Source organism: Symphalangus syndactylus, chromosome 4, assembly GCF_028878055.3.
Source record: "Symphalangus syndactylus isolate Jambi chromosome 4, NHGRI_mSymSyn1-v2.1_pri, whole genome shotgun sequence".
In the NCBI taxonomy this organism is placed as follows: Eukaryota; Metazoa; Chordata; class Mammalia; order Primates; family Hylobatidae; genus Symphalangus; species Symphalangus syndactylus.
In genome coordinates, this window is record NC_072426.2 from 164,220,644 (window position 1) to 164,364,822 (window position 144,179).

A 144,179-nucleotide genomic window follows, 5' to 3' on the forward strand; every position below is an offset into this window, starting at 1 on the left:
TCCGGTGGAGCCTAGACTAATACCTTAGGAGATGCATTACATCTACAGGTACCAACTAGGAAGGGTAGTCTTGAATTAAATGGCTTTAGACACGTTATAAGAGCAAATCGAAGCTTCCAGGTATTAGAACTACTTCAATCACAGAGCGTCTCTGGGTTCTATCTGTGGCCAGCATCATGTCTCTGTCTGCCCTCCCCGAATGCTTTCTCTCATCATGTGGATCTTCTAGATGGTTTTATTCTTCCCCAGCCAGCCAACTTGATCAACAAGCCTAGGTATATTAGGTATGTATAAAGTTGGTTCTTAAATAAAGTCCATTACTGTATCTAGGTAAGTAATGTCTTCAGACTTACAATTTCATTGATATCTATAAAGAGTGACTCTAGTTAGCTTCTAGTGTCAGTTTTCCTAGCAGCTTCTTTAAAAAAAAAAATCCTCTCTGTAACAAAGCTTCCTTGCAAGTATTGCTGTTGGCAATAGTCCTCTTTACTGAAATGCTTATCCGGTGAAACTTGCGCTGTGCCAGTGAGCCTGCAGGTTGATGGTCCTTTTGTTCAACTTCTCCATTATAAAGCAACCTCTCTGATCACCCTTTTAAAACTAAAGACCAAAGAGTCAAATGAGATCAGGAAGTGACCAGAGCTCACAGGTCATCAACTCCTCTTCTTAGCATATTATAGCACACAGTCTAAGCCCGAAAAACACAGCAGAACCCATTACAGCTCTCGAGTTCCAGTTATTAACATTGATTTTTTTCAATGGAAAATTTTCATTAGAAGCTATCACAGGACTCACATTCAGTAATAACTTAGATTAGGATACATACTGGAGCCTTTGTCCTTAGAGTAGGTACCACTGAGTCACTATTAAAAGGAGTCTTTTTGACCTTAGTAAATTCTCACAGGGCTTATCTCAGTCTAAACTGTAACTGGCCTTTACTAGTGATGTCATGTGTAATTCAAATTAATATTGTAATGTATATAAATTGTATATATAGTATAATACATGCATGTATTTACATTTATTTTATTTTATTTTTTAATAAGATGAAACTTAGAGGTTAAAATATGACTCTAGGCCATTGTGCTTTAGAATGAAGAGCACAGACATGGGTTGCAAATGTAAATTTTGGCCCAATTTAATTTCTGTGACAAATTCATTAATGTCTTCAAGGTTCAGGCTGTATGTGTGAGACAAATGAAAACAGCTCTAAGATTCCTGAAAACCCTAAAGTATTAAAATTCCACTCTGCCATTAGTTCAGATAAATCATTTGCCAATTTGCCCCACAAGAACCAGGCATCTTTAAATGGTAACATAACATGCACTTCTCTCTCCCAAAGTGTAGTGCATAAACGTTCTGCTTCTGAATAACACAGGATGCCTGCTAAAATGTGCTGTCAGGGGTATTAGTAAGGAAATGTTGTATCAAAACTTCTGCAGATGTGGCCCTGAAATACACATTGTAATAAATCCTCCAGGCCTCTCAAGTTAGGAATAACTGGTTTATAAAATTGTACTTACTTAAAAATTATAGATAAACAGATTTTACCAAAACCCAGTTTTTCTGATCTGAATGAAATAAGGCTCTATATTCAGACTGACTTTTCAGTGAAAAACAACTTAAAATAGTGACAAATCATCTATAAGTTTAAATGAATATAACTAGGAGACCTGAAAACTCAGGTTTAGCAATCATCTTCCAACAGTTTGAGAGCCCACAGGAGCCACAGAGCCCTCATGTCTCCCCAGAGAAGCGGGGTGATTCTTCCCCCTAAACACCATGCAATTCTTCTTCTTTTTTTTTTTTTTTGAGACGGAGTCTCGCTCTGTCACCCAGGCTGGAGTGCAGTGGTGCAATCTCGGCTCACTGCAAGCTCCGCCTCCTGTGTTCACGCCGTTCTCCTGCCTCAGCCTCTCGAAGTAGCTGGGACTACAGGCGCCCGACACCACGACTGGCTAAATTTTTTTGTATTTTTAGTGGAGACGGGGTTTCACCGTGGTCTCGATCTTCTGCCCTCGTGATCCGCCCGCCTCGGCCTCCCAAAGTGCTGGGATTACAAGCGAGAGCCACCGCGCCCGGCCAACACCATGCAATTCTTGAAGTGAGTGAAAGCATTCCTGCTCACACTGATACCCTCTCAAGTGAACTCAAAGTTAAGCCATCTCCAGCCAGACCAGATACCCTGGCCCATATCTCATTCATTAATATATGTTGAGAAGCATTTGTTTCTTGGAAACTACATGAAGTGAATAGGCTGTGGACTCCACTGGACCTAGTGGTCTATATTTAACCAATTCCCTTCACACATATGTATCAGATGCTCTCTTAGTTACGGAGCTGCAGTGGTCAATAAGAAAGCCACAGTCCTGTACTCCTAGGGTTTCAATTCTGAAGACGAAGACAGGCACAGAAATCCAACTGAGCAAAGTGAAGAGATTATTACAAAATGTGTTCACATGCAAAGTGAAGCAAGGGACTGAATATCCAACAAGGGTGTTGGGGCGAACATTAGATATAATCTTAATTCACATTATATAAGATTCATACATATAATTTTTATATATAGATATATTAATTTGGGCCGGGCGTGGTGGCTTATGCCTGTAATGCCAGCATTTTGGGAGGCCAAGGCGGATGGATCACTTGAGTCCAGGAGTTTGAGACCAGTCTGATCAACATGGCAAAACCCCATCTCTACTAAAAATAAAAAAGTTAGCCGGGTGTAGTGGTGTGCGCTTGTAGTCCCAGCTACTCAGGAGGCTGAGAAAGGAAAACTGCTTGAACCCAGGAGGCAGAGGTTTCCGTGAGCCAAGATTGTGGCACTGCACTCCAGCCTGGGTGACACAGCAAGACCCTGTCTCAAAAGAAAAAGAAAAAAAGAAATATTAATTTGGATTATACAGACTCTAACCACTTCTTTCAAGTGAGAATATTTAAGCTAAGACCTGAGAATAAAAAGAGTTAGCTTTTCATACAATACAGAAAGATTCGTCTTTTAGGAAAAACCCCCAGTGTTCATGGACCCTAATATATGAGCAAGATCTTGGCATGTAGAAGAAACCTGTGAATTGGATGAAATGAAAAACTGAAAAGTAGGAATCTGGATGAAGTACAGAAGGGAGAAAGACTAATGTGAGACGTGGCTGAAAGAGAAGGATATGTGAAACAGTACAGGTCTTCATTAGTAATGATGAGGAACATAAATGTTAGTCCAAGTACACCAGAAAAGTGGGAGAGTTGGAAACTGAAAGACATGTTAAGAGATCACTTTGGTTTCTCTGTAGCTAACAGGGTGTAGGAGATTAAGAATTAAAGTAGGTTGACTAAGGATGACCTAAGAAAATAAGCATAGGTAAGAAAATATGTGGCTCTGGCTAGGCTGGGGACATTGGAAATCAAAAGAGGTGGAGGAAATTACAGATGTATTTGGAACCAAAATATTTTTTAAATGAATGTTGAATTGGATATTGTCAGAATATTGAGGAAGGGCCAAAAATGACTTATAAGCGTCTAGCATGGCTGGCAGTGCCACTTACTGACATGTGGGAAACCAGGACATGTTACCTCTGAATTATTCGAGTGCTATTGTCATGTAAATCATCAACTCCCAGAATAAAGGTCTGGGCCAAACTCTAAGACTGGAAATTATGAGCTGTTTAGTAGTGTTTAGAGCTTAGAGAGAGTATGTGTGTGGAGAGAAAAGAAGAGCAATTAGGACAGAACCCTTAGAAACATCAATATTTAAAATTTGGGAAGAGAAACAGAAACAAATAAATTGTGGGAAAATGAAGCTCAGGGTAGTTGCAAGGGAATGCTAAAAATGAACTATGGCATTTGAGGAGGAAAACGTGGAAACTGAAAGCAAGAGAGTACGGATGGATCGTGAGGGAGCAGCAGCAGCTGTGTCCTAAGAAGAGTCTCAGTGAAAATGAAGGGTTGTAGGAATGAGGACATCTGGGCCAACGAGCTGGCAAGGAGTGATGTCCAGGAGGCAGAATATTTGCATCTAGATCCTGGTGGTATATACCCTTATAGAAAATGTTTCAGATTTGATGACAATAAAGTGGAGGAAAGAAAAAAAGTAATGGAAATAAAGATGTCAAAAAACGGGGAACCGAGGTTTGTACTGGTCCTTTCACGTGAAAGCTGAGCCACTAAAATGATGGCTGAACTTGCCTGAAGATGATATTGAGCAAAAGATCTACAGCCTTAAATAAATGGCAAGAGGCCAGGTGCAGTGGATCATGCCTGTAATCCCAGAACTTTGGGGGGCTGAGGCAGGCATATCACCTGAGGTCAGGAGTTCGAGACCAGCCTGGCCAACATGGCGAAACCCCGTCTCTACCAAAAATACAAAAATTAGCTGGGTGTGGTGGTATGCACCTGTAATCCCAGTTACTCAGGAACCTGAGGCAGGAGAATCACTTGAAACCGGGAGGAGGAGGTTGCAGTGAGCCGAGATCACACCATTACACTCCAGCATGGGTGACAGAGCAAGACTCCATCTCAAAAAAAAAAAAAAATAAGACCAGAGTGCCCAGGAGGGAGGTCTGTTGATGATGGTAATACCAAAGGGGCATGGCCGATATTTCCAAGGGGTTTGAGTTTCAAAGGAACAGTCTAATTTGCAAGGAGCGGAGAAATTAACAGTCTAGAAGTTGTAACGGGAACCAAGAACAACCACCTCGGCTTCCAGCCATAGGTATGTGGAGGGTGAGAAAAAGACCTGTCTCAATTTATGAAAGCTAGAGGAAAAACTGCACTTTAGTATCAACCAACTTTTGTTTTAAGATAATTACAAACCAATATGGAACTTAGCAAGAGTCAATTTTGACAGTTTCCTGCAGCTTAGTAAATTCTGCACAAAATTAAGATTTAACACAAAAGTAGAGAAAAATTTTAATGGCATAGCACATTTCTTCACAATTCCTTAAACCAAATAATTCCCTGTTCTTCTAACTCTCACCTTACACTATCAACTAGGCTTCTTATTCAATGAACGGTTTAAGTCTACTAAGACACACACACACACACACACACACGTCTTATCCAGCTGCAGATCTCATTTTTGAAGGTACATTGAAAGTACATAGATCATTCTATAATCATCAACTATGAAGATTGTGAGCAACTGGAACAAGTATTCTTGGAAAAGAAGTTTCCTGTGTATAAGAAAAAAAAGAGTCCAACTCTGGGAACTGACTTGGCTGAGTCATCATTATATGCCACTGGCAAGAAATCAAGAAGTAACTCAGGACTGATAAACTTTGTTAAAGGAAATGGAAACAGCCTATCTGTGAGGCTTAATTCTTGATAATCTGGCCAAGATATAGCATCTGGATAAGAGTTCACTGACTCAACTAAATTTTGTGAAGGTGAAGTACTTGTTAAAATGAAAGATCTATTTAGAGAGAAATAAGTAGACATAATGTCTGCACTATGGATAGGTGTATACCTGTTTTTTGCAAAAACAGTTTGTATCTTTGAAATGCTGGTTTGCCCTGGACAGAGCTAACTTAAATAGAGACCTGGCGCGGTGGTTCATGCCTGTAATCCCAGCACTTTGGGAGGCCGAGGAGGGTGGATCATGAGGTCAGGAGATCGAGACCATCCTGGCTAACACGGTGAAACCCCGTCTGTACTAAAAATGCAAAAAATTAGCCGGGCATGGTGGCGGGCACCTGTAGTCCCAGCTACTCTGGAGGCTGAGGCAGGAGAATGGTGTGAACCCGGGAGGCGGAGCTTGCAGTGAGCCGAGATCGCGCCACTGCACTCCAGCTGGGTGACAGAGAGAAACTCCGTCCCCAAAATATATATATATAGTTTTTTTATATATATATGTATATATACCCAAAGGATTATAAGTCATGCTGCTATAAAGACACATGCACACGTATGTTTATTGTGGCACTATTCACAATAGCAAAGACTTGGAACCAACCCAAACGTCCAACGATGATAGACTGGATTAAGAAAATGTGGCTGGATACATATGTAACAAACCTGCACATTGTGCATATGTACCCTAAAACCTAAAGTATAATTAAAAAAAAAGAAAATGTGGCACATATACACCATGGAATACTATGCAGCCATAAAAAAGGATGAGTTCATGTCCTTTGTAGACACATGGATGAAGCTGGAAACCATAATTCTCAGCAAACTATCACAAGGACAAAAAAAACCAAACGCTGCATGTTCTCACTCATAGGTGTGAATTGAACAATGAGAACACATGGACCCAGGAAGGGGAACATCACACTCCGGGGCCTGTCATGGGGTGGGGTGAGGGGGAGGGACAGCATTTGGAGATATACCTAATGTAAATGATGAGTTACTGGGTGCAGCACACCAACATGGCACATGTATACATATGTAACAAACCTGCACGTTGTGCACATGTGTCCTAGAACTTAAAGTATATATATATATATATATAAAGAGAAAACCATTAAAGAAAGGCTATAATACACAGGAACACACAGACATACATACACCTGTGTGTCTATATCTTCAGTTATCACACTTTTTCTATACAGACTCCACACGAGACAAACATGTTACATTTTATGAGAAACTATAAGTGGAAAGAGGAGAATTTGTGAAATCAATATAGAATGTTCCTTGTTTAGCATAATTCTAACTGTTTCTCATTAGAGGTCTGAGTATCAATCTGTATTATATGTGGCCATGCTGGCATTTGGGAAATTCCACAAGAAACTTTTTAAATATGAATTTGGAAAAGGGAAAAGGATTTTTAAAGTGTCTTTTTTTGTTCTGCATTCTATGTGGAACATCTATTTTGTGCTAACTGCTCGTGTTAGCTTGTGATTGCCTGTGACTATGTGGAAGATATACTTTACGTGACTATGTGAGCAATAGTCTTAAAGTTAAGAAATCTAAAATTTGGTTGGTTTAGTTGCTAATTAGGTAAATTACCTTGTAATGGTTACTTAACCTCTCAAAGATTAATTATCTTCAGTGGTACATTGAAGGTTCCATTCATATTGATTTTAGTAGACTTATCCTACTAAAAAGTAAATTTAACAGAAATTATTCTAGACCTCATTATTTCAAGAGACCCCACCCCAGCTTTTATTCCTAACTTCAAGAAATGCAGAGAAATTTAAAAATTCGATGTTCTCCCAATTCAACAGAATATAACTGAACTAAATCGATTTATGTATAATTCATTATTTCAACCTTTAACGCTATATCCGAGCGGTTTGTTTTCACCATAAAGTTATAGCTGTTTAGGCCAATAATTAAAGAGGACCTTGATAGAGAATGACAAGAGAGGATGATCACCCTATTGTCTATCTTCCAGCTGTTTTCAATGCCCTGAAGTTTTATTCACACCCAAATATTAGAATCTTATCTGAGAGAGCGTACTCAAATGATGAATCATGCTAATTTCTCAAGAAAAGTGTTACAGAATAATAAATGCCTTTCTGGTCAAAGCACTGATGCTCTGGAAATAATCTTTATCCAAATGAGGTACAGGAATTGTTAGGACTATTAAAAGTTTGTATATGATATCTGCCAGGTTCGACTGAGCTTCACTTAAAATCTACCATATTAGGGCCAAGTGTAATGACTCAAATTAGTGAACTTAAAAATTGTTTTAAAATGTTTCCTGGAGACATTTCAAATATTGCTCTCTGATTTATCACTGTTACTTTTGCTGAATTCAATTTGATGCCAAGATTTATTCAGATTAATCAAATGCCATAAACTCTGATACCTAATGTTCCTTAACACCTTAAGAACTTTTAAACAGATCAAATGTTGAAGATACGCTTTTAGTGAAACTGTACCTAAGCACATGAATTCTATTGAATATAGCTTTTTAGAAGACTAACAAAGAAAGAAGACTTAGGAAATTCGGAAACATTTTTTAAACCTTCTAGAGGGAATTAAACTACTGAAAAATAATTTCAATTGGTGAATCTAATGGCATTAATCAGAAGATAAGAAAAAAGTAACCATAAAACTTTATGGGGGTAATATTTGCTATGAGGATCAGGAAAAACAACTAATGGATATTAGGCTTAATATCTGGGTGATGAAATAAACTGTACAACCAATCCCATGGCATAAGCTTACCTCTGTAACAAACCTACACTTGTACCCCTGAACTTAAAAGTTAAAATTTAAATAAATAACGTTGTGCTATTAATTTCAACCAGAGCCTTTCCAAGGTGCAGGGAACTTTTGAGAATTTTATTTCTTGCAAAAGGAAACTTGATTCCTTGCTTAGGGCCTTCCTAGGAAAACCTCTATTCTTTGGAGAAGCATCATACTCCTACAAGGTTTAAGGACCATCATATTTGTCAGACTTTTTTTCTGTTTTACTGTGAGCAGTTTACAGAACATAAAGAAAAATCAAATCCGAAGGTGCACTACACGTGTTTTATCAAAAGGAACATTTTTGTGTACTTTTAAGAAAATACGACAAATTGAGTTTTCTGACCTATTACCAAGTTAGACATCTTGAGTGAATTGAATCTGTTGTAATCCTGTTTGGTTTTCATCCCATGGCTCTGGAAAACTGACATTTATCTCCAATTTTTCAACTCTGCTTCTTTCCAGTACCTCATCTATACGACTATTATAGTACTTTTCATCTGCTTCTACCACTACACTATGGCTGCATTACTTTTAACACAGTGTCCCACATGTTACCCATTTCTACCTTATATAAAGAGTAGAAATTGAATTGTAATTGAGTATCCAGTTGCCTCATATTCAGGTCTTCAACTGAAATAACTCCAGCTATCTCAAAACTTCAACCCTCTCTGGAAGTATTGGACCAAATTATCCCAGATTATAGCACTCTCAGGCTAAAATTACTAATGCTTCTATAGTTTCAGAGACTGTATCAGGTTATTCAACACAACATTCCATGCACCATTCCAGCCTCATATAATCAGAGGACACTTAGACGACTTTAATAGCCTTCAAAAGACACCCTCCTCTTTTACTTATATATATATTTATTTATCTATTTATTTAATGGAGACAAGGTCTCACTCTGTCACCCAGACTGGAGCGCAGTGGCATAATCACGGTCCACCGCAGCCTGCACCTGCCGGGCTCCGATCCTTCCACCGCAGCCTCCTGAGTGGCTGGGACCACAGGCGCCGCCACCACGTCTGCCTGGTTTTTGTATTTTTGTGGAGATGGGGTTTCACATGTTGCCCAGGCTGATCTGAGACTCCTGGGCTCATGAGATCCACCTGCCCCGGCCTCCCAAAGTGCTGGGATTACATGAACGAGCCATTGTGCCCAGCCGGTCCCGCCCGGTTTTTAACCTTCGTACTGTTTATATAATCATCCTTCACAAAATAGAACACTTCATTACTCGATGGTTCTCATTATTCTAATATGAAGAACTATATTAAGAAAATAAATTCCTGGCCGGGCGCGGTGGCTCACACTTGTAATCCCAGCACTTTGGGAGGCCGAGGCGGGCGGATCACGAGGTCAGGAGATCGAGACCACGGTGAAACCCCGTCTCTACTAAAAATACAGAAAATTAGCCGGCGTGGTGGCGGCGCCTGTAGTCCCAGCTACTCGGGAGGCTGAGGCAGGAGAATGGCGGGAACCCGGGAGGCAGAGCATGCAGTGAGCCGAGATCGCGCCACTGCACTCCAGCCTGGGCGACAGAGCCAGACTCCAGCTCAGACAAAAAAATAAATCAATAAATTTCCAATATTTCCTAGCATATCCAATTTAATTCTATACATCACATAAAAATAAAAGCCGTCTTACTGTGTTAGTTTCTTACTGCTGTTACAGTAAATTAACATAAACTCAGAGGCTTAAAACAACACATTTTTTTTCTTTATACTTCTGGGGGTCAGAAGTCCAAAATGGGTCTTAGTGTGCTAAAATCAAGGTATCATCAAGTGTATATTTTGTCTAGAGATTCCAGGAGAGAATTCACCAGGTTTGAGGGGTCACATGTATCCCTGAGCTCTTGGCCTCTGCACATCTTGGACACAGCACATCACTTCAGCCTCGGCTCCAGTTTCCCCAAGCTCTTCTGCTCACTCTGGTCTCTCCGCCTTCCTGTCTGAAGGTTCTTTGTGACTACAGTGGGCCCACCTAGATAATTCAGGATAATCGCTCCAGTTTAAGGTGAGGTGATTAGCAATCTTAATTCCACCTCTAACCATAATGCTTCCATGCTGCCTAACAACACATTCAAAAGGTCATCCTGCTAAGGGTCATTATTCTACCTACACACTAAGTGACTGAGAAAAAGTAAAGTTATCTATCATGCCTTACCTATGGCGAGGAAATAATAACTTATAATGATTTATCTACGAAAACCTGTTTTTAAAAGCTTTGGTCCTAGTCTATTGATTAAAGTTTTGGTATATTCCAGATAAATTTCATGTCCTTGATGCTAACACATTGTGCACAGTAGATGGCCTTTTTAAAATAGTACTGCATAAAGGAATATTTAAGGTTGTCTGGACAATAGAAAAGGAACTTTAGTTGCTATGCCACAAAAGGCCGGATTTCTGCACATTACACCTCCTACCAGTGCACACATGTGCCAAACTCCTTCCTGAAAGCCTGGTTTATGTTTCCTATGTGCTTAGCAATAGTTTTACTCTCACGACTGTTTATATTAAGTCCTATTTTTTAAAGCATATCCTCATTTGTTTGTTTTCCTGAGCCTCTGAACTGGATTTCATCTGGTATGTATTGCACAGGTTTGCACACTTGATTGTACGCTACCTAAAAGCATCCTCTTGTGTTCTGGACACGGTTATTTTTCTCCATGGTAAGGTGATAAGTGACTTCTCTGAGGACTTGCCACCTTAGAATGCAGTGGTGACATCACCTGCTCAGGCTCTGTCTGCAATGTGGAATTTAGTATTTTCCAACTTCTGGTCTAACTTGAACTTCATAATTAAGCAGAGCCGCCTTTTGAGGGAACAGTAGGGTGTCTGCCCCTAAACGTCTGTGTAAATGCAGAGACACATTTGGGAACATAACTGACTTTTACGTACAGAAGCCAGATGCATTTCATGACCATGCATGCTTAGGGAAGCAAGTTCATCTCATCTATCACAATAAGCATCTGTGCCACTAAATTCCACTGCAGGATACTTTTCACACTTAGACAACAAAACATTTAAGGAAATAAAAGCTCTTTCCAATAAAAATGTGCATCAAATACTGTGTGTATGTTTAAAAAAAAACCTTCCTCTATAAGATAAGGCCACAGGAACTACTAAAAAAGCATTCTTGAAATACATTTTCTGATAGGAATCTAGGCCCTTGCCTTATATAAGATTTAAGGAAAGTGATGTGTGTGTCTTTATACTTGAAAGGCTGTTTTCAAAAGCAAAGGGTATGCTTTGAGGTATCAATATAGTTTTGAGAATGCAAAAGTTTAAAAGAAATGGAATGCATATTCTCCAGGTATGAATATGCAATTGTCATTATTTTCCTACCATCTACTAGATTAGAAACAGAAGAAAAATTATGGAAATGTCTGTTTTCCCTCAATAGGAGTACCTATTTATTAAAGTTAATTAATTACTATTCTTTAAACATTTTCAAAATAGACTCATAAGTGACAACTTTCAGAGAAAACAAGGGTTTTTGGATGTAAATATTTACTTATAACATGGATAAAATAATTTTGTTAAATATTAACTCCATATTCATAATGTTCTCTATTGTTTTTGCATTTTGTTTAACAATAGAGAATCTAAGACATTTAGTGTTCATGAGTTTCATACAGTTTCCTGTCAATGTACTTTGTCTTTTTTTTATTGGACTACTAATCATTTATTTATGATTTGTTGGAACTACTCATATTTTAAATATGTCAAGTGAACTGCAAGCACTTGTTGCTGATTTGATATTTGCTTTTTACACATATTCATTGTATCCTCTGAAAAAGAAAAGTTTTATATTTTAACAAATTCCAATCCATAAATTTTTTTTTAAATTTTCTGTTATTGGTTAGGGCTATGTTTGGATATTTAATTTTAACCGTAATGTTGCAAGTGATATTTGTCTATGGTATTTTTTCTTTATATTTTGGAAAAGTGTATTTGACATCCACTATGGAATTAATATTTATTAATGACATATTATACCTTTGTGCAACTATAAAATACATATAGCCAATTATCTGAACACCATTTTATGAACTGTTTATCACTTATCCACTGATTTGAAACACTATCTTTATCATATATTGGATTTTAGGTTTATCGAGATTATGTAACATGAAATTATTTAATTATGAAATTATGTGAATTCAAGCATGACAGTCAGCTCTTCTTCCCCACCACTACCCTGTAAAAGGATGGATGGAATAATTGCTTCCCTATGGCTTAAGTGTATGAGAGGTATACAACATGGTCTTGATGAAGTGGGAACTACACAGAAACTGTTTTTGGTCCTGAAATGTACTCCAGCTTTACCAATTTGTTCTACACATATACCATTGAGGGTAGAAGCTGAATTTTGCTAATGATTATATTTACACTACTTAACATTGTGCCAGATACTGAGTAGATGCTTAGAAACATGTTTAATGACTTGTTTTATTGATAGAGACCTAATTATCTGCTGTAGTGGTGCTATCTCATTCAGAATCATTTTGACCAGCCTTTCTCCATCATGAATAAAACACTTATTTACACACTTGTGTACATGCACATGTGCATAGAAACACACACACCCTTTGCAGAGACAAACTGCATCGAAAGCATGTACAAACATTATAGTATTTTTGTTGATTCTGACCTGATTCTGATTCTATTGTATACATTTTCATTCTGATCACAATAACAATAAAAATAGAAAACTCTAAGTTGTGAAGCTGGAAGATGCAGAACATGAAAGATCGAATTACCAATTTTTTTTTCTATTTTCTTTAGTTGGCTGCTGATAAAATCAGAAAAGTAATGGACACAAAAATGAAAGTATGCAATGTGTGTGCGTGTGTGTGTGTGTGTATCACATGCACTCGTTTCCATGATGTACATATGGAATTTCATAACCAGCCAAACTAAGCTTCATAAGTGAATGAGAAATAAAATCCTTTACAGACAAGCAGATGCTGACAGATTTAGTCACCATCAGACCTGCCTTCCAAGAGCTCCTAAAGGAAGCACTAAACATGGAAAGGAAAAACCAGTACCAGCCACTGCAAAAACACACCAAAATATATAAACCAATGAAACTAGGAAGAAACTGCTTCAACTAATGTGCAGAATAACCAGCTAACATCATGATGACAGGACCAAATTCACACATAACAATATTAACGGTAAATATAAATGAGCTAAATGCCCCAATTAAAAGACATACACTGGCAAATTGGATAAAGAGTCAATACCCACAGGTGTGCTGTATTCAGGAGACACATCTCACTTGCAAGGACACACATAGGCTCAAAATAAAGGGATGGAGGAATATTTACCAAGCAAATGGAAAGAAAGAAAAAAAAAGCAGGAGTTGCAATCCTAGTCTCTAATAAAACAGACTTTAAACCAACAAGGATAAAAAAGGACAAAGAAGGGCATTACATAGTAGTAAAGGGATCAATGCAACAAGAAGAGCTGAGTATCCTAAATATATATATATGCCAAATACAGGAGCACCAGGATTCATAAAACGAGTTCCTAGAGACCTACAAGGAGACTTAGACTCCCACACAATAATAGTGGGAAACTTTAACAACCCACTGTCAATATTAGACAGATCAACAAGAAAGGAAATTAACAAGGATATTCAGACTTGAACTCAGCTCTGGTCCAAGTGGACCTAATAGATACCTACAGAACCCTCCACCCCAAATCAACAGAATATACATTCTTCTCAGCACCACATAGCACTTATTCTGAAATCAACCACATAATTGGAAGTAAAACACTCCTCAGCAAATGCAAAAGAATGAAAATCATAACAAACAATCTCTCACACCACAGTGTAATCAAATTAGAACTCAGAATTAAGAAGCTCACTCAAAACTGCACAACTACATGGAAACTGAACAACCTGCTTATGAATGACTACTGGGTAAATAGCAAAATTAAGGCAGAAATAAATAAGTTCTTTGAAACCAATGAGAACAAAGACACAACATATCAGAATTTCTGGGATACAGTTAAAACAGTGTTTAGAGGGAAATTTACAGCATTAAATGTCCACATTAGAAAGTGGGAAAGATCTAAAATAGACACCCTAACATCACAATCAAAAGAAGCAATGGAAAACACATTAAAAACCTAGTATAAAACAAGAAATAACTAAGATCACAGCAGAACCGAATGGGAGAGAAACACAAAAAAACCTTCAAAAAAAAATCAATGAATCTAGGAGTGGGTTTTTTGAAAAGATTAACAAAATAGATAGACCGGTAGCCAGACTAACAAGGAAGAAAAGAGAGAAAGATCAAATAGACACATTAAAAAACGATAAAGGGTATATCACCACTGATCCCACAGAAATACAAACTATTATTAGAGAATACTGTAAACACCTCTACACAAATAAACTAGAAAATCTAGAAGAAATGGATAAAGTCCTGGACACATACACCCTCCCAAGACTAAAGCAGGAAGAAGTCAAATCCCTGAATAGACCAATAACAAGTTCTGAAATTGACTCAGTAATTACTAGCCTACCAACCAAAAAAAGCCCAGGACCAGATGTCTTCACAGCCGAGTTCTACCAGAGGTACAAAGAGGAGCTGGTACCATTCCTTCTGAAACTATTCTGAACAATAGAAAAAGAAAGACTCCTCCCTAAATCATTTTATGAGGCCAGCATCACTCTGATTCCAAAACCTGGCAGAGACCCAATAGAAAAAGAAAATTTCAGGCCAATATCACTGATGAACATCGATGCGAAAATCCTGAATAAAATACCGGCAAGAGAATCCAGCAGCACATCAAAAACTTATCCACCACGATCAAGTTGGCTTCATGCCTGGCATGCAAGGCTGGTTCAACATATGCAAATCAATAAACATAATCCATCACATAAACAGAACCAATGACAAAAACCACATGATTATCTCAATAGATGCAGAAAAGGCCTTCAATAAAATTCAACACCCCTCATACTAAAAACTCTCAATAAACTAGGTATTGATGGAACATATCTCACAAAAATAAGAGCTATTTATGACAAATGCATAGCTAATATCATGCTAAATGGCCGAAAGCTGGAAGCATTACCTTTGAAAACTGGCCCAAGAGTAGGATGCCCTCTCTCCCCACTCTTATCAAGATAGTATTGGAAGTTCTGGCCAGGGCAATCGAGTAAGAGAAAGAAATAAAAGCATGCAAATAGGAAGAGAGGAAATCAAATTGTCTCTGTCTGCAGATGACATGATTGTATATTTACAAAACGCCACCACCTCAGCCCAAAAATTCCTTAACCTGATAAGCAACTTTGGCAAAGTCTCAGGATATAAAATTAATGTGCAAAAATCACAATCATTCTTATATACCAATAACAGACAAGCAGAGAGCCAAATCATTAGTAAACTCCCATTCACAATTGCTAAAAAGAAAACAAAATACCTAGGAATACAACCTACAAGGGATGTGAAGGACCTCTTCAAAGAAAACTACAAACCAGAGCTCAAGGAAATGACAGGACACAAACATATAGAGAAACACTCCATCCTTATGGATAGGAAGACTCAATATCATGAAAATGGCCATATTGCCCAAAGTAATTTATAGATTCAATGCTATTCCCATCAAGCTACCATTGACTTTCTTCACAGAACTAGAAAAAAACTATGTTAAATTTCATATGGAAGCAAAAAAGAGCCTGTGGAGCCAAGGCTAACCTAAGCAAAAAGAACAAAGCTGGAGGCATGACGCTGCCTGACTTCAAACTATATTACAAAGCTAAAGTAACCAAAACAGCATGGTGCTAATACCAAAACAGATATATAGACCAATGAAACAGAATAGAGGCCTCAGAAATAACACCACACATCTACAACAATCTGATCTTCAACAAACCTGACAAAAGCAAGCAATGGGGAAAGGATTCCCTATGTAATAAATGGCGCTGGGAAAACTGGGTAGCCATATGCAGAAAAGAGAAACTAGACCCCTTCATTATACCTTATAAAAGAATTAACTCAAGGTGGATTAAAAACATAAATGTAAAACCTAAAACTATAAAAACCCTAGAAGAAAACCTAGGCAATATGATTCAGGACATAGGTGTGGGCAAAGACTTCATGACTAAATCACCAACAGCACTTGAAACAACAGCCAAAATTGACAGATGGAATCTAATCAAACTAAAGAGCTTCTGCTCAGTAAAATAAACTATCACAAGAGTGAACAGGCAACCTACAAAATATGAGAAAATTTTTCCAATCTATCCATCTGACAAAGGTCTAATATCCAGAATCTAGAAGGAACTTAAACAAATTTACAAGAAAAAAAAAACAAACAACCCCATCAAAAAGTGGGCAAAGGATATGAACAGACACTCCTCAAAAGAAGATATGTATGTGGCCAATAAACATATGAAAAAAGCTCATTATCACTGTTCATTAGAGAAATGCAAATCAAAACCACAATGACATACCATCTCACACCAGTTAGAATGGTGATCATTAAAAATTCTGGAAACAGATGCTGGAGAAGATGCAGAGAAATAGGAACACTTTTACACTGTTGGTGGGCTTGTAAAATAGTTCAACCATTGTGGAATACAATGTGGTGATTCCTCAAGGATATAAAACCAGAAATACCATTTGACCCAGCAATCCCATTACTGGGTATATACCAAAGGATTATACATCATTCTACTCTAAAGACACATGTACATATATGTTTATCATGGGACTATTTACAATAGCAAAGACTTGGAACCAACATAATGCCCATCAATGATAGACTGGATGAAGAAAATGTGGCACATATTCACCATGGAATACTACACAGCCATAAAAAAGGATGAGTTCACGTCCTTTGCGGGGATATGGATGAAGCTGGAAACCATCATCCTCAGCAAACTAACACAGGAACAGAAAACCAAACACTGCATGTTCTCACTCATAAGTGGGTGCTGAACAATGAGAACATGTTGACACAGGGAGAGGAACATCACACACTGGGGTCTGTAGGTGGGTGTGGGGAAAGGGGAGGGAGAGCATTAGGACAAATAGCTAATGCATGTGGAGCTTAAAACCTAGATGACGGGTTGATGGGTGCAGCAAATTACCATGGCACAAGTATACCTATGTAACAAACCTGCATGTTCAGCACATGTATCCCAGAACTTAAAGTAAAATTTTAAAAAATGAAAGTATGCAATATGTGTATGTGTGTGTATACATACATATAAAACAAGCACTCATTTTCATTATGTACATATATGCACATTATGAGTGTGAATATATGTTAAATAATATCCTATCAGTTTTGTATTTGTAACACATATATGTACATGCATATACAACAAATAGAGGTGTTTTGCATAATAATTTCATTTATATTCATTTCATCAGCTAAGAACTAAAAAGAATTTAAATCAAAATCAATTATTCATTTACAGGTGTTTTTAACCATCATCTCCCCCTTTATCTTCACTTTTATGCCTCCTTGTATTGCCATTTTGTGACTTTTTTGCCATAAATTATACATATTTGGAACAGTCACTTTAAGAAATTCAATCTTTGGATAAGATCTCTAAGATTGATTTAGTATGAATACGTGTGTGGGCACACACTTGACAAAGAAAGGTCAGTTATAAATATATGTGTACACTTATCAAAATAATTCACATAAAATCTCTGAATAAAATTATCTGTATGCTTTTTCTGTCAATAAAAGCAATATAGTATAATTCTTGGTAGTAAACCTGTTTGTTTTCATTCTGTTGCCTACCATGTGAGCTGCCATGTTGGTATAAAACATCGATCATTTGATATTTTACTACAGCAAATAATAGTGATCCCCACGAAATAATAAATAAATCAGTGAGTTTCACGGAAATAAGTTTTTGGATGGATCAGATAATTTGAAGTTGTTAGTTTATTCTCCAGCAAGGTGAAAGAAAAAAGCTGTTAGTTTGTTCTCTATCAGGTGATCGAAGATGAAAACTAAAGTTCTCAAGGCCAGTGCATAATAACGGTGCCGTATTCTGTGCATCAATCACCATTACCAAATACCTATATTGCCAAATATTTCATGTACCGCTTTAGTGGTGATTAATCAATGTGCCATGGCACTGAAACTGAAACGAGACTTTGTAGTACAAGTGATATTCAAAGGGTTTTGAAAATTTATCAGCTCTATAGATATAGATGAAAATTTATCATCATCTATCTAGAAATCCTGTTTTTATAAATGTTACCTAGCCAAATATTGGTTTTATTTACTTAATATTTAGAAAACATGAGTTTAGTAAAAATTGTTCAGATTTTCTTAATGTAGTGTGTGAAATTACTATGTAATTATACAAGAAATATGCTACACAGCTGAATACACAAATAGGTCAGCAGAGGGAGCAAAAGGTGCCTTTCCACTATAATCCACAGCAACATCACCCGCTCTTCTCTCTACATCATCGATGTATGTTATCTAAAGTCCTGTGCAAATGCCACCTCAACACGAGTCCTCTAGCCTTGCCTTCTTATCAGAAGCAGCTCGAAAGCCCCGATAATTCTAGAACCACTGAAAAATACACACTTGTTGCAAGGATTGAAAAGCCTCATATTGCAAATTCAGAATTCACAGTACTGAAAAAATTCATAATTTTTTTAAAGCTACAATACTGTGAACTATACAAAATGAATTATGTTGGGATCCGATGACTCTCTTCATTCCAGCGTATCTTATATTTTCTCATTCATTTCTCCACATAGTCACAACAACAGACTCACTATTACATTTCATTAATGGCTATTTTATAATAAATGATCTCAATAGCATTTCTGAAACCTCTGCTGTTCTGGTTTTACAGAACTCTTGAATTTTTGAATGAGTTAGTTTTTGATTGAAAAAGACCTGACTCTTATGCTTAGAAAAGCCATCATTTCTTTCTGTAAGCTTTCCGTCTTCTATAAGCTTTACATGTTCCATAAGCAAACATTCGCTGGTTTTGTGATCAAACTAGAGAGGCAAATTCAGTTAATAATAACAACGTCATTTATCATCCTCAAATCTAGTGTTATGGATAATACGATCTCCACAAGGAGACGGTTGCACGAGCGACAAGAGAAAGACAATCAACAGTCTTTTACTCATACCAAGATATGTCCACACACACTTGTTTCAACAGTCAAAGTAACGCCATATGTCCCCAGTGATGTGGGTGGGCAAAAGGAACAGTTGGCCTGCTAATGAGGGCCATATGTACACGCAGCCTATCGTACCATCCTTCTTACTTATGGTTGCTGAAAACTCAGTGGAAGAGCTTGCTCTGAGGAATGGCATGGCTGGAGGAGGAGAGGCTTCCTTAAGAGCAGGAAAGGACCATTTGTTGTACAACTACTGTATCTCTGAAACTGGGAGCTAAAGATACGCATGTACGTTACTCATTCTTATTAAGAGTTACTTACGCATCCGTAGAGTTCTTTACTCCAGTTTCACCTTCTTTCACTAAATTCTTTTGCATTTATGTGCAAAGGGATTTTGGGCCCTTTTCAAAAATTACTTTTCCTAATCAATCTTGTTAATTTGATGTTCATTTACATCGGCTTCTCTTTATTTTTAGCTTGATTTCCAGAAAAATTATACTTTCTTTGACATTGTTAAATGTTACAATATTAAAAGAAATGAAAAAGACTTAAAAACTTAGAATATTTGAATGAGGGTTTCTGGAAGGCAGAGAGAACAATAAGGCAAAAGTACTTACTGCACTACTGTTCCAAAGTAAAAGAAAAACAAAGATTTTAAAAATGATTATAGCAGCTTTGTATCTCAACCAGGGTTTCCTTTGAAATTTCTACAACTGCAAACACTATTCAGCAATTTGCACTGATTATAAAATTTATTGTTTTAAGGTCAATTGTGATACTATGATCAGATAATATAATTTACTTTACTCTTAATGGCTTCATTTTGACAACGGAGGGAGCTTTCAGGAAGGACAACGCTTCCTGCACAACAACCAGTAAAGCAGGTCACATCCATTTTCAATATAATTTTAAGAAAAATGAAGGACAAACTACTTGTGAGGCAGCAAGAATTCATTTGCATTAAATTAATTTGAACAGGGCATTTCAAGTTCTCTCTGGCAACAATGGAATAAAGGGGAAAATGAATCTATCTTATGCAATGATCCTCTTCTAGGTTACAGAAAGATTTGAAAGGCTGACATGACCATTGCTAAATTTCTTCTAGAAGTCTATGATTAGTGTCATAGATATAACTCATGAGATAAAATATTCACAAAGAATGTCTGTGAACTGCATCAATTGTGATGGAACTACTGTCTAACATCCCTTTGAAAAGTTATATTCTGCAAAGGTTAAAAAAACACCAACCTTTCGATGCTTTCTTATATGGATGAGCTTTTGTCAACAAGAACTAAGCTTCACAATTAAGCACTATGGAAGATAATGTTCTAGGTTAATTTAAACCTAACTAATCCAGGACTTGGCCTTGATAAATAATGGGTTTAATTAATATTTTTGACCCTAGCAGTGCAAATACTTTTACTTATATTTTACTAAAGCTAGTTTTGACAAATCTAAGGGTATTTAATTTATCAGTATCTGTTGTCAGATGAAAACTTCCCCATCAATACCTTCTAATGGTTCAAAAATAAACTGTTACCCCCACAGATACATTGTTTTTCCATGCGTAAGCAAGTACATTAATTTCAGGGTCTCAAGGCATAAAAGTGATATTACCACTTGTGATAGGCTGCATAATAGTCCCAAAAGATGTTCTTCACCTAATCTCCCGGCCCTGGGAATGTGCTGCCTTACACAGCCAAAGGACTTGTAGATACGATTCATTTAAGGATCTGGAGACAAGGTGATTATCCCAGATCATCCACGTGAGTCCAAAGTAATCACAGGAGTCCTTAGATGAAGTGGAGAGAAGGACTCAAAGTTAAAGGAGGAGACAGCGCGGAGACAGAAACAGAAATAAAAGCAACGCACCTTGAAAATGGAGGAATGGGGAAAAGACAATGAAGACAGGTGCCACCAGAAGCAGAAAATGCAAGAGAATGGATTCTCCCCTCAGCACCTCGAGAAGGAACCCACACTGCAGACACATTGACTTAGCCTAATTAAAGTGATTTTGGACTTCTGACCTTTGAAACTGCAAGACAATAAATATGTGTTAAGTTATGTAAATGTGTCGTAATTTGTTATAGCAGCAGTAATACAACTAATACACCACTACAATAAGCAAAGGAAATAAAGTGCAATAGTGACAAACTTAAGGGTTTCCAGGAAAGAGAAATGAAGTGGTAAACTCAATCACAGGATTATATTAGTAACTGTAGTATATGTTACTTGCTTACCCTTTCAATCACATTACTGCTGTAATTATCATTATCATCCAATCAATATGATTACACCAGTATGTATAACTTAGACATGAAAATTTTTTTCTATTTCACTCTTCCCATAATTCCATGCAGCTACCCCTAAGCAACTATGTATCTGATGAAGCTAATATTTTCAGGGAAAATCTTCCATGTTAAGCAGAAAATTTACATCTAAAATTAAATTCTTTTAAGGCAGTCTGGGGACAATACCTAGAAAATTCAAACATTACTTCTCAAGAATACCACTAGCAGTGAGTTTGTGACGCTATCTTCCACCAACTGAATCAAAATTAATTTTAAATATTTTCAAAGCAATATTTTAAAAAATCGTGTACACATTTTTTCCTCTTGGTAAAAATAAACCACTTCTCAACCATCCATTATATTTATGTTAGTTACATGAAGTCCATACATGAATTATCATACCACAAATAGAAAACTATTTAAATAGAAAAATCTCACTTGGTGCTGACAGAATGACAGCATAAAACTGTTAAGCATGAGGAGAAAGTTGTTTGCAGTGTAAATATTTCCCTTTTCCTATCAAAGTGTGTCCTGTGATCTAGCGCTCTTCTCTCCACATGCTTAAGTACAGCAAAAGTTATAAAAACACTCATTCTAGTTTTCTATACTTTAATGGTTGTAGAACATCAGAAGAGAATTGGGAGATGGGAATGTTTTGTGCTTGACATTGCATTTGAGGGGAAAATAAAAACTTGGACATAATATGTGGGATGTCTTCACAGTAATACATGGGAGGGCAAGCAAAAAATGCTATCAAATTTCTACCATGCGCTGAGCCCCTTATATAAACAAATATCCAGCCTTTCTAATGTACTAACAACCACTCTTCATAGCAGGTATTCTATTCCCAGCTTGTAGGTAAGAAACAAAGCTTCAGAAAGGGATCTTCACCAATGTCACACAGTCAATAAAAGGCAGAACTAGGGCAAATATCAATAATAAAAATAGCAATCTAATCCTAATTGGACCTGGCACTGTTCTAAGAAGAAAATCATTAACAAAGGATTTTGAGTTACCACACTCTTAGTCTCCCCGTTTTACAAAAGAAGCAACTGGGGTAAAGTGAAGCTATGCCGTTTCTTTTCAAGCTCATATACCTAACAAGATACCACTTTAATCATGGGTCTCTGATAGATCGTGTACCTCATTTCTAGCGTTTGCTGAGATTTTTCTTATTAACCCTAAGCAAGTATTTGATCCCTGGTAAGTATGCTGTAATTTTTTCACCGCTCATTCTTATCACGGTTCTTCAAGAAAAGTACAGTTCAACACATTTGTCCTATTTGGTTACAAATTTTGAAATTCAAAATATGTATCACACTAAGCTGTTAGCTCCATTTGGAATTTTAAAAAACTAAATTTTTCACTCAGTTAAAAAAAATTGCATTGTTTACTCCCATATCTACAATATAGCTTATAAGTGTATATTTGTATTGAAAACATAATTTTCTACAACTTTTATAATATTTAAATATTATTTAAGGTTTTAATAATATTTAAATATTTAAATAATACATTTAAAAACATAGTTCAACAAGTCCGAATAATCCATCACTTACTTATGACAGAATATTTGTTCAGTATCTTCTGTTTGTTCACTCTTGTGTAATATATCCTATTTTAAGAATCAAAAACTTCTCTTAATGTCAACACTACAGCCTCTTCACAATTCCTACTTATTCCTAATTACCCTTCAGGAGCAAATAAAATGAATTTATCCCAAATTTCTTTGCTTTGAAACAACTTCAGTGAAAATGGTGGTTGTCAACCATATCTACCATTCATATATCCCATTGTTTTCTGCATTAAATTTCATCTAATACTCCTTATGCCATCAGTGTCACTACAAAGGGGGACAGGGGATGAATCTCATCATGAACAAAGGTATATACACTAGATCTTAGGATGTTCAATCATTTCCTTACTCTATTATGTCCCATCTGAACTACTCATATTAAAATGAGCAACTACATGAACATGGTACTTTTAAGAAAGGATGTTCAAAAATTAATTCATATCTTGTACAAATTGGTATCCAAGAAATCATGACCTAATAGGCATCACATATGTGAATGAAAAAATTCACTTTCAGCAATGAATGTTGATGACACTCCTTTAGCAAGAGTTGTACCGAGCTACCCACAACTCCTCAGCACTCACTATTCTCATACATGCGGTCGGACAATGTCCAAGGGTGCAGTGATTCTGTCCAGAGGCTTTTCTGGGCCGTTAGAGCTGTCTCAGCCTGTGTACAGGGTTATACAGACACTCTAGGGCATTCATGACTCTGATCACTGGAGCAGCCCTGTACTAACTGCAAATTTATGGAGGAAACTTTCAAGTCCTCTTGCCCCCCAGTTGGGGTAACTCTGTTACCTATTTCATGTGGTCTCAGTTCTCCAACAAAAATGATCTCGGCCTGCTCATCTTACTTCCATTTCACTACATGGCATAACTAGAAGTTGACTAGGTATTCTGCTTTAATGTATATGCAAAGCCCTCTTGTTCAGGAATGTTTGTAGAATAATATTTCTAAATTAGGAATACAATTGGTCTTGTTCTTTCCTGAGGGATAAAATGTCATCTCTCTTCTTCTCTCCCTCTCTCCTTTCTTCCTAACTCAGCTAACCCTCTATCTGAAAGAATTACAAAGGAAGAAATCTAGGGCATTGTTTAGCATTCTCAGGAGGATTGGAAATGTTGGAATGACAGCGAGTATCACACATACACTGCTTGAAGTATTTTGTAGGATCCAAGGGAAGAGAAAATTTTGACATTCCAGAAAATTTAAGTCATCCTTTTAATATCAGGACCAGAAAGAAACAGGTCACACGGGCAAGAGCCATAAAACTAATTATCTTGACTCTTTCCAGAATACCTGAGCTATAAATGTACAGGGAATCCTGTAATCAGATGCAAAGTTGTGTATAATATACTTAGTTCCCAAATGTAACTAGGAATTTTATGTATATAATGTGAAAAATCGTTCCAAAGTATTTGAGACTCCAAAAACTTTCCTAGCTAGCATTCAATATTCTTGCTTAACTTCTCCTTATACCCCTAACTGTATTGAGCATGCATAGACACACAAAAGCTAGGATCAACTATTACCGCTTAAGAAAGAAAAGGAGGAAAAAGGCTGTATTATAGGGATTTAGTTTTCTTCCTCAACTCTTGAAGAAGCCTATTTGTATCAGCCCGTGTCAGACAACAAAGTACTTATCAATAAAGTTTTATGAATGTGGTCACATATGAAATATAAGAGCATTCAGTTTCTACCTCTCCTTTTCTCATAAATCCTACATCAGATAGACATTAGCTATATCTGCCAATGTTTCCACGGAATCTTAAAGACTATTCACTGCAAAGCTGGCAGTGTAGCCTGAAAGCAAGTTATGTCTGCGTTGCAACTTCACACTAAGTGGTTTAAAAATACAACTAAATGTGGCCTGTCTTTATCTTGATTATAAGACATAAATTATCCCAAGAATATTCTTAGTAAAAATTGGGTCTCCTGGTCAAGCCACTTCTATTAAGAAGGACACAGGTCAGTTTTTAGGAGTTTAGGTGTTATTTGGAAGTTAGGAGCATCTAAATATGGAATATAACTCCATTAAATTATAGTATATTTTATATCAAAGAGAAACGACAAAAATAAGAAATGTTTTAAGTATTTTTTCGTATAGCGTGTTCATATATAATTACTTCAGTAGTCTCAATGTAGTCATGCAATTGTTTGGGTAAAGAACTAAACTTGAAGTTAAATAGCATAGGTCTGAATTCTTATGGTTTATAACATTCATATATTTTATATGTTCCAGAATAATATGTAATTTCTAAGTTTATAACATAATAATTACAGAAATCTAGGTAAAGTAATACTTCTGTGACACAGTCTCTTCATCTACAAAATGGAATATTGCTTTTCTCCTTAAATTTATATTAAAAATTGGAGAAGTAATATATGTGAAAGAACCTTACATTAAATATGCAAGTTTTATTTGTTGAATTCAAACAGTCATTAAAGAACAAAATAAAACATTACATTTGGATTAACAAAGTAGATACATATATCTCAATCTGAGAAACCTTTAAGCTCTCTTGACCATAAAATGACATTGGATCCTATAAGAGAGTTTGGTAAATATTTGAAAGATATTTCAATTTCACACCTAAATGTTGATTCTGACATTTATTTCCTAAACTTATCATTTGTATACTTACCTGCTATTAAATCCACAGGGGTCATGTCACTAACTGTATGCCCACCGATTTTATTGAGAGGTATTCAGCAAGGCCCACAAAGTAAGTATTGAATTTTTTTAAAAAACAGACCCAAAACACCTAAAAGCAAAACACTTAGTAAATTCTTATAATCATGAAGATCACAAATTAGTGCTATTAGTAAGAAAGAAACTTCTAAACCAAATAAAGTCCTAATACCTCCAACGAATTTTGTCTCTCTGATACACACACACACGATTAAAAAAAAAAATGAAGGAAATGTAAAAAAATAAATAAATGAAGGAAGTTCTGTGGGAAATGTCCATAATTTCATGCCCAGAATTTCCCTATCAATCTCTTTCCCCAAAGTTCTTCCGAGAAAATAAAGTTGCCTTTCTCTCAACGTTAACTCATCACTTTTCTCATAGCATTTTCAAAAGAAATATTTCCTGTCAGCCGGCCACTTAAACTTTGTGCTGTTAAAGAAATCCAAAAAGGTATCAATTTTGCAACAAAGGATAAAGAGGAGACGAAGTGAACCAACATGGCTTTTAAGCTAAATTGCCGTCACCTGTCACAGGTTGTCTAGCGAGCCTCAAGTTCCCTCTAATAAGCTTATGGAGGGTGCGGAGCAAAGGCACCTCAAGGTGCTCTGCGGGTTTTCCCCTGGTAAATTAGGCTGAAAGGAAAAGAGTCCCACCCCCCACCCCCAAACTTGGAGACCAGGGCTGCCCTGCCGAATGCTGTGCCCAGACCTCCTACTTCCACGCCCTTCCAGTCCTTTCCTCGGCTTGGAAAATTGGGCATGAGGCAAGCAAAAGGAAGGACAGAAGGCCAAAACGGGCATCCGGGAAGCCAAATTTCTGTCTCAAAAGCTCGTCTAGAAACGCGTACATAGCGCGTGCCTTGCGGACATCTCCTAAAACCCCGTTCACTGAAGCTAATTCCTCCCGAACGCCCCCACGCCGGCTGAAGATCGCAACCGCCCATCCGCCCCTCCAGCCTGTGCAGCCGCCCCCAAAACCTCCCGTGAATCGGGAAATGTCAAGGCAGCAGCGCTTGGGGAGCCGAGCAGCCTCGCCAGTTCCAAGTCTCTGGTTCGAGACCCCTCGCTTCGCCTCTTTGGGGAACTCACCTGGAGTCAGGTTTAGATGGCAGCCTCCACCCAGGGGACCGGGAAGCGGCCCCGGGAAGCGCCGCCGCGTCCTGTGAATAACGAGCGCAGCGCAGCGGAGCAGCTCCCCCTGGACTGGCCGCTCCCCGATTCCTCCCGCTCTGTCCGGGAACCGTCCCTCCGTTCTTTCCTCTCCCTCCCCTGCCTGCAGCCGCCGCGCTCCCTCCTCCTGCTGGCGGCTCAGGGCTGTGCTTCCGCCTCCCTCCTGCGGGCGCACGAGCTGCCCGCGCTGCTAATGAGCAGGCTCCAGGCTCCGCCCGGCCAGGGGTGCGCACACGCCCCACGCCGGAGACGAGCTCCCGGGAGCGGAGCTATGGATACGCCTGGTGCGGCCGCTGGAGAAATGAACTGGAGGAGGCATCCAGCATCTCACACTTTCTGGCCACTCAGCTTAACTAAGCCATAACCCCAGACTTCTTCCTAAATCTCCAGTAATTTACAGGTGCTGAAAAGTCAATGAGGGGTTTGAGCACAATCTGTGTTAACAGTATTGCCAGTATAGAGATGCTAATCTGGCTAGATTCTAGGGATGAAATGTTCAAGGGACGGTATATGATTCTTTCTGGTGGTTATTTTGACATATTTTGGCTATACTTACAGATCTGTAAAATAAACCAGCAATCTTCTAATCATGACAACACAGATTCCTAATTGAAGGCAGCTGATACTTATTAAATACCAGGCTCTGTTTAATAGGCTCTTCTTTCCCAGCTGATCTTTACTACAATTCTGTGAGCACTACTAGCACCCCTATTCTATATTTTAAGAATTTGGGTTTAACTTTTAAAACAAGACGGTCTTAAAACAAGACTAAGGATCATGTCCAACCTTGCAGAGATTCTAAGTTTCTGAGCCTAAATAATAACTGATATCTGCAGCTCCCACAACCCATACCCTGTGTATAATGTGTTGCAGCATCTTGGATGGTACTGTGTAACTGAACCAACAAAGATAATAGGACCATCAGCAAATACACACCACGAGACTAATGAATACCTAGAATCCTAGTGAGACTTGTAAATAGTCAAGCACCCTAAGTAACAATAGTTCAAGTGCATGCTAAACATGGTGATTACTTATAAAAGAACAGCAACCAGTATGAGTGAAGACAGGCAAATAATGTTCAAAATGTTCAGAATCAATGTCCAGCCACTTATGAGTTGAATTCCCCACTCTAAAAAGGAGGCCAGATGTGATGTATTCTAAGAAGTCTACAATGGGCGTGGTCTTTTCGCAACCAAAAAGGGCTTTTTAAACACTTATATCCCATTAAGAATATGCAATAGCTAATTAATATTAAATCTGAAAATCAGTGATAATTTATTTCAACTAACCTTACATGAAAAAATCATTACTCATTCAAGCTTTTAGAATTAGATTAAATAGCATTGAGTATCAAATTTACTTCAACCCATAGAAATAATAGACAGTTAATTAATAAAGTAAGTAATTTAATTAACTTTACTTTTGTGTCATGATGTATTTTTCCTTAGGAAAAGGATAAGACATTTTTTCCATGGTATAAAACACTAGAATATGACTTTTATATTTTTCTTCATGAAGATTAAAGAATTAATAAAATAAGTACAGACATATTGTCAACAAATCTATCCAGATCATTCATTCTCCACTCAAGAAATTATGCTAGGCAAGCTTTATTTCTCCATATGTACAAGGCAATTCAGAGGTCAAAAATTTGAAAACACTTCAATGAACATCAACCATTAATTAACTAAGAGTAGATTTTATTTATAAACAACTTTAAAAGACTATAAAAAAGGTATAACAAACTTCTACTTTATCAGTACTGCTACTCCTGTTGAACACAAAGATATATAATTATAGTTTTCTCCCTATTTAAAATATTTATTGATTCTGGCATAATAATGTCATACTCATCCCTCAATAATCAGTGTACATGGAACCAGAAATCTTTTCTTTCACCTAGTCAATTGAAGTATTTCTGTGTTTTGCATGTTAACACTCTATTTATTCTGTGTTTCTAGTGCTTATCCTCAAAATTTTTATAGTTCCGTTCACATATGAATTCTACCAATCAGCACTATATATAAATAATGCAACGTATAAAATGTGTTAAATAAATGGATGTAAGATTTATGCTAAATTTTTCACATAGTAAGTACTTCAAAACCCTTATTATTTTTCCTTAAGCTTTTATGTGCATATATTTTATCTCTCCAATTAAAGAATAAACTTCTAAATAAGAAGAGTTTTGTCTATAAATTTTACGCATTTTAATACATTATTAATCTAAAACCTTGGACTAGAGTTTGGAATTCTTTTATGTATTCATTTATTGATTCAAAAAATAGGTGTCCATGCCATTTTTTCTAAACCTTGTGCAAGATGTAGGGTATACAATGATGTCCAGACTTTAGAGTCCTTGACCTCATGGCGTTTAAAGTGCAGTAATGTACAGTAATTTTAAAATCTATTTATTATTATTTAAAACAATCAATGAATACATTCTTGTCGAAAATAACTGAAAAGTCTGTCTGAATTCCCTGGCCAAGGCCAAAACATGAAAGCAAAAGAGCTGCCTGAAAACAGTGCAAGCCACTCTCCAGAGGGTTTCTCTGTTGAAACAGCACATCGCATTATGGAAATAATGAGAAAAATTAGTAACTGTGCAAACGACAACACATATGCATCTTTGTGGTTTCTGACCTTTTAGCATCGTCGAAGCAAGACCACAAACCTTTCAACACCAGGCGTGGTATTAATCTTGCACAGAATATAATGTTTTCACATATTTTATTCTGATTTCCTACAAAGTAATTTCAATTTCTAGCTAAAGCTAATGGATTTTTCTAGTGAAAACATTGTGTACAGAATGACTTTCCAGTGAGATCCGCGTACCATGCGCCATTTTCATGTTCGTGCTCATTTCTCTGAAGTCTGTTTGCCTTTAATTCACCATAATAAAATTCCTTGTGTACTTTTATTGGCAACCATTGCATAGTGACACTTGCATCCAAATGTAATTCCATTTGAGCTTGGCAGTGTTTGCTTTTTTATCAGAAGAGGAAAGTTAGAGGGAACAAGGGGCAAAGATGTGTGTAAGAATATCTGAGGGACCATCACAGCATCATCACAAATTCAAGATTTTTTTGAAACATTAGACAAGGGACTGACAGCCATGCCCTGGGATGGCTGAAACACTTCACAACCTGCTCATGTTTATGACCAAAATCATCACCTAAAATGAATTCAATGTGTCAATATCATAATATTGTTTGTGTATAAGTAATCATGAAGCAGTTAGGGAAGGGAGTATAATCTAGTAAGAAATTGGAACAAAAAGTGTTAGACAAAATTCAAGAAGATTTAAAAGAAGAAAATTAACCTGTCTGATCTGAACAGAATTGGAAAAGCACATCAATCATAGCTCTATACATTGACCATAGACTTAAAGCATAACATAAAAATAAAGAAGGCAGATAACTCAGGAAAACATTTCTATTAAATCTACTCCGTAAAGTTTTCCCATACTTTTATTTTACTAACAGGAGCATACATTTAAATCTGACAAAATCATATATATTTTGTTGATTCAATTTGTAGCAGATAGAGGAGCATGTCCCAGTGCTATGACAGTGAGTTGTCACTATAACATACCACTGCTTTACATCTTACCCACAGGCTAAAATGTTTACCCCTAGAGTCGTGACTTTGTATATGACAGGAGATTGCTACTAAAAGTAAATATATTTGGCTGAAGGGTAGATACAACTTTAGGCCATTATATCATTCACTAAAATTTAGCTGGCATTTACATATTTACCTGCTTAGTTCATATGACAAATATGTTTGAGAGACTGCCATATACAAAAAAAAAAGATGGAACCATCTTACAAATTTAGAGATTACTTAAAGAAATGGAACTGAAGGGTTAACTGTGATGGCAAGAATGAAGAGAGCAAAACCAGAGGGTACTTCAAGGAGAACAGGCATGAGAGAGGCATTATAATTTGGAGGGTGCTATGATTTGAACCTATGTGCCCATCCAAAGTTTGTATGTTGAAACTAAAATCCCAGGACAATGACATCAAGAGATGGGGCTTTTGGTTAAGTGATTAAGTGAAGAAGGATCCACCCTCATGAATGAGATAAACGTCCTCGTAAAAGATGCTTTAGAGGAATGCCGGGCTCCTCAGTCTCTTCTGCCATGTCGTCACATTGTCCGTTTTTGCCCACTTTTGTCACGTGAAGACGAAGCAAGAAGGTGCCACCTCGGGACCAACTGCCAAATCTCCGCTGCCTTGATTTTGGACTTCTCAGCCCCAGAACTGTGAGAAATACATTTCTGTTTTTTATGAATTACTCAATCTGTGGCATTTTGTTATAGCAGCATACAGACAAAAACAGGGTAAACAGCCTGGTGAGAGTGGATATTTTAGAAACTTGAGATGATTCAATGTCGCTGATTCTCCATTTTCTCATATGTAAAATGAAGGAAATAATGCTGATTACTTCATAGTTCATTGTACAAATTAAATTAACTATGTAAATAAAGCAAGCAATATAGTTCCTTTTATCTGGTATACATTGTTTAAGTGTTGTTGTCATTACATGAGGAAAACAAGAACTTCCCCAAACAGAAGGATGTGGGAACCAAAACTAAGATATAAGAAAGGACCAAAGTTCACTGTGACAATCTGGTCAAGCGCTGGTTAGGGAAGATAGCATAATGTTACGCATAGATATTATTTGAGGATAATTTTCCTCCACCCCGAACTCCTCTAGCACTTTCCCTACGTCTTTCATTGCACTTCTTCATTTGTCTCTTTAATTACGGTTATTTATATAAATCTTTTAGCTTCCTACAAAAATAAGCTTGTAGTGGGACAGATTCTTGAGGATCTATGTCAAAGCAATTTTTCTATTTCCTACAGCAAGTAACCCAGTAGTAATCACACAGAATTTGTTAAAAGAATAAACATAGGAAGATTAATTTCCATTTTTTTCTTTGCTAATTTTTAATCAGAATTATACCATTGTTAGGGAGGGAGAAATTATAAATTGAGGACATGAGTATTAACATTTAAATCTGTTATTCTGCTTTATTTTAGAGCTTGCCATGTTTTGTGATTAAAAAAAGAAACAGGACATTCTATATAGCTGTTGCAAAACGTGTGGTCTGTTGGTGAACTAGCAGCACCAGCATTACCAAGATTTCCTTAGTTTGCAGGGCTACTGAGTCAGAATTCGCATTTTGACAAAACTCCAGGTGATTCATGCTCTGCATTTAAGTTGGAGAAGCACTGTTCTATAGTTCTCCTTATGTCCTAAATGCATTGTCAGTGAAAGAAAATACTATACGTATGATAATAATAACGGTAATATTAACAAAAATGTAACTATTAGTAATTTTCTATGCTCTCCCAGATACTAAGTCCTTTATTTAATACTTGTGATATTTCTGCGAAGTTGCAATTGATATCACCTACTAAACTGATACTCAGAAATCTGAGGTAATTCTCCAAGGTCACAAAGCTAGTGAATCACAAACCAGATTTTTAAACTCTTGCTGCTTCATTCCAAAGACTAAACCGTTTCTAACTCACGGTTAATACATTTGCTTCTGCCTTCCATTTCCTAAATATGGTTTCCTTTCTATTTCATTAGCTTTACTTATACATGACTGATTTTTAACCCTCTCTAACATTTGCAGAATATGGTGTACTATGGTTAATAAGGACAATACCAAGTAATATCATGTTGAGAAAGCGTGCAGAAGTAGCATCAAAAAACAGACTTTTTCCAAAATGTTTACTAAAAACTTTCAATAAAAACAAGATTTTCTACTTAGAATTTCTACCTTGCATAACTCAAATGGAGCATGACTATTAAAATGACAAATAGATTCCGTAGTTGCCTAAGAGCTAAGAATAAGAATTGCTATATAAAAAAGCATAAATATGCCACATGTATAAGAATCATGGGAGTGCTATTTGGTATTTAGTATTTAGTTCCATTCTGCAGCATGATCAAAAAGAAGCATCTGTATAGTTCACTGTGCATTATAGCACAATAAATCACCTCATTAGGCTCAGATATATGTAAAGATTTACAGTCTGGGAAAGTCCACTAGATATTCTTAATCACTTCTTAGACTGTACTGTCCCCCATATTTCTCTTTTTCTATAGAAAGGTTGCACATGGAAAGGCTTTATTTGAAATCCAGCAATGAATGGAATGTCTGTGAAGCAAGAAATAGATGGAAATTGACATTTTAAAAGAAAGTTTGGCTTCTGAAGAGATACAGCTGTGACCTTGGTCTTTTTGTTGGAGAGAAGTATTCCCTAGCCTTACTGTACTATTTTTCCCAAAGCACCCTCTCTATTGTTCTCCCTTCATCTCTGGCTCGTATCATATGGCCCCTCCCTCATTCTATCTGGTGAGTTCTGAGAAAAATGCTTAAATTCTGCAGAGAAGATTGAGAACAATGCTAAATATTCCTCAGAGAAGCAAAATATTATGTTAACAGTTTATATTTTCACATGAAATTGTCTATCTCTTCTCTCTGTCTCATGTGTGTATGTGTGTATGTGTGTATGTGTATATATATATATATATAATATACAGTAGATATGTATATATAGAGTATAATATTCAGTATATATGTATATATAGTATAATATACCGTATATATGTATATATATACAGTGTGTGTGTGTGTATATATATATACATATATATATGTATATATATACTACCATTTACCTCCCAGGCTATACGTCCTGACATCTTAAAAGTAGAAAGCCCTCACAGGCCGCGGTTGCTCATGACTGTAATCCCAGCACTTTGAGAGGCCGAGGCGTGCAGATCACCTGAGGTCGGGAGTTCAAGACCAGCCTGACCAACATGGTGAAACCCCATCTCTACTAAAAATACAAAAAATTAGCTGGGCGTTGTGTTGCGCACCTGTAATCCCAGCTACTCAGGAGGTGGAGGCAGGAGAATCACATGAACCCGGGAGTCGGAGGTCGTGTGAGCCGAGACCATGACATTGCACTGCAGCCTGGGCAATGAGAGCAAAACTCCATCAGAAAAAGAAAGGTGGATAGGCCTTAAAAGACTTTTGAAAATGAGATTTGTCGAATATTTATTAGAGATGAAGAAAATAAGTGCGGACCCACACGTAACTTGTCTGAGGTCACAGAAGTAAGGACCCACACGTAACTTGTCTGAGGTCACAGAGGTAGTCATGCTGCAGCAGCCTTATTGGTTTTCCTCTATGACATGCATTATTATTGTTTTTGATCATTTCAAGAGGTTTCTAGTCGATAGTGGGACAAAATTTCTAATTTGGGAACCTAATTTTCTCTGCAAATCTTCTTTACATCTCTAGCTTATTAATACACCTCAGAAGTGTTACAGGAATTAATTCGCAGGATTTTGAAGAATATTTTGAGGTATGCTGGGAAAAATCATGTCAAGTATCAATGATTAGAAACTAAACAATCAATATTAGATATTGTAAAATTATATTTAATCTTCCATATGGCATAAAGAAGTTATTTTAATGTACAGTCGTTGTACTTTGTAAACTTGCATATAAAATATTTGAAAAAATAACTTTCAATATGTAAAATGTAAATATACAAAGGAAAGCATCGGAAAAAATAGATAAAAATAATCAGGCTAAGAAAACACTACAGTGTCACCCTCAGAAGACTATAGAAGGATTCTCACCCTCGAGAAACAGAGGAACTTGAACATGGAAATGACCCTCTGCTGGCCATACTGATTATGGTACATAATTTTAAAAGGCTTTTAGAGAGAAGGGAAATGTTTTATTATGCATTCAGCACAGTGTTATGGTGATGTTTCTTAACTATCAGCTATTTTTAAAATTCCTATAATCTTTCTATAGATGACAAAGTTACATAAATATGAAGGATAAGAAGGGCCCCTGCAAACCTGATAATACAATTCTCTTTTCAATGATAACGTATATCTAAGCGCGCATCTCCTAATCATATTGATGTGCATTAAGTGTTCTTTTACCTACACCTGTCAAAGTGGCTAAAGTAATCCTTCATGAGGAGATAATTTTTTTCTTTAGGTGATTTTTTCCGCATAATACCCTAACATTTCCAATTCCATCATTCTCGAAAAAGTTTACATGATATACATATACAATTACTAAAATTTTGGCGGCATAAATAATTTAAATAGACTTTACTTCAAAGATAATATTTACTTTTAAAGTTGTAAACCTTTGAATCATCAATTAATTAGAATTATCTTTTTCTTTATAAATAAAGTTTTTTGTCCCTACATATTTATGATTTGGAAATTTTCACCTGGAAAATTTCATTTTCAGTTGGATGCCTTGTCTTTAGTATAAAATTCAGTATTTCAATTTCAATATAATTTTTTGATTGATTTTAATGCAGACAACAGAAAGGAATATCTTCAAATATAAACTACACAGAATCATTCTGTGAAACTTCTTTCTGATCTGTGCATTCAGCTAACAGAGTTAAACCGTACATTTGATTGAGCAGTTCTGAACACACTTTCTGTAGAAAATGCAACTGGACATTTGGAGCGCTAAGAGGGTAGTAGTGGAAAAAGGAATATATTCAAATATAAAGTACACAGAAGCATTCTGTGAAATTTCTTTCTGTTCTCTGCAACTTCTTTCTGTTCTCTGCATTCAACTAACAGAGTTGAGCCTTACTTTTGAAGGAGCAGTTCTGAAACACTCTTTGTGTAGAAACTGAAATTGGACATTCGGAGAGCTAAGAGGATAATAGTCGAAAAAGGAATATCTTCAGCTAAATACTACACAGAAGCATTCTGTGAAACTTATTTCTGATATGTGAATTCAACTAACAGAGTAAAACCATACTTTTGATTGAGCCGTTATGAACACTCTTTCTGAAGAAAATGCAAGTGGACATTCGGAGCACTAAGAAGGTAATACTGGAAAAAGGAATATATTCAAATATAAACTACACAGAAGAATTCTGTGAAACTTCTTTCTCTTCTGTGCATTCAACTAACAGAGTTGAACCTTACTTTTGATTGAGCCGTCCTGAAACACTCATTCTGTAGAAACTGCAATTGGACATTCTGAGCGCTAAGTGGCCTATATTGGGAAAAAGAATATCTCCAAATAAAAACTACTCAGAAGAATTCTGTGAAACTTATTCCTGATCTGTGCATTCAGCTAACAGAGTTAAACCACACTTTTGATTGAGCAGTTATTAAACACTGTTTCTGTAGGAAATGCAAGTGGACATTAGGAGCGCTAAGATTGTAATAGTGGAAAAAGGAATATCCCCCAATAAAAACTACACAGAAGCATTCTCTGAAACTCCTTTCTGTTCTCTGCATTAAACTAACAGAGTTGAGCCTTACTTTTGAAGGTGCTGTTCTGAAACACTCTTTGTGTAGAAACTGCCAGTGGATATGCGGAACGCTAAGAGGGTAATAGTCGAAAAAGGAATATCTTCAACTAAATACTAAACAGAAGCATTCTGTGAAACTTCTTTCTGTTCTGTGCATTCAACTAAAAGAGTTGAACCTTACTTTTGATTGAGCCGTTCTGAAACACTCTTTCTGTAGAAAATGCAAGTGGTGATTCGGAGCGCTAAGAGGGTAATAGTGGAAAAAGGAGTATCTTCAAATATAAACTACACAGAAGCATTCTGTAAAACTTCTTTCTGTTCCTTGCATTCAACTAACAATATTGAACCTTACTTTTGATTGACCAGTTCTGAAACTCTCTTTCTGTAGATACTGCAATTGGAAATTCTGAGCGCTAAGAGTCCTATATTGGAAAAAGGAATATGTTCAAATAAAAACTACACAGAAGAATTCTGTGAACCTTCTTTCTGATCTGTGCATTCAAATAACAGAGTTAAACCATACTTTTGATTGAGCAGTTCTGAACACTCTTTCTGTAGAAAATGCAAGTGGACATTCGGAGCTCTAAGAGGGTAATAGTGGAAAAAGTAATATCGTCAAATAAGAACTACAGACAGGCATTCTGTGAAACTACTTTCTGTTCTGTGCATTCAACTAACAGAGTTGAACCTTACTTTTGATTGAGCCGTCCTGAAACACTCATTCTGTAGAAACTGCAATTGGACATTCTGAGCGCTAAGTGGCCTATATTGGGAAAAAGAATATCTCCAAATAAAAACTACTCAGAAGAATTCTGTGAAACTTATTTCTGATCTGTGCATTCAGCTAACAGAGTTAAACCACACTTTTGATTGAGCAGTTATTAAACACTGTTTCTGTAGGAAATGCAAGTGGACATTAGGAGCGCTAAGATTGTAATAGTGGAAAAAGGAATATCCCCAAATAAAAACTACACAGAAGCATTCTCTGAAACTCCTTTCTGTTCTCTGCATTAAACTAACAGAGTTGAGCCTTACTTTTGAAGGTGCTGTTCTGAAACACTCTTTGTGTAGAAACTGCCAGTGGATATGCGGAACGCTAAGAGGGTAATAGTCGAAAAAGGAATATCTTCAACTAAATACTAAACAGAAGCATTCTGTGAAACTTCTTTCTGTTCTGTGCATTCAACTAAAAGAGTTGAACCTTACTTTTGATTGAGCCGTTCTGAAACACTCTTTCTGTAGAAAATGCAAGTGGTGATTCGGAGCGCTAAGAGGGTAATAGTGGAAAAAGGAGTATCTTCAAATATAAACTACACAGAAGCATTCTGTAAAACTTCTTTCTGTTCCTTGCATTCAACTAACAATAGTGAATCTTACTTTTGATTGACCAGTTCTGACTCTCTTTCTGTAGATACTGCAATTGGAAATTCTGAGCGCTAAGAGTCCTATATTGGAAAAAGGAATATGTTCAAATAAAAACTACACAGAAGAATTCTGTGAAACTTCTTTCTGATCTGTGCATTCAACTAACAGAGTTAAACCATACTTTTGATTGAGCAGTTCTGAACACTCTTTCTGTAGAAAATGCAAGTGGACATTCGGAGCTGTAAGAGGGTAATAGTGGAAAAAGTAATATCGTCAAATAAGAACTACAGACAGGCATTCTGTGAAACTACTTTCTGTTCTGTGCATTCAAATAACAGAGTTGAACCTTACTTATGATTGAGCCATTCTGAAACACTCTTTCTGTAGAAAATTCAATTGGACAATCTGAGCGATAAGAGGCCTATATTGGGAAAAAGAATATCTTCAAATAAAAACTACACAGAAGCATTCTGTGAAACTTTTTCTGATCTGTGCATTCAGCTAACAGAGTTAAATCATACATTTGATTGATCAGTTCTGAACACTCTTTCTGTAGAAAATGCAACTGGACATTTGGAGCACTAAGAGGGTAGAAGTGCAAAAAGGAATATATTCCAATATAAACTACACAGAAGCATTCTGTGAAACTTCTTTCTGTTCTGTGCATTCAACTAACATAGTTGAACCTTACTTTTGATTGAGCCTTTCTGAAACACTCTTTCTGTAGAAACTGCAATTGGACATTCTGAGCGCTAAGAGGCCTATATTGGTAAAAAGAATATCTTCATATAAACACTACACAGCAGCATTCTGTGAAACTTCTTTCTGATCTGTGCATTCAGCTAACAGAGTTAAACCATACTTTTGATTGAGCAGTTCTGAAACACTCTTTCTGTAGAAAATGCAACTGGACATTCAGAGCGCTAAGTGGGTAATAGTGGAAAATGGAATATCTTCAAATATAAACTACACAGAAGAATTCTGTGAAACTTATTTCTGATCTGTGCATTCACTTAACAGAGTTAAACCATACTTTTGATAGAGCAGTTCTGAACACACTTTCTGTAGAAAATGCAAGTGGACATTCGGAGATCTAAGAGGGTAACAGTGGAAAAAGGAATATCTTCAAATATAAACTACACAGATGCAATCTGTGAAACTACATTCTGTTCTGTGCATTCAACTAACAGAGTTGAACCTTACTTTTGATTGAGCCGTTCTGAAACACTCTTTCTGTAGAAACTGCAATTGGACATTCTGAGCGCTAAGAGACCTATATTGGGAAAAATAATGTCTACAAATAAAAACAACACAGAAGTATTCTGTGAAACTTCTTTCTGTTCTGTTCATTCAACTAAAAGAGTTGAACGTTAGTTTTGATTGAGCCGTTCGGAAACACTCTTTCTGTAGAAAATGCAAATGGAGATTCGGAGCGCTAAGAGGGTAATAGTGGAAAAAGGAATGTCTTCAAATATAAACTTCACAGATTCATTCTGTGAAACTTCTTTCTGATCTGTGCATTCAGCTAACAGAGTTAAACCATACTTTTGATTGAGCAGATCTGAACACTCTTTCTGTAGAAAATGCAACTGGACATTTGGAGGGCTAAGAGCGTAGTAGTGGAAAAAGGAATATATTCAAATATAAACTACACAGAAGCATTCTGTGAAACTTATTTCTGATCTGAGCATTCAGCTAACAGAGTTAAACCATACTTTGATTGAGCAGTTTTGAAACACTCTGTCTGTAGAAAATGCAACTGGACATTCGTAGCGCTAAGTGGGTAATAGTGGAAAAAAGAATATGTTCAAATATAAACTACACAGAAGCATTGTATGAAACTACTTTCTCTTCTGTGCATTCAACTAACAGAGTTGAACCTTAATTTTGACTGACCCGTTCTGAAACACTCTTTCTGTAGAAACTGCAATTGGACGTTCTGAGCGCTAAGAGACCTATATTGGGAAAAATAATGTCTACAAATAAAAACTACACAGAAGTATTCTGTGAAACTTCTTTCTGTTCTGTTCATTCAACTAAAAGAGTTGAACCTTAGTTTTGATTGAGCCGTTCTGAAACACTCTTTATGTAGAAAATGCAAGTGGAGATTCCGAGCGCTAAGAGGGTAATAGTGGAAAAAGGAATGTCTTCAAATATAAACTTCACAGATTCATTCTGTGAAACTTCTTTCTGATCTGTGCTTTCAGCTAACAGAGTTAAACCATACTTTTGATTGAGCAGATCTGAACACTCTTTCTGTAGAAAATGACACTGGACATTTGGAGCGCTAAGAGGGTAGTAGTGGAAAAAGGAATATATTCAAATATAAACTACACAGAAGCATTCTGTGAAACTTCTTTCTGATCTGAGCATTCAGCTAACAGAGTTAAACCATACTTTTGATTGAGCAGTTTTGAAACACTCTGTCTGTAGAAAATGCAACTGGACATTCGTAGCGCTAAGTGGGTAATAGTGGAAAAAAGAATATGTTCAAATATAAACTACACAGAAGCATTGTATGAAACTTCTTTCTGTTCTGTGCATTCAACTAACAGAGTTGAACCTTACTTTGGATTGAGACGTTCTGAAACACTCTTTCTGTAGAAAGTGCAATTGGACATTCTGAGCACTAAGAGGCGTATATTGGGAAAAAGAATACCTACAAATAAAAACTACACAGAAGCATTCTGTGAAACTTCTTTCTGTTCTGTGCATTCAACAAAGAGAGTTGAACCTTACATTTGATTGAGCCGTTCTGAAACACTCTTTCTGTAGAAAATGCAATTGGACATTCTGAGCGCTAAGAGGCCTACATTGGGAAAAATAATATCTTCAAATAAAAACTACACAGAAGCATTGTGTGAATCTTATTTCTGATATGTTCATTAAGCTAACAGAGTTAAACCATACTTTTGATTGCACAGTTCTGAACACTCTTTCTGTAGAAAATGCAAGTGGACATTCGGAGCGCTAAGAGCGTAATGGTGGAAAAAGGAATATATTCAAATATAAACTACACAGTAGCATTCTGTGAAAATTCTTTCTGTTCTGTGCATTCAACTAACAGAGTTGAACCTTACTTTTGATTGAGCCGTTCTGAAACACTCTTTCTGTAGAAACTGCAATTGGACATGCTAAGCGCTAAGAGGCCTACATTGGGAAAAAGAATATCTTCAAATAAAAACTACACAGATGCATTCTGTGAAACTTATTTCTGATCTGTAAATTCAGTTAACAGAGATAAAGCATATTTTTGATTGAGCAGTTATGAAACACTCTTTTTGCATAAAATGCAAGTGGAGATTCGGAGCGCTAAGAGGGTAATAGTGGAAAAAGGAATGTCTTCAAATATAAACTACACAGAATCATTCGGTGAAACTTCTTTCTGATCTGTGCATTCAGCTAACAGAGTTAAAGCATACTTTTGATTGAGCAGATCTGAACACTCTTTCTGTAGAAAATGCAACTGGACATTTGGAGTGCTAAGAGCTTAGTAGTGGAAAAAGGAATATATTCAATTATAAACTACACAGAAGCATTCTGTGAAACTTCTTTCTGATCTGAGCATTCAGCTAACAGAGTTAAACCATACTTTTGATTGAGCAGTTTTGAAACACTCTGTCTGTAGAAAATGCAACTGGACATTTGGAGCGCTAAGTGGGTAATAGTGGAAAAAAGAATATGTTCAAATATAAACTACACAGAAGCATTGTATGAAACTTCTTTCTGTTCTGTGCATTCAACTAACATAGTTGAACCTTACTTTTGATTGAGCCGTTCTGAAACACTCTTTCTGTAGAAAGTGCAATTGGACATTCTGAGCACTAAGAGGCCTATATTGGGAAAAAGAATATCTACAAATAAAAACTACACAGAAGCATTCTGTGAAACTTCTTTCTGTTCTGTGCATTCAACTAAGAGAGTTGAACCTTACATTTGATTGAGCCGTTCTGAAACACTCTTTCTGTAGAAAATTCAATTGGACATTCTGAGCGCTAAGAGGCCTACATTGGGAAAAAAAATATCTTCAAATAAAAACTACTCAGAAGCATTTTGTGAAACATATTTCTGATATGTTCATTAAGCTAACAGAGTTAAACCATACTTTTGATTGCACAGTTCTGAACACTCTTTCTGTAGAAAGTGCAAGTGGACATTCGGAGCGCTAAGAGGGTAATAGTGGAAAAAGGAATATATTCAAATATAAACTACACAGTAGCATTCTGTGAAAATTCTTTCTGTTCTGTGCATTCAACTAACAGAGTTGAACCTTACTTTTGATTGAGCCGTTCTGAAACACTCTTTCTGTAGAAACTGCAATTGGACATGCTAAGCGCTAAGAGGCCTACATTGGGAAAATGAATATCTTCAAATAAAAACTACACCGATGCATTCTGTGAAACTTATTTCTGATCTGTAAATTCAGTTAACAGAGATAAACCATATTTTTGATTGAGCAGTTTTGAAACACTCTGTCTGTAGAAAATGCAACTGGACATTCGTAGCGCTAAGTGGGTAATAGTGGAAAAAAGAATATGTTCAAATATAAACTACACAGAAGCATTGTATGAAACTTCTTTCTGTTCTGTGCATTCAACTAACAGTGTTGAACCTTACTTTTGATTGAGCCGTTCTGAAACACTCTTTCTGTAGAAACTGCAATTGGACATTTTGAGAGCTAGGATGCCTACATTGGGAAAAAGAATGTCTACAAATAAAAACTACACAGCAGAATTGTGTGAAACTTCTTTCTGTTCTGTTTGTTCAACTAAAAGAGTTAAACCTTAGTTTTGATTGAGCCGTTCTGAAACACTCTTTCTGTAGAAAATGCAAGTGGAGATTCGGAGCGCTAAGAGGGTAATAGTGGAAAAAGGAATGTCTCCAAATATAAACTACACAGAATCATTCTGTGAAACTTCTTTCTGATCTGTGCATTCAGCTAACAGAGTTAAACCATACTTTTGATTGAGCAGATCTGAACACTCTTTCTGTTGAAAATGCAACTGGACATTTGGAGCGCTAAGAGAGTAGTAGTGGAAAAAGGAATATATTCAAATATAAACTACACAGAAGCATTCTGTGAAACTTCATTCTGATCTGAGCATTCAGGTAACAGAGTTAAACCATACTTTTGATTGAGCAGTTTTGAAACACTCTGTCTGTAGAAAATGCAACTGGACATTCGTAGCGCTATGTGGGTAATAGTGGAAAAAAGAATATGTTCAAATATAAACTACACAGAAGCATTGTATGAAACTTCTTTCTGTTCTGTGCATTCAACTAACAGAGTTGAACCTTACTTTTGATTGAGCCTTTCTGAAACACTCTTTCTGTAGAAACTGCAATTGGACATTCTGAGCGCTAAGAGGCCTATATTGGGAAAAATAATATCTTCAAATAAAAACTACACAGAAGCATTGTGTGAAACTTATTTCTGATATGTTCATTAAGCTAACAGAGTTAAACCATACTTTTGATTGCGCAGTTCTGAACACTCTTTCTGTAGAAAATGCAAGTGGACATTCGGAGCGCTAAGAGGGTAATAGTGGAAAAAGGAATATATTCAAATATAAACTACACAGTAGCATTCTGTGAAAATTCTTTCTGTTCTGTGCATTCAACTAACAGAGTTGAACCTTACTTTTGATTCAGCCGTTCTGAAACACTCTTTCTGTAGAAACTGCAATTGGACATGCTAAGCGCTAAGAGGCCTACATTGGGAAAAAGAATATCTTCAAATAAAAACTACACAGATGCATTCTGTGAAACTTATTTCTGATCTGTAAATTCAGTTAACAGAGATAAAACATATTTTTGATTGAGCAGTTATGAAACACTCTTTTTGTGGAAAATGCAAGTGGAGATTCGGAGCGCTAAGAGGGTAAAAGTGGAAAAAGGAATGTCTTCAAATATAAACTACACAGAATCATTCGGTGAAACTTCTTTCTGATCTGTGCATTCAGCTAACAGAGTTAAACCACACTTTTGATTGAGCAGATCTGAACATTCTTTCTGTAGAAAATGCAACTGGACATTTGGAGCGCTAAGAGCGTAGTAGTGGAAAAAGGAATATATTCAAATATAAACTACACAGAAGCATTCTGTGAAACTTCTTTCTGATCTGAGCATTCAGCTCACAGAGTTAAACCATACTTTTGATTGAGCAGTTTTGAAACACTCTGTCTGTAGAAAATGCAACTGGACATTCGTAGCGCTAAGTGGGTAATAGTGGAAAAAAGAATATGTTCAAATATAAACTACACAGAAGCATTGTATGAAACTTCTTTCTGTTCTGTGCATTCAACTAACAGAGTTGAACCTTACTTTTGATTGAGCCGTTCTGAAACACTCTTTCTGTAGAAACTTCAATTGGACATTCTGAGCGCTAGGAGGCCTATATTGGGAAAAAGAATGTCTGCAAATAAAAACTACAGAGAAGAATTGTGTGAAACTTCTTTCTGTTCTGTTTGTTCAACTAAAAGAGTTGAACCTTAGTTTTGATTGAGCCGTTCTGAGAAACTCTTTCTGTAGAAAATGCAAGTGGAGATTCGGAGCGCTAAGAGGGTAATAGTGGAAAAAGGAATGTCTCCAAATATAAACTACACAGAATCATTCTGTGAAACTTTTTTCTGATCTGTGCATTCAGCTAACAGAGTTAAACCATACTTTTGATAGAGCAGATCTGAACACTCTTTCTGTAGAAAATGCAACTGGACATTTGGAGCGCTAAGAGATTAGTAGTGGAAAAAGGAATATATTCAAATATAAACTACACAGAAGCATTCTGTGAAACTTCTTTCTGATCTGAGCATTCAGCTAACAGAGTTAAACCATACTTTGATTGAGCAGTTTTGAAACACTCTGTCTGTAGAAAATGCAACTGGACATTCGTAGCGCTAAGTGGGTAATAGTGGAAAAAAGAATATGTTCAAATATAAACTACACAGAAGCATTGTATGAAACTACTTTCTGTTATGTGCATTCAACTACAAGAGTTGAACCTTACTTTTGATTGAGCCTTTCTGAAACACTCTTTCTGTAGAAACTGCAATAGGACATTCTGAGCGCTAAGAGGCCTCTATTCGGAAAAATAATATCTTCAAATAAAAACTACACAGAAGCATTGTGTGAAACTTATTTCTGATATGTTCATTAAGCTAACAGATTTAAACCATACTTTTGATTGCGCAGTTCTGAACACTCTTTCTGTAGAAAATGCAAGTGGACATTCGGAGCGCTAAGAGGGTAATAGTGGAAAAAGGAATATATTCAAATATAAACTACACAGTAGCATTCTGTGAAAATTCTTTCTGTTCTGTGCATTCAACTAACAGAGTTGAACCTTACTTTTGATTGAGCCGTTCTGAAACACTCTTTCTGTAGAAACTGCAATTGGACATGCTAAGCGCTAAGAGGCCTACATTGGGAAAAAGAATATCTTCAAATAAAAACTACACAGATGCATTCTGTGAAACTTATTTCTGATCTGTAAATTCAGTTAACAGAGATAAAACATATTTTTGATTGAGCAGTTATGAAACACTCTTTTTGTAGAAAATGCAAGTGGAGATTCGGAGCGCTAAGAGGGTAATAGTGGAAAAAGGAATGTCTTCAAATATAAACTACACAGAATCATTCGGTGAAACTTCTTTCTGATCTGTGCATTCTGCTAACAGAGTTAAACCATACTTTTGATTGAGCAGATCTGAACACTCTTTCTGTAGAAAATGCAACTGGAAATTTGGAGCGCTAAGAGCGTAGTAGTGGAAAAAGGAATATATTCAAATATAAACTACACAGAAGCATTCTGTGAAACTTCTTTCTGATCTGAGTATTCAGCTAACAGAGTTAAACCATACTTTTGATTGAGCAGTTTTGAAACACTCTGTCTGTAGAAAATGCAACTGGACATTCGTAGCGCTAAGTGGGTAATAGTGGAAAAAAGAATATGTTCAAATATAAACTACACGGAAGCATTGTATGAAACTTCTTTCTGTTCTGTGCATTCAACTATCTGATTTGAACCTTACTTTTGATTGAGCCGTTCTGAAACACTCTTTCTGTAGAAACTGCAATTGGACATTCTGAGCGCTAGGAGGCCTATATTGGGAAAAAGAATGTCTACAAATAAAAACTACACAGAAGAATTGTGTGAAACTTCTTTCTGTTCTGTTTGTTCAACTAAAAGAGTTGAACCTTAGTTTTGATTGAGCCGTTCTGAAACACTCTTTCTGTAGAAAATGCAAGTGGAGATTCGGAGCGCTAAGAGGGTAATAGTGGAAAAAGGAATGTCTCCAAATATAAACTACACAGAATCATTCTGTGAAACTTCTGTCTGATCTGTGCATTCAGCTAACAGAGTTAAACCATACTTTTGATTGAGCAGATCTGAACACTCTTTCTGTAGAAAATGCAACTGGACATTTGGAGCGCTAAGAGAGTACTAGTGGAAAAAGGAATATATTCAAATATAAACTACACAGAAGCATTCTGTGAAACTTCTTTCTGATCTGAGCATTCAGCTAACAGAGTTAAACAATACTTTTGATTGAGCAGTTTTGAAACACTCTGTCTGTAGAAAATGCAACTGGACATTCGTAGCGCTAAGTGGGTAATAGTGGAAAAAAGAATATGTTCAAATATAAACTACACAGAAGCATTGTATGAAACTTCTTTCTGTTCTGTGCATTCAACTAACAGAGTTGATCCTTACTTTTGATTGAGCCTTTCTGAAACACTCTTTCTGTAGAAACTGCAATTGGACATTCTGAGCGCTAAGAGGCCTCTATTGGGAAAAATAATATCTTCAAATAAAAACTACACAGAAGCATTGTGTGAAACTTATTTCTGATATGTTCATTAAGCTAACAGAGTTAAACCATACTTTTGATTGCGCAGTTCTGAACACTCTTTCTGTAGAAAATGCAAGTGGACATTCGGAGCGCTAAGAGGGTAATAGTGGAAAAAGGAATATATTCAAATATAAACTACACAGTAGCATTCTGTGAAAATTCTTTCTGTTCTGTGCATTCAACTAACAGAGTTGAACCTTACTTTTGATTGAGCCGTTCTGAAACACTCTTTCTGTAGAAACTGCAATTGGACATGCTAAGCGCTAAGAGGCCTACATTGGGAAAAAGAATATCTTCAAATAAAAACTACACAGATGCATTCTGTGAAACTTATTTCTGATCTGTAAATTCAGTTAACAGACATAAAACATATTTTTGATTGAGCAGTTATGAAACACTCTTTTTGTAGAAAATGCAAGTGAAGATTCGGAGCGCTAAGAGGGTAACAGTGGAAAAAGGAATGTCTTCAAATATAAACTACCCAGAATCATTTGGTGAAACTTCTTTCTGATCTGTGCATTCAGCTAACAGAGTTAAACCATACTTTTGATTGAGCAGGTCTGAACACTCTTTCTGTAGAAAATGCAACTGGACATTTGGAGCGCTAAGAGCGTAGTATTGGAAAAAGGAATATATTCAAATATAAACTACACAGAAGCATTCTGTGAAACTTCTTTCTGATCTGAGCATTCAGCTAACAGAGTTAAACCATACTTTTTATTGAGCAGTTTTGAAACACTCTGTCTGTAGAAAATGCAACTGGACATTCGTAGCGCTAAGTGGGTAATAGTGGAAAAAAGAATATGTTCAAATATAAACTACACAGAAGCATTGTATGAAACTTCTTTCTGTTCTGTGCATTCAACTAACAGAGTTGAACCTTACTTTTGATTGAGCCATTCTGAAACACTCTTTCTGTAGAAACTTCAATTGGACATTCTGAGCGCTAGGAGGCCTATATTGGGAAAAAAATGTCTACAAATAAAAACTACAGAGAAGAATTGTGTGAAACTTCTTTCTGTTCTGTTTGTTCAACTAAAAGAGTTGAACCTTAGTTTTGATTGAGCCGTTCTGAGAAACCCTTTCTGTAGAAAATGCAAGTGGAGATTCGGAGCGCTAAGAGGGTAATAGTGGAAAAAGGAATGTCTCCAAATATAAACTACACAGAATCATTCTGTGAAACATTTTTCTGATCTGTGCATTCAGCTAACAGAGTTAAATCATACTTTTGATAGAGCAGATCTGAACACTCTTTCTGTAGAAAATGCAACTGGACATTTGGAGCGCTAAGAGAGTAGTAGTGGAAAATGGAATATATTCAAATATAAACTACACAGAAGCATTCTGTGAAACTTCTTTCTGATCTGAGCATTCAGCTAACAGAGTTAAACCATACTTTTGATTGAGCAGTTTTGAAACACTCTGTCTGTAGAAAATGCAACTGGACATTCGTAGCGCTAAGTGGGTAATAGTGGAAAAAAAAATATGTTCAAATATAAACTACACAGAAGCATTGTATGAAACTACTTTCTGTTCTGTGCATTCAACTACAAGAGTTGAACCTTACTTTTGATTGAGCCTTTCTGAAACACTCTTTCTGTAGAGACTGCAATAGGACATTCTGAGCGCTAAGAGGCCTCTATTGGGAAAAATAATATCTTCAAATAAAAACTACACAGAAGCATTGTGTGAAACTTATTTCTGATATGTTCATTAAGCTAACAGAGTTAAACCATACTTTTGATTGCGCAGTTCTGAACACTCTTTCTGTAGAAAATGCAAGTGGACATTCGGAGCGCTAAGAGGGTAATAGTGGAAAAAGGAATATATTCAAATATAAACTACACAGTAGCATTCTGTGAAAATTCTTTCTGTTCTGTGCATTCAACTAACAGAGTTGAACCTTACTTTTGATTGAGCCGTTCTGAAACACTCTTTCTGTAGAAACTGCAATTGGACATGCTAAGCGCTAAGAGGCCTACATTGGGAAAAAGAATATCTTCAAATAAAAACTACACAGATGCTTTCTGTGAAACTTATTTCTTATCTGTAAATTCAGTTAACAGAGATAAAACATATTTTTGATTGAGCAGTTATGAAACACTCTTTTTGTAGAAAATGCAAGTGGAGATTCGGAGCGCTAAGAGGGTAATAGTGGAAAAAGGAATGTCTTCAAATATAAACTACACAGAATCATTCGGTGAAACTTCTTTCTGATCTGTGCATTCAGCTAACAGAGTTAAAGCATACTTTTGATTGAGCAGATCTGAACACTCTTTCTGTAGAAAATGCAACTGGACATTTGGAGTGCTAAGAGCTTAGTAGTGGAAAAAGGAATATATTCAAATATAAACTACACAGAAGCATTCTGTGAAACTTCTTTCTGATCTGAGCATTCAGCTAACAGAGTTAAACCATACTTTTGATTGAGCAGTTTTGAAACACTCTGTCTGTAGAAAATGCAACTGGACATTTGGAGCGCTAAGTGGGTAATAGTGGAAAAAAGAATATGTTCAAATATAAACTACACAGAAGCATTGTATGAAACTTCTTTCTGTTCTGTGCATTCAACTAACATAGTTGAACCTTACTTTTGATTGAGCCGTTCTGAAACACTCTTTCTGTAGAAAGTGCAATTGGACATTCTGAGCACTAAGAGGCCTATATTGGGAAAAAGAATATCTACAAATAAAAACTACACAGAAGCATTCTGTGAAACTTCTTTCTGTTCTGTGCATTCAACTAAGAGAGTTGAACCTTACATTTGATTGAGCCGTTCTGAAACACTCTTTCTGTAGAAAATTCAATTGGACATTCTGAGCGCTAAGAGGCCTACATTGGGAAAAAAAATATCTTCAAATAAAAACTACTCAGAAGCATTTTGTGAAACATATTTCTGATATGTTCATTAAGCTAACAGAGTTAAACCATACTTTTGATTGCACAGTTCTGAACACTCTTTCTGTAGAAAGTGCAAGTGGACATTCGGAGCGCTAAGAGGGTAATAGTGGAAAAAGGAATATATTCAAATATAAACTACACAGTAGCATTCTGTGAAAATTCTTTCTGTTCTGTGCATTCAACTAACAGAGTTGAACCTTACTTTTGATTGAGCCGTTCTGAAACACTCTTTCTGTAGAAACTGCAATTGGACATGCTAAGCGCTAAGAGGCCTACATTGGGAAAATGAATATCTTCAAATAAAAACTACACCGATGCATTCTGTGAAACTTATTTCTGATCTGTAAATTCAGTTAACAGAGATAAACCATATTTTTGATTGAGCAGTTTTGAAACACTCTGTCTGTAGAAAATGCAACTGGACATTCGTAGCGCTAAGTGGGTAATAGTGGAAAAAAGAATATGTTCAAATATAAACTACACAGAAGCATTGTATGAAACTTCTTTCTGTTCTGTGCATTCAACTAACAGTGTTGAACCTTACTTTTGATTGAGCCGTTCTGAAACACTCTTTCTGTAGAAACTGCAATTGGACATTTTGAGAGCTAGGATGCCTACATTGGGAAAAAGAATGTCTACAAATAAAAACTACACAGCAGAATTGTGTGAAACTTCTTTCTGTTCTGTTTGTTCAACTAAAAGAGTTAAACCTTAGTTTTGATTGAGCCGTTCTGAAACACTCTTTCTGTAGAAAATGCAAGTGGAGATTCGGAGCGCTAAGAGGGTAATAGTGGAAAAAGGAATGTCTCCAAATATAAACTACACAGAATCATTCTGTGAAACTTCTTTCTGATCTGTGCATTCAGCTAACAGAGTTAAACCATACTTTTGATTGAGCAGATCTGAACACTCTTTCTGTTGAAAATGCAACTGGACATTTGGAGCGCTAAGAGAGTAGTAGTGGAAAAAGGAATATATTCAAATATAAACTACACAGAAGCATTCTGTGAAACTTCATTCTGATCTGAGCATTCAGGTAACAGAGTTAAACCATACTTTTGATTGAGCAGTTTTGAAACACTCTGTCTGTAGAAAATGCAACTGGACATTCGTAGCGCTATGTGGGTAATAGTGGAAAAAAGAATATGTTCAAATATAAACTACACAGAAGCATTGTATGAAACTTCTTTCTGTTCTGTGCATTCAACTAACAGAGTTGAACCTTACTTTTGATTGAGCCTTTCTGAAACACTCTTTCTGTAGAAACTGCAATTGGACATTCTGAGCGCTAAGAGGCCTATATTGGGAAAAATAATATCTTCAAATAAAAACTACACAGAAGCATTGTGTGAAACTTATTTCTGATATGTTCATTAAGCTAACAGAGTTAAACCATACTTTTGATTGCGCAGTTCTGAACACTCTTTCTGTAGAAAATGCAAGTGGACATTCGGAGCGCTAAGAGGGTAATAGTGGAAAAAGGAATATATTCAAATATAAACTACACAGTAGCATTCTGTGAAAATTCTTTCTGTTCTGTGCATTCAACTAACAGAGTTGAACCTTACTTTTGATTCAGCCGTTCTGAAACACTCTTTCTGTAGAAACTGCAATTGGACATGCTAAGCGCTAAGAGGCCTACATTGGGAAAAAGAATATCTTCAAATAAAAACTACACAGATGCATTCTGTGAAACTTATTTCTGATCTGTAAATTCAGTTAACAGAGATAAAACATATTTTTGATTGAGCAGTTATGAAACACTCTTTTTGTGGAAAATGCAAGTGGAGATTCGGAGCGCTAAGAGGGTAAAAGTGGAAAAAGGAATGTCTTCAAATATAAACTACACAGAATCATTCGGTGAAACTTCTTTCTGATCTGTGCATTCAGCTAACAGAGTTAAACCACACTTTTGATTGAGCAGATCTGAACACTCTTTCTGTAGAAAATGCAACTGGACATTTGGAGCGCTAAGAGCGTAGTAGTGGAAAAAGGAATATATTCAAATATAAACTACACAGAAGCATTCTGTGAAACTTCTTTCTGATCTGAGCATTCAGCTCACAGAGTTAAACCATACTTTTGATTGAGCAGTTTTGAAACACTCTGTCTGTAGAAAATGCAACTGGACATTCGTAGCGCTAAGTGGGTAATAGTGGAAAAAAGAATATGTTCAAATATAAACTACACAGAAGCATTGTATGAAACTTCTTTCTGTTCTGTGCATTCAACTAACAGAGTTGAACCTTACTTTTGATTGAGCCGTTCTGAAACACTCTTTCTGTAGAAACTTCAATTGGACATTCTGAGCGCTAGGAGGCCTATATTGGGAAAAAGAATGTCTGCAAATAAAAACTACAGAGAAGAATTGTGTGAAACTTCTTTCTGTTCTGTTTGTTCAACTAAAAGAGTTGAACCTTAGTTTTGATTGAGCCGTTCTGAGAAACTCTTTCTGTAGAAAATGCAAGTGGAGATTCGGAGCGCTAAGAGGGTAATAGTGGAAAAAGGAATGTCTCCAAATATAAACTACACAGAATCATTCTGTGAAACTTTTTTCTGATCTGTGCATTCAGCTAACAGAGTTAAACCATACTTTTGATAGAGCAGATCTGAACACTCTTTCTGTAGAAAATGCAACTGGACATTTGGAGCGCTAAGAGATTAGTAGTGGAAAAAGGAATATATTCAAATATAAACTACACAGAAGCATTCTGTGAAACTTCTTTCTGATCTGAGCATTCAGCTAACAGAGTTAAACCATACTTTGATTGAGCAGTTTTGAAACACTCTGTCTGTAGAAAATGCAACTGGACATTCGTAGCGCTAAGTGGGTAATAGTGGAAAAAAGAATATGTTCAAATATAAACTACACAGAAGCATTGTATGAAACTACTTTCTGTTATGTGCATTCAACTACAAGAGTTGAACCTTACTTTTGATTGAGCCTTTCTGAAACACTCTTTCTGTAGAAACTGCAATAGGACATTCTGAGCGCTAAGAGGCCTCTATTCGGAAAAATAATATCTTCAAATAAAAACTACACAGAAGCATTGTGTGAAACTTATTTCTGATATGTTCATTAAGCTAACAGATTTAAACCATACTTTTGATTGCGCAGTTCTGAACACTCTTTCTGTAGAAAATGCAAGTGGACATTCGGAGCGCTAAGAGGGTAATAGTGGAAAAAGGAATATATTCAAATATAAACTACACAGTAGCATTCTGTGAAAATTCTTTCTGTTCTGTGCATTCAACTAACAGAGTTGAACCTTACTTTTGATTGAGCCGTTCTGAAACACTCTTTCTGTAGAAACTGCAATTGGACATGCTAAGCGCTAAGAGGCCTACATTGGGAAAAAGAATATCTTCAAATAAAAACTACACAGATGCATTCTGTGAAACTTATTTCTGATCTGTAAATTCAGTTAACAGAGATAAAACATATTTTTGATTGAGCAGTTATGAAACACTCTTTTTGTAGAAAATGCAAGTGGAGATTCGGAGCGCTAAGAGGGTAATAGTGGAAAAAGGAATGTCTTCAAATATAAACTACACAGAATCATTCGGTGAAACTTCTTTCTGATCTGTGCATTCTGCTAACAGAGTTAAACCATACTTTTGATTGAGCAGATCTGAACACTCTTTCTGTAGAAAATGCAACTGGAAATTTGGAGCGCTAAGAGCGTAGTAGTGGAAAAAGGAATATATTCAAATATAAACTACACAGAAGCATTCTGTGAAACTTCTTTCTGATCTGAGTATTCAGCTAACAGAGTTAAACCATACTTTTGATTGAGCAGTTTTGAAACACTCTGTCTGTAGAAAATGCAACTGGACATTCGTAGCGCTAAGTGGGTAATAGTGGAAAAAAGAATATGTTCAAATATAAACTACACGGAAGCATTGTATGAAACTTCTTTCTGTTCTGTGCATTCAACTATCTGATTTGAACCTTACTTTTGATTGAGCCGTTCTGAAACACTCTTTCTGTAGAAACTGCAATTGGACATTCTGAGCGCTAGGAGGCCTATATTGGGAAAAAGAATGTCTACAAATAAAAACTACACAGAAGAATTGTGTGAAACTTCTTTCTGTTCTGTTTGTTCAACTAAAAGAGTTGAACCTTAGTTTTGATTGAGCCGTTCTGAAACACTCTTTCTGTAGAAAATGCAAGTGGAGATTCGGAGCGCTAAGAGGGTAATAGTGGAAAAAGGAATGTCTCCAAATATAAACTACACAGAATCATTCTGTGAAACTTCTGTCTGATCTGTGCATTCAGCTAACAGAGTTAAACCATACTTTTGATTGAGCAGATCTGAACACTCTTTCTGTAGAAAATGCAACTGGACATTTGGAGCGCTAAGAGAGTACTAGTGGAAAAAGGAATATATTCAAATATAAACTACACAGAAGCATTCTGTGAAACTTCTTTCTGATCTGAGCATTCAGCTAACAGAGTTAAACAATACTTTTGATTGAGCAGTTTTGAAACACTCTGTCTGTAGAAAATGCAACTGGACATTCGTAGCGCTAAGTGGGTAATAGTGGAAAAAAGAATATGTTCAAATATAAACTACACAGAAGCATTGTATGAAACTTCTTTCTGTTCTGTGCATTCAACTAACAGAGTTGATCCTTACTTTTGATTGAGCCTTTCTGAAACACTCTTTCTGTAGAAACTGCAATTGGACATTCTGAGCGCTAAGAGGCCTCTATTGGGAAAAATAATATCTTCAAATAAAAACTACACAGAAGCATTGTGTGAAACTTATTTCTGATATGTTCATTAAGCTAACAGAGTTAAACCATACTTTTGATTGCGCAGTTCTGAACACTCTTTCTGTAGAAAATGCAAGTGGACATTCGGAGCGCTAAGAGGGTAATAGTGGAAAAAGGAATATATTCAAATATAAACTACACAGTAGCATTCTGTGAAAATTCTTTCTGTTCTGTGCATTCAACTAACAGAGTTGAACCTTACTTTTGATTGAGCCGTTCTGAAACACTCTTTCTGTAGAAACTGCAATTGGACATGCTAAGCGCTAAGAGGCCTACATTGGGAAAAAGAATATCTTCAAATAAAAACTACACAGATGCATTCTGTGAAACTTATTTCTGATCTGTAAATTCAGTTAACAGACATAAAACATATTTTTGATTGAGCAGTTATGAAACACTCTTTTTGTAGAAAATGCAAGTGAAGATTCGGAGCGCTAAGAGGGTAACAGTGGAAAAAGGAATGTCTTCAAATATAAACTACCCAGAATCATTTGGTGAAACTTCTTTCTGATCTGTGCATTCAGCTAACAGAGTTAAACCATACTTTTGATTGAGCAGGTCTGAACACTCTTTCTGTAGAAAATGCAACTGGACATTTGGAGCGCTAAGAGCGTAGTATTGGAAAAAGGAATATATTCAAATATAAACTACACAGAAGCATTCTGTGAAACTTCTTTCTGATCTGAGCATTCAGCTAACAGAGTTAAACCATACTTTTTATTGAGCAGTTTTGAAACACTCTGTCTGTAGAAAATGCAACTGGACATTCGTAGCGCTAAGTGGGTAATAGTGGAAAAAAGAATATGTTCAAATATAAACTACACAGAAGCATTGTATGAAACTTCTTTCTGTTCTGTGCATTCAACTAACAGAGTTGAACCTTACTTTTGATTGAGCCATTCTGAAACACTCTTTCTGTAGAAACTTCAATTGGACATTCTGAGCGCTAGGAGGCCTATATTGGGAAAAAAATGTCTACAAATAAAAACTACAGAGAAGAATTGTGTGAAACTTCTTTCTGTTCTGTTTGTTCAACTAAAAGAGTTGAACCTTAGTTTTGATTGAGCCGTTCTGAGAAACCCTTTCTGTAGAAAATGCAAGTGGAGATTCGGAGCGCTAAGAGGGTAATAGTGGAAAAAGGAATGTCTCCAAATATAAACTACACAGAATCATTCTGTGAAACATTTTTCTGATCTGTGCATTCAGCTAACAGAGTTAAATCATACTTTTGATAGAGCAGATCTGAACACTCTTTCTGTAGAAAATGCAACTGGACATTTGGAGCGCTAAGAGAGTAGTAGTGGAAAATGGAATATATTCAAATATAAACTACACAGAAGCATTCTGTGAAACTTCTTTCTGATCTGAGCATTCAGCTAACAGAGTTAAACCATACTTTTGATTGAGCAGTTTTGAAACACTCTGTCTGTAGAAAATGCAACTGGACATTCGTAGCGCTAAGTGGGTAATAGTGGAAAAAAAAATATGTTCAAATATAAACTACACAGAAGCATTGTATGAAACTACTTTCTGTTCTGTGCATTCAACTACAAGAGTTGAACCTTACTTTTGATTGAGCCTTTCTGAAACACTCTTTCTGTAGAGACTGCAATAGGACATTCTGAGCGCTAAGAGGCCTCTATTGGGAAAAATAATATCTTCAAATAAAAACTACACAGAAGCATTGTGTGAAACTTATTTCTGATATGTTCATTAAGCTAACAGAGTTAAACCATACTTTTGATTGCGCAGTTCTGAACACTCTTTCTGTAGAAAATGCAAGTGGACATTCGGAGCGCTAAGAGGGTAATAGTGGAAAAAGGAATATATTCAAATATAAACTACATAGTAGCATTCTGTGAAAATTCTTTCTGTTCTGTGCATTCAACTAACAGAGTTGAACCTTACTTTTGATTGAGCCGTTCTGAAACACTCTTTCTGTAGAAACTGCAATTGGACATGCTAAGCGCTAAGAGGCCTACATTGGGAAAAAGAATATCTTCAAATAAAAACTACACAGATGCTTTCTGTGAAACTTATTTCTTATCTGTAAATTCAGTTAACAGAGATAAAACATATTTTTGATTGAGCAGTTATGAAACACTCTTTTTGCATAAAATGCAAGTGGAGATTCGGAGCGCTAAGAGGGTAATAGTGGAAAAAGGAATGTCTTCAAATATAAACTACACAGAATCATTCGGTGAAACTTCTTTCTGATCTGTGCATTCAGCTAACAGAGTTAAACCATACTTTTGATTGAGCAGATCTGAACACTCTTTCTGTAGAAAATGCAACTGGACATTTGGAGTGCTAAGAGCTTAGTAGTGGAAAAAGGAATATATTCAAATATAAACTACACAGAAGCATTCTGTGAAACTTCTTTCTGATCTGAGCATTCAGCTAACAGAGTTAAACCATACTTTTGATTGAGCAGTTTTGAAACACTCTGTCTGTAGAAAATGCAACTGGACATTTGGAGCGCTAAGTGGGTAATAGTGGAAAAAAGAATATGTTCAAATATAAACTACACAGAAGCATTGTATGAAACTTCTTTCTGTTCTGTGCATTCAACTAACATAGTTGAACCTTACTTTTGATTGAGCCGTTCTGAAACACTCTTTCTGTAGAAAGTGCAATTGGACATTCTGAGCACTAAGAGGCCTATATTGGGAAAAAGAATATCTACAATTAAAAACTACACAGAAGCATTCTGTGAAACTTCTTTCTGTTCTGTGCATTCAACTAAGAGAGTTGAACCTTACATTTGATTGAGCCGTTCTGAAACACTCTTTCTGTAGAAAATTCAATTGGACATTCTGAGCGCTAAGAGGCCTACATTGGGAAAAAAAATATCTTCAAATAAAAACTACACAGAAGCATTTTGTGAAACATATTTCTGATATGTTCATTAAGCTAACAGAGTTAAACCATACTTTTGATTGCACAGTTCTGAACACTCTTTCTGTAGAAAGTGCAAGTGGACATTCGGAGCGCTAAGAGGGTAATAGTGGAAAAAGGAATATATTCAAATATAAACTACACAGTAGCATTCTGTGAAAATTCTTTCTGTTCTGTGCATTCAACTAACAGAGTTGAACCTTACTTTTGATTGAGCCGTTCTGAAACACTCTTTCTGTAGAAACTGCAATTGGACATGCTAAGCGCTAAGAGGCCTACATTGGGAAAATGAATATCTTCAAATAAAAACTACACCGATGCATTCTGTGAAACTTATTTCTGATCTGTAAATTCAGTTAACAGAGATAAACCATATTTTTGATTGAGCAGTTTTGAAACACTCTGTCTGTAGAAAATGCAACTGGACATTCGTAGCGCTAAGTGGGTAATAGTGGAAAAAAGAATATGTTCAAATATAAACTACACAGAAGCATTGTATGAAACTTCTTTCTGTTCTGTGCATTCAACTAACAGAGTTGAACCTTACTTTTGATTGAGCCGTTCTGAAACACTCTTTCTGTAGAAACTGCAATTGGACATTTTGAGAGCTAGGATGCCTATATTGGGAAAAAGAATGTCTACAAATAAAAACTACACAGCAGAATTGTGTGAAACTTCTTTCTGTTCTGTTTGTTCAACTAAAAGAGTTAAACCTTAGTTTTGATTGAGCCGTTCTGAAACACTGTTTCTGTAGAAAATGCAAGTGGAGATTCGGAGCGCTAAGAGGGTAATAGTGGAAAAAGGAATGTCTCCAAATATAAACTACACAGAATCATTCTGTGAAACTTCTTTCTGATCTGTGCATTCAGCTAACAGAGTTAAACCATACTTTTGATTGAGCAGATCTGAACACTCTTTCTGTTGAAAATGCAACTGGACATTTGGAGCGCTAAGAGAGTAGTAGTGGAAAAAGGAATATATTCAAATATAAACTACACAGAAGCATTCTGTGAAACTTCATTCTGATCTGAGCATTCAGGTAACAGAGTTAAACCATACTTTTGATTGAGCAGTTTTGAAACACTCTGTCTGTAGAAAATGCAACTGGACATTCGTAGCGCTATGTGGGTAATAGTGGAAAAAAGAATATGTTCAAATATAAACTACACAGAAGCATTGTATGAAACTTCTTTCTGTTCTGTGCATTCAACTAACAGAGTTGAACCTTACTTTTGATTGAGCCTTTCTGAAACACTCTTTCTGTAGAAACTGCAATTGGACATTCTGAGCGCTAAGAGGCCTATATTGGGAAAAATAATATCTTCAAATAAAAACTACACAGAAGCATTGTGTGAAACTTATTTCTGATATGTTCATTAAGCTAACAGAGTTAAACCATACTTTTGATTGCGCAGTTCTGAACACTCTTTCTGTAGAAAATGCAAGTGGACATTCGGAGCGCTAAGAGGGTAATAGTGGAAAAAGGAATATATTCAAATATAAACTACACAGTAGCATTCTGTGAAAATTCTTTCTGTTCTGTGCATTCAACTAACAGAGTTGAACCTTACTTTTGATTCAGCCGTTCTGAAACACTCTTTCTGTAGAAACTGCAATTGGACATGCTAAGCGCTAAGAGGCCTACATTGGGAAAAAGAATATCTTCAAATAAAAACTACACAGATGCATTCTGTGAAACTTATTTCTGATCTGTAAATTCAGTTAACAGAGATAAAACATATTTTTGATTGAGCAGTTATGAAACACTCTTTTTGTGGAAAATGCAAGTGGAGATTCGGAGCGCTAAGAGGGTAAAAGTGGAAAAAGGAATGTCTTCAAATATAAACTACACAGAATCATTCGGTGAAACTTCTTTCTGATCTGTGCATTCAGCTAACAGAGTTAAACCACACTTTTGATTGAGCAGATCTGAACACTCTTTCTGTAGAAAATGCAACTGGACATTTGGAGCGCTAAGAGCGTAGTAGTGGAAAAAGGAATATATTAAAATATAAACTACACAGAAGCATTCTGTGAAACTTCTTTCTGATCTGAGCATTCAGCTCACAGAGTTAAACCATACTTTTGATTGAGCAGTTTTGAAACACTCTGTCTGTAGAAAATGCAACTGGACATTCGTAGCGCTAAGTGGGTAATAGTGCAAAAAAGAATATGTTCAAATATAAACTACACAGAAGCATTGTATGAAACTTCTTTCTGTTCTGTGCATTCAACTAACAGAGTTGAACCTTACTTTTGATTGAGCCGTTCTGAAACACTCTTTCTGTAGAAACTTCAATTGGACATTCTGAGCGCTAGGAGGCCTATATTGGGAAAAAGGATGTCTACAAATAAAAACTACACAGAAGAATTGTGTGAAACTTCTTTCTGTTCTGTTTGTTCAACTAAAAGAGTTGAACCTTAGTTTTGATTGAGCTGTTCTGAGAAACTCTTTCTGTAGAAAATGCAAGTGGAGATTCGGAGCGCTAAGAGGGTAATAGTGGAAAAAGGAATGTCTCCAAATATAAACTACACAGAATCATTCTGTGAAACTTTTTTCTGATCTGTGCATTCAGCTAACAGAGTTAAACCATACTTTTGATAGAGCAGATCTGAACACTCTTTCTGTAGAAAATGCAACTGGACATTTGGAGCGCTAAGAGAGTAGTAGTGGAAAAAGGAATATATTCAAATATAAACTACACAGAAGCATTCTGTGAAACTTCTTTCTGATCTGAGCATTCAGCTAACAGAGTTAAACCATACTTTGATTGAGCAGTTTTGAAACACTCTGTCTGTAGAAAATGCAACTGGACATTCGTAGCGCTAAGTGGGTAATAGTGGAAAAAAGAATATGTTAAAATATAAACTACACAGAAGCATTGTATGAAACTACTTTCTGTTATGTGCATTCAACTACAAGAGTTGAACCTTACTTTTGATTGAGCCTTTCTGAAACACTCTTTCTGTAGAAACTGCAAAAGGACATTCTGAGCGCTAAGAGGCCTCTATTCGGAAAAATAATATCTTCAAATAAAAACTACACAGAAGCATTGTGTGAAACTTATTTCTGATATGTTCATTAAGCTAACAGATTTAAACCATACTTTTGATTGCACAGTTCTGAACACTCTTTCTGTAGAAAATGCAAGTGGACATTCGGAGCGCTAAGAGGGTAATAGTGGAAAAAGGAATATATTCAAATATAAACTACACAGTAGCATTCTGTGAAAATTCTTTCTGTTCTGTGCATTCAACTAACAGAGTTGAACCTTACTTTTGATTGAGCCGTTCTGAAACACTCTTTCTGTAGAAACTGCAATTGGACATGCTAAGCGCTAAGAGGCCTACATTGGGAAAAAGAATATCTTCAAATAAAAACTACACAGATGCATTCTGTGAAACTTATTTCTGATCTGTAAATTCAGTTAACAGAGATAAAACATATTTTTGATTGAGCAGTTATGAAACACTCTTTTTGTAGAAAATGCAAGTGGAGATTCGGAGCGCTAAGAGGGTAATAGTGGAAAAAGGAATGTCTTCAAATATAAACTACACAGAATCATTCGGTGAAACTTCTTTCTGATCTGTGCATTCAGCTAACAGAGTTAAACCATACTTTTGATTGAGCAGATCTGAACACTCTTTCTGTAGAAAATGCAACTGGAAATTTGGAGCGCTAAGAGCGTAGTAGTGGAAAAAGGAATATATTCAAATATAAACTACACAGAAGCATTCTGTGAAACTTCTTTCTGATCTGAGTATTCAGCTAACAGAGTTAAACCATACTTTTGATTGAGCAGTTTTGAAACACTCTGTCTGTAGAAAATGCAACTGGACATTCGTAGCGCTAAGTGGGTAATAGTGGAAAAAAGAATATGTTCAAATATAAACTACACGGAAGCATTGTATGAAACTTCTTTCTGTTCTGTGCATTCAACTATCAGATTTGAACCTTACTTTTGATTGAGCCGTTCTGAAACACTCTTTCTGTAGAAACTGCAATTGGACATTCTGAGCGCTAGGAGGCCTATATTGGGAAAAAGAATGTCTACAAATAAAAACTACACAGAAGAATTGTGTGAAACTTCTTTCTGTTCTGTTTGTTCAACTAAAAGAGTTGAACCTTAGTTTTGATTGAGCCGTTCTGAAACACTCTTTCTGTAGAAAATGCAAGTGGAGATTCGGAGCGCTAAGAGGGTAATAGTGGAAAAAGGAATGTCTCCAAATATAAACTACACAGAATCATTCTGTGAAACTTCTTTCTGATCTGTGCATTCAGCTAACAGAGTTAAACCATACTTTTGATTGAGCAGATCTGAACACTCTTTCTGTAGAAAATGCAACTGGACATTTGGAGCGCTAAGAGAGTACTAGTGGAAAAAGGAATATATTCAAATATAAACTACACAGAAGCATTCTGTGAAACTTCTTTCTGATCTGAGCATTCAGCTAACAGAGTTAAACAATACTTTTGATTGAGCAGTTTTGAAACACTCTGTCTGTAGAAAATGCAACTGGACATTCGTAGCGCTAAGTGGGTAATAGTGGAAAAAAGAATATGTTCAAATATAAACTACACAGAAGCATTGTATGAAACTTCTTTCTGTTCTGTGCATTCAACTAACAGAGTTGATCCTTACTTTTGATTGAGCCTTTCTGAAACACTCTTTCTGTAGAAACTGCAATTGGACATTCTGAGCGCTAAGAGGCCTCTATTGGGAAAAATAATATCTCCAAATAAAAACTACACAGAAGCATTGTGTGAAACTTATTTCTGATATGTTCATTAAGCTAACAGAGTTAAACCATACTTTTGATTGCGCAGTTCTGAACACTCTTTCTGTAGAAAATGCAAGTGGACATTCGAAGCGCTAAGAGGGTAATAGTGGAAAAAGGAATATATTCAAATATAAACTACACAGTATCATTCTGTGAAAATACTTTCTGTTCTGTGCATTCAACTAACAGAGTTGAACCTTACTTTTGATTCAGCCGTTCTGAAACACTCTTTCTGTAGAAACTGCAATTGGACATGCTAAGCGCTAAGAGGCCTACATTGGGAAAAAGAATATCTTCAAATAAAAACTACACAGATGCATTCTGTGAAACTTATTTCTGATCTGTAAATTCAGTTAACAGAGATAAAACATATTTTTGATTGAGCAGTTATGAAACACTCTTTTTGTGGAAAATGCAAGTGGAGATTCGGAGCGCTAAGAGGGTAAAAGTGGAAAAAGGAATGTCTTCAAATATAAACTACACAGAATCATTCGGTGAAACTTCTTTCTGACCTGTGCATTCAGGTAACAGAGTTAAACCACACTTTTGATTGAGCAGATCTGAACACTCTTTCTGTAGAAAATGCAACTGGACATTTGGAGCGCTAAGAGCGTAGTAGTGGAAAAAGGAATATATTCAAATATAAACTACACGGAAGCATTCTGTGAAACTTCTTTCTGATCTGAGCATTCAGCTCACAGAGTTAAACCATACTTTTGATTGAGCAGTTTTGAAACACTCTGTCTGTAGAAAATGCAACTGGACATTCGTAGCGCTAAGTGGGTAATAGTGGAAAAAAGAATATGTTCAAATATAAACTACACAGAAGCATTGTATGAAACTTCTTTCTGTTCTGTGCATTCAACTAACAGAGTTGAACCTTACTTTTGATTGAGCCGTTCTGAAACACTCTTTCTGTAGAAACTTCAATTGGACATTCTGAGCGCTAGGAGGCCTATATTGGGAAAAAGAATGTCTACAAATAAAAACTACAGAGAAGAATTGTGTGAAACTTCTTTCTGTTCTGTTTGTTCAACTAAAAGAGTTGAACCTTAGTTTTGATTGAGCCGTTCTGAGAAACTCTTTCTGTAGAAAATGCAAGTGGAGATTCGGAGCGCTAAGAGGGTAATAGTGGAAAAAGGAATGTCTCCAAATATAAACTACACAGAATCATTCTGTGAAACTTTTTTCTGATCTGTGCATTCAGCTAACAGAGTTAAACCATACTTTTGATAGAGCAGATCTGAACACTCTTTCTGTAGAAAATGCAACTGGACATTTGGAGCGCTAAGAGAGTAGTAGTGGAAAAAGGAATATATTCAAATATAAACTACACAGAAGCATTCTGTGAAACTTCTTTCTGATCTGAGCATTCAGCTAACAGAGTTAAACCATACTTTGATTGAGCAGTTTTGAAACACTCTGTCTGTAGAAAATGCAACTGGACATTCGTAGCGCTAAGTGGGTAATAGTGGAAAAAAGAATATGTTCAAATATAAACTACACAGAAGCATTGTATGAAACTACTTTCTGTTATGTGCATTCAACTACAAGAGTTGAACCTTACTTTTGATTGAGCCTTTCTGAAACACTCTTTCTGTAGAAACTGCAATAGGACATTCTGAGCGCTAAGAGGCCTCTATTCGGAAAAATAATATCTTCAAATAAAAACTACACAGAAGCATTGTGTGAAACTTATTTCTGATATGTTCATTAAGCTAACAGATTTAAACCATACTTTTGATTGCGCAGTTCTGAACACTCTTTCTGTAGAAAATGCAAGTGGACATTCGGAGCGCTAAGAGGGTAATAGTGGAAAAAGGAATATATTCAAATATAAACTACACAGTAGCATTCTGTGAAAATTCTTTCTGTTCTGTGCATTCAACTAACAGAGTTGAACCTTACTTTTGATTGAGCCGTTCTGAAACACTCTTTCTGTAGAAACTGCAATTGGACATGCTAAGCGCTAAGAGGCCTACATTGGGAAAAAGAATATCTTCAAATAAAAACTACACAGATGCATTCTGTGAAACTTATTTCTGATCTGTAAATTCAGTTAACAGAGATAAAACATATTTTTGATTGAGCAGTTATGAAACACTCTTTTTGTAGAAAATGCAAGTGGAGATTCGGAGCGCTAAGAGGGTAATAGTGGAAAAAGGAATGTCTTCAAATATAAACTACACAGAATCATTCGGTGAAACTTCTTTCTGATCTGTGCATTCAGCTAACAGAGTTAAACGATACTTTTGATTGAGCAGATCTGAACACTCTTTCTGTAGAAAATGCAACTGGAAATTTGGAGCGCTAAGAGCGTAGTAGTGGAAAAAGGAATATATTCAAATATAAACTACACAGAAGCATTCTGTGAAACTTCTTTCTGATCTGAGTATTCAGCTAACAGAGTTAAACCATACTTTTGATTGAGCAGTTTTGAAACACTCTGTCTGTAGAAAATGCAACTGGACATTCGTAGCGCTAAGTGGGTAATAGTGGAAAAAAGAATATGTTCAAATATAAACTACACGGAAGCATTGTATGAAACTTCTTTCTGTTCTGTGCATTCAACTATCAGATTTGAACCTTACTTTTGATTGAGCCGTTCTGAAACACTCTTTCTGTAGAAACTGCAATTGGACATTCTGAGCGCTAGGAGGCCTATATTGGGAAAAAGAATGTCTACAAATAAAAACTACACAGAAGAATTGTGTGAAACTTCTTTCTGTTCTGTTTGTTCAACTAAAAGAGTTGAACCTTAGTTTTGATTGAGCCGTTCTGAAACACTCTTTCTGTAGAAAATGCAAGTGGAGATTCGGAGCGCTAAGAGGGTAATAGTGGAAAAAGAATGTCTCCAAATATAAACTACACAGAATCATTCTGTGAAACTTCTTTCTGATCTGTGCATTCAGCTAACAGAGTTAAACCATACTTTTGATTGAGCAGATCTGAACACTCTTTCTGTAGAAAATGCAACTGGACATTTGGAGCGCTAAGAGAGTACTAGTGGAAAAAGGAATATATTCAAATATAAACTACACAGAAGCATTCTGTGAAACTTCTTTCTGATCTGAGCATTCAGCTAACAGAGTTAAACCATACTTTTGATTGAGCAGTTTTGAAACACTCTGTCTGTAGAAAATGCAACTGGACATTCGTAGCGCTAAGTGGGTAATAGTGGAAAAAAGAATATGTTCAAATATAAACTACACAGAAGCATTGTATGAAACTTCTTTCTGTTCTGTGCATTCAACTAACAGAGTTGATCCTTACTTTTGATTGAGCCTTTCTGAAACACTCTTTCTGTAGAAACTGCAATTGGACATTCTGAGCGCTAAGAGGCCTCTATTGGGAAAAATAATATCTTCAAATAAAAACTACACAGAAGCATTGTGTGAAACTTATTTCTGATATGTTCATTAAGCTAACAGAGTTAAACCATACTTTTGATTGCGCAGTTCTGAACACTCTTTCTGTAGAAAATGCAAGTGGACATTCGGAGCGCTAAGAGGGTAATAGTGGAAAAAGGAATATATTCAAATATAAACTACACAGTAGCATTCTGTGAAAATTCTTTCTGTTCTGTGCATTCAACTAACAGAGTTGAACCTTACTTTTGATTCAGCCGTTCTGAAACACTCTTTCTGTAGAAACTGCAATTGGACATGCTAAGCGCTAAGAGGCCTACATTGGGAAAAAGAATATCTTCAAATAAAAACTACACAGATGCATTCTGTGAAACTTATTTCTGATCTGTAAATTCAGTTAACAGAGATAAAACATATTTTTGATTGAGCAGTTATGAAACACTCTTTTTGTGGAAAATGCAAGTGGAGATTCGGAGCGCTAAGAGGGTAAAAGTGGAAAAAGGAATGTCTTCAAATATAAACTACACAGAATCATTCGGTGAAACTTCTTTCTGATCTGTGCATTCAGCTAACAGAGTTAAACCACACTTTTGATTGAGCAGATCTGAACACTCTTTCTGTAGAAAATGCAACTGGACATTTGGAGCGCTAAGAGCGTAGTAGTGGAAAAAGGAATATATTCAAATATAAACTACACAGAAGCATTCTGTGAAACTTCTTTCTGATCTGAGCATTCAGCTCACAGAGTTAAACCATACTTTTGATTGAGCAGTTTTGAAACACTCTGTCTGTAGAAAATGCAACTGGACATTCGTAGCGCTAAGTGGGTAATAGTGGAAAAAAGAATATGTTCAAATATAAACTACACAGAAGCATTGTATGAAACTTCTTTCTGTTCTGTGCATTCAACTAACAGAGTTGAACCTTACTTTTGATTGAGCCGTTCTGAAACACTCTTTCTGTAGAAACTTCAATTGGACATTCTGAGCGCTAGGAGGCCTATATTGGGAAAAAGAATGTCTACAAATAAAAACTACAGAGAAGAATTGTGTGAAACTTCTTTCTGTTCTGTTTGTTCAACTAAAAGAGTTGAACCTTAGTTTTGATTGAGCCGTTCTGAGAAACTCTTTCTGTAGGAAATGCAAGTGGAGATTCGGATCGCTAAGAGGGTAATAGTGGAAAAAGGAATGTCTCCAAATATAAACTACACAGAATCATTCTGTGAAACTTTTTTCTGATCTGTGCATTCAGCTAACAGAGTTAAACCATACTTTTGATAGAGCAGATCTGAACACTCTTTCTGTAGAAAATGCAACTGGACATTTGGAGCGCTAAGAGAGTAGTAGTGGAAAAAGGAATATATTCAAATATAAACTACACAGAAGCATTCTGTGAAACTTTTTTCTGATCTGAGCATTCAGCTAACAGAGTTAAACCGTACTTTGATTGAGCAGTTTTGAAACACTCTGTCTGTAGAAAATGCAACTGGACATTCGTAGCGCTAAGTGGGTAATAGTGGAAAAAAGAATATGTTCAAATATAAACTACACAGAAGCATTGTATGAAACTACTTTCTGTTATGTGCATTCAACTACAAGAGTTGAACCTTACTTTTGATTGAGCCTTTCTGAAACACTCTTTCTGTAGAAACTGCAATAGGACATTCTGAGCGCTAAGAGGCCTCTATTCGGAAAAATAATATCTTCAAATAAAAACTACACAGAAGCATTGTGTGAAACTTATTTCTGATATGTTCATTAAGCTAACAGATTTAAACCATACTTTTGATTGCGCAGTTCTGAACACTCTTTCTGTAGAAAATGCAAGTGGACATTCGGAGCGCTAAGAGGGTAATAGTGGAAAAAGGAATATATTCAAATATAAACTACACAGTAGCATTCTGTGAAAATTCTTTCTGTTCTGTGCATTCAACTAACAGAGTTGAACCTTACTTTTGATTCAGCCGTTCTGAAACACTCTTTCTGTAGAAACTGCAATTGGACATGCTAAGCGCTAAGAGGCCTACATTGGGAAAAAGAATATCTTCAAATAAAAACTACACAGATGCATTCTGTGAAACTTATTTCTGATCTGTAAATTCAGTTAACAGAGATAAAACATATTTTTGATTGAGCAGTTATGAAACACTCTTTTTGTAGAAAATGCAAGTGGAGATTCGGAGCGCTAAGAGGGTAATAGTGGAAAAAGGAATGTCTTCAAATATAAACTACACAGAATCATTCGGTGAAACTTCTTTCTGATCTGTGCATTCAGCTAACAGAGTTAAACCATACTTTTGATTGAGCAGATCTGAACACTCTTTCTGTAGAAAATGCAACTGGAAATTTGGAGCGCTAAGAGCGTAGTAGTGGAAAAAGGAATATATTCAAATATAAACTACACAGAAGCATTCTGTGAAACTTCTTTCTGATCTGAGTATTCAGCTAACAGAGTTAAACCATACTTTTGATTGAGCAGTTTTGAAACACTCTGTCTGTAGAAAATGCAACTGGACATTCGTAGCGCTAAGTGGGTAATAGTGGAAAAAAGATGTTCAAATATAAACTACACGGAAGCATTGTATGAAACTTCTTTCTGTTCTGTGCATTCAACTATCAGATTTGAACCTTACTTTTGATTGAGCCGTTCTGAAACACTCTTTCTGTAGAAACTGCAATTGGACATTCTGAGCGCTAGGAGGCCTATATTGGGAAAAAGAATGTCTACAAATAAAAACTACACAGAAGAATTGTGTGAGACTTCTTTCTGTTCTGTTTGTTCAACTAAAAGAGTTGAACCTTAGTTTTGATTGAGCCGTTCTGAAACACTCTTTCTGTAGAAAATGCAAGTGGAGATTCGGAGCGCTAAGAGGGTAATAGTGGAAAAAGAATGTCTCCAAATATAAACTACACAGAATCATTCTGTGAAACTTCTTTCTGATCTGTGCATTCAGCTAACAGAGTTAAACCATACTTTTGATTGAGCAGATCTGAACACTCTTTCTGTAGAAAATGCAACTGGACATTTGGAGCGCTAAGAGAGTACTAGTGGAAAAAGGAATATATTCAAATATAAACTACACAGAAGCATTCTGTGAAACTTCTTTCTGATCTGAGCATTCAGCTAACAGAGTTAAACAATACTTTTGATTGAGCAGTTTTGAAACACTCTGTCTGTAGAAAATGCAACTGGACATTCGTAGCGCTAAGTGGGTAATAGTGGAAAAAAGAATATGTTCAAATATAAACTACACAGAAGCATTGTATGAAACTTCTTTCTGTTCTGTGCATTCAACTAACAGAGTTGATCCTTACTTTTGATTGAGCCTTTCTGAAACACTCTTTCTGTAGAAACTGCAATTGGACATTCTGAGCGCTAAGAGGCCTCTATTGGGAAAAATAATATCTTCAAATAAAAACTACACAGAAGCATTGTGTGAAACTTATTTCTGATATGTTCATTAAGCTAACAGAGTTAAACCATACTTTTGATTGCGCAGTTCTGAACACTCTTTCTGTAGAAAATGCAAGTGGACATTCGGAGCGCTAAGAGGGTAATAGTGGAAAAAGGAATATATTCAAATATAAACTACACAGTAGCATTCTGTGAAAATTCTTTCTGTTCTGTGCATTCAACTAACAGAGTTGAACCTTACTTTTGATTCAGCCGTTCTGAAACACTCTTTCTGTAGAAACTGCAATTGGACATGCTAAGCGCTAAGAGGCCTACATTGGGAAAAAGAATATCTTCAAATAAAAACTACACAGATGCATTCTGTGAAACTTATCTCTGATCTGTAAATTCAGTTAACAGAGATAAAACATATTTTTGATTGAGCAGTTATGAAACACTCTTTTTGTGGAAAATGCAAGTGGAGATTCGGAGCGCTAAGAGGGTAAAAGTGGAAAAAGGAATGTCTTCAAATATAAACTACACAGAATCATTCGGTGAAACTTCTTTCTGATCTGTGCATTCAGCTAACAGAGTTAAACCACACTTTTGATTGAGCAGATCTGAACACTCTTTCTGTAGAAAATGCAACTGGACATTTGGAGCGCTAAGAGCGTAGTAGTGGAAAAAGGAATATATTCAAATATAAACTACACAGAAGCATTCTGTGAAACTTCTTTCTGATCTGAGCATTCAGCTCACAGAGTTAAACCATACTTTTTATTGAGCAGTATTGAAACACTCTGTCTGTAGAAAATGCAACTGGACATTCGTAGCGCTAAGTGGGTAATAGTGGAAAAAAGAATATGTTCAAATATAAACTACACAGAAGCATTGTATGAAACTTCTTTCTGTTCTGTGCATTCAACTAACAGAGTTGAACCTTACTTTTGATTGAGCCGTTCTGAAACACTCTTTCTGTAGAAACTTCAATTGGACATTCTGAGCGCTAGGAGGCCTATATTGGGAAAAAAATGTCTACAAATAAAAACTACAGAGAAGAATTGTGTGAAACTTCTTTCTGTTCTGTTTGTTCAACTAAAAGAGTTGAACCTTAGTTTTGATTGAGCCGTTCTGAGAAACCCTTTCTGTAGAAAATGCAAGTGGAGATTCGGAGCGCTAAGAGGGTAATAGTGGAAAAAGGAATGTCTCCAAATATAAACTACACAGAATCATTCTGTGAAACTTTTTTCTGATCTGTGCATTCAGCTAACAGAGTTAAACCATACTTTTGATAGAGCAGATCTGAACACTCTTTCTGTAGAAAATGCAACTGGACATTTGGAGCGCTAAGAGAGTAGTAGTGGAAAAAGGAATATATTCAAATATAAACTACACAGAAGCATTCTGTGAAACTTCTTTCTGATCTGAGCATTCAGCTAACAGAGTTAAACCATACTTTTGATTGAGCAGTTTTGAAACACTCTGTCTGTAGAAAATGCAACTGGACATTCGTAGCGCTAAGTGGGTAATAGTGGAAAAAAAAATATGTTCAAATATAAACTACACAGAAGCATTGTATGAAACTACTTTCTCTTCTGTGCATTCAACTACAAGAGTTGAACCTTACTTTTGATTGAGCCTTTCTGAAACACTCTTTCTGTAGAGACTGCAGTAGGACATTCTGAGCGCTAAGAGGCCTCTATTGGGAAAAATAATATCTTCAAATAAAAACTACACAGAAGCATTGTGTGAAACTTATTTCTGATATGTTCATTAAGCTAACAGAGTTAAACCATACTTTTGATTGCGCAGTTCTGAACACTCTTTCTGTAGAAAATGCAAGTGGACATTCGGAGCGCTAAGAGGGTAATAGTGGAAAAAGGAATATATTCAAATATAAACTACACAGTAGCATTCTGTGAAAATTCTTTCTGTTCTGTGCATTCAACTAACAGAGTTGAACCTTACTTTTGATTGAGCCGTTCTGAAACACTCTTTCTGTAGAAACTGCAATTGGACATGCTAAGCGCTAAGAGGCCTACATTGGGAAAAAGAATATCTTCAAATAAAAACTACACAGATGCTTTCTGTGAAACTTATTTCTTATCTGTAAATTCAGTTAACAGAGATAAAACATATTTTTGATTGAGCAGTTATGAAACACTCTTTTTGTAGAAAATGCAAGTGGAGATTCGGAGCGCTAAGAGGGTAATAGTGGAAAAAGGAATGTCTTCAAATATAAACTACACAGAATCATTCGGTGAAACTTCTTTCTGATCTGTGCATTCAGCTAACAGAGTTAAACCATACTTTTGATTGAGCAGATCTGAACACTCTTTCTGTAGAAAATGCAACTGGACATTTGGAGTGCTAAGAGCTTAGTAGTGGAAAAAGGAATATATTCAAATATAAACTACACAGAAGCATTCTGTGAAACTTCTTTCTGATCTGAGCATTCAGCTAACAGAGTTAAACCATACTTTTGATTGAGCAGTTTTGAAACACTCTGTCTGTAGAAAATGCAACTGGACATTTGGAGCGCTAAGTGGGTAATAGTGGAAAAAAGAATATGTTCAAATATAAACTACACAGAAGCATTGTATGAAACTTCTTTCTGTTCTGTGCATTCAACTAACATAGTTGAACCTTACTTTTGATTGAGCCGTTCTGAAACACTCTTTCTGTAGAAAGTGCAATTGGACATTCTGAGCACTAAGAGGCCTATATTGGGAAAAAGAATATCTACAAATAAAAACTACACAGAAGCATTCTGTGAAACTTCTTTCTGTTCTGTGCATTCAACTAAGAGAGTTGAACCTTACATTTGATTGAGCCGTTCTGAAACACTCTTTCTGTAGAAAATTCAATTGGACATTCTGAGCGCTAAGAGGCCTACATTGGGAAAAAAAATATCTTCAAATAAAAACTACACAGAAGCATTTTGTGAAACATATTTCTGATATGTTCATTAAGCTAACAGAGTTAAACCATACTTTTGATTGCACAGTTCTGAACACTCTTTCTGTAGAAAGTGCAAGTGGACATTCGGAGCGCTAAGAGGGTAATAGTGGAAAAAGGAATATATTCAAATATAAACTACACAGTAGCATTCTGTGAAAATTCTTTCTGTTCTGTGCATTCAACTAACAGAGTTGAACCTTACTTTTGATTGAGCCGTTCTGAAACACTCTTTCTGTAGAAACTGCAATTGGACATGCTAAGCGCTAAGAGGCCTACATTGGGAAAATGAATATCTTCAAATAAAAACTACACCGATGCATTCTGTGAAACTTATTTCTGATCTGTAAATTCAGTTAACAGAGATAAACCATATTTTTGATTGAGCAGTTTTGAAACACTCTGTCTGTAGAAAATGCAACTGGACATTCGTAGCGCTAAGTGGGTAATAGTGGAAAAAAGAATATGTTCAAATATAAACTACACAGAAGCATTGTATGAAACTTCTTTCTGTTCTGTGCATTCAACTAACAGAGTTGAACCTTACTTTTGATTGAGCCGTTCTGAAACACTCTTTCTGTAGAAACTGCAATTGGACATTTTGAGAGCTAGGATGCCTATATTGGGAAAAAGAATGTCTACAAATAAAAACTACACAGCAGAATTGTGTGAAACTTCTTTCTGTTCTGTTTGTTCAACTAAAAGAGTTAAACCTTAGTTTTGATTGAGCCGTTCTGAAACACTCTTTCTGTAGAAAATGCAAGTGGAGATTCGGAGCGCTAAGAGGGTAATAGTGGAAAAAGTAATGTCTCCAAATATAAACTACACAGAATCATTCTGTGAAACTTCTTTCTGATCTGTGCATTCAGCTAACAGAGTTAAACCATACTTTTGATTGAGCAGATCTGAACACTCTTTCTGTTGAAAATGCAACTGGACATTTGGAGCGCTAAGAGAGTAGTAGTGGAAAAAGGAATATATTCAAATATAAACTACACAGAAGCATTCTGTGAAACTTCATTCTGATCTGAGCATTCAGGTAACAGAGTTAAACCATACTTTTGATTGAGCAGTTTTGAAACACTCTGTCTGTAGAAAATGCAACTGGACATTCGTAGCGCTATGTGGGTAATAGTGGAAAAAAGAATATGTTCAAATATAAACTACACAGAAGCATTGTATGAAACTTCTTTCTGTTCTGTGCATTCAACTAACAGAGTTGAACCTTACTTTTGATTGAGCCTTTCTGAAACAGTCTTTCTGTAGAAACTGCAATTGGACATTCTGAGCGCTAAGAGGCCTATATTGGGAAAAATAATATCTTCAAATAAAAACTACACAGAAGCATTGTGTGAAACTTATTTCTGATATGTTCATTAAGCTAACAGAGATAAACCATACTTTTGATTGCGCAGTTCTGAACACTCTTTCTGTAGAAAATGCAAGTGGACATTCGGAGCGCTAAGAGGGTAATAGTGGAAAAAGGAATATATTCAAATATAAACTACACAGTAGCATTCTGTGAAAATTCTTTCTGTTCTGTGCATTCAACTAACAGAGTGGAACCTTACTTTTGATTCAGCCGTTCTGAAACACTCTTTCTGTAGAAACTGCAATTGGACATGCTAAGCGCTAAGAGGCCTACATTGGGAAAAAGAATATCTTCAAATAAAAACTACACAGATGCATTCTGTGAAACTTATTTCTGATCTGTAAATTCAGTTAACAGAGATAAAACATATTTTTGATTGAGCAGTTATGAAACACTCTTTTTGTGGAAAATGCAAGTGGAGATTCGGAGCGCTAAGAGGGTAAAAGTGGAAAAAGGAATGTCTTCAAATATAAACTACACAGAATCATTCGGTGAAACTTCTTTCTGATCTGTGCATTCAGCTAACAGAGTTAAACCACACTTTTGATTGAGCAGATCTGAACACTCTTTCTGTAGAAAATGCAACTGGACATTTGGAGCGCTAAGAGCGTAGTAGTGGAAAAAGGAATATATTCAAATATAAACTACACAGAAGCATTCTGTGAAACTTCTTTCTGATCTGAGCATTCAGCTCACAGAGTTAAACCATACTTTTGATTGAGCAGTTTTGAAACACTCTGTCTGTAGAAAATGCAACTGGACATTCGTAGCGCTAAGTGGGTAATAGTGGAAAAAAGAATATGTTCAAATATAAACTACACAGAAGCATTGTATGAAACTTCTTTCTGTTCTGTGCATTCAACTAACAGAGTTGAACCTTACTTTTGATTGAGCCGTTCTGAAACACTCTTTCTGTAGAAACTTCAATTGGACATTCTGAGCGCTAGGAGGCCTATATTGGGAAAAAGGATGTCTACAAATAAAAACTACAGAGAAGAATTGTGTGAAACTTCTTTCTGTTCTGTTTGTTCAACTAAAAGAGTTGAACCTTAGTTTTGATTGAGCCGTTCTGAGAAACTCTTTCTGTAGAAAATGCAAGTGGAGATTCGGAGCGCTAAGAGGGTAATAGTGGAAAAAGGAATGTCTCCAAATATAAACTACACAGAATCATTCTGTGAAACTTTTTTCTGATCTGTGCATTCAGCTAACAGAGTTAAACCATACTTTTGATAGAGCAGATCTGAACACTCTTTCTGTAGAAAATGCAACTGGACATTTGGAGCGCTAAGAGAGTAGTAGTGGAAAAAGGAATATATTCAAATATAAACTACACAGAAGCATTCTGTGAAACTTCTTTCTGATCTGAGCATTCAGCTAACAGAGTTAAACCATACTTTGATTGAGCAGTTTTGAAACACTCTGTCTGTAGAAAATGCAACTGGACATTCGTAGCGCTAAGTGGGTAATAGTGGAAAAAAGAATATGTTCAAATATAAACTACACAGAAGCATTGTATGAAACTACTTTCTGTTATGTGCATTCAACTACAAGAGTTGAACCTTACTTTTGATTGAGCCTTTCTGAAACACTCTTTCTGTAGAAACTGCAATAGGACATTCTGAGCGCTAAGAGGCCTCTATTCGGAAAAATAATATCTTCAAATAAAAACTATACAGAAGCATTGTGTGAAACTTATTTCTGATATGTTCATTAAGCTAACAGATTTAAACCATACTTTTGATTGCGCAGTTCTGAACACTCTTTCTGTAGAAAATGCAAGTGGACATTCGGAGCGCTAAGAGGGTAATAGTGGAAAAAGGAATATATTCAAATATAAACTACACAGTAGCATTCTGTGAAAATTCTTTCTGTTCTGTGCATTCAACTAACAGAGTTGAACCTTACTTTTGATTGAGCCGTTCTGAAACACTCTTTCTGTAGAAACTGCAATTGGACATGCTAAGCGCTAAGAGGCCTACATTGGGAAAAAGAATATCTTCACATAAAAACTACACAGATGCATTCTGTGAAACTTATTTCTGATCTGTAAATTCAGTTAACAGAGATAAAACATATTTTTGATTGAGCAGTTATGAAACACTCTTTTTGTAGAAAATGCAGGTGCAGATTCGGAGCGCTAAGAGGGTAATAGTGGAAAAAGGAATGTCTTCAAATATAAACTACACAGAATCATTCGGTGAAACTTCTTTCTGATCTGTGCATTCAGCTAACAGAGTTAAACCATACTTTTGATTGAGCAGATCTGAACACTCTTTCTGTAGAAAATGCAACTGGACATTTGGAGCGCTAAGAGCGTAGTAGTGGAAAAAGGAATATATTCAAATATAAACTACACAGAAGCATTCTGTGAAACTTCTTTCTGATCTGAGCATTCAGCTAACAGAGTTAAACCATACTTTTGATTGAGCAGTTTTGAAACACTCTGTCTGTAGAAAATGCAACTGGACATTCGTAGTGCTAAGTGGGTAATAGTGGAAAAAAGAATGTGTTCAAATATAAACTACACAGAAGCATTGTATGAAACTTCTTTCTGTTCTGTGCATTCAACTAACAGAGTTGAACCTTACTTTTGATTGAGCCGTTCTGAAACACTCTTTCTGTAGAAACTGCAATTGGACATTCTGAGCGCTAGGAGGCCTATATTGGGAAAAAGAATGTCTACAAATAAAAACTACAGAGAAGAATTGTGTGAAACTACTTTCTGTTCTGTTTGTTCAACTAAAAGAGTTGAACCTTAGTTTTGATTGAGCCGTTCTGAAACACTCTTTCTGTAGAAAATGCAAGTGGAGATTCGGAGCGCTAAGAGGGTAATAGTGGAAAAAGGAATGTCTCCAAATATAAACTACACAGAATCATTCTGTGAAACTTCTTTCTGATCTGTGCATTCAGCTAACAGAGTTTAACCATACTTTTGATTGAGCAGATCTGAACACTCTTTCTGTAGAAAATGCAACTGGACATTTGGAGCGCTAAGAGAGTAGTAGTGGCAAAAGGAATATATTCAAATATAAACTACCCAGAAGCATTCTGTGAAACTTCTTTCTGATCTGAGCATTCAGCTAACAGAGTTAAACCATACTTTTGATTGAGCAGTTTTGAAACACTCTGTCTGTAGAAAATGCAACTGGACATTCGTAGCGCTAAGTGGGTAAGAGTGGAAAAAAGAATATGTTCAAATATAAACTACACAGAAGCATTGTATGAAACTTCTTTCTGTTCTGTGCATTCAACTAACAGAGTTGAACCTCACTTTTGATTGAGCCTTTCTGAAACACTCTTTCTGTAGAAACTGCAATTGGACATTCTGAGCGCTAAGAGGCCTCTATTGGGAAAAATAATATCTTCAAATAAAAACTACACAGAAGCATTGTGTGAAACTTATTTCTGATATGTTCATTAAGCTAACAGAGTTAAACCATACTTTTGATTGCGCAGTTCTGAACACTCTTTCTGTAGAAAATGCAAGTGGACATTCGGAGCGCTAAGAGGGTAATAGTGGAAAAAGGAATATATTCAAATATAAACTACACAGTAGCATTCTGTGAAAATTCTTTCTGTTCTGTGCATTCAACTAACAGATTTGAACCTTACTTTTGATTGAGCCGTTCTGAAACACTCTTTCTGTAGAAACTGCAATTGGACATGCTAAGCGCTAAGAGGCCTACATTGGGAAAAAGAATATCTTCAAATAAAAACTACACAGATGCATTCTGTGAAACTTATTTCTGATCTGTAAATTCAGTTAACAGAGATAAAACATATTTTTGATTGAGCAGTTATGAAACACTCTTTTTGTAGAAAATGCAAGTGGAGATTCGGAGCGCTAAGAGGGTAACAGTGGAAAAAGGAATGTCTTCAAATATAAACTACCCAGAATCATTTGGTGAAACTTCTTTCTGATCTGTGCATTCAGCTAACAGAGTTAAACCATACTTTTGATTGAGCAGGTCTGAACACTCTTTCTGTAGAAAATGCAACTGGACATTTGGAGCGCTAAGAGCGTAGTATTGGAAAAAGGAATATATTCAAATATAAACTACACAGAAGCATTCTGTGAAACTTCTTTCTGATCTGAGCATTCAGCTAACAGAGTTAAACCATACTTTTTATTGAGCAGTTTTGAAACACTCTGTCTGTAGAAAATGCAACTGGACATTCGTAGCGCTAAGTGGGTAATAGTGGAAAAAAGAATATGTTCAAATATAAACTACACAGAAGCATTGTATGAAACTTCTTTCTTTCTGTGCATTCAATTAACAGAGTTGAACCTTACTTTTGATTGAGCCGTTCCGAAACACTCTTTCTGTAGAAACCACAATTGGACATTCTGAGCGCAAGGAGGCCTATATTGGGAAAAAGAATGTCTACAAATAAAAACTACAGAGAAGAATTGTGTGAAACTACTTTCTGTTCTGTTTGTTCAACTAAAAGAGTTGAAACTTAGTTTTGATTGAGCCGTTCTGAGAAACTCTTTCTGTAGAAAATGCAAGTGTAGATTCGGAGCGCTAAGAGGGTAATAGTGGAAAAAGGAATGTCTCCAAATATAAACTACACAGAATCATTCTGTGAAACTTCCTTCTGATCTGTGCATTCAGCTAACAGAGTTAAACCATACTTTTGATAGAGCAGATCTGAACACTCTTTCTGTAGAAAATGCAACTGGACATTTGGAGCGCTAAGAGAGTAGTAGTGGAAAAAGGAATATATTCAAATATAAACTACACAGAAGCATTCTGTGAAACTTCTTTCTGATCTGAGCATTCAGCTAACAGAGTTAAACCATACTTTTGATTGAGCAGTTTTGAAACACTCTGTCTGTAGAAAATGCAACTGGACATTCGTAGCGCTAAGTGGGTAATAGTGGAAAAAAGAATATGTTCAAATATAAACTACACAGAAGCATTGTATGAAACTTCTTTCTGTTCTGTGCATTCAACTAACAGAGTTGATCCTTACTTTTGATTGAGCCTTTCTGAAACACTCTTTCTGTAGAAACTGCAATTGGACATTCTGAGCGCTAAGAGGCCTCTATTGGGAAAAATAATATCTTCAAATAAAAACTACACAGAAGCATTGTGTAAAACTTATTTCTGATATGTTCATTAAGCTAACAGAGTTAAACCATACTTTTGATTGCGCAGTTCTGAACACTCTTTCTGTAGAAATTGCAAGTGGACATTCGGAGCGCTAAGAGGGTAATAGTGGAAAAAGGAATATATTCAAATATAAACTACACAGTAGCATTCTGTGAAAATTCTTTCTGTTCTGTGCATTCAACTAACAGAGTTGAACCTTACTTTTGATTGAGCCGTTCTGAAACACTCTTTCTGTAGAAACGGCAATTGGACATGCTAAGCGCTAAGAGGCCTACATTGGGAAAAAGAATATCTTCAAATAAAAACTACACAGATGCATTCTGTGAAACTTATTTCTGATCTGTAAATTCAGTTAACAGAGATAAAACATATTTTTGATTGAGCAGTTATGAAACACTCTTTTTGTAGAAAATGCAGGTGCAGATTCGGAGCGCTAAGAGGGTAATAGTGGAAAAAGGAATGTCTTCAAATATAAACTACACAGAATCATTTGGTGAAATTTCTTTCTGATCTGTGCATTCAGCTAACAGAGTTAAACCATACTTTTGATTGAGCAGATCTGAACACTCTTTCTGTAGAAAATGCAACTGGACATTTGGAGCGCTAAGAGCGTAGTAGTGGAAAAAGGAATATATTCAAATATAAACTACACAGAAGCATTCTGTGAAACTTCTTTCTGATCTGAGCATTCAGCTAACAGAGTTAAACCATACTTTTGATTGAGCAGTTTTGAAACACTCTGTCTGTAGAAAATGCAACTGGACATTCGTAGTGCTAAGTGGGTAATAGTGGAAAAAAGAATATGTTCAAATATAAACTACACAGAAGCATTGTATGAAACTTCTTTCTGTTCTGTGCATTCAACTAACAGAGTTGAACCTTACTTTTGATTGAGCCGTTCTGAAACACTCTTTCTGTAGAAACTGCAATTGGACATTCTGAGCGCTAGGAGGCCTATATTGGGAAAAAGAATGTCTACAAATAAAAACTACAGAGAAGAATTGTGTGAAACTACTTTCTGTTCTGTTTGTTCAACTAAAAGAGTTGAACCTTAGTTTTGACTGAGCCGTTCTGAAACACTCTTTCTGTAGAAAATGCAAGTGGAGATTCGGAGCGCTAAGAGGGTAATAGTGGAAAAAGGAATGTCTCCAAATATAAACTACACAGAATCATTCTGTGAAACTTCTTTCTGATCTGTGCATTCAGCTAACAGAGTTTAACCATACTTTTGATTGAGCAGATCTGAACACTCTTTCTGTAGAAAATGCAACTGGACATTTGGAGCGCTAAGAGAGTAGTAGTGGCAAAAGGAATATATTCAAATATAAACTACCCAGAAGCATTCTGTGAAACTTCTTTCTGATCTGAGCATTCAGCTAACAGAGTTAAACCATACTTTTGATTGAGCAGTTTTGAAACACTCTGTCTGTAGAAAATGCAACTGGACATTCGTAGCGCTAAGTGGGTAAGAGTGGAAAAAAGAATATGTTCAAATATAAACTACACAGAAGCATTGTATGAAACTTCTTTCTGTTCTGTGCATTCAACTAACAGAGTTGAACCTCACTTTTGATTGAGCCTTTCTGAAACACTCTTTCTGTAGAAACTGCAATTGGACATTCTGAGCGCTAAGAGGCCTCTATTGGGAAAAATAATATCTTCAAATAAAAACTACACAGAAGCATTGTGTGAAACTTATTTCTGATATGTTCATTAAGCTAACAGAGTTAAACCATACTTTTGATTGCGCAGTTCTGAACACTCTTTCTGTAGAAAATGCAAGTGGACATTCGGAGCGCTAAGAGGGTAATAGTGGAAAAAGGAATATATTCAAATATAAACTACACAGTAGCATTCTGTGAAAATTCTTTCTGTTCTGTGCATTCAACTAACAGATTTGAACCTTACTTTTGATTGAGCCGTTCTGAAACACTCTTTCTGTAGAAACTGCAATTGGACATGCTAAGCGCTAAGAGGCCTACATTGGGAAAAAGAATATCTTCAAATAAAAACTACACAGATGCATTCTGTGAAACTTATTTCTGATCTGTAAATTCAGTTAACAGAGATAAAACATATTTTTGATTGAGCAGTTATGAAACACTCTTTTTGTAGAAAATGCAAGTGGAGATTCGGAGCGCTAAGAGGGTAACAGTGGAAAAAGGAATGTCTTCAAATATAAACTACCCAGAATCATTTGGTGAAACTTCTTTCTGATCTGTGCATTCAGCTAACAGAGTTAAACCATACTTTTGATTGAGCAGGTCTGAACACTCTTTCTGTAGAAAATGCAACTGGACATTTGGAGCGCTAAGAGCGTAGTATTGGAAAAAGGAATATATTCAAATATAAACTACACAGAAGCATTCTGTGAAACTTCTTTCTGATCTGAGCATTCAGCTAACAGAGTTAAACCATACTTTTTATTGAGCAGTTTTGAAACACTCTGTCTGTAGAAAATGCAACTGGACATTCGTAGCGCTAAGTGGGTAATAGTGGAAAAAAGAATATGTTCAAATATAAACTACACAGAAGCATTGTATGAAACTTCTTTCTTTCTGTGCATTCAATTAACAGAGTTGAACCTTACTTTTGATTGAGCCGTTCCGAAACACTCTTTCTGTAGAAACCGCAATTGGACATTCTGAGCGCAAGGAGGCCTATATTGGGAAAAAGAATGTCTACAAATAAAAACTACAGAGAAGAATTGTGTGAAACTACTTTCTGTTCTGTTTGTTCAACTAAAAGAGTTGAAACTTAGTTTTGATTGAGCCGTTCTGAGAAACTCTTTCTGTAGAAAATGCAAGTGGAGATTCGGAGCGCTAAGAGGGTAATAGTGGAAAAAGGAATGTCTCCAAATATAAACTACACAGAATCATTCTGTGAAACTTCCTTCTGATCTGTGCATTCAGCTAACAGAGTTAAACCATACTTTTGATAGAGCAGATCTGAACACTCTTTCTGTAGAAAATGCAACTGGACATTTGGAGCGCTAAGAGAGTAGTAGTGGAAAAAGGAATATATTCAAATATAAACTACACAGAAGCATTCTGTGAAACTTCTTTCTGATCTGAGCATTCAGCTAACAGAGTTAAACCATACTTTTGATTGAGCAGTTTTGAAACACTCTGTCTGTAGAAAATGCAACTGGACATTCGTAGCGCTATGTGGGTAATAGTGGAAAAAAGAATATGTTCAAATATAAACTACACAGAAGCATTGTATGAAACTTCTTTCTGTTCTGTGCATTCAACTAACAGAGTTGAACCTTACTTTTGATTGAGCCTTTCTGAAACACTCTTTCTGTAGAAACTGCAATTGGACATTCTGAGCGCTTAGAGGCCTATATTGGGAAAAATAATATCTTCAAATAAAAACTACACAGAAGCATTGTGTGAAACTTATTTCTGATATGTTCATTAAGCTAACAGAGTTAAACCATACTTTTGATTGCGCAGTTCTGAACACTCTTTCTGTAGAAAATGCAAGTGGACATTCGGAGCGCTAAGAGGGTAATAGTGGAAAAAGGAATATATTCAAATATAAACTACACAGTAGCATTCTGTGAAAATTCTTTCTGTTCTGTGCATTCAACTAACAGAGTTGAACCTTACTTTTGATGAAGCCGTTCTGAAACACTCTTTCTGTAGAAACTGCAATTGGACATGCTAAGCGCTAAGAGGCCTACATTGGGAAAAAGAATATCTTCAAATAAAAACTACACAGATGCATTCTGTGAAACTTATTTCTGATCTGTAAATTCAGTTAACAGAGATAAAACATATTTTTGATTGAGCAGTTATGAAACACACTTTTTGTGGAAAATGCAAGTGGAGATTCGGAGCGCTAAGAGGGTAACAGTGGAAAAAGGAATGTCTTCAAATATTAACTACACAGAATCATTCGGTGAAACTTCTTTCTGATCTGTGCATTCAGCTAACAGAGTTAAACCACACTTTTGATTGAGCAGATCTGAACACTCTTTCTGTAGAAAATGCAACTGGACATTTGGAGCGCTAAGAGCGTAGTAGTGGAAAAAGGAATAAATTCAAATATAAACTACACAGAAGCATTCTGTGAAACTTCTTTCTGATCTGAGCATTCAGCTCACAGAGTTAAACCATACTTTTGATTGAGCAGTTTTGAAACACTCTGTCTGTAGAAAATGCAACTGGACATTCGTAGCGCTAAGTGGGTAATAGTGGAAAAAAGAATATGTTCAAATATAAACTACACAGAAACATTGTATGAAACTTCTTTCTGTTCTGTGCATTCAACTAACAGAGTTGAACCTTACTTTTGATTGAGCCGTTCTGAAACACTCTTTCTGTAGAAACTGCAATTGGACATTCTGAGCGCTAGGAGGCCTATATTGGGAAAAAGAATGTCTACAAATAAAAACTACACAGAAGAATTGTGTGAAACTTCTTTCTGTTCTGTTTGTTCAACTAAAAGAGTTGACCCTTAGTTTTGATTGAGCCGTTCTGAAACACTCTTTCTGTAGAAAATGCAAGTGGAGATTCGGAGCTCTAAGAGGGTAATAGTGGAAAAAGGAATGTCTCCAAATATAAACTACACAGAATCATTCTGTGAAACTTTTTTCTGATCTGTGCATTCAGCTAACAGAGTTAAACCATACTTTTGATTGAGCAGATCTGAACACTCTTTCTGTAGAAAATGCAACTGGACATTTGGAGCGCTAAGAGAGTACTAGTGGAAAAAGGAATATATTCAAATATAAACTACACAGAAGCATTCTGTGAAACTTCTTTCTGATCTGAGCATTCAGCTAACAGAGTTAAACCATACTTTGGATTGAGCAGTTTTGAAACACTCTGTCTGTAGAAAATGCAACTGGACATTCGTAGCGCTAAGTGGGTAAGAGTGGAAAAAAGAATATGTTCAAATATAAACTACACAGAAGAATTGTATGAAACTTCTTTCTGTTCTGTGCATTCAACTAACAGAGTTGAACCTTACTTTTGTTTGAGCCTTTCTGAAACACTCTTTCTGTAGAAACTGCAATTGGACATTCTGAGCGCTAAGAGGCCTCTATTGGGAAAAATAATATCTTCAAATAAAAACTACACAGAAGCATTGTGTGAAACTTATTTCTGATATGTTCATTAAGCTAACAGAGTTAAACCATACTTTTGATTGCGCAGTTCTGAACACTCTTTCTGTAGAAAATGCAAGTGGACATTCGGAGCGCTAAGAGGGTAATAGTGGAAAAAGGAATATATTCAAATATAAACTACACAGTAGCATTCTGTGAAAATTCTTTCTGTTCTGTGCATTCAACTAACAGAGTTGAACCTTACTTTTATTGAGCCGTTCTGAAACACTCTTTCTGTAGAAACTGCAATTGGACATGCTAAGCGCTAAGAGGCCTACATTGGGAAAAAGAATATCTTCAAATAAAAACTACACAGATGCATTCTGTGAAACTTATTTCTGATCTGTAAATTCAGTTAACAGAGATAAAACATATTTTTGATTGAGCAGTTATGAAACACTCTTTTTGTAGAAAATGCAAGTGGAGATTCGGAGCGCTAAGAGGGTAATAGTGGAAAAAGGAATGTCTTCAAATATAAACTACACAGAATCATTCGGTGAAACTTCTTTCTGATCTGTGCATTCAGCTAACAGAGTTAAACCATACTATTGATTGAGCAGATCTGAACACTCTTTCTGTAGAAAATGCAACTGGACATTTGGAGCGCTAAGAGCGTAGTAGTGGAAAAAGGAATATATTCAAATATAAACTACACAGAAGCATTCTGTGAAACTTCTTTCTGATCTGAGCATTCAGCTAACAGAGTTAAACCATACTTTTGATTGAGCAGTTTTGAAACACTCTGTCTGTAGAAAATGCAACTGGACATTCGTAGCGCTAAGTGGGTAATAGTGGAAAAAAGAATATGTTCAAATATAAACTACACAGAAGCATTGTATGAAACTTCTTTCTTTCTGTGCATTCAATTAACAGAGTTGAACCTTACTTTTGATTGAGCCGTTCCGAAACACTCTTTCTGTAGAAACCGCAATTGGACATTCTGAGCGCAAGGAGGCCTATATTGGGAAAAAGAATGTCTACAAATAAAAACTACAGAGAAGAATTGTGTGAAACTACTTTCTGTTCTGTTTGTTCAACTAAAAGAGTTGAACCTTAGTTTTGATTGAGCCGTTCTGAGAAACTCTTTCTGTAGAAAATGCAAGTGGAGATTCGGAGCGCTAAGAGGGTAATAGTGGAAAAAGGATTGTCTCCAAATATAAACTACACAGAATCATTCTGTGAAACTTCTTTCTGATCTGTGCATTCAGCTAACAGAGTTAAACCATACTTTTGATAGAGCAGATCTGAACACTCTTTCTGTAGAAAATGCAACTGGACATTTGGAGCGCTAAGAGAGTAGTAGTGGAAAAAGGAATATATTCAAATATAAACTACACAGAAGCATTCTGTGAAACTTCTTTCTGATCTGAGCATTCAGCTAACAGAGTTAAACCATACTTTTGATTGAGCAGTTTTGAAACACTCTGTCTGTAGAAAATGCAACTGGACATTCGTAGCGCTATATGGGTAATAGTGGAAAAAAGAATATGTTCAAATATAAACTACACAGAAGCATTGTATGAAACTACTTTCTGTTCTGTGCATTCAACTAACAGAGTTGAACCTTACTTTTGATTGAGCCTTTCTGAAACACTCTTTCTGTAGAAACTGCAATTGGACATTCTGAGCGCTAAGAGGCCTATATTGGGAAAAATAATATCTTCAAATAAAAACTACACAGAAGCATTGTGTGAAACTTATTTCTGATATGTTCATTAAGCTAACAGAGTTAAACCATACTTTTGAATGCGCAGTTCTGAACACTCTTTCTGTAGAAAATGCAAGTGGACATTCGGAGCGCTAAGAGGGTAATAGTGGAAAAAGGAATATATTCAAATATAAACTACACAGTAGCATTCTGTGAAAATTCTTTCTGTTCTGTGCATTCAACTAACAGAGTTGAACCTTACTTTTGATTCAGCCGTTCTGAAACACTCTTTCTGTAGAAACTGCAATTGGACATGCTAAGCGCTAAGAGGCCTACATTGGGAAAAAGAATATCTTCAAATAAAAACTACACAGATGCATTCTGTGAAACTTATTACTGATCTGTAAATTCAGTTAACAGAGATAAAACATATTTTTGATTGAGCAGTTATGAAACACTCTTTTTGTGGAAAATGCAAGTGGAGATTCGGAGCGCTAAGAGGGTAACAGTGGAAAAAGGAATGTCTTCAAATATAAACTAAACAGAATCATTCGGTGAAACTTCTTTCTGATCTGTGCATTCAGCTAACAGAGTTAAACCACACTTTTGATTGAGCAGATCTGAACACTCTTTCTGTAGAAAATGCAACTGGACATTTGGAGCGCTAAGAGCGTAGTAGTGGAAAAAGGAATATATTCAAATATAAACTACACAGAAGCATTCTGTGAAACTTCTTTCTGAAATGAGCATTCATCTCACAGAGTTAAACCATACTTTTGATTGAGCAGTTTTGAAACACTCTGTCTGTAGAAAATGCAACTGGACATTCGTAGCGCTAAGTGGGTAATAGTGGAAAAAAGAATATGTTCAAATATAAACTACACAGAAGCATTGTATGAAACTTCTTTCTGTTCTGTGCATTCAAGTAACAGAGTTGAACCTTACTTTTGATTGAGCCGTTCTGAAACACTCTTTCTGTAGAAACTTCAATTGGACATTCTGAGCGCTAGGAGGCCTATATTGGGAAAAAGAATGTCTACAAATAAAAACTACAGAGAAGAATTGTGTGAAACTTCTTTCTGTTCTGTTTGTTCAACTAAAAGAGTTGAAGCTTAGTTTTGATTGAGCCGTTCTGAGAAACTCTTTCTGTAGAAAATGGAAGTGGAGATTCGGAGCGCTAAGAGGGTAATAGTGGAAAAAGGAATGTCTCCAAATATAAACTACACAGAATCATTCTGTGAAACTTTTTTCTGATCTGTGCATTCAGCTAACAGAGTTAAACCATACTTTTGATTGAGCAGATCTGAACACTCTTTCTGTAGAAAATGCAACTGGACATTTGGAGCGCTAAGAGAGTAGTAGTGGAAAATGGAATATATTCAAATATAAACTACACAGAAGCATTCTGTGAAACTTCTTTGTGATCTGAGCATTCAGCTAACAGAGTTAAACCATACTTTCATTGAGCAGTTTTGAAACACTCTGTCTGTAGAAAATGCAACTGGACATTCGTAGCGCTAAGTGGGTAATAGTGGAAAAAATAATATGTTCAAATATAAACTACACAGAAGCATTGTATGAAACTATTTTCTGTTATGTGCATTCAACTACAAGAGTTGAACCTTACTTTTGATTGAGCCTTTCTGAAACACTCTTTCTGTAGAAACTGCAATAGGACATTCTGAGCGCTAAGAGGCCTCTATTCGGAAAAATAATATCTTCAAATAAAAACTACACAGAAGCATTGTGTGAAACTTATTTCTGATATGTTCATTAAGCTAACAGATTTAAACCATACTTTTGATTGCGCAGTTCTGAACACTCTTTCTGTAGAAAATGCAAGTGGACATTCGGAGCGCTAAGAGGGTAATAGTGGAAAAAGGAATATATTCAAATATAAACTACACAGTAGCATTCTGTGAAAATTCTTTCTGTTCTGTGCATTCAACTAACAGAGTTGAACCTTACTTTTGATTGAGCCGTTCTGAAACACTCTTTCTGTATAAACTGCAATTGGACATGCTATGGGCTAAGAGGCCTACATTGGGAAAAAGAATATCTTCAAATAAAAACTACACAGATGCATTCTCTGAAACTTATTTCTGATCTGTAAATTCAGTTAACAGAGATAAAACATATTTTTGATTGAGCAGTAATGAAACACTCTTTTTGTAGAAAATGCAAGTGGAGATTCGGAGCGCTAAGAGGGTAATAGTGGAAAAAGGAATGTCTTCAAATATAAACTACACAGAATCATTCGGTGAAACTTCTTTCTGATCTGTGCATTCAGCTAACAGAGTTAAACCATACTTTTGATTGAGCAGATCTGAACACTCTTTCTGTAGAAAATGCAACTGGAAATTTGGAGCGCTAAGAGCGTAGTAGTGGAAAAAGGAATATATTCAAATATAAACTACACAGAAGCATTCTGTGAAACTTCTTTCTGATCTGAGTATTCAGCTCACAGAGTTAAACCATACTTTTGATTGAGCAGTTTTGAAACACTCTGTCTGTAGAAAATGCAACTGGACATTCGTAGCGCTAAGTGGGTAATAGTGGAAAAAAGAATATGTTCAAATATAAACTACACGGAAGCATTGTATGAAACTTCTTTCTGTTCTGTGCATTCAACTATCAGATTTGAACCTTACTTTTGATTGAGCCGTTCTGAAACACTCTTTCTGTAGAAACTGCAATTGGACATTCTGAGCGCTAGGAGGCCTATATTGGGAAAAAGAATGTCTACATATAAAAACTACACAGAAGAATTGTGTGAAACTACTTTCTGTTCTGTTTGTTCAACTAAAAGAGTTGAACCTTAGTTTTGATTGAGCCGTTCTGAAACACTCTTTCTGTAGAAAATGCAAGTGGAGATTCGGAGCGCTAAGAGGGTAATAGTGGAAAAAGGAATGTCTCCAAATATAAACTACACAGAATCATTCTGTGAAACTTCTTTCTGATCTGTGCATTCAGCTAACAGAGTTAAACCATACTTTTGATTGAGCAGATCTGAACACTCTTTCTGTAGAAAATGCAACTGGACATTTGGAGCGCTAAGAGAGTACTAGTGGAAAAAGGAATATATTCAAATATAAACTACACAGAAGCATTCTGTGAAACTTCTTTCTGATCTGAGCATTCAGCTAACAGAGTTAAACAATACTTTTGATTGAGCAGTTTTGAAACACTCTGTCTGTAGAAAATGCAACTGGACATTCGTAGCGCTAAGTGGGTAATAGTGGAAAAAAGAATATGTTCAAATATAAACTACACAGAAGCATTGTATGAAACTTCTTTCTGTTCTGTGCATTCAACTAACAGAGTTGATCCTTACTTTTGATTGAGCCTTTCTGAAACACTCTTTCTGTAGAAACTGCAATTGGACATTCTGAGCGCTAAGAGGCCTCTATTGGGAAAAATAATATCTTCAAATAAAAACTACACAGAAGCATTGTGTGAAACTTATTTCTGATATGTTCATTAAGCTAACAGAGTTAAACCATACTTTTGATTGCGCAGTTCTGAACACTCTTTCTGTAGAAAATGCAAGTGGACATTCGGAGCGCTAAGAGGGTAATAGTGGAAAAAGGAATATATTCAAATATAAACTACACAGTAGCATTCTGTGAAAATTCTTTCTGTTCTGTTCATTCAACTAACAGATTTGAACCTTACTTTTGATTGAGCCGTTCTGAAACACTCTTTCTGTAGAAACTGCAATTGGACATGCTAAGCGCTAAGAGGCCTACATTGGGAAAAAGAATATCTTCAAATAAAAACTACACAGATGCATTCTGTGAAACTTATTTCTGATCTGTAAATTCAGTTAACAGAGATAAAACATATTTTTGATTGAGCAGTTATGAAACACTCTTTTTGTAGAAAATGCAAGTGGAGATTCGGAGCGCTAAGAGGGTAACAGTGGAAAAAGGAATGTCTTCAAATATAAACTACCCAGAATCATTTGGTGAAACTTCTTTCTGATCTGTGCATTCAGCTAACAGAGTTAAACCATACTTTTGATTGAGCAGGTCTGAACACTCTTTCTGTAGAAAATGCAACTGGACATTTGGAGCGCTAAGAGCGTAGTATTGGAAAAAGGAATATATTCAAATATAAACTACACAGAAGCATTCTGTGAAACTTCTTTCTGATCTGAGCATTCAGCTAACAGAGTTAAACCATACTTTTGATTGAGCAGTTTTGAAACACTCTGTCTGTAGAAAATGCAACTGGACATTCGTAGCGCTAAGTGGGTAATAGTGGAAAAAAGAATATGTTCAAATATAAACTACACAGAAGCATTGTATGAAACTTCTTTCTGTTCTGTGCATTCAACTAACAGAGTTGAACCTTACTTTTGATTGAGCCGTTCTGAAACACTCTTTCTGTAGAAACTTCAATTGGACATTCTGAGCGCTAGGAGGCCTGTATTGGGAAAAAAATGTCTACAAATAAAAACTACAGAGAAGAATTGTGTGAAACTTCTTTCTGTTCTGTTTGTTCAACTAAAAGAGTTGAACCTTAGTTTTGATTGAGCCGTTCTGAGAAACCCTTTCTGTAGAAAATGCAAGTGGAGATTCGGAGCGCTAAGAGGGTAATAGTGGAAAAAGGAATGTCTCCAAATATAAACTAAACAGAATCATTCTGTGAAACTTTTTTCTAATCTGTGCATTCAGCTAACAGAGTTAAACCATACTTTTGATAGAGCAGATCTGAACACTCTTTCTGTAGAAAATGCAACTGGACATTTGGAGCGCTAAGAGAGTAGTAGTGGAAAAAGGAATATATTCAAATATAAACTACACAGAAGCATTCTGTGAAACTTCTTTCTGATCTGAGCATTCAGCTAACAGAGTTAAACCATACTTTTGATTGAGCAGTTTTGAAACACTCTGTCTGTAGAAAATGCAACTGGACATTCGTAGCGCTAAGTGGGTAATAGTGGAAAAAAGAATATGTTCAAATATAAACTACACAGAAGCATTGTATGAAACTTCTTTCTGTTCTGTGCATTCAACTACAAGAGTTGAACCTTACTTTTGATTGAGCCTTTCTGAAACACTCTTTCTGTAGAGACTGCAATAGGACATTCTGAGCGCTAAGAGGCCTCTATTGGGAAAAATAATATCTTCAAATAAAAACTACACAGAAGCATTGTGTGAAACTTATTTCTGATATGTTCATTAAGCTAACAGAGTTAAACCATACTTTTGATTGCGCAGTTCTGAACACTCTTTCTGTAGAAAATGCAAGTGGACATTCGGAGCGCTAAGAGGGTAATAGTGGAAAAAGGAATATATTCAAATATAAACTACACAGTAGCATTCTGTGAAAATTCTTTCTGTTCTGTGCATTCAACTAACAGAGTTGTACCTTACTTTTTATTGAGCCGTTCTGAAACACTCTTTCTGTAGAAACTGCAATTGGACATGCTAAGCGCTAAGAGGCCTACATTGGGAAAAAGAATATCTTCAAATAAAAACTACACAGATGCTTTCTGTGAAACTTATTTCTGATCTGTAAATTCAGTTAACAGAGATAAAACATATTTTTGATTGAGCAGTTATGAAACACTCTTTTTGTAGAAAATGCAAGTGGAGATTCGGAGCGCTAAGAGGGTAATAGTGGAAAAAGGAATGTCTTCAAATATAAACTACACAGAATCATTCGGTGAAACTTCTTTCTGATCTGTGCATTCAGCTAACGGAGTTAAACCATACTTTTGATTGAGCAGATCTGAACACTCTTTCTGTAGAAAATGCAACTGGAAATTTGGAGCGCTAAGAGCGTAGTAGTGGAAAAAGGAATATATTCAAATATAAACTACACAGAAGCATTCTGTGAAACTTCTTTCTGATCTGAGTATTCAGCTAACAGAGTTAAACCATACTTTTGATTGAGCAGTTTTGAAACACTTTGTCTGTAGATAATGCAACTGGACATTCGTAGCGCTAAGTGGGTAATAGTGGAAAAAAGAATATGTTCAAATATAAACTACACAGAAGCATTGTATGAAACTTCTTTCTCTTCTGTGCATTCAACTATCAGAGTTGAACCTTACTTTTGATTGAGCCGTTCTGAAACACTCTTTCTGTAGAAACTGCAATTGGACATTCTGAGCGCTAGGAGGCCTATATTGGGAAAAAGAATGTCTACAAATAAAAACTACACAGAAGAATTGTGTGAAACTTCTTTCTGTTCTGTTTGTTCAACTAAAAGAGTTGAACCTTAGTTTTGATTGAGCCGTTCTGAAACACTCTTTCTGTAGAAAATGCAAGTGGAGATTCGGAGCGCTAAGAGGGTAATAGTGGAAAAAGGAATGTCTCCAAATATAAACTACACAGAATCATTCTGTGAAACTTCTTTCTGATCTGTGCATTCAGCTAACAGTGTTAAACCATACTTTTGATTGAGAAGATCTGAACACTCTTTCTGTAGAAAATGCAACTGGACATTTGGAGCGCTAAGAGAGTACTAGTGGAAAAAGGAATATATTCAAATATAAACTACACAGAAGCATTCTGTGAAATTTCTTTCTGATCTGAGCATTCAGCTAACAGAGTTAAACCATACTTTTGATTGAGCAGTTTTGAAACACTCTGTCTGTAGAAAATGCAACTGGACATTCGTAGCGCTAAGTGGGTAATAGAGGAAAAAAGAATATGTTCAAATATAAACTACACAGAAGCATTGTATGAAACTATTTTCTGTTATGTGCATTCAACTACAAGAGTTGAACCTTACTTTTGATTGAGCCTTTCTGAAACACTCTTTCTGTAGAAACTGCAATAGGACATTCTGAGCGCTAAGAAGCCTCTATTCGGAAAAATAATATCTTCAAATAAAAACTACACAGAAGCATTGTGTGAAACTTATTTCTGATATGTTCATTAAGCTAACAGATTTAAACCATACTTTTGATTGCGCAGTTCTGAACACTCTTTCTGTAGAAAATGCAAGTGGACATTCGGAGCGCTAAGAGGGTAATAGTGGAAAAAGGAATATATTCAAATATAAACTACACAGTAGCATTCTGTGAAAATTCTTTCTGTTCTGTGCATTCAACTAACAGAGTTGAACCTTACTTTTGATTGAGCCGTTCTGAAACACTCTTTCTGTATAAACTGCAATTGGACATGCTAAGCGCTAAGAGGCCTACATTGGGAAAAAGAATATCTTCAAATAAAAACTACACAGATGCATTCTCTGAAACTTATTTCTGATCTGTAAATTCAGTTAACAGAGATAAAACATATTTTTGATTGAGCAGTAATGAAACACTCTTTTTGTAGAAAATGCAAGTGGAGATTCGGAGCGCTAAGAGGGTAATAGTGGAAAAAGGAATGTCTTCAAATATAAACTACACAGAATCATTCGGTGAAACTTCTTTCTGATCTGTGCATTCAGCTAACAGAGTTAAACCATACTTTTGATTGAGCAGATCTGAACACTCTTTCTGTAGAAAATGCAACTGGAAATTTGGAGCGCTAAGAGCGTAGTAGTGGAAAAAGGAATATATTCAAATATAAACTACACAGAAGCATTCTGTGAAACTTCTTTCTGATCTGAGTATTCAGCTCACAGAGTTAAACCATACTTTTGATTGAGCAGTTTTGAAACACTCTGTCTGTAGAAAATGCAACTGGACATTCGTAGCGCTAAGTGGGTAATAGTGGAAAAAAGAATATGTTCAAATATAAACTACACGGAAGCATTGTATGAAACTTCTTTCTGTTCTGTGCATTCAACTATCAGATTTGAACCTTACTTTTGATTGAGCCGTTCTGAAACACTCTTTCTGTAGAAACTGCAATTGGACATTCTGAGCGCTAGGAGGCCTATATTGGGAAAAAGAATGTCTACATATAAAAACTACACAGAAGAATTATGTGAAACTTCTTTCTGTTCTGTTTGTTCAACTAAAAGAGTTGAACCTTAGTTTTGATTGAGCCGTTCTGAAACACTCTTTCTGTAGAAAATGCAAGTGGAGATTCGGAGCGCTAAGAGGGTAATAGTGGAAAAAGGAATGTCTCCAAATATAAACTACACAGAATCATTCTGTGAAACTTCTTTCTGATCTGTGCATTCAGCTAACAGAGTTAAACCATACTTTTGATTGAGCAGATCTGAACACTCTTTCTGTAGAAAATGCAACTGGACATTTGGAGCGCTAAGAGAGTACTAGTGGAAAAAGGAATATATTCAAATATAAACTACACAGAAGCATTCTGTGAAATTTCTTTCTGATCTGAGCATTCAGCTAACAGAGTTAAACAATACTTTTGATTGAGCAGTTTTGAAACACTCTGTCTGTAGAAAATGCAACTGGACATTCGTAGCGCTAAGTGGGTAATAGTGGAAAAAAGAATATGTTCAAATATAAACTACACAGAAGCATTGTATGAAACTTCTTTCTGTTCTGTGCATTCAACTAACAGAGTTGATCCTTACTTTTGATTGAGCCTTTCTGAAACACTCTTTCTGTAGAAACTGCAATTGGACATTCTGAGCGCTAAGAGGCCTCTATTGGGAAAAATAATATCTTCAAATAAAAACTACACAGAAGCATTGTGTGAAACTTATTTCTGATATGTTCATTAAGCTAACAGAGTTAAACCATACTTTTGATTGCGCAGTTCTGAACACTCTTTCTGTAGAAAATGCAAGTGGACATTCGGAGCGCTAAGAGGGTAATAGTGGAAAAAGGAATATATTCAAATATAAACTACACAGTAGCATTCTGTGAAAATTCTTTCTGTTCTGTTCATTCAACTAACAGATTTGAACCTTACTTTTGATTGAGCCGTTCTGAAACACTCTTTCTGTAGAAACTGCAATTGGACATGCTAAGCGCTAAGAGGCCTACATTGGGAAAAAGAATATCTTCAAATAAAAACTACACAGATGCATTCTGTGAAACTTATTTCTGATCTGTAAATTCAGTTAACAGAGATAAAACATATTTTTGATTGAGCAGTTATGAAACACTCTTTTTGTAGAAAATGCAAGTGGAGATTCGGAGCGCTAAGAGGGTAACAGTGGAAAAAGGAATGTCTTCAAATATAAACTACCCAGAATCATTTGGTGAAACTTCTTTCTGATCTGTGCATTCAGCTAACAGAGTTAAACCATACTTTTGATTGAGCAGGTCTGAACACTCTTTCTGTAGAAAATGCAACTGGACATTTGGAGCGCTAAGAGCGTAGTATTGGAAAAAGGAATATATTCAAATATAAACTACACAGAAGCATTCTGTGAAACTTCTTTCTGATCTGAGCATTCAGCTAACAGAGTTAAACCATACTTTTGATTGAGCAGTTTTGAAACACTCTGTCTGTAGAAAATGCAACTGGACATTCGTAGCGCTAAGTGGGTAATAGTGGAAAAAAGAATATGTTCAAATATAAACTACACAGAAGCATTGTATGAAACTTCTTTCTGTTCTGTGCATTCAACTAACAGAGTTGAACCTTACTTTTGATTGAGCCGTTCTGAAACACTCTTTCTGTAGAAACTTCAATTGGACATTCTGAGCGCTAGGAGGCCTATATTGGGAAAAAAATGTCTACAAATAAAAACTACAGAGAAGAATTGTGTGAAACTTCTTTCTGTTCTGTTTGTTCAACTAAAAGAGTTGAACTTTAGTTTTGATTGAGCCGATCTGAGAAACCCTTTCTGTAGAAAATGCAAGTGGAGATTCGGAGCGCTAAGAGGGTAATAGTGGAAAAAGGAATGTCTCCAAATATAAACTACACAGAATCATTCTGTGAAACTTTTTTCTAATCTGTGCATTCAGCTAACAGAGTTAAACCATACTTTTGATAGAGCAGATCTGAACACTCTTTCTGTAGAAAATGCAACTGGACATTTGGAGCGCTAAGAGAGTAGTAGTGGAAAAAGGAATATATTCAAATATAAACTACACAGAAGCATTCTGTGAAACTTCTTTCTGATCTGAGCATTCAGCTAACAGAGTTAAACCATACTTTTGATTGAGCAGTTTTGAAACACTCTGTCTGTAGAAAATGCAACTGGACATTCGTAGCGCTAAGTGGGTAATAGTGGAAAAAAGAATATGTTCAAATATAAACTACACAGAAGCATTGTATGAAACTACTTTCTGTTCTGTGCATTCAACTACAAGAGTTGAACCTTACTTTTGATTGAGCCTTTCTGAAACACTCTTTCTGTAGAGACTGCAATAGGACATTCTGAGCGCTAAGAGGCCTCTATTGGGAAAAATAATATCTTCAAATAAAAACTACACAGAAGCATTGTGTGAAACTTATTTCTGATATGTTCATTAAGCTAACAGAGTTAAACCATACTTTTGATTGCGCAGTTCTGAACACTCTTTCTGTAGAAAATGCAAGTGGACATTCGGAGCGCTAAGAGGGTAATAGTGGAAAAAGGAATATATTCAAATATAAACTACACAGTAGCATTCTGTGAAAATTCTTTCTGTTCTGTGCATTCAACTAACAGAGTTGAACCTTACTTTTGATTGAGCCGTTCTGAAACACTCTTTCTGTAGAAACTGCAATTGGACATGCTAAGCGCTAAGAGGCCTACATTGGGAAAAAGAATATCTTCAAATAAAAACTACACAGATGCTTTCTGTGAAACTTATTTCTGATCTGTAAATTCAGTTAACAGAGATAAAACATATTTTTGATTGAGCAGTTATGAAACACTCTTTTTGTAGAAAATGCAAGTGGAGATTCGGAGCGCTAAGAGGGTAATAGTGGAAAAAGGAATGTCTTCAAATATAAACTACACAGAATCATTCGGTGAAACTTCTTTCTGATCTGTGCATTCAGCTAACAGAGTTAAACCATACTTTTGATTGAGCAGATCTGAACACTCTTTCTGTAGAAAATGCAACTGGAAATTTGGAGCGCTAAGAGCGTAGTAGTGGAAAAAGGAATATATTCAAATATAAACTACACAGAAGCATTCTGTGAAACTTCTTTCTGATCTGAGTATTCAGCTAACAGAGTTAAACCATACTTTTGATTGAGCAGTTTTGAAACACTCTGTCTGTAGATAATGCAACTGGACATTCGTAGCGCTAAGTGGGTAATAGTGGAAAAAAGAATATGTTCAAATATAAACTACACAGAAGCATTGTATGAAACTTCTTTCTCTTCTGTGCATTCAACTATCAGAGTTGAACCTTACTTTTGATTGAGCCGTTCTGAAACACTCTTTCTGTAGAAACTGCAATTGGACATTCTGAGCGCTAGGAGGCCTATATTGGGAAAAAGAATGTCTACAAATAAAAACTACACAGAAGAATTTTGTGAAACTTCTTTCTGTTCTGTTTGTCCAACTAAAAGAGTTGAACCTTAGTTTTGATTGAGCCGTTCTGAAACACTCTTTCTGTAGAAAATGCAAGTGGAGATTCGGAGCGCTAAGAGGGTAATAGTGGAAAAAGGAATGTCTCCAAATATAAACTACACAGAATCATTCTGTGAAACTTCTTTCTGATCTGTGCATTCAGCTAACAGAGTTAAACCATACTTTTGATTGAGAAGATCTGAACACTCTTTCTGTAGAAAATGCAACTGGACATTTGGAGCGCTAAGAGAGTACTAGTGGAAAAAGGAATATATTCAAATATAAACTACACAGAAGCATTGTGTGAAACTTCTTTCTGATCTGAGCATTCAGCTAACAGAGTTAAACAATACTTTTGATTGAGCAGTTTTGAAACACTCTGTCTGTAGAAAATGCAACTGGACATTCGTAGCGCTAAGTGGGTAATAGTGGAAAAAAGAATATGTTCAAATATAAACTACACAGAAGCATTGTATGAAACTTCTTTCTGTTCTGTGCATTCAACTAACAGAGTTGATCCTTACTTTTGATTGAGCCTTTCTGAAACACTCTTTCTGTAGAAACTGCAATTGGACATTCTGAGCGCTGAGAGGCCTCTATTGGGAAAAATAATATCTTCAAATAAAAACTACACAGAAGCATTGTGTGAAACTTATTTCTGATATGTTCATTAAGCTAACAGAGTTAAACCATACTTTTGATTGCGCAGTTCTGAACACTCTTTCTGTAGAAATTGCAAGTGGACATTCGGAGCGCTAAGAGGGTAATAGTGGAAAAAGGAATATATTCAAATATAAACTACACAGTAGCATTCTGTGAAAATTCTTTCTGTTCTGTGCATTCAACTAACAGAGTTGAACCTTACTTTTGATTGAGCCGTTCTGAAACACTCTTTCTGTAGAAACGGCAATTGGACATGCTAAGCTCTAAGAGGCCTACATTGGGAAAAAGAATATCTTCAAATAAAAACTACACAGATGCATTCTGTGAAACTTATTTCTGATCTGTAAATTCAGTTAACAGAGATAAAACATATTTTTGATTGAGCAGTTATGAAACACTCTTTTTGTAGAAAATGCAGGTGCAGATTCGGAGCGCTAAGAGGGTAATAGTGGAAAAAGGAATGTCTTCAAATATAAACTACACAGAATCATTCGGTGAAACTTCTTTCTGATCTGTGCATTCAGCTAACAGAGTTAAACCATACTTTTGATTGAGCAGATCTGAACACTCTTTCTGTAGAAAATGCAACTGGACATTTGGAGCGCTAAGAGCGTAGTAGTGGAAAAAGGAATATATTCAAATATAAACTACACAGAAGCATTCTGTGAAACTTCTTTCTGATCTGAGCATTCAGCTAACAGAGTTAAACCATACTTTTGATTGAGCAGTTTTGAAACACTCTGTCTGTAGAAAATGCAACTGGACATTCGTAGCGCTAAGTGGGTAATAGTGGAAAAAAGAATATGTTCAAATATAAACTACACAGAAGCATTGTATGAAACTTCCTTCTGTTCTGTGCATTCAACTAACAGAGTTGAACCTTACTTTTGATTGAGCCGTTCTGAAACACTCTTTCTGTAGAAACTGCAATTGGACATTCTGAGCGCTAGGAGGCCTATATTGGGAAAAAGAATGTCTACAAATAAAAACTACACAGAAGAATTGTGTGAAACTTCTTTCTGTTCTGTTTGTTCAACTAAAAGAGTTGACCCTTAGTTTTGATTGAGCCGTTCTGAAACACTCTTTCTGTAGAAAATGCAACTGGAGATTCGGAGCTCTAAGAGGGTAATAGTGGAAAAAGGAATGTCTCCAAATATAAACTACACAGAATCATTCTGTGAAACTTCTTTCTGATCTGTGCATTCAGCTAACAGAGTTAAACCATACTTTTGATTGAGCAGATCTGAACACTCTTTCTGTAGAAAATGCAACTGGACATTTGGAGCGCTAAGAGAGTACTAGTGGAAAAAGGAATATATTCAAATATAAACTACACAGAAGCATTCTGTGAAACTTCTTTCTGATCTGAGCATTCAGCTAACAGAGTTAAACCATACTTTTGATTGAGCAGTTTTGAAACACTCTGTCTGTAGATAATGCAACTGGACATTCGTAGCGCTAAGTGGGTAATAGTGGAAAAAAGAATATGTTCAAATATAAACTACACAGAAGCATTGTATGAAACTTCTTTCTCTTCTGTGCATTCAACTATCAGAGTTGAACCTTACTTTTGATTGAGCCGTTCTGAAACACTCTTTCTGTAGAAACTGCAATTGGACATTCTGAGCGCTAGGAGGCCTATATTGGGAAAAAGAATGTCTACAAATAAAAACTACACAGAAGAATTTTGTGAAACTTCTTTCTGTTCTGTTTGTCCAACTAAAAGAGTTGAACCTTAGTTTTGATTGAGCCGTTCTGAAACACTCTTTCTGTAGAAAATGCAAGTGGAGATTCGGAGCGCTAAGAGGGTAATAGTGGAAAAAGGAATGTCTCCAAATATAAACTACACAGAATCATTCTGTGAAACTTCTTTCTGATCTGTGCATTCAGCTAACAGAGTTAAACCATACTTTTGATTGAGCAGATCTGAACACTCTTTCTGTAGAAAATGCAACTGGACATTTGGAGCGCTAAGAGAGTACTAGTGGAAAAAGGAATATATTCAAATATAAACTACACAGAAGCATTCTGTGAAACTTCTTTCTGATCTGAGCATTCAGCTAACAGAGTTAAACCATACTTTTGATTGAGCAGTTTTGAAACTCTCTGTCTGTAGAAAATGCAACTGGACATTCGTAGCGCTAAGTGGGTAAGAGTGGAAAAAAGAATATGTTCAAATATAAACTACACAGAAGCATTGTATGAAACTTCTTTCTGTTCTGTGCATTCAACTAACAGAGTTGAACCTTACTTTTGTTTGAGCCTTTCTGAAACACTCTTTCTGTAGAAACTGCAATTGGACATTCTGAGCGCTAAGAGGCCTCTATTGGGAAAAATAATATCTTCAAATAAAAACTACACAGAAGCATTGTGTGAAACTTATTTCTGATATGTTCATTAAGCTAACAGAGTTAAACCATACTTTTGATTGCGCAGTTCTGAACACTCTTTCTGTAGAAAATGCAAGTGGACATTCGGAGCGCTAAGAGGGTAATAGTGGAAAAAGGAATATATTCAAATATAAACTACACAGTAGCATTCTGTGAAAATTCTTTCTGTTCTGTGCATTCAACTAACAGAGTTGAACCTTACTTTTATTGAGCCGTTCTGAAACACTCTTTCTGTAGAAACTGCAATTGGACATGCTAAGCGCTAAGAGGCCTACATTGGGAAAAAGAATATCTTCAAATAAAAACTACACAGATGCATTCTGTGAAACTTATTTCTGATCTGTAAATTCAGTTAACAGAGATAAAACATATTTTTGATTGAGCAGTTATGAAACACTCTTTTTGTAGAAAATGCAAGTGGAGATTCGCAGCGCTAAGAGGGTAATAGTGGAAAAAGGAATGTCTTCAAATATAAACTACACAGAATCATTCGGTGAAACTTCTTTCTGATCTGTGCATTCAGCTAACAGAGTTAAACCATACTTTTGATTGAGCAGATCTGAACACTCTTTCTGTAGAAAATGCAACTGGACATTTGGAGGGCTAAGAGCGTAGTAGTGGAAAAAGGAATATATTCAAATATAAACTACACAGAAGCATTCTGTGAAACTTCTTTCTGATCTGAGCATTCAGCTAACAGAGTTAAACCATACTTTTGATTGAGCAGTTTTGAAACACTCTGTCTGTAGAAAATGCAACTGGTCATTCGTAGCGCTAAGTGGGTAATAGTGGAAAAAAGAATATGTTCAAATATAAACTACACAGAAGCATTGTATGAAACTTCCTTCTGTTCTGTGCATTCAACTAACAGAGTTGAACCTTACTTTTGATTGAGCCGTTCTGAAACACTCTTTCTGTAGAAACTGCAATTGGACATTCTGAGCGCTAGGAGGCCTATATTGGGAAAAAGAATATCTACAAATAAAAACTACACAGAAGAATTGTGTGAAACTTCTTTCTGTTCTGTTTGTTCAACTAAAAGAGTTGACCCTTAGTTTTGATTGAGCCGTTCTGAAACACTCTTTCTGTAGAAAATGCAACTGGAGATTCGGAGCTCTAAGAGGGTAATAGTGGAAAAAGGAATGTCTCCAAATATAAACTACAGAGAATCATTCTGTGAAACTTCTTTCTGATCTGTGCATTCAGCTAACAGAGTTAAACCATACTTTTGATTGAGCAGATCTGAACACTCTTTCTGTAGAAAATGCAACTGGACATTTGGAGCGCTAAGAGAGTACTAGTGGAAAAAGGAATATATTCAAATATAAACTACACAGAAGCATTCTGTGAAACTTCTTTCTGATCTGAGCATTCAGCTAACAGAGTTAAACCATACTTTTGATTGAGCAGTTTTGAAACTCTCTGTCTGTAGAAAATGCAACTGGACATTCGTAGCGCTAAGTGGGTAAGAGTGGAAAAAAGAATATGTTCAAATATAAACTACACAGAAGCATTGTATGAAACTTCTTTCTGTTCTGTGCATTCAACTAACAGAGTTGAACCTTACTTTTGTTTGAGCCTTTCTGAAACACTCTTTCTGTAGAAACTGCAATTGGACATTCTGAGCGCTAAGAGGCCTCTATTGGGAAAAATAATATCTTCAAATAAAAACTACACAGAAGCATTGTGTGAAACTTATTTCTGATATGTTCATTAAGCTAACAGAGTTAAACCATAATTTTGATTGCGCAGTTCTGAACACTCTTTCTGTAGAAAATGCAAGTGGACATTCGGAGCGCTAAGAGGGTAATAGTGGAAAAAGGAATGTCTTCAAATATAAACTACACAGAATCATTCGGTGAAACTTCTTTCTGATCTGTGCATTCAGCTAACAGAGTTAAACCATACTTTTGATTGAGCAGATCTGAACACTCTTTCTGTAGAAAATGCAACTGGACATTTGGAGGGCTAAGAGCGTAGTAGTGGAAAAAGGAATATATTCAAATATAAACTACACAGAAGCATTCTGTGAAACTTCTTTCTGATCTGAGCATTCAGCTAACAGAGTTAAACCATACTTTTGATTGAGCAGTTTTGAAACACTCTGTCTGTAGAAAATGCAACTGGTCATTCGTAGCGCTAAGTGGGTAATAGTGGAAAAAAGAATATGTTCAAATATAAACTACACAGAAGCATTGTATGAAACTTCCTTCTGTTCTGTGCATTCAACTAACAGAGTTGAACCTTACTTTTGATTGAGCCGTTCTGAAACACTCTTTCTGTAGAAACTGCAATTGGACATTCTGAGCGCTAGGAGGCCTATATTGGGAAAAAGAATGTCTACAAATAAAAACTACACAGAAGAATTGTGTGAAACTTCTTTCTGTTCTGTTTGTTCAACTAAAAGAGTTGACCCTTAGTTTTGATTGAGCCGTTCTGAAACACTCTTTCTGTAGAAAATGCAACTGGAGATTCGGAGCTCTAAGAGGGTAATAGTGGAAAAAGGAATGTCTCCAAATATATACTACACAGAATCATTCTGTGAAACTTCTTTCTGATCTGTGCATTCAGCTAACAGAGTTAAACCATACTTTTGATTGAGCAGATCTGAACACTCTTTCTGTAGAAAATGCAACTGGACATTTGGAGCGCTAAGAGAGTACTAGTGGAAAAAGGAATATATTCAAATATAAACTACACAGAAGCATTCTGTGAAACTTCTTTCTGATCTGAGCATTCAGCTAACAGAGTTAAACCATACTTTTGATTCAGCAGTTTTGAAACTCTCTGTCTGTAGAAAATGCAACTGGACATTCGTAGCGCTAAGTGGGTAAGAGTGGAAAAAAGAATATGTTCAAATATAAACTACACAGAAGCATTGTATGAAACTTCTTTCTGTTCTGTGCATTCAACTAAGAGAGTTGAACCTTACGTTTGTTTGAGCCTTTCTGAAACACTCTTTCTGTAGAAACTGCAATTGGACATTCTGAGCGCTAAGAGGCCTCTATTGGGAAAAATAATATCTTCAAATAAAAACTACACAGAAGCATTGTGTGAAACTTATTTCTGATATGTTCATTAAGCTAACAGAGTTAAACCATACTTTTGATTGCGCAGTTCTGAACACTCTTTCTGTAGAAAATGCAAGTGGACATTCGGAGCGCTAAGAGGGTAATAGTGGAAAAAGGAATATATTCAAATATAAACTACACAGTAGCATTCTGTGAAAATTCTTTCTGTTCTGTGCATTCAACTAACAGAGTTGAACCTTACTTTTATTGAGCCGTTCTGAAACACTCTTTCTGTAGAAACTGCAATTGGACATGCTAAGCGCTAAGAGGCCTACATTGGGAAAAAGAATATCTTCAAATAAAAACTACACAGATGCATTCTGTGAAACTTATTTCTGATCTGTAAATTCAGTTAACAGAGATAAAACATATTTTTGATTGAGCAGTTATGAAACACTCTTTTTGTAGAAAATGCAAGTGGAGATTCGCAGCGCTAAGAGGGTAATAGTGGAAAAAGGAATGTCTTCAAATATAAACTACACAGAATCATTCGGTGAAACTTCTTTCTGATCTGTGCATTCAGCTAACAGAGTTAAACCATACTTTTGATTGAGCAGATCTGAACACTCTTTCTGTAGAAAATGCAACTGGACATTTGGAGGGCTAAGAGCGTAGTAGTGGAAAAAGGAATATATTCAAATATAAACTACACAGAAGCATTCTGTGAAACTTCTTTCTGATCTGAGCATTCAGCTAACAGAGTTAAACCATACTTTTGATTGAGCAGTTTTGAAACACTCTGTCTGTAGAAAATGCAACTGGACATTCGTAGCGCTAAGTGGGTAATAGTGGAAAAAAGAATATGTTCAAATATAAACTACACAGAAGCATTGTATGAAACTTCCTTCTGTTCTGTGCATTCAACTAACAGAGTTGAACCTTACTTTTGATTGAGCCGTTCTGAAACACTCTTTCTGTAGAAACTGCAATTGGACATTCTGAGCGCTAGGAGGCCTATATTGGGAAAAAGAATGTCTACAAATAAAAACTACACAGAAGAATTGTGTGAAACTTCTTTCTGTTCTGTTTGTTCAACTAAAAGAGTTGACCCTTAGTTTTGATTGAGCCGTTCTGAAACACTCTTTCTGTAGAAAATGCAACTGGAGATTCGGAGCTCTAAGAGGGTAATAGTGGAAAAAGGAATGTCTCCAAATATAAACTACACAGAATCATTCTGTGAAACTTCTTTCTGATCTGTGCATTCAGCTAACAGAGTTAAACCATACTTTTGATTGAGCAGATCTGAACACTCTTTCTGTAGAAAATGCAACTGGACATTTGGAGCGCTAAGAGAGTACTAGTGGAAAAAGGAATATATTCAAATATAAACTACACAGAAGCATTCTGTGAAACTTCTTTCTGATCTGAGCATTCAGCTAACAGAGTTAAACCATACTTTTGATTGAGCAGTTTTGAAACTCTCTGTCTGTAGAAAATGCAACTGGACATTCGTAGCGCTAAGTGGGTAAGAGTGGAAAAAAGAATATGTTCAAATATAAACTACACAGAAGCATTGTATGAAACTTCTTTCTGTTCTGTGCATTCAACTAACAGAGTTGAACCTTACTTTTGTTTGAGCCTTTCTGAAACACTCTTTCTGTAGAAACTGCAATTGGACATTCTGAGCGCTAAGAGGCCTCTATTGGGAAAAATAATATCTTCAAATAAAAACTACACAGAAGCATTGTGTGAAACTTATTTCTGATATGTTCATTAAGCTAACAGAGTTAAACCATACTTTTGATTGCGCAGTTCTGAACACTCTTTCTGTAGAAAATGCAAGAGGACATTCGGAGCGCTAAGAGGGTAATAGTGGAAAAAGGAATATATTCAAATATAAACTACACAGTAGCATTCTGTGAAAATTCTTTCTGTTCTGTGCATTCAACTAACAGAGTTGAACCTTACTTTTATTGAGCCGTTCTGAAACACTCTTTCTGTAGAAACTGCAATTGGACATGCTAAGCGCTAAGAGGCCTACATTGGGAAAAAGAATATCTTCAAATAAAAACTACACAGATGCATTCTGTGAAACTTATTTCTGATCTGTAAATTCAGTTAACAGAGATAAAACATATTTTTGATTGAGCAGTTATGAAACACTCTTTTTGTAGAAAATGCAAGTGGAGATTCGCAGCGCTAAGAGGGTAATAGTGGAAAAAGGAATGTCTTCAAATATAAACTACACAGAATCATTCGGTGAAACTTCTTTCTGATCTGTGCATTCAGCTAACAGAGTTAAACCATACTTTTGATTGAGCAGATCTGAACACTCTTTCTGTAGAAAATGCAACTGGACATTTGGAGGGCTAAGAGCGTAGTAGTGGAAAAAGGAATATATTCAAATATAAACTACACAGAAGCATTCTGTGAAACTTCTTTCTGATCTGAGCATTCAGCTAACAGAGTTAAACCATACTTTTGATTGAGCAGTTTTGAAACACTCTGTCTGTAGAAAATGCAACTGGACATTCGTAGCGCTAAGTGGGTAATAGTGGAAAAAAGAATATGTTCAAATATAAACTACACAGAAGCATTGTATGAAACTTCCTTCTGTTCTGTGCATTCAACTAACAGAGTTGAACCTTACTTTTGATTGAGCCGTTCTGAAACACTCTTTCTGTAGAAACTGCAATTGGACATTCTGAGCGCTAGGAGGCCTATATTGGGAAAAAGAATGTCTACAAATAAAAACTACACAGAAGAATTGTGTGAAACTTCTTTCTGTTCTGTTTGTTCAACTAAAAGAGTTGACCCTTAGTTTTGATTGAGCCGTTCTGAAACACTCTTTCTGTAGAAAATGCAACTGGAGATTCGGAGCTCTAAGAGGGTAATAGTGGAAAAAGGAATGTCTCCAAATATAAACTACACAGAATCATTCTGTGAAACTTCTTTCTGATCTGTGCATTCAGCTAACAGAGTTAAACCATACTTTTGATTGAGCAGATCTGAACACTCTTTCTGTAGAAAATGCAACTGGACATTTGGAGCGCTAAGAGAGTACTAGTGGAAAAAGGAATATATTCAAATATAAACTACACAGAAGCATTCTGTGAAACTTCTTTCTGATCTGAGCATTCAGCTAACAGAGTTAAACCATACTTTTGATTGAGCAGTTTTGAAACTCTCTGTCTGTAGAAAATGCAACTGGACATTCGTAGCGCTAAGTGGGTAAGAGTGGAAAAAAGAATATGTTCAAATATAAACTACACAGAAGCATTGTATGAAACTTCTTTCTGTTCTGTGCATTCAACTAACAGAGTTGAACCTTACTTTTGTTTGAGCCTTTCTGAAACACTCTTTCTGTAGAAACTGCAATTGGACATTCTGAGCGCTAAGAGGCCTCTATTGGGAAAAATAATATCTTCAAATAAAAACTACACAGAAGCATTGTGTGAAACTTATTTCTGATATGTTCATTAAGCTAACAGAGTTAAACCATACTTTTGATTGCGCAGTTCTGAACACTCTTTCTGTAAAAAATGCAAGTGGACATTCGGAGCGCTAAGAGGGTAATAGTGGAAAAAGGAATATATTCAAATATAAACTACACAGTAGCATTCTGTGAAAATTCATTCTGTTCTGTGCATTCAACTAACAGAGTTGAACCTTACTTTTATTGAGCCGTTCTGAAACACTCTTTCTGTAGAAACTGCAATTGGACATGCTAAGCGCTAAGAGGCCTACATTGGGAAAAAGAATATCTTCAAATAAAAACTACACAGATGCATTCTGTGAAACTTATTTCTGATCTGTAAATTCAGTTAACAGAGATAAAACATATTTTTGATTGAGCAGTTATGAAACACTCTTTTTGTAGAAAATGCAAGTGGAGATTCGCAGCGCTAAGAGGGTAATAGTGGAAAAAGGAATGTCTTCAAATATAAACTACACAGAATCATTCGGTGAAACTTCTTTCTGATCTGTGCATTCAGCTAACAGAGTTAAACCATACTTTTGATTGAGCAGATCTGAACACTCTTTCTGTAGAAAATGCAACTGGACATTTGGAGGGCTAAGAGCGTAGTAGTGGAAAAAGGAATATATTCAAATATAAACTACACAGAAGCATTCTGTGAAACTTCTTTCTGATCTGAGCATTCAGCTAACAGAGTTAAACCATACTTTTGATTGAGCAGTTTTGAAACACTCTGTCTGTAGAAAATGCAACTGGACATTCGTAGCGCTAAGTGGGTAATAGTGGAAAAAATAATATGTTCAAATATAAACTACACAGAAGCATTGTATGAAACTTCCTTCTGTTCTGTGCATTCAACTAACAGAGTTGAACCTTACTTTTGATTGAGCCGTTCTGAAACACTCTTTCTGTAGAAACTGCAATTGGACATTCTGAGCGCTAGGAGGCCTATATTGGGAAAAAGAATGTCTACAAATAAAAACTACACAGAAGAATTGTGTGAAACTTCTTTCTGTTCTGTTTGTTCAACTAAAAGAGTTGACCCTTAGTTTTGATTGAGCCGTTCTGAAACACTCTTTCTGCAGAAAATGCAACTGGAGATTCGGAGCTCTAAGAGGGTAATAGTGGAAAAAGGAATGTCTCCAAATATAAACTACACAGAATCATTCTGTGAAACTTCTTTCTGATCTGTGCATTCAGCTAACAGAGTTAAACCATACTTTTGATTGAGCAGATCTGAACACTCTTTCTGTAGAAAATGCAACTGGACATTTGGAGCGCTAAGAGAGTACTAGTGGAAAAAGGAATATATTCAAATATAAACTACACAGAAGCATTCTGTGAAACTTCTTTCTGATCTGAGCATTCAGCTAACAGAGTTAAACCATACTTTTGATTGAGCAGTTTTGAAACTCTCTGTCTGTAGAAAATGCAACTGGACATTCGTAGCGCTAAGTGGGTAAGAGTGGAAAAAAGAATATGTTCAAATATAAACTACACAGAAGCATTGTATGAAACTTCTTTCTGTTCTGTGCATTCAACTAACAGAGTTGAACCTTACTTTTGTTTGAGCCTTTCTGAAACACTCTTTCTGTAGAAACTGCAATTGGACATTCTGAGCGCTAAGAGGCCTCTATTGGGAAAAATAATATCTTCAAATAAAAACTACACAGAAGCATTGTGTGAAACTTATTTCTGATATGTTCATTAAGCTAACAGAGTTAAACCATACTTTTGATTGCGCAGTTCTGAACACTCTTTCTGTAGAAAATGCAAGTGGACATTCGGAGCGCTAAGAGGGTAATAGTGGAAAAAGGAATATATTCAAATATAAACTACACAGTAGCATTCTGTGAAAATTCTTTCTGTTCTGTGCATTCAACTAACAGAGTTGAACCTTACTTTTATTGAGCCGTTCTGAAACACTCTTTCTGTAGAAACTGCAATTGGACATGCTAAGCGCTAAGAGGCCTACATTGGGAAAAAGAATATCTTCAAATAAAAACTACACAGATGCATTCTGTGAAACTTATTTCTGATCTGTAAATTCAGTTAACAGAGATAAAACATATTTTTGATTGAGCAGTTATGAAACACTCTTTTTGTAGAAAATGCAAGTGGAGATTCGCAGCGCTAAGAGGGTAATAGTGGAAAAAGGAATGTCTTCAAATATAAACTACACAGAATCATTCGGTGAAACTTCTTTCTGATCTGTGCATTCAGCTAACAGAGTTAAACCATACTTTTGATTGAGCAGATCTGAACACTCTTTCTGTAGAAAATGCAACTGGACATTTGGAGGGCTAAGAGCGTAGTAGTGGAAAAAGGAATATATTCAAATATAAACTACACAGAAGCATTCTGTGAAACTTCTTTCTGATCTGAGCATTCAGCTAACAGAGTTAAACCATACTTTTGATTGAGCAGTTTTGAAACACTCTGTCTGTAGAAAATGCAACTGGACATTCGTAGCGCTAAGTGGGTAATAGTGGAAAAAAGAATATGTTCAAATATAAACTACACAGAAGCATTGTATGAAACTTCCTTCTGTTCTGTGCATTCAACTAACAGAGTTGAACCTTACTTTTGATTGAGCCGTTCTGAAACACTCTTTCTGTAGAAACTGCAATTGGACATTCTGAGCGCTAGGAGGCCTATATTGGGAAAAAGAATGTCTACAAATAAAAACTACACAGAAGAATTGTGTGAAACTTCTTTCTGTTCTGTTTGTTCAACTAAAAGAGTTGACCCTTAGTTTTGATTGAGCCGTTCTGAAACACTCTTTCTGTAGAAAATGCAACTGGAGATTCGGAGCTCTAAGAGGGTAATAGTGGAAAAAGGAATGTCTCCAAATATAAACTACACAGAATCATTCTGTGAAACTTCTTTCTGATCTGTGCATTCAGCTAACAGAGTTAAACCATACTTTTGATTGAGCAGATCTGAACACTCTTTCTGTAGAAAATGCAACTGGACATTTGGAGCGCTAAGAGAGTACTAGTGGAAAAAGGAATATATTCAAATATAAACTACACAGAAGCATTCTGTGAAACTTCTTTCTGATCTGAGCATTCAGCTAACAGAGTTAAACCATACTTTTGATTGAGCAGTTTTGAAACTCTCTGTCTGTAAAAAATGCAACTGGACATTCGTAGCGCTAAGTGGGTAAGAGTGGAAAAAAGAATATGTTCAAATATAAACTACACAGAAGCATTGTATGAAACTTCTTTCTGTTCTGTGCATTCAACTAACAGAGTTGAACCTTACTTTTGTTTGAGCCTTTCTGAAACACTCTTTCTGTAGAAACTGCAATTGGACATTCTGAGCGCTAAGAGGCCTCTATTGGGAAAAATAATATCTTCAAATAAAAACTACACAGAAGCATTGTGTGAAACTTATTTCTGATATGTTCATTAAGCTAACAGAGTTAAACCATACTTTTGATTGCGCAGTTCTGAACACTCTTTCTGTAAAAAATGCAAGTGGACATTCGGAGCGCTAAGAGGGTAATAGTGGAGAAAGGAATATATTCAAATATAAACTACACAGTAGCATTCTGTGAAAATTCTTTCTGTTCTGTGCATTCAACTAACAGAGTTGAACCTTACTTTTATTGAGCCGTTCTGAAACACTCTTTCTGTAGAAACTGCAATTGGACATGCTAAGCGCTAAGAGGCCTACATTGGGAAAAAGAATATCTTCAAATAAAAACTACACAGATGCATTCTGTGAAACTTATTTCTGATCTGTAAATTCAGTTAACAGAGATAAAACATATTTTTGATTGAGCAGTTATGAAACACTCTTTTTGTAGAAAATGCAAGTGGAGATTCGCAGCGCTAAGAGGGTAATAGTGGAAAAAGGAATGTCTTCAAATATAAACTACACAGAATCATTCGGTGAAACTTCTTTCTGATCTGTGCATTCAGCTAACAGAGTTAAACCATACTTTTGATTGAGCAGATCTGAACACTCTTTCTGTAGAAAATGCAACTGGACATTTGGAGGGCTAAGAGCGTAGTAGTGGAAAAAGGAATATATTCAAATATAAACTACACAGAAGCATTCTGTGAAACTTCTTTCTGATCTGAGCATTCAGCTAACAGAGTTAAACCATACTTTTGATTGAGCAGTTTTGAAACACTCTGTCTGTAGAAAATGCAACTGGACATTCGTAGCGCTAAGTGGGTAATAGTGGAAAAAAGAATATGTTCAAATATAAACTACACAGAAGCATTGTATGAAACTTCCTTCTGTTCTGTGCATTCAACTAACAGAGTTGAACCTTACTTTTGATTGAGCCGTTCTGAAACACTCTTTCTGTAGAAACTGCAATTGGACATTCTGAGCGCTAGGAGGCCTATATTGGGAAAAAGAATGTCTACAAATAAAAACTACACAGAAGAATTGTGTGAAACTTCTTTCTGTTCTGTTTGTTCAACTAAAAGAGTTGACCCTTAGTTTTGATTGAGCCGTTCTGAAACACTCTTTCTGCAGAAAATGCAACTGGAGATTCGGAGCTCTAAGAGGGTAATAGTGGAAAAAGGAATGTCTCCAAATATAAACTACACAGAATCATTCTGTGAAACTTCTTTCTGATCTGTGCATTCAGCTAACAGAGTTAAACCATACTTTTGATTGAGCAGATCTGAACACTCTTTCTGTAGAAAATGCAACTGGACATTTGGAGCGCTAAGAGAGTACTAGTGGAAAAAGGAATATATTCAAATATAAACTACACAGAAGCATTCTGTGAAACTTCTTTCTGATCTGAGCATTCAGCTAACAGAGTTAAACCATACTTTTGATTGAGCAGTTTTGAAACTCTCTGTCTGTAGAAAATGCAACTGGACATTCGTAGCGCTAAGTGGGTAAGAGTGGAAAAAAGAATATGTTCAAATATAAACTACACAGAAGCATTGTATGAAACTTCTTTCTGTTCTGTGCATTCAACTAACAGAGTTGAACCTTACTTTTGTTTGAGCCTTTCTGAAACACTCTTTCTGTAGAAACTGCAATTGGACATTCTGAGCGCTAAGAGGCCTCTATTGGGAAAAATAATATCTTCAAATAAAAACTACACAGAAGCATTGTGTGAAACTTATTTCTGATATGTTCATTAAGCTAACAGAGTTAAACCATACTTTTGATTGCGCAGTTCTGAACACTCTTTCTGTAGAAAATGCAAGTGGACATTCGGAGCGCTAAGAGGGTAATAGTGGAAAAAGGAATATATTCAAATATAAACTACACAGTAGCATTCTGTGAAAATTCTTTCTGTTCTGTGCATTCAACTAACAGAGTTGAACCTTACTTTTATTGAGCCGTTCTGAAACACTCTTTCTGTAGAAACTGCAATTGGACATGCTAAGCGCTAAGAGGCCTACATTGGGAAAAAGAATATCTTCAAATAAAAACTACACAGATGCATTCTGTGAAACTTATTTCTGATCTGTAAATTCAGTTAACAGAGATAAAACATATTTTTGATTGAGCAGTTATGAAACACTCTTTTTGTAGAAAATGCAAGTGGAGATTCGCAGCGCTAAGAGGGTAATAGTGGAAAAAGGAATGTCTTCAAATATAAACTACACAGAATCATTCGGTGAAACTTCTTTCTGATCTGTGCATTCAGCTAACAGAGTTAAACCATACTTTTGATTGAGCAGATCTGAACACTCTTTCTGTAGAAAATGCAACTGGACATTTGGAGGGCTAAGAGCGTAGTAGTGGAAAAAGGAATATATTCAAATATAAACTACACAGAAGCATTCTGTGAAACTTCTTTCTGATCTGAGCATTCAGCTAACAGAGTTAAACCATACTTTTGATTGAGCAGTTTTGAAACACTCTGTCTGTAGAAAATGCAACTGGACATTCGTAGCGCTAAGTGGGTAATAGTGGAAAAAATAATATGTTCAAATATAAACTACACAGAAGCATTGTATGAAACTTCCTTCTGTTCTGTGCATTCAACTAACAGAGTTGAACCTTACTTTTGATTGAGCCGTTCTGAAACACTCTTTCTGTAGAAACTGCAATTGGACATTCTGAGCGCTAGGAGGCCTATATTGGGAAAAAGAATGTCTACAAATAAAAACTACACAGAAGAATTGTGTGAAACTTCTTTCTGTTCTGTTTGTTCAACTAAAAGAGTTGACCCTTAGTTTTGATTGAGCCGTTCTGAAACACTCTTTCTGTAGAAAATGCAACTGGAGATTCGGAGCTCTAAGAGGGTAATAGTGGAAAAAGGAATGTCTCCAAATATAAACTACACAGAATCATTCTGTGAAACTTCTTTCTGATCTGTGCATTCAGCTAACAGAGTTAAACCATACTTTTGATTGAGCAGATCTGAACACTCTTTCTGTAGAAAATGCAACTGGACATTTGGAGCGCTAAGAGAGTACTAGTGGAAAAAGGAATATATTCAAATATAAACTACACAGAAGCATTCTGTGAAACTTCTTTCTGATCTGAGCATTCAGCTAACAGAGTTAAACCATACTTTTGATTGAGCAGTTTTGAAACTCTCTGTCTGTAGAAAATGCAACTGGACATTCGTAGCGCTAAGTGGGTAAGAGTGGAAAAAAGAATATGTTCAAATATAAACTACACAGAAGCATTGTATGAAACTTCTTTCTGTTCTGTGCATTCAACTAACAGAGTTGAACCTTACTTTTGTTTGAGCCTTTCTGAAACACTCTTTCTGTAGAAACTGCAATTGGACATTCTGAGCGCTAAGAGGCCTCTATTGGGAAAAATAATATCTTCAAATAAAAACTACACAGAAGCATTGTGTGAAACTTATTTCTGATATGTTCATTAAGCTAACAGAGTTAAACCATACTTTTGATTGCGCAGTTCTGAACACTCTTTCTGTAGAAAATGCAAGTGGACATTCGGAGCGCTAAGAGGGTAATAGTGGAAAAAGGAATATATTCAAATATAAACTACACAGTAGCATTCTGTGAAAATTCTTTCTGTTCTGTGCATTCAACTAACAGAGTTGAACCTTACTTTTATTGAGCCGTTCTGAAACACTCTTTCTGTAGAAACTGCAATTGGACATGCTAAGCGCTAAGAGGCCTACATTGGGAAAAAGAATATCTTCAAATAAAAACTACACAGATGCATTCTGTGAAACTTATTTCTGATCTGTAAATTCAGTTAACAGAGATAAAACATATTTTTGATTGAGCAGTTATGAAACACTCTTTTTGTAGAAAATGCAAGTGGAGATTCGCAGCGCTAAGAGGGTAATAGTGGAAAAAGGAATGTCTTCAAATATAAACTACACAGAATCATTCGGTGAAACATCTTTCTGATCTGTGCATTCAGCTAACAGAGTTAAACCATACTTTTGATTGAGCAGATCTGAACACTCTTTCTGTAGAAAATGCAACTGGACATTTGGAGGGCTAAGAGCGTAGTAGTGGAAAAAGGAATATATTCAAATATAAACTACACAGAAGCATTCTGTGAAACTTCTTTCTGATCTGAGCATTCAGCTAACAGAGTTAAACCATACTTTTGATTGAGCAGTTTTGAAACACTCTGTCTGTAGAAAATGGAACTGGACATTCGTAGCGCTAAGTGGGTAATAGTGGAAAAAAGAATATGTTCAAATATAAACTACACAGAAGCATTGTATGAAACTTCCTTCTGTTCTGTGCATTCAACTAACAGAGTTGAACCTTACTTTTGATTGAGCCGTTCTGAAACACTCTTTCTGTAGAAACTGCAATTGGACATTCTGAGCGCTAGGAGGCCTATATTGGGAAAAAGAATGTCTACAAATAAAAACTACACAGAAGAATTGTGTGAAACTTCTTTCTGTTCTGTTTGTTCAACTAAAAGAGTTGACCCTTAGCTTTGATTGAGCCGTTCTGAAACACTCTTTCTGTAGAAAATGCAACTGGAGATTCGGAGCTCTAAGAGGGTAATAGTGGAAAAAGGAATGTCTCCAAATATAAACTACACAGAATCATTCTGTGAAACTTCTTTCTGATCTGTGCATTCAGCTAACAGAGTTAAACCATACTTTTGATTGAGCAGATCTGAACACTCTTTCTGTAGAAAATGCAACTGGACATTTGGAGCGCTAAGAGAGTACTAGTGGAAAAAGGAATATATTCAAATATAAACTACACAGAAGCATTCTGTGAAACTTCTTTCTGATCTGAGCATTCAGCTAACAGAGTTAAACCATACTTTTGATTGAGCAGTTTTGAAACTCTCTGTCTGTAGAAAATGCAACTGGACATTCGTAGCGCTAAGTGGGTAAGAGTGGAAAAAAGAATATGTTCAAATATAAACTACACAGAAGCATTGTATGAAACTTCTTTCTGTTCTGTGCATTCAACTAACAGAGTTGAACCTTACTTTTGTTTGAGCCTTTCTGAAACACTCTTTCTGTAGAAACTGCAATTGGACATTCTGAGCGCTAAGAGGCCTCTATTGGGAAAAATAATATCTTCAAATAAAAACTACACAGAAGCATTGTGTGAAACTTATTTCTGATATGTTCATTAAGCTAACAGAGTTAAACCATACTTTTGATTGCGCAGTTCTGAACACTCTTTCTGTAGAAAATGCAAGTGGACATTCGGAGCGCTAAGAGTGTAATAGTGGAAAAAGGAATATATTCAAATATAAACTACACAGTAGCATTCTGTGAAAATTCTTTCTGTTCTGTGCATTCAACTAACAGAGTTGAACCTTACTTTTGATTGAGCCGTTCTGAAACACTCTTTCTGTAGAAACTGCAATTGGACATGCTAAGCGCTAAGAGGCCTACATTGGGAAAAAGAATATCTTCAAATAAAAACTACACAGATGCATTCTGTGAAACTTATTTCTGATCTGTAAATTCAGTTAACAGAGATAAAACATATTTTTGATTGAGCAGTTATGAAACACTCTTTTTGTAGAAAATGCAAGTGGAGATTCGCAGCGCTAAGAGGGTAATAGTGGAAAAAGGAATGTCTTCAAATATAAACTACACAGAATCATTCGGTGAAACTTCTTTCTGATCTGTGCATTCAGCTAACAGAGTTAAACCATACTTTTGATTGAGCAGATCTGAACACTCTTTCTGTAGAAAATGCAACTGGACATTTGGAGGGCTAAGAGCGTAGTAGTGGAAAAAGGAATATATTCAAATATAAACTACACAGAAGCATTCTGTGAAACTTCTTTCTGATCTGAGCATTCAGCTAACAGAGTTAAACCATACTTTTGATTGAGCAGTTTTGAAACACTCTGTCTGTAGAAAATGGAACTGGACATTCGTAGCGCTAAGTGGGTAATAGTGGAAAAAATAATATGTTCAAATATAAACTACACAGAAGCATTGTATGAAACTTCTTTCTGTTCTGTGCATTCAACTAACAGAGTTGAACCTTACTTTTGATAGAGCCTTTCTGAAACACTCTTTCTGTAGAAACTGCAATTGGACATTCTGAGCGCTAGGAGGCCTATATTGGGAAAAAGAATGTCTACAAATAAAAACTACACAGAAGAATTGTGTGAAACTTCTTTCTGTACTGTTTGTTCAACTAAAAGAGTTGAACCTTAGTTTTGATTGAGCCGTTCTGAGAAACTCTTTCTGTAGAAAATGCAAGTGGAGATTCGGAGCGTTAAGAGGGTAATAGTGGAAAAAGGAATGTCTCCAAATATAAACTACACAGAATCATTCTGTGAAACTTCTTTCTGATCTGTGCATTCAGCTAACAGAGTTAAACCATACTTTTGATAGAGCAGATCTGAACACTCTTTCTGTAGAAAATGCAACTGGACATTTGGAGCGCTAAGAGAGTAGTAGTGGAAAAAGGAATATATTCAAATATAAACTACACAGAAGCATTCTGTGAAACTTCTTTCTGATCTGAGCATTCAGCTAACAGAGTTAAACCATACTTTTGATTGAGCAGTTTTGAAACACTCTGTCTGTAGAAAATGCAACTGGACATTCGTAGCGCTAAGTGGGTAATAGTGGAAAAAAGAATATGTTCAAATATAAACTACACAGAAGCATTGTATGAAACTTCTTTCTGTTCTGTGCATTCAACTAACAGAGTTGAACCTTACTTTTGATTGAGCCTTTCTGAAACTCTCTTTCTGTAGAAACTGCAATTGGACATTCTGAGCGCTAAGAGGCCTATATTGGGAAAAATAATATCTTCAAATAAAAACTACACAGAAGCATTGTGTGAAACTTATTTCTGATATGTTCATTAAGCTAACAGAGTTAAACCATACTTTTGATTGCGCAGTTCTGAACACTCTTTCTGTAGAATATGCAAGTGGACATTCGGAGCGCTAAGAGGGTAATAGTGGAAAAAGGAATATATTCAAATATAAACTACACAGTAGCATTCTGTGAAAATTCTTTCTGTTCTGTGCATTCAACTAAGAGAGTTGAACCTTACTTTTGATTCAGCCGTTCTGAAACACTCTTTCTGTAGAAACTGCAATTGGACATGCTAAGCGCTAAGAGGCCTACATTGGGAAAAAGAATATCTTCAAATAAAAACTACACAGATGCATTCTGTGAAACTTATTTCTGATCTGTAAATTCAGTTAACAGAGATAAAACATATTTTTGATTGAGCAGTTATGAAACACTCTTTTTGTAGAAAATGCAAGTGGAGATTCGGAGCGCTAAGAGGGTAATAGTGGAAAAAGGAATGCCTTCAAATATAAACTACACAGAATCATTCGGTGAAACTTCTTTCTGATCTGTGCATTCAGCTAACAGAGTTAAACGATACTTTTGATTGAGCAGATCTGAACACTCTTTCTTTAGAAAATGCAACTGGACATTTGGAGCGCTAAGAGCGTAGTAGTGGAAAAAGGAATATATTCAAATATAAACTACACAGAAGCATTCTGTGAAACTTCTTTCTGATCTGAGCATTCAGCTAACAGAGTTAAACCATACTTTCGATTGAGCAGTTTTGAAACACTCTCTCTGTAGAAAATACAACTGGACATTCGTAGCGCTAAGTGGGTAATAGTGGAAAAAAGAATATGTTCAAATATAAACTACACAGAAGCATTGTATGAAACTTCTCTCTGTTCTGTGCATTGAACTAACAGAGTTGAACCTTACTTTTGATAGAGCCGTTCTGAAACACTCTTTCTGTAGAAACTGCAATTGGACATTCTGAGCGCTAGGAGGCCTATATTGGGAAAAAGAATGTCTACAAATAAAAACTACACAGAAGAATTGTGTGAAACTACTTTCTGTACTGTTTGTTCAACTAAAAGAGTTGAACCTTAGTTTTGATTGAGCCGTTCTGAGAAACTCTTTCTGTAGAAAATGCAAGTGGAGATTCGGAGCGTTAAGAGGGTAATAGTGGAAAAAGGAATGTCTCCAAATATAAACTACAGAGAATCATTCTGTGAAACTTCTTTCTGATCTGTGCATTCAGCTAACAGAGTTAAACCATACTTTTGATAGAGCAGATCTGAACACTCTTTCTGTAGAAAATGCAACTGGACATTTGGAGCGCTAAGAGAGTAGTAGTGGAAAAAGGAATATATTCAAATATAAACTACACAGAAGCATTCTGTGAAACTTCTTTCTGATCTGAGCATTCAGCTAACAGAGTTAAACCATACTTTTGATTGAGCAGTTTTGAAACACTCTGTCTGTAGAAAATGCAACTGGACATTCGTAGCGCTAAGTGGGTAAGAGTGGAAAAAAGAATATGTTCAAATATAAACTACACAGAAGCATTGTATGAAACTTCTTTCTGTTCTGTGCATTCAACTAACAGAGTTGAACCTTACTTTTGATTGAGCCTTTCTGAAACACTCTTTCTGTAGAAACTGCAATTGGACATTCTGAGCGCTAAGAGGCCTCTATTGGGAAAAATAATATCTTCAAATAAAAACTACACAGAAGCATTGTGTGAAACTTATTTCTGATATGTTCATTAAGCTAACAGAGTTAAACCATACTTTTGATTGCGCAGTTCTGAACACTCTTTCTGTAGAAAATGCAAGTGGACATTCGGAGCGCTAAGAGGGTAATAGTGGAAAAAGGAATATATTCAAATATAAACTACACAGTAGCATTCTGTGAAAATTCTTTCTGTTCTGTGCATTCAACTAACAGAGTTGAACCTTACTTTTGATTGAGCCGTTCTGAAACACTCTTTCTGTAGAAACTGCAATTGGACATGCTAAGCGCTAAGAGGCCTACATTGGGAAAAAGAATATCTTCAAATGAAAACTACACAGATGCATTCTGTGAAACTTATTTCTGATCTGTAAATTCAGTTAACAGAGATAAAACATATTTTTGATTGAGCAGTTATGAAACACTCTTTTTGTAGAAAATGCAAGTGGAGATTCGGAGCGCTGAGAGGGTAATAGTGGAAAAAGGAATGTCTTCAAATATAAACTACACAGAATCATTCGGTGAAACTTCTTTCTGATCTGTGCATTCAGCTAACAGAGTTAAACCATACTTTTGATTGAGCAGATCTGAACACTCTTTCTGTAGAAAATGCAACTGGACATTTGGAGCGCTAAGAGCGTAGTAGTGGAAAAAGCAATATATTCAAATATAAACTACACAGAAGCATTCTGTGAAACTTCTTTCTGATCTGAGCATTCAGCTAACAGAGTTAAACCATACTTTTGATTGAGCAGTTTTGAAACACTCTGTCTGTAGAAAATGCAACTGGACATTCGTAGCGCTAAGTGGGTAATAGTGGAAAAAAGAATATGTTCAAATATAAACTACACAGAAGCATTGTATGAAACTTCTCTCTGTTCTGTGCATTCAACTAACAGAGTTGAACCTTACTTTTGATTGAGCCGTTCTGAAACACTCTTTCTGTAGAAACTGCAATTGGACATGATAAGCGATAAGAGGCCTACATTGGGAAAAAGAATATCTTCAAATAAAAACTACACAGATGCATTCCGTGAAACTTATTTCTGATCTGTAAATTCAGTTAACAGAGATAAAACATATTTTTGATTGAGCAGTTATGAAACACTCTTTTTGTAGAAAATGCAAGTGGAGATTCGGAGCGCTAAGAGGGTAATAGTGGAAAAAGGAATGTCTTCAAATATAAACTACACAGAATCATTCGGTGAAACTTCTTTCTGATCTGTGCATTCAGCTAACAGAGTTAAACCATACTTTTGATTGAGCAGATCTGAACACTCTTTCTGTTGAAAATGCAACTGGACATTTCGAGCGCTAAGAGCGTAGTAGTGGAAAAAGGAATATATTCAAATATAAACTACACAGAAGCATTCTGTGAAACTTCTTTCTGATCTGAGCATTCAGCTAACAGAGTTAAACCATACTTTTGATTGAGCAGATTTGAAACACTCTGTCTGTAGAAAATGTAACTGGACATTCGTAGCACTAAGTGGGTAATAGTGGAAAAAAGAATATGTTCAAATATGAACTACACAGAAGCATTGTATGAAACTTCTTTGTGTTCTGTGCATTCAACTAACAGAGTTGAACCTTACTTTTGATTGAGCCGTTCTGAAACACTCTTTCTGTAGAAACTGCAATTGGACATTCTGAGCGCTAAGAGGCCTGTATTGGGAAAAAGAATGTCTACAAATAAAAACTACACAGAAGAATTGTGTGAAACTTCTTTCTGTTCTGTTTCTTCAACTAAAAGAGTTGAACTTTAGTTTTGATTGAGCCGTTCTGAAACACTCTTTCTGTAGAAAATGCAAGTGGAGATTCGGAGCGCTAAGAGGGTAATAGTGGAAAAAGGAATGTCTCCAAATATAAACTACACAGAATCATTCTGTGAAACTTCTTTCTGATCTGTGCATTCAGCTAACAGAGTTAAACCATACTTTTGATTGAGCAGATCTGAACTCTCTTTCTGTAGAAAATGCAACTGGACATTTGGAGCGCTAAGAGAGTAGTAGTGGAAAAAGGAATATATTCAAATATAAACTACACAGAAGCATTCTGTGAAACTTCTTTCTGATCTGAGCATTCAGCTAACAGAGTTAAACCATACATTTGATTGAGCAGTTTTGAAACACTCTGTCTGTAGAAAATGCAACTGGACATTCGTAGCGCTAAGTGGGTAATAGTGGAAAAAAGAATATGTTCAAATATAAACTACACAGAAGCATTGTATGAAACTTCTTTCTGTTCTGTGCATTCAACTAACAGAGTTGAACCTTACTTTTGATTGAGCCTTTCTGAAACACTCTTTCTGTAGAAACTGCAATTGGACATTCTGAGCGCTAAGAGGCCTCTATTGGGAAAAATAATATCTTCAAATAAAAACTACACAGAAGCATTGTGTGAAACTTATTTCTGATATGTTCATTAAGCTAACAGAGTTAAACCATACTTTTGATTGCGCAGTTCTGAACACTCTTTCTGTAGAAAATGCAAGTGGACATTCGGAGCGCTAATAGGGTAATAGTGGAAAAAGGAATATATTCAAATATACACTACACAGTAGCATTCTGTGAAAATTCTTTCTGTTCTGTGCATTCAACTAACAGAGTTGAACCTTACTTTTGATTGAGCCGTTCTGAAACACTCTTTCTGTAGAAACTGCAATTGGACATGCTAAGCGATAAGAGGCCTACATTGGGAAAAAGAATATCTTCAAATAAAAACTACACAGATGCATTCCGTGAAACTTATTTCTGATCTGTAAATTCAGTTAACAGAGATAAAACATATTTTTGATTGAGCAGTTATGAAACACTCTTTTTGTAGAAAATGCAAGTGGAGATTCGGAGCGCTAAGAGGGTAATAGTGGAAAAAGGAATGTCTTCAAATATAAACTACACAGAATCATTCGGTGAAACTTCTTTCTGATCTGTGCATTCAGCTAACAGAGTTAAACCATACTTTTGATTGAGCAGATCTGAACACTCTTTCTGTTGAAAATGCAACTGGACATTTCGAGCGCTAAGAGCGTAGTAGTGGAAAAAGGAATATATTCAAATATAAACTACACAGAAGCATTCTGTGAAACTTCTTTCTGATCTGAGCATTCAGCTTACAGAGTTAAACCATACTTTTGATTGAGCAGTTTTGAAACACTCTGTCTGTAGAAAATGCAACTGGACATTCGTAGCGCTAAGTGGGTAATAGTGGAAAAAAGAATATGTTCAAATATAAACTACACAGAAGCATTGTATGAAACTTCTTTCTGTTCTGTGCATTCAACTAACAGAGTTGAACCTTACTTTTGATTGAGCCTTTCTGAAACACTCTTTCTGTAGAAACTGCAATTGGACATTCTGAGCGCTAAGAGGCCTATATTGGGAAAAATAATATCTTCAAATAAAAACTACACAGAAGCATTGTGTGAAACTTATTTCTGATATGTTCATTAAGCTAACAGAGTTAAACCATAATTTTGATTGCGCAGTTCTGATCACTCTTTCTGTAGAAAATGCAAGTGGACATTCGGAGCGCTAAGAGGGTAATAGTGGAAAAAGGAATATATTCAAATATACACTACACAGTAGCATTCTGTGAAAATTCTTTCTGTTCTGTGCATTCAACTAACAGAGTTGAACCTTACTTTTGATTGAGCCGTTCTGAAACACTCTTTCTGTAGAAACTGCAATTGGACATGCTAAGCGCTAAGAGGCCTACATTGGGAAAAAGAATATCTTCAAATAAAAACTACACAGATGCATTCCGTGAAACTTATTTCTGATCTGTAAATTCAGTTAACAGAGATAAAACATATTTTTGATTGAGCAGTTATGAAACACTCTTTTTGTAGAAAATGCAAGTGGAGATTCGGAGCGCTAAGAGGGTAATAGTGGAAAAAGGAATGTCTTCAAATATAAACTACACAGAATCATTCGGTGAAACTTCTTTCTGATCTGTGCATTCAGCTAACAGAGTTAAACCATACTTTTGATTGAGCAGATCTGAACACTCTTTCTGTTGAAAATGCAACTGGACATTTCGAGCGCTAAGAGCGTAGTAGTGGAAAAAGGAATATATTCAAATATAAACTACACAGAAGCATTCTGTGAAACTTCTTTCTGATCTGAGCATTCAGCTAACAGAGTTAAACCATACTTTTGATTGAGCAGATTTGAAACACTCTGTCTGTAGAAAATGTAACTGGACATTCGTAGCGCTAAGTGGGTAATAGTGGAAAAAAGAATATGTTCAAATATGAACTACACAGAAGCATTGTATGAAACTTCTTTGTGTTCTGTGCATTCAACTAACAGAGTTGAACCTTACTTTTGATTGAGCCGTTCTGAAACACTCTTTCTGTAGAAACTGCAATTGGACATTCTGAGCGCTAAGAGGCCTGTATTGGGAAAAAGAATGTCTACAAATAAAAACTACACAGAAGAATTGTGTGAAACTTCTTTCTGTTCTGTTTGTTCAACTAAAAGAGTTGAACTTTAGTTTTGATTGAGCCGTTCTGAAACACTCTTTCTGTAGAAAATGCAAGTGGAGATTCGGAGCGCTAAGAGGGTAATAGTGGAAAAAGGAATGTCTCCAAATATAAACTACACAGAATCATTCTGTGAAACTTCTTTCTGATCTGTGCATTCAGCTAACAGAGTTAAACCATACTTTTGTTTGAGCAGATCTGAACTCTCTTTCTGTAGAAAATGCAACTGGACATTTGGAGCGCTAAGAGAGTAGTAGTGGAAAAAGGAATATATTCAAATATAAACTACACAGAAGCATTCTGTGAAACTTCTTTCTGATCTGAGCATTCAGCTAACAGAGTTAAACCATACATTTGATTGAGCAGTTTTGAAACACTCTGTCTGTAGAAAATGCAACTGGACATTCGTAGCGCTAAGTGGGTAATAGTGGAAAAAAGAATATGTTCAAATATAAACTACACAGAAGCATTGTATGAAACTTCTTTCTGTTCTGTGCATTCAACTAACAGAGTTGAACCTTACTTTTGATTGAGCTTTTCTGAAACACTCTTTCTGTAGAAACTGCAATTGGACATTCTGAGCGCTAAGAGGCCTCTATTGGGAAAAATAATATCTTCAAATAAAAACTACACAGAAGCATTGTGTGAAACTTATTTCTGATATGTTCATTAAGCTAACAGAGTTAAACCATACTTTTGATTGCGCAGTTCTGAACACTCTTTCTGTAGAAAATGCAAGTGGACATTCGGAGCGCTAAGAGGGTAATAGTGGAAAAAGGAATATATTCAAATATAAACTACACAGTAGCATTCTGTGAAAATTCTTTTTGTTCTGTGCATTCAACTAACAGAGTTGAACCTTACTTTTGATTGAGCCGTTCTGAAACACTCTTTCTGTAGAAACTGCAATTGGACATGCTAAGCGCTAAGAGGCCTACATTGGGAAAAAGAATATCTTCAAATAAGAACTACACAGATGCATTCTGTGAAACTTATTTCTGATCTGTAAATTCAGTTAACAGAGATAAAACATATTTTTGATTGAGCAGTTATGAAACACTCTTTTTGTAGAAAATGCAAGTGGAGATTCGGAGCGCTAAGAGGGTAATAGTGGAAAAAGGAATGTCTTCAAATATAAACTACACAGAATCATTCGGTGAAACTTCTTTCTGATCTGTGCATTCAGCTAACAGAGTTAAACCATACTTTTGATTGAGCAGATCTGAACACTCTTTCTGTAGAAAATGCAACTGGACATTTGGAGCACTAAGAGCGTAGTAGTGGAAAAAGTATTATATTCAAATATAAACTACACAGAAGCATTCTGTGAAACTTCTTTCTGATCTGAGCATTCAGCTAACCGAGTTAAACCATACTTTTGATTGAGCAGTTTTGAAACACTCTGTCTGTAGAAAATGTAACTGGACATTCGTAGCGCTATGTGGGTAATAGTGGAAAAAAGAATATGTTCAAATATAAACTACACAGAAGCATTGTATGAAACTTCTTTCTGTTCTGTGCATTCAACTAACAGAGTTGAACCTTACTTTTGATTGAGCCGTTCTGAAACACTCTTTCTGTAGAAACTGCAATTGGACATTCTGAGCGCTAAGAGGCCTATATTGGGAAAAAGAATATCTACAAATAAAAACTACACAGAAGAATTGTGTGAAACTTCTTTCTGTTCTGTTTGTTCAACTAAAAGAGTTGAACCTTAGTTTTGATTGAGCCGTTCTGAAACACTCTTTCTGTAGAAAATGCAAGTGGAGATTCGGAGCGCTAAGAGGGTAATAGTGGAAAAAGGAATATCTCCAAATATAAACTACACAGAATCATTCTGTGAAACTTCTTTCTGATCTGTGCATTCAGCTAACAGAGTTAAACCATACTTTTGATTGAGCAGATCTGAACACTCTTTCTGTAGAAAATGCAACTGGACATTTGGAGCGCTAAGAGAGTAGTAGTGGAAAAAGGAATATATTCAAATATAAACTACACAGAAGCATTCTGTGAAACTTCTTTCTGATCTGAGCATTCAGCTAACAGAGTTAAACCATACTTTTGATTGAGCAGTTTTGAAACACTCTGTCTGTAGAAAATGCAACTGGACATTCGTAGCGCTAAGTGGGTAATAGTGGAAAAAAGAATATGTTCAAATATAAACTACACAGAAGCATTGTATGAAACTTCTTTCTGTTCTGTGCATTCAACTAACAGAGTTGAACCTTACTTTTGATTGAGCCTTTCTGAAACACTCTTTCTGTAGAAACTGCAATTGGACATTCTGAGCGCTAAGAGGCCTGTATTGGGAAAAATAATATCTTCAAATAAAAACTACACAGAAGCATTGTGTGAAACTTATTTCTGATATGTTCATTAAGCTAACAGAGTTAAACCATACTTTTGATTGCGCAGTTCTGAACACTCTTTCTGTAGAAAATGCAAGTGGACATTCGGAGCGCTAATAGGGTAATAGTGGAAAAAGGAATATATTCAAATATACACTACACAGTAGCATTCTGTGAAAATTCTTTCTGTTCTGTGCATTCAACTAACAGAGTTGAACCTTACTTTTGATTGAGCCGTTCTGAAACACTCTTTCTGTAGAAACTGCAATTGGACATGCTAAGCGCTAAGAGGCCTACATTGGGAAAAAGAATATCTTCAAATAAAAACTACACAGATGCATTCTGTGAAACTTATTTCTGATCTGTAAATTCAGTTAACAGAGATAAAACATATTTTTGATTGAGCAGTTATGAAACACTCTTTTTGTAGAAAATGCAAGTGGAGATTCGGAGCGCTAAGAGGGTAATAGTGGAAAAAGGAATGTCTTCAAATATAAACTACACAGAATCATTCGGTGAAACTTCTTTCTAATCTGTGCATTCAGCTAACAGAGTTAAACCATACTTTTGATTGAGCAGATCTGAACACTCTTTCTGTAGAAATGCAACTGGACATTTGGAGCACTAAGAGCGTAGTAGTGGAAAAAGTAATATATTCAAATATAAACTACACAGAAGCATTCTGTGAAACTTCTTTCTGATCTGAGCATTCAGCTAACAGAGTTAAACCATACTTTTGATTGAGCAGTTTTGAAACACTCTGTCTGCAGAAAATGCAACTGGACATTCGTAGCGCTATGTGGGTAATAGTGGAAAAAAGAATATGTTCAAATATAAACTACACAGAAGCATTGTATGAAACTTCTTTCTGTTCTGTGCATTCAACTAACAGAGTTGAACCTTACTTTTGATTGAGCCGTTCTGAAACACTCTTTCTGTAGAAACTGCAATTGGACATTCTGAGCTCTAAGAGGCCTATATTGGGAAAAAGAATATCTACAAATAAAAACTACACAGAAGAATTGTGTGAAACTTCTTTCTGTTCTGTTTGTTCAACTAAAAGAGTTGAACCTTAGTTTTGATTGAGCCGTTCTGAAACACTCTTTCTGTAGAAAATGCAAGTGGAGATTCGGAGCGCTAAGAGGGTAATAGTGGAAAAAGGAATATCTCCAAATATAAACTACACAGAATCATTCTGTGAAACTTCTTTCTGATCTGTGCATTCAGCTAACAGAGTTAAACCATACTTTTGATTGAGCAGATCTGAACACTCTTTCTGTAGAAAATGCAACTGGACATTTGGAGCGCTAAGAGAGTAGTAGTGGAAAAAGGAATATATTCAAATATAAACTACACAGAAGCATTCTGTGAAACTTCTTTCTGATCTGAGCATTCAGCTAACAGAGTTAAACCATACTTTTGATTGAGCAGTTTTGAAACACTCTGTCTGTAGAAAATGCAACTGGACATTCGTAGCGCTAAGTGGGTAATAGTGGAAAAAATAATATGTTCAAATATAAACTACACAGAAGCATTGTATGAAACTTCTTTCTGTTCTGTGCATTCAACTAACAGAGTTGAACCTTAATTTTGATTGAGCCTTTCTGAAACACTCTTTCTGTAGAAACTGCAATTGGACATTCTGAGCGCTAAGAGGCCTATATTGGGATAAATAATATCTTCAAATAAAAACTACACAGAAGCATTGTGTGAAACTTATTTCTGATATGTTCATTAAGCTAACAGAGTTAAACCATACTTTTGATTGCGCAGTTCTGAACACTCTTTCTGTAGAAAATGCAAGTGGACATTCGGAGCGCTAAGAGGGTAATAGTGGAAAAAGGAATATATTCAAATATACACTACACAGTAGCATTCTGTGAAAATTCTTTCTGTTCTGTGCATTCAACTAACAGAGTTGAACCTTACTTTTGATTGAGCCGTTCTGAAACACTCTTTCTGTAGAAACTGCAATTGGACATGCTAAGCGATAAGAGGCCTACATTGGGAAAAAGAATATCTTCAAATAAAAACTACACAGATGCATTCCATGAAACTTATTTCTGATCTGTAAATTCAGTTAACAGAGATAAAACATATTTTTGATTGAGCAGTTATGAAACACTCTTTTTGTAGAAAATGCAAGTGGAGATTCGGAGCGCTAAGAGGGTAATAGTGGAAAAAGGAATGTCTTCAAATATAAACTACACAGAATCATTCGGTGAAACTTCTTTCTGATCTGTGCATTCAGCTAACAGAGTTAAACCATACTTTTGATTGAGCAGATCTGAACACTCTTTCTGTTGAAAATGCAACTGGACATTTCGAGCGCTAAGAGCGTAGTAGTGGAAAAAGGAATATATTCAAATATAAACTACACAGAAGCATTCTGTGAAACTTCTTTCTGATCTGAGCATTCAGCTAACAGAGTTAAACCATACTTTTGATTGAGCAGATTTGAAACACTCTGTCTGTAGAAAATGTAACTGGACATTCGTAGCGCTAAGTGGGTAATAGTGGAAAAAAGAATATGTTCAAATATGAACTACACAGAAGCATTGTATGAAACTTCTTTGTGTTCTGTTCATTCAACTAACAGAGTTGAACCTTACTTTTGATTGAGCCGTTCTGAAACACTCTTTCTGTAGAAACTGCAATTGGACATTCTGAGCGCTAAGAGGCCTGTATTGGGAAAAAGAATGTCTACAAATAAAAACTACACAGAAGAATTGTGTGAAACTTCTTTCTGTTCTGTTTGTTCAACTAAAAGAGTTGAACTTTAGTTTTGATTGAGCCGTTCTGAAACACTCTTTCTGTAGAAAATGCAAGTGGAGATTCGGAGCGCTAAGAGGGTAATAGTGGAAAAAGGAATGTCTCCAAATATAAACTACACAGAATCATTCTGTGAAACTTCTTTCTGATCTGTGCATTCAGCTAACAGAGTTAAACCGTACTTTTGATTGAGCAGATCTGAACTCTCTTTCTGTAGAAAATGCAACTGGACATTTGGAGCGCTAAGAGAGTAGTAGTGGAAAAAGGAATATATTCAAATATAAACTACACAGAAGCATTCTGTGAAACTTCTTTCTGATCTGAGCATTCAGCCAACAGAGTTAAACCATACATTTGATTGAGCAGTTTTGAAACACTCTGTCTGTAGAAAATGCAACTGGACATTCGTAGCGCTAAGTGGGTAATAGTGGAAAAAAGAATATGTTCAAATATAAACTACACAGAAGCATTGTATGAAACTTCTTTCTGTTCTGTGCATTCAACTAACAGAGTTGAACCTTACTTTTGATTGAGCTTTTCTGAAACACTCTTTCTGTAGAAACTGCAATTGGACATTCTGAGCGCTAAGAGGCCTCTATTGGGAAAAATAATATCTTCAAATAAAAACTACACAGAAGCATTGTGTGAAACATATTTCTGATATGTTCATTAAGCTAACAGAGTTAAACCATACTTTTGATTGCGCAGTTCTGAACACTCTTTCTGTAGAAAATGCAAGTGGACATTCGGAGCGCTAAGAGGGTAATAGTGGAAAAAGGAATATATTCAAATATAAACTACACAGTAGCATTCTGTGAAAATTCTTTTTGTTCTGTGCATTCAACTAACAGAGTTGAACCTTACTTTTGATTGAGCCGTTCTGAAACACTCTTTCTGTAGAAACTGCAATTGGACATGCTAAGCGCTAAGAGGCCTACATTGGGAAAAAGAATATCTTCAAATAAAAACTACACAGATGCATTCTGTGAAACTTATTTCTGATCTGTAAATTCAGTTAACAGAGATAAAACATATTTTTGATTGAGCAGTTATGAAACACTCTTTTTGTAGAAAATGCAAGTGGAGATTCGGAGCGCTAAGAGGGTAATAGTGGAAAAAGGAATGTCTTCAAATATAAACTACACAGAATCATTCGGTGAAACTTCTTTCTGATCTGTGCATTCAGCTAACAGAGTTAAACCATACTTTTGATTGAGCAGATCTGAACACTCTTTCTGTAGAAAATGCAACTGGACATTTGGAGCGCTAAGAGCGTAGTAGTGGAAAAAGGAATATATTCAAATATAAACTACACAGAAGCATTCTGTGAAACTTCTTTCTGATCAGAGCATTCAGCTAACAGAGTTAAACCATACTTTTGATTGAGCAGTTTTGAAACACTCTGTCTGTAGAAAATGCAACTGGACATTCGTAGCGCTAAGTGGGTAATAGTGGAAAAAAGAATATGTTCAAATATAAACTACACAGAAGCATTGTATGAAACTTCTTTCTGTTCTGTGCATTCAACTAACAGAGTTGAACCTTACTTTTGATTGAGCCGATCTGAAACACTCTTTCTGTAGAAACTGCAATTGGACATTCTGAGCGCTAAGAGGCCTATATTGGGAAAAAGAATGTCTACAAATAAAAACTACACAGAAGAATTGTGTGAAACTTCTTTCTGTTCTGTTTGTTCAACTAAAAGAGTTGAACCTTAGTTTTGATTGAGCCGTTCCGAAACACTCTTTCTGTAGAAAATGCAAGTGGAGATTCGGAGCGCTAAGAGGGTAATAGTGGAAAAAGGAATGTCTCCAAATATAAACTACACAGAATCATTCTGTGAAACTTCTTTCTGATCTGTGCATTCAGCTAACAGAGTTAAATCATACTTTTGATTGAGCAGGTCTGAACTCTCTTTCTGTAGAAAATGCAACTGGACATTTGGAGCGCTAAGAGCGTAGTAGTGGAAAAAGGAATATATTCAAATATAAACTACACAGAAGCATTCTGTGAAACTTCTTTCTGATCAGAGCATTCAGCTAACAGAGTTAAACCATACTTTTGATTGCGCAGTTCTGAACACTCTTTCTGTAGAAAATGCAAGTGGACATTCGGAGCGCTAAGAGGGTAATAGTGGAAAAAGGAATATATTCAAATATACACTACACAGTAGCATTCTGTGAAAATTCTTTCTGTTCTGTGCATTCAACTAACAGAGTTGAACCTTACTTTTGATTGAGCCGTTCTGAAACACTCTTTCTGTAGAAACTGCAATTGGACATGCTAAGCGATAAGAGGCCTACATTGGGAAAAAGAATATCTTCAAATAAAAACTACACAGATGCATTCCGTGAAACTTATTTCTGATCTGTAAATTCAGTTAACAGAGATAAAACATATTTTTGATTGAGCAGTTATGAAACACTCTTTTTGTAGAAAATGCAAGTGGAGATTCGGAGCGCTAAGAGGGTAATAGTGGAAAAAGGAATGTCTTCAAATATAAACTACACAGAATCATTCGGTGAAACTTCTTTCTGATCTGTGCATTCAGCTAACAGAGTTAAACCATACTTTTGATTGAGCAGATCTGAACACTCTTTCTGTTGAAAATGCAACTGGACATTTCGAGCGCTAAGAGCGTAGTAGTGGAAAAAGGAATATATTCAAATATAAACTACACAGAAGCATTCTGTGAAACTTCTTTCTGATCTGAGCATTCAGCTAACAGAGTTAAACCATACTTTTGATTGAGCAGTTTTGAAACACTCTGTCTGTAGAAAATGCAACTGGACATTCGTAGCGCTAAGTGGGTAATAGTGGAAAAAAGAATATGTTCAAATATAAACTACACAGAAGCATTGTATGAAACTTCTTTCTGTTCTGTGCATTCAACTAACAGAGTTGAACCTTACTTTTGATTGAGCTTTTCTGAAACACTCTTTCTGTAGAAACTGCAATTGGACATTCTGAGCGCTAAGAGGCCTATATTGGGAAAAATAATATCTTCAAATAAAAACTACACAGAAGCATTGTGTGAAACTTATTTCTGATATGTTCATTAAGCTAACAGAGTTAAACCATACTTTTGATTGCGCAGTTCTGATCACTCTTTCTGTAGAAAATGCAAGTGGACATTCGGAGCGCTAAGAGGGTAATAGTGGAAAAAGGAATATATTCAAATATACACTACACAGTAGCATTCTGTGAAAATTCTTTCTGTTCTGTGCATTCAACTAACAGAGTTGAACCTTACTTTTGATTGAGCCGTTCTGAAACACTCTTTCTGTAGAAACTGCAATTGGACATGCTAAGCGATAAGAGGCCTACATTGGGAAAAAGAATATCTTCAAATAAAAACTACACAGATGCATTCCGTGAAACTTATTTCTGATCTGTAAATTCAGTTAACAGAGATAAAACATATTTTTGATTGAGCAGTTATGAAACACTCTTTTTGTAGAAAATGCAAGTGGAGATTCGGAGCGCTAAGAGGGTAATAGTGGAAAAAGGAATGTCTTCAAATATAAACTACACAGAATCATTCGGTGAAACTTCTTTCTGATCTGTGCATTCAGCTAACAGAGTTAAACCATACTTTTGATTGAGCAGATCTGAACACTCTTTCTGTTGAAAATGCAACTGGACATTTCGAGCGCTAAGAGCGTAGTAGTGGAAAAAGGAATATATTCAAATATAAACTACACAGAAGCATTCTGTGAAACTTCTTTCTGATCTGAGCATTCAGCTAACAGAGTTAAACCATACTTTTGATTGAGCAGATTTGAAACACTCTGTCTGTAGAAAATGTAACTGGACATTCGTAGCGCTAAGTGGGTAATAGTGGAAAAAAGAATATGTTCAAATATGAACTACACAGAAGCATTGTATGAAACTTCTTTGTGTTCTGTGCATTCAACTAACAGAGTTGAACCTTACTTTTGATTGAGCCGTTCTGAAACACTCTTTCTGTAGAAACTGCAATTGGACATTCTGAGCGCTAAGAGGCCTGTATTGGGAAAAAGAATGTCTACAAATAAAAACTACACAGAAGAATTGTGTGAAACTTCTTTCTGTTCTGTTTGTTCAACTAAAAGAGTTGAACTTTAGTTTTGATTGAGCCGTTCTGAAACACTCTTTCTGTAGAAAATGCAAGTGGAGATTCGGAGCGCTAAGAGGGTAATAGTGGAAAAAGGAATGTCTCCAAATATAAACTACACAGAATCATTCTGTGAAACTTCTTTCTGATCTGTGCATTCAGCTAACAGAGTTAAACCATACTTTTGTTTGAGCAGATCTGAACTCTCTTTCTGTAGAAAATGCAACTGGACATTTGGAGCGCTAAGAGAGTAGTAGTGGAAAAAGGAATATATTCAAATATAAACTACACAGAAGCATTCTGTGAAACTTCTTTCTGATCTGAGCATTCAGCTAACAGAGTTAAACCATACATTTGATTGAGCAGTTTTGAAACACTCTGTCTGTAGAAAATGCAACTGGACATTCGTAGCGCTAAGTGGGTAATAGTGGAAAAAAGAATATGTTCAAATATAAACTACACAGAAGCATTGTATGAAACTTCTTTCTGTTCTGTGCATTCAACTAACAGAGTTGAACCTTACTTTTGATTGAGCCTTTCTGAAACACTCTTTCTGTAGAAACTGCAATTGGACATTCTGAGCGCTAAGAGGCCTCTATTGGGAAAAATAATATCTTCAAATAAAAACTACACAGAAGCATTGTGTGAAACTTATTTCTGATATGTTCATTAAGCTAACAGAGTTAAACCATACTTTTGATTGCGCAGTTCTGAACACTCTTTCTGTAGAAAATGCAAGTGGACATTCGGAGCGCTAATAGGGTAATAGTGGAAAAAGGAATATATTCAAATATACACTACACAGTAGCATTCTGTGAAAATTCTTTCTGTTCTGTGCATTCAACTAACAGAGTTGAACCTTACTTTTGATTGAGCCGTTCTGAAACACTCTTTCTGTAGAAACTGCAATTGGACATGCTAAGCGATAAGAGGCCTACATTGGGAAAAAGAATGTCTACAAATAAAAACTACACAGAAGAATTGTGTGAAACTTCTTTCTGTTCTGTTTGTTCAACTAAAAGAGTTGAACTTTAGTTTTGATTGAGCCGTTCTGAAACACTCTTTCTGTAGAAAATGCAAGTGGAGATTCGGAGCGCTAAGAGGGTAATAGTGGAAAAAGGAATGTCTCCAAATATAAACTACACAGAATCATTCTGTGAAACTTCTTTCTGATCTGTGCATTCAGCTAACAGAGTTAAACCATACTTTTGATTGAGCAGATCTGAACACTCTTTCTGTAGAAAATGCAACTGGACATTTGGAGCGCTAAGAGAGTAGTAGTGGAAAAAGGAATATATTCAAATATAAACTACACAGAAGCATTCTGTGAAACTTCTTTCTGATCTGAGCATTCAGCTAACAGAGTTAAACCATACTTTTGATTGAGCAGTTTTGAAACACTCTGTCTGTAGAAAATGCAACTGGACATTCGTAGCGCTAAGTGGGTAATAGTGGAAAAAAGAATATGTTCAAATATAAACTACACAGAAGCATTGTATGAAACTTCTTTCTGTTCTGTGCATTCAACTAACAGAGTTGAACCTTACTTTTGATTGAGCCTTTCTGAAACACTCTTTCTGTAGAAACTGCAATTGGACATTCTGAGCGCTAAGAGGCCTATATTGGGAAAAATAATATCTTCAAATAAAAACTACACAGAAGCATTGTGTGAAACTTATTTCTGATATGTTCATTAAGCTAACAGAGTTAAACCATACTTTTGATTGCGCAGTTCTGATCACTCTTTCTGTAGAAAATGCAAGTGGACATTCGGAGCGCTAAGAGGGTAATAGTGGAAAAAGGAATATATTCAAATATACACTACACAGTAGCATTCTGTGAAAATTCTTTCTGTTCTGTGCATTCAACTAACAGAGTTGAACCTTACTTTTGATTGAGCCGTTCTGAAACACTCTTTCTGTAGAAACTGCAATTGGACATGCTAAGCGATAAGAGGCCTACATTGGGAAAAAGAATATCTTCAAATAAAAACTACACAGATGCATTCTGTGAAACTTATTTCTGATCTGTAAATTCAGTTAACAGAGATAAAACATATTTTTGATTGAGCAGTTATGAAACACTCTTTTTGTAGAAAATGCAAGTGGAGATTCGGAGCGCTAAGAGGGTAATAGTGGAAAAAGGAATGTCTTCAAATATAAACTACACAGAATCATTCGGTGAAACTTCTTTCTGATCTGTGCATTCAGCTAACAGAGTTAAACCATACTTTTGATTGAGCAGATCTGAACACTCTTTCTGTTGAAAATGCAACTGGACATTTCGAGCGCTAAGAGCGTAGTAGTGGAAAAAGGAATATATTCAAATATAAACTACACAGAAGCATTCTGTGAAACTTCTTTCTGATCTGAGCATTCAGCTAACAGAGTTAAACCATACTTTTGATTGAGCAGATTTGAAACACTCTGTCTGTAGAAAATGTAACTGGACATTCGTAGCACTAAGTGGGTAATAGTGGAAAAAAGAATATGTTCAAATATGAACTACACAGAAGCATTGTATGAAACTTCTTTGTGTTCTGTGCATTCAACTAACAGAGTTGAACCTTACTTTTGATTGAGCCGTTCTGAAACACTCTTTCTGTAGAAACTGCAATTGGACATTCTGAGCGCTAAGAGGCCTGTATTGGGAAAAAGAATGTCTACAAATAAAAACTACACAGAAGAATTGTGTGAAACTTCTTTCTGTTCTGTTTGTTCAACTAAAAGAGTTGAACTTTAGTTTTGATTGAGCCGTTCTGAAACACTCTTTCTGTAGAAAATGCAAGTGGAGATTCGGAGCGCTAAGAGGGTAATAGTGGAAAAAGGAATGTCTCCAAATATAAACTACACAGAATCATTCTGTGAAACTTCTTTCTGATCTGTGCATTCAGCTAACAGAGTTAAACCATACTTTTGATTGAGCAGATCTGAACTCTCTTTCTGTAGAAAATGCAACTGGACATTTGGAGCGCTAAGAGAGTAGTAGTGGAAAAAGGAATATATTCAAATATAAACTACACAGAAGCATTCTGTGAAACTTCTTTCTGATCTGAGCATTCAGCTAACAGAGTTAAACCATACATTTGATTGAGCAGTTTTGAAACACTCTGTCTGTAGAAAATGCAACTGGACATTCGTAGCGCTAAGTGGGTAATAGTGGAAAAAAGAATATGTTCAAATATAAACTACACAGAAGCATTGTATGAAACTTCTTTCTGTTCTGTGCATTCAACTAACAGAGTTGAACCTTACTTTTGATTGAGCCTTTCTGAAACACTCTTTCTGTAGAAACTGCAATTGGACATTCTGAGCGCTAAGAGGCCTCTATTGGGAAAAATAATATCTTCAAATAAAAACTACACAGAAGCATTGTGTGAAACTTATTTCTGATATGTTCATTAAGCTAACAGAGTTAAACCATACTTTTGATTGCGCAGTTCTGAACACTCTTTCTGTAGAAAATGCAAGTGGACATTCGGAGCGCTAATAGGGTAATAGTGGAAAAAGGAATATATTCAAATATACACTACACAGTAGCATTCTGTGAAAATTCTTTCTGTTCTGTGCATTCAACTAACAGAGTTGAACCTTACTTTTGATTGAGCCGTTCTGAAACACTCTTTCTGTAGAAACTGCAATTGGACATGCTAAGCGATAAGAGGCCTACATTGGGAAAAAGAATATCTTCAAATAAAAACTACACAGATGCATTCCGTGAAACTTATTTCTGATCTGTAAATTCAGTTAACAGAGATAAAACATATTTTTGATTGAGCAGTTATGAAACACTCTTTTTGTAGAAAATGCAAGTGGAGATTCGGAGCGCTAAGAGGGTAATAGTGGAAAAAGGAATGTCTTCAAATATAAACTACACAGAATCATTCGGTGAAACTTCTTTCTGATCTGTGCATTCAGCTAACAGAGTTAAACCATACTTTTGATTGAGCAGATCTGAACACTCTTTCTGTTGAAAATGCAACTGGACATTTCGAGCGCTAAGAGCGTAGTAGTGGAAAAAGGAATATATTCAAATATAAACTACACAGAAGCATTCTGTGAAACTTCTTTCTGATCTGAGCATTCAGCTAACAGAGTTAAACCATACTTTTGATTGAGCAGTTTTGAAACACTCTGTCTGTAGAAAATGCAACTGGACATTCGTAGCGCTAAGTGGGTAATAGTGGAAAAAAGAATATGTTCAAATATAAACTACACAGAAGCATTGTATGAAACTTCTTTCTGTTCTGTGCATTCAACTAACAGAGTTGAACCTTACTTTTGATTGAGCCTTTCTGAAACACTCTTTCTGTAGAAACTGCAATTGGACATTCTGAGCGCTAAGAGGCCTATATTGGGAAAAATAATATCTTCAAATAAAAACTACACAGAAGCATTGTGTGAAACTTATTTCTGATATGTTCATTAAGCTAACAGAGTTAAACCATACTTTTGATTGCGCAGTTCTGATCACTCTTTCTGTAGAAAATGCAAGTGGACATTCGGAGCGCTAAGAGGGTAATAGTGGAAAAAGGAATATATTCAAATATACACTACACAGTAGCATTCTGTGAAAATTCTTTCTGTTCTGTGCATTCAACTAACAGAGTTGAACCTTACTTTTGATTGAGCCGTTCTGAAACACTCTTTCTGTAGAAACTGCAATTGGACATGCTAAGCGATAAGAGGCCTACATTGGGAAAAAGAATATCTTCAAATAAAAACTACACAGATGCATTCCGTGAAACTTATTTCTGATCTGTAAATTCAGTTAACAGAGATAAAACATATTTTTGATTGAGCAGTTATGAAACACTCTTTTTGTAGAAAATGCAAGTGGAGATTCGGAGCGCTAAGAGGGTAATAGTGGAAAAAGGAATGTCTTCAAATATAAACTACACAGAATCATTCGGTGAAACTTCTTTCTGATCTGTGCATTCAGCTAACAGAGTTAAACCATACTTTTGATTGAGCAGATCTGAACACTCTTTCTGTTGAAAATGCAACTGGACATTTCGAGCGCTAAGAGCGTAGTAGTGGAAAAAGGAATATATTCAAATATAAACTACACAGAAGCATTCTGTGAAACTTCTTTCTGATCTGAGCATTCAGCTAACAGAGTTAAACCATACTTTTGATTGAGCAGATTTGAAACACTCTGTCTGTAGAAAATGTAACTGGACATTCGTAGCGCTAAGTGGGTAATAGTGGAAAAAAGAATATGTTCAAATATGAACTACACAGAAGCATTGTATGAAACTTCTTTGTGTTCTGTGCATTCAACTAACAGAGTTGAACCTTACTTTTGATTGAGCCGTTCTGAAACACTCTTTCTGTAGAAACTGCAATTGGACATTCTGAGCGCTAAGAGGCCTGTATTGGGAAAAAGAATGTCTACAAATAAAAACTACACAGAAGAATTGTGTGAAACTTCTTTCTGTTCTGTTTGTTCAACTAAAAGAGTTGAACTTTAGTTTTGATTGAGCCGTTCTGAAACACTCTTTCTGTAGAAAATGCAAGTGGAGATTCGGAGCGCTAAGAGGGTAATAGTGGAAAATGGAATGTCTCCAAATATAAACTACACAGAATCATTCTGTGAAACTTCTTTCTGATCTGTGCATTCAGCTAACAGAGTTAAACCATACTTTTGTTTGAGCAGATCTGAACTCTCTTTCTGTAGAAAATGCAACTGGACATTTGGAGCGCTAAGAGAGTAGTAGTGGAAAAAGGAATATATTCAAATATAAACTACACAGAAGCATTCTGTGAAACTTCTTTCTGATCTGAGCATTCAGCTAACAGAGTTAAACCATACATTTGATTGAGCAGTTTTGAAACACTCTGTCTGTAGAAAATGCAACTGGACATTCGTAGCGCTAAGTGGGTAATAGTGGAAAAAAGAATATGTTCAAATATAAACTACACAGAAGCATTGTATGAAACTTCTTTCTGTTCTGTGCATTCAACTAACAGAGTTGAACCTTACTTTTGATTGAGCTTTTCTGAAACACTCTTTCTGTAGAAACTGCAATTGGACATTCTGAGCGCTAAGAGGCCTCTATTGGGAAAAATAATATCTTCAAATAAAAACTACACAGAAGCATTGTGTGAAACTTATTTCTGATATGTTCATTAAGCTAACAGAGTTAAACCATACTTTTGATTGCGCAGTTCTGAACACTCTTTCTGTAGAAAATGCAAGTGGACATTCGGAGCGATAAGAGGGTAATAGTGGAAAAAGGAATATATTCAAATATAAACTACACAGTAGCATTCTGTGAAAATTCTTTTTGTTCTGTGCATTCAACTAACAGAGTTGAACCTTACTTTTGATTGAGCCGTTCTGAAACACTCTTTCTGTAGAAACTGCAATTGGACATGCTAAGCGCTAAGAGGCCTACATTGGGAAAAAGAATATCTTCAAATAAGAACTACACAGATGCATTCTGTGAAACTTATTTCTGATCTGTAAATTCAGTTAACAGAGATAAAACATATTTTTGATTGAGCAGTTATGAAACACTCTTTTTGTAGAAAATGCAAGTGGAGATTCGGAGCGCTAAGAGGGTAATAGTGGAAAAAGGAATGTCTTCAAATATAAACTACACAGAATCATTCGGTGAAACTTCTTTCTGATCTGTGCATTCAGCTAACAGAGTTAAACCATACTTTTGATTGAGCAGATCTGAACACTCTTTCTGTAGAAAATGCAACTGGACATTTGGAGCACTAAGAGCGTAGTAGTGGAAAAAGTATTATATTCAAATATAAACTACACAGAAGCATTCTGTGAAACTTCTTTCTGATCTGAGCATTCAGCTAACCGAGTTAAACCATACTTTTGATTGAGCAGTTTTGAAACACTCTGTCTGTAGAAAATGCAACTGGACATTCGTAGCGCTATGTGGGTAATAGTGGAAAAAAGAATATGTTCAAATATAAACTACACAGAAGCATTGTATGAAACTTCTTTCTGTTCTGTGCATTCAACTAACAGAGTTGAACCTTACTTTTGATTGAGCCGTTCTGAAACACTCTTTCTGTAGAAACTGCAATTGGACATTCTGAGCGCTAAGAGGCCTATATTGGGAAAAAGAATATCTACAAATAAAAACTACACAGAAGAATTGTGTGAAACTTCTTTCTGTTCTGTTTGTTCAACTAAAAGAGTTGAACCTTAGTTTTGATTGAGCCGTTCTGAAACACTCTTTCTGTAGAAAATGCAAGTGGAGATTCGGAGCGCTAAGAGGGTAATAGTGGAAAAAGGAATATCTCCAAATATAAACTACACAGAATCATTCTGTGAAACTTCTTTCTGATCTGTGCATTCAGCTAACAGAGTTAAACCATACTTTTGATTGAGCAGATCTGAACACTCTTTCTGTAGAAAATGCAACTGGACATTTGGAGCGCTAAGAGAGTAGTAGTGGAAAAAGGAATATATTCAAATATAAACTACACAGAAGCATTCTGTGAAACTTCTTTCTGATCTGAGCATTCAGCTAACAGAGTTAAACCATACTTTTGATTGAGCAGTTTTGAAACACTCTGTCTGTAGAAAATGCAACTGGACATTCGTAGCGCTAAGTGGGTAATAGTGGAAAAAAGAATATGTTCAAATATAAACTACACAGAAGCATTGTATGAAACTTCTTTCTGTTCTGTGCATTCAACTAACAGAGTTGAACCTTACTTTTGATTGAGCCTTTCTGAAACACTCTTTCTGTAGAAACTGCAATTGGACATTCTGAGCGCTAAGAGGCCTATATTGGGAAAAATAATATCTTCAAATAAAAACTACACAGAAGCATTGTGTGAAACTTATTTCTGATATGTTCATTAAGCTAACAGAGTTAAACCATACTTTTGATTGCGCAGTTCTGAACACTCTTTCTGTAGAAAATGCAAGTGGACATTCGGAGCGCTAAGAGGGTAATAGTGGAAAAAGGAATATATTCAAATATACACTACACAGTAGCATTCTGTGAAAATTCTTTCTGTTCTGTGCATTCAACTAACAGAGTTGAACCTTACTTTTGATTGAGCCGTTCTGAAACACTCTTTCTGTAGAAACTGCAATTGGACATGCTAAGCGATAAGAGGCCTACATTGGGAAAAAGAATATCTTCAAATAAAAACTACACAGATGCATTCCGTGAAACTTATTTCTGATCTGTAAATTCAGTTAACAGAGATAAAACATATTTTTGATTGAGCAGTTATGAAACACTCTTTTTGTAGAAAATGCAAGTGGAGATTCGGAGCGCTAAGAGGGTAATAGTGGAAAAAGGAATGTCTTCAAATATAAACTACACAGAATCATTCGGTGAAACTTCTTTCTAATCTGTGCATTCAGCTAACAGAGTTAAACCATACTTTTGATTGAGCAGATCTGAACACTCTTTCTGTTGAAAATGCAACTGGACATTTCGAGCGCTAAGAGCGTAGTAGTGGAAAAAGGAATATATTCAAATATAAACTACACAGAAGCATTCTGTGAAACTTCTTTCTGATCTGAGCATTCAGCTAACAGAGTTAAACCATACTTTTGATTGAGCAGATTTGAAACACTCTGTCTGTAGAAAATGCAACTGGACATTCGTAGCGCTAAGTGGGTAATAGTGGAAAAAAGAATATGTTCAAATATGAACTACACAGAAGCATTGTATGAAACTTCTTTGTGTTCTGTGCATTCAACTAACAGAGTTGAAAATTACTTTTGATTGAGCCGTTCTGAAACACTCTTTCTGTAGAAACTGCAATTGGACATTCTGAGCGCTAAGAGGCCTGTATTGGGAAAAAGAATGTCTACAAATAAAAACTACACAGAAGAATTGTGTGAAACTTCTTTCTGTTCTGTTTGTTCAACTAAAAGAGTTGAACTTTAGTTTTGATTGAGCCGTTCTGAAACACTCTTTCTGTAGAAAATGCAAGTGGATATTCGGAGCGCTAAGAGGGTAATAGTGGAAAAAGGAATGTCTCCAAATATAAACTACACAGAATCATTCTGTGAAACTTCTTTCTGATCTGTGCATTCAGCTAACAGAGTTAAAAAAATACTTTTGATTGAGCAGATCTGAACTCTCTTTCTGTAGAAAATGCAACTGGACATTTGGAGCGCTAAGAGAGTAGTAGTGGAAAAAGGAATATATTCAAATATAAACTACACAGAAGCATTCTGTGAAACTTCTTTCTGATCTGAGCATTCAGCTAACAGAGTTAAACCATACATTTGATTGAGCAGTTTTGAAACACTCTGTCTGTAGAAAATGCAACTGGACATTCGTAGCGCTAAGTGGGTAATAGTGGAAAAAAGAATATGTTCAAATATAAACTACACAGAAGCATTGTATGAAACTTCTTTCTGTTCTGTGCATTCAACTAACAGAGTTGAACCTTACTTTTGATTGAGCCTTTCTGAAACACTCTTTCTGTAGAAACTGCAATTGGACATTCTGAGCGCTAAGAGGCCTCTATTGGGAAAAATAATATCTTCAAATAAAAACTACACAGAAGCATTGTGTGAAACTTATTTCTGATATGTTCATTAAGCTAACAGAGTTAAACCATACTTTTGATTGCGCAGTTCTGAACACTCTTTCTGTAGAAAATGCAAGTGGACATTCGGAGCGCTAAGAGGGTAAGAGTGGAAAAAGGAATATATTCAAATATAAACTACACAGTAGCATTCTGTGAAAATTCTTTCTGTTCTGTGCATTCAACTAACAGAGTTGAACCTTACTTTTGATTGAGCCGTTCTGAAACACTCTTTCTGTAGAAACTGCAATTGGACATGCTAAGCGCTAAGAGGCCTACATTGGGAAAAAGAATATCTTCAAATAAAAACTACACAGATGCATTCTGTGAAACTTATTTCTGATCTGTAAATTCAGTTAACAGAGATAAAACATATTTTTGATTGAGCAGTTATGAAACACTCTTTTTGTAGAAAATGCAAGTGGAGATTCGGAGCGCTAAGAGGGTAATAGTGGAAAAAGGAATGTCTTCAAATATAAACTACACAGAATCATTCGGTGAAACTTCTTTCTGATCTGTGCATTCAGCTAACAGAGTTAAACCATACTTTTGATTGAGCAGATCTGAACACTCTTTCTGTAGAAATGCAACTGGACATTTGGAGCACTAAGAGCGTAGTAGTGGAAAAAGTAATATATTCAAATATAAACTACACAGAAGCATTCTGTGAAACTTCTTTCTGATCTGAGCATTCAGCTAACAGAGTTAAACCATACTTTTGATTGAGCAGTTTTGAAACACTCTGTCTGCAGAAAATGCAACTGGACATTCGTAGCGCTATGTGGGTAATAGTGGAAAAAAGAATATGTTCAAATATAAACTACACAGAAGTATTGTATGAAACTTCTTTCTGTTCTGTGCATTCAACTAACAGAGTTGAACCTTACTTTTGATTGAGCCGTTCTGAAACACTCTTTCTGTAGAAACTGCAATTGGACATTCTGAGCGCTAAGAGGCCTATATTGGGAAAAAGAATATCTACAAATAAAAACTACACAGAAGAATTGTGTGAAACTTCTTTCTGTTCTGTTTGTTCAACTAAAAGAGTTGAACCTTAGTTTTGATTGAGCCGTTCTGAAACACTCTTTCTGTAGAAAATGCAAGTGGAGATTCGGAGTGCTAAGAGGGTAATAGTGGAAAAAGGAATATCTCCAAATATAAACTACACAGAATCATTCTGTGAAACTTCTTTCTGATCTGTGCATTCAGCTAACAGAGTTAAACCATACTTTTGATTGAGCAGATCTGAACACTCTTTCTGTAGAAAATGCAACTGGACATTTGGAGCGCTAAGAGAGTAGTAGTGGAAAAAGGAATATATTCAAATATAAACTACACAGAAGCATTCTGTGAAACTTCTTTCTGATCTGAGCATTCAGCTAACAGAGTTAAACCATACTTTTGATTGAGCAGTTTTGAAACACTCTGTCTGTAGAAAATGCAACTGGACATTCGTAGCGCTAAGTGGGTAATAGTGGAAAAAAGAATATGTTCAAATATAAACTACACAGAAGCATTGTATGAAACTTCTTTCTGTTCTGTGCATTCAACTAACAGAGTTGAACCTTACTTTTGATTGAGCTTTTCTGAAACACTCTTTCTGTAGAAACTGCAATTGGACATTCTGAGCGCTAAGAGGCCTCTATTGGGAAAAATAATATCTTCAAATAAAAACTACACAGAAGCATTGTGTGAAACTTATTTCTGATATGTTCATTAAGCTAACAGAGTTAAACCATACTTTTGATTGCGCAGTTCTGAACACTCTTTCTGTAGAAAATGCAAGTGGACATTCGGAGCGCTAAGAGGGTAATAGTGGAAAAAGGAATATATTCAAATATAAACTACACAGTAGCATTCTGTGAAAATTCTTTTTGTTCTGTGCATTCAACTAACAGAGTTGAACCTTACTTTTGATTGAGCCGTTCTGAAACACTCTTTCTGTAGAAACTGCAATTGGACATGCTAAGCGCTAAGAGGCCTACATTGGGAAAAAGAATATCTTCAAATAAAAACTACACAGATGCATTCTGTGAAACTTATTTCTGATCTGTAAATTCAGTTAACAGAGATAAAACATATTTTTGATTGAGCAGTTATGAAACACTCTTTTTGTAGAAAATGCAAGTGGAGATTCGGAGCGCTAAGAGGGTAATAGTGGAAAAAGGAATGTCTTCAAATATAAACTACACAGAATCATTCGGTGAAACTTCTTTCTGATCTGTGCATTCAGCTAACAGAGTTAAACCATACTTTTGATTGAGCAGATCTGAACACTCTTTCTGTAGAAAATGCAACTGGACATTTGGAGCGCTAAGAGCGTAGTAGTGGAAAAAGGAATATATTCAAATATAAACTACACAGAAGCATTCTGTGAAACTTCTTTCTGATCAGAGCATTCAGCTGACAGAGTTAAACCATACTTTTGATTGAGCAGTTTTGAAACACTCTGTCTGTAGAAAATGCAACTGGACATTCGTAGCGCTAAGTGGGTAATAGTGGAAAAAAGAATATGTTCAAATATAAACTACACAGAAGCATTGTATGAAACTTCTTTCTGTTCTGTGCATTCAACTAACAGAGTTGAACCTTACTTTTGATTGAGCCGATCTGAAACACTCTTTCTGTAGAAACTGCAATTGGACATTCTGAGCGCTAAGAGGCCTATATTGGGAAAAAGAATGTCTACAAATAAAAACTACACAGAAGAATTGTGTGAAACTTCTTTCTGTTCTGTTTGTTCAACTAAAAGAGCTGAACCTTAGTTTTGATTGAGCCGTTCCGAAACACTCTTTCTGTAGAAAATGCAAGTGGAGATTCGGAGCGCTAAGAGGGTAATAGTGGAAAAAGGAATGTCTCCAAATATAAACTACACAGAATCATTCTGTGAAACTTCTTTCTGATCTGTGCATTCAGCTAACAGAGTTAAATCATACTTTTGATTGAGCAGGTCTGAACTCTCTTTCTGTAGAAAATGCAACTGGACATTTGGAGCGCTAAGAGCGTAGTAGTGGAAAAAGGAATATATTCAAATATAAACTACACAGAAGCATTCTGTGAAACTTCTTTCTGATCAGAGCATTCAGCTAACAGAGTTAAACCATACTTTTGATTGCGCAGTTCTGAACACTCTTTCTGTAGAAAATGCAAGTGGACATTCGGAGCGCTAAGAGGGTAATAGTGGAAAAAGGAATATATTCAAATATACACTACACAGTAGCATTCTGTGAAAATTCTTTCTGTTCTGTGCATTC